The 128,699-nt window shown below is 36.0% G+C and overlaps 8 protein-coding genes across 8 annotated transcripts; 3 read left to right on the plus strand and 5 right to left on the minus strand.

The window, feature by feature from the left end:
* The first annotated feature begins 2,373 nt into the window (after nt 1–2,373).
* On the plus strand, nt 2,374–4,699 carry LOC146137165 (conserved oligomeric Golgi complex subunit 4-like). The gene has a single exon (XM_083393352.1). It carries the CDS (start codon nt 2,379–2,381, stop codon nt 4,683–4,685), a length of 2,307 nt encoding a protein of 768 aa, XP_083249478.1. The 5' UTR covers nt 2,374–2,378; the 3' UTR covers nt 4,686–4,699.
* A 948-nt stretch (nt 4,700–5,647) lies between these two features.
* Nucleotides 5,648–12,852, plus strand: LOC146137166 (RCC1 and BTB domain-containing protein 1-like). Its single transcript, XM_083393353.1, has 13 exons — nt 5,648–5,758; nt 6,181–6,407; nt 6,662–6,812; nt 7,092–7,288; nt 7,884–7,976; nt 8,616–8,756; nt 9,153–9,275; nt 9,657–9,740; nt 10,302–10,403; nt 10,883–11,034; nt 11,406–11,557; nt 11,913–12,043; nt 12,690–12,852. The coding sequence occupies exons 2-13, from the start codon at nt 6,195–6,197 to the stop codon at nt 12,828–12,830; spliced, it is 1,680 nt and encodes a 559-aa protein (XP_083249479.1). The 5' UTR covers nt 5,648–5,758; nt 6,181–6,194; the 3' UTR covers nt 12,831–12,852.
* A 2,394-nt stretch (nt 12,853–15,246) lies between these two features.
* Nucleotides 15,247–17,689, plus strand: LOC146137167 (sphingolipid delta(4)-desaturase DES1-like). Its single transcript, XM_083393455.1, has 3 exons — nt 15,247–15,389; nt 15,677–16,419; nt 16,726–17,689. The coding sequence occupies exons 1-3, from the start codon at nt 15,308–15,310 to the stop codon at nt 17,023–17,025; spliced, it is 1,125 nt and encodes a 374-aa protein (XP_083249581.1). The 5' UTR covers nt 15,247–15,307; the 3' UTR covers nt 17,026–17,689.
* Nucleotides 17,690–20,246: 2,557 nt separating this feature from the next.
* Nucleotides 20,247–33,067, minus strand: LOC146137168 (nuclear valosin-containing protein-like). The gene is made up of 18 exons (XM_083393452.1): nt 32,949–33,067; nt 32,416–32,483; nt 32,263–32,315; nt 31,972–32,105; nt 31,368–31,485; nt 30,545–30,943; nt 29,516–29,791; nt 28,629–28,806; nt 27,890–28,018; nt 27,194–27,281; nt 26,657–26,893; nt 24,927–25,101; nt 24,016–24,128; nt 23,353–23,477; nt 22,695–22,776; nt 22,311–22,389; nt 21,668–21,840; nt 20,247–20,405 (listed from the first exon to the last, which is right to left on the minus strand). The coding sequence occupies exons 1-18, from the start codon at nt 32,997–32,999 to the stop codon at nt 20,358–20,360; spliced, it is 2,526 nt and encodes an 841-aa protein (XP_083249578.1). The 5' UTR covers nt 33,000–33,067; the 3' UTR covers nt 20,247–20,357.
* An 18,135-nt stretch (nt 33,068–51,202) lies between these two features.
* Nucleotides 51,203–55,936, minus strand: LOC146137169 (D-aspartate oxidase-like). Its single transcript, XM_083394112.1, has 5 exons — nt 55,726–55,936; nt 55,018–55,211; nt 53,483–53,699; nt 53,016–53,158; nt 51,203–52,243 (listed from the first exon to the last, which is right to left on the minus strand). Exons 1-5 carry the CDS (start codon nt 55,854–55,856, stop codon nt 51,807–51,809), a joined length of 1,122 nt encoding a protein of 373 aa, XP_083250238.1. The 5' UTR covers nt 55,857–55,936; the 3' UTR covers nt 51,203–51,806.
* Nucleotides 55,937–60,144: 4,208 nt separating this feature from the next.
* On the minus strand, nt 60,145–71,341 carry LOC146137170 (SMAD family member 4-like). Its single transcript, XM_083393316.1, has 12 exons — nt 70,648–71,341; nt 69,560–69,728; nt 68,774–68,978; nt 68,297–68,431; nt 67,442–67,612; nt 66,702–66,827; nt 66,133–66,249; nt 65,582–65,648; nt 65,180–65,348; nt 63,448–63,586; nt 62,128–62,281; nt 60,145–61,465 (listed from the first exon to the last, which is right to left on the minus strand). The coding sequence occupies exons 1-12, from the start codon at nt 70,710–70,712 to the stop codon at nt 61,399–61,401; spliced, it is 1,584 nt and encodes a 527-aa protein (XP_083249442.1). The 5' UTR covers nt 70,713–71,341; the 3' UTR covers nt 60,145–61,398.
* A 562-nt stretch (nt 71,342–71,903) lies between these two features.
* On the minus strand, nt 71,904–77,013 carry LOC146137171 (chromatin modification-related protein MEAF6-like). The gene is made up of 7 exons (XM_083393957.1): nt 76,893–77,013; nt 76,244–76,356; nt 75,374–75,501; nt 74,837–74,942; nt 74,152–74,268; nt 73,548–73,587; nt 71,904–72,747 (listed from the first exon to the last, which is right to left on the minus strand). The coding sequence occupies exons 1-7, from the start codon at nt 76,959–76,961 to the stop codon at nt 72,736–72,738; spliced, it is 585 nt and encodes a 194-aa protein (XP_083250083.1). The 5' UTR covers nt 76,962–77,013; the 3' UTR covers nt 71,904–72,735.
* Nucleotides 77,014–81,837: 4,824 nt separating this feature from the next.
* LOC146137172 (serine protease 23-like) lies at nt 81,838–115,116 on the minus strand. The gene is made up of 4 exons (XM_083393418.1): nt 115,025–115,116; nt 101,687–102,365; nt 85,142–85,321; nt 81,838–84,523 (listed from the first exon to the last, which is right to left on the minus strand). The coding sequence occupies exons 2-4, from the start codon at nt 102,260–102,262 to the stop codon at nt 84,047–84,049; spliced, it is 1,233 nt and encodes a 410-aa protein (XP_083249544.1). The 5' UTR covers nt 102,263–102,365; nt 115,025–115,116; the 3' UTR covers nt 81,838–84,046.
* Nucleotides 115,117–128,699: the final 13,583 nt, after the last annotated feature.

A 128,699-nucleotide genomic window follows, 5' to 3' on the forward strand; every position in this document is an offset into this window, starting at 1 on the left:
CGGCTACCATACCGTCCCATATTCACTAACGTCCTGTTGTTCTCGCTGAAGCCAGTGCCTTATACGCGCGAACTTTATAAATGATTTAGCTCGTTTTAGGAATTGTTTTAGTAAATCTGCATTTTTTGCCTTCGCACGAAATGTTTAATTTTTTAAATATGAACACAACACCAAGAATGTACCATCCAATTCGAATTATATTTTATTACAAACCTAACTATAGATTATATCGATAAATTCCATGTGGTCTCTGGCAATTCGTTCGTTGCGAACTTCGTTGTTATACTTTTGCGTTTCACGTAAACTTTTGACGTGTTTTTGTAGTTGTGGGGTAAATTCTATTATATTGCGTGATGCGGGATACGCTTAATGATCTGTTAAGTCACGTAATATGCCGCGGATCGCAGTTGGGTGACACCTGGTCTAATATAAAAACATTAACAATGGTGTCTTTTGTCGGTGGTCGGGACAGTAAAAACTTTATAGATGGTCATCATTTTGTTAATTTAACGACAATCAGGTAACAGACTTCCGACTTAAGAACCCTTTTCATCGGGACGCCATTTACAGCGAGTAACGTTACAGTTTTAAAGGAACAATACGTTTTGACGATATTACATTGCCATTAATTTTAGAAGAGTTTATGATGTTCCAGGTTGTCTTTGTTGCAAAACAAAACAGTCTGGCTTACTTAGTTAGCGCTTTTATAAGCTGGTCAGTAATAAAGTCCGGTAGCTAATTCTGTCTCAAGTTATAAATCTTACTTTAGAAAACCAACAGCAAATGACAACTGGCGTTTGAGAATATTTGTGCAAAGTGTCACTTCACACAGTTCGGTGAACGAAATGTACTGCATGGATGTGACGTTTTAAGCTGCAAGATTGTTTGTAGTTTAGTTTTGCGTAATATTTTAAAGTGAATTGAAATACGAAAACATTCACAGCACAGGGAGAGGTATGATACTGATGGTCACCTGGAGAAACTTTTCTAGGAAGTATAGTTAATATAGAGTTAAAAAAAATGTATGTAAAAGCGTTTCTGTCAAAGTGTTGCCGACAAAAGTCGGTAAAGTTGGGAAACACCGGTGAACACTGTTATTTTTGTTTGGGGCCATAACATTTTCTTTAGAGATGGTGTAAAAAGTAAAAAAGTAAACAAAACGTAATAAAGAAGAAACATAAAAAACACAGGGAGCATTGCCACGTACCCCCCACCACTCTTCATCCGCCCTTGCCGACCCTATAGTTTTGTAATTGGGATAATGTTTTTTCCAATTTGGCTATACCGTTTATGACTAAACATGTTACAATCAACGCTACTATGCAGCCCGAACTATTATTATAAGGTCTGCATTCGGACAATTTTAGCGAGAGATTTTTATGGTCGGTCTGTGGAGAATATTGATTCGCTTCAATGATCACTTAATATCAACGCGTCGTTTACAAAAAAATATGTTTTCAATGATAAAAAAATCTTACTTTTTTAACCTTTCCTTAAAACTTTATAAAATAAAAATACACAAAATGGCTCTGTCCCTGTTACTAATGGAAACAGCGCCGATAAACAATGATTGACGTCACTTGTTGACAGGATTTGTTGATGACGTAGAGTTGTGAACTGATTGATTGATTTACCACTAAACGTGCGTCTACCAGTTAACGTTATTGCCGACTTGTATAGCAGCGTTTATCGTTAGTGTTGTAGCGTTTAGAAATTATTTCTAAGAACAATATTGTAAAAACTGTATCTTTACAAGGAATAATGAAACGCTTACAACTTACAAACGAATTAATAGCATGGCCTGCCTTAAATCTTGTTCAATATTTTGTCAAGCAAGGTAAATGTTTGTAAAAACAACAACAAAGCAATTTAAATCAACTAAGCAAAAAGTTTAACATAACTGTCAGTTAAATACAACTATGTTTTTTCTGATTTCTATAATCTTTGCATTTCAGTGGAGATGTAGCAATCAGTTACTTACTTAATCAACATAATTGAATAAATATAATAAATCTCTTTATTTTTTGGATAAATACGAAATTATTTTTTCTGCTTTGTAGCAAGCCTAAACAACCTGTCACATATGAAATTTATGGCCCGTTTGAAGTAAATGACTTTTAAATTATGGTTGAAATTATTTCTGGCCAGTCCACACTCTGTGGCAGATGCCCACCTGAGAATGGTTAAAGCAATTTATATGCGCCTTTGATCACGTTATTTACACCCCTCAACATATTTCCCTGTTCTCAAAATATAAAACACTGATTAAACAACTTTACACCTGAATATATGAGAACATGTAAATTACTATACATCCTGCTATTAAGTGTCAGCTATTAATCTTCCATCTTTTTGTTCCAGTATCGTCTGTAATTAACATGTCTGCAATGCAAGTAGGACAAGGTGATTCCAAAAATGTGGACTTTATGAAAGACATTCAGAATCTGACGACCCTTGATGAAATTGAGAGGGCTTTTGAAGAAGCAAAACTTATCGAAGAGGAACAAGCAAAAAAACTTTGCGTGTTATTCGAAAAGCAAGCTTCGGTCAATGAAAGAGTTAGCAGCCTGAACAAGTTTTTACCAAGTCTTGAACTTCTGGAGACAGATTGCAATGATTTGAGCGGAATTATTGACTTCACTTGCACATTGGCTGAAAATGTGAGCTCAAAAGTTCGGGTTTTGGATCTTGCAAAGTCGAGAGTGTTCAAAGCTATTCAGAGAGTTGACGATATTTTGGATTTGAAGTTTTGTACGGACGGAGTTAAAGCCGCAATGGAAACAAACGACTACGAGAAAGCTGCAGCCAATATCCACCGATACCTTTGCCTGGATGAGAACGTGATCAAGCAAACTATGCAAGGAGGCACCGAAGGTTCAAGCATAAACGCTTCACTTAAAGTCCTCAAACAAGCAAGGATTGATATTTCAAAAGCTGTTTCGGAAGAATTCGATTTGGCGGTCCGTGAAGGAAATCTTGCATCTGTCGAAAGGTTTTTCAAGATTTTTCCACTTTTAAAAATGGAAGATGAAGGACTGGGAAAGTTTTCAAAGTATCTTTGCCAAGAAATCGCAAAAAGCTCGCAGGAAAATATGCAGCAAGCGATGAACATGGATTCCAGCCAGCCACGGTATAACTTGCTGTACGCTGATGTGCTCACACTTTTATTTGAAGGAATTGCTAGAACTGTAGAAAAACAGCAGCCGCTTGTTGAGACCTACTACGGCCCGGGAAAACTTTTTGTCTTGATTAAGAACATCCAGCTGGAATGCGATAAACAGATGAAAGATATCCTTGATAAGTTTCTTTCTGCTCGTAAGTTCAAGGAAACCGCTCAGCGCGTGCAACAAGCGCTATTTTCGAGCAGAAAAAATGATGAAGGTAACAACGTTGACCCAAGAAATTTGGAAGCATTGTTGTCGGAGGTCACGGTTATCAGTTCGAGGACTGAGTTATACTTACGATTCATTAAACGCAGAGTTCACTCCGATATCGACGCCGTCTTTCCAACTGAAGAAATCAAGGAGATAGAAAGAAACAAACTGAAGTCGTGGATAAGTGAATGCGAAGTTAGCCATTTAATTCAGGAACTTATTGGTTATTACATCATAATGGAGGAGTATTACATGCGTGAATCGATCACGAAAGCAATCCAGATGGACACAATTGAGAGTGGCAACATGACGTCCAGCATGACCGACGACACTTTCTTCATTGTGAAGCAGTGCATCAAGCGTTCCATGACCAGTTCATCTCTGGATTGCGTTTGTGCAATGTTAAACCACGCAACAAGTGTTCTCGATCAGAACTTCCGCAATGTGCTCGTCACCCATGTAAAAGGGGGTTTCCCCTCAGGGGGTATGTTGGACAACATAAGTTCCGCTTACAACGTGATGCAAACGTCGCTCCAACACGGAAAACTTCAGAGCGTCGATGAAAAAACAAGAGATGTTCGTCAGCAATTTCTATCCACACTGAACAACTGCGAGGTGGCCAGCGATCACGTTCAAACGCTTAAAAAGAGCCTTGAGGTCGAAGTTTTCCAATTATTTTCCCAGCTTACGGAACACGATAAAGCCAAGGTCGAGAGCTGCCTTAACGACCTCAGCGTTCTATCGTCACAGTTCCAGAATGTTCTACAAAGCGGACTCACAGAACTAACGGTGTCCTCGATAAAACCCGAAGTAAAACCGCTAATTTCAAACTTTCTCTCGGTGAGCCACAATATTTCTGAGGAGGAATTACTCGAGTATGAAGCAAATGATCCTTGGGTACAAGAAGTCATCTACAACTTACAAATGCTGATGAACAAGTTTCAATCTTCGCTTTCAACTGCGATATTCGACCAGCTAATCGGACATCTTGTCAACGAAATAGTGGTTCAACTGGAGAAAGCTGTTTTCAAAACCATGTATAATCGACTCGGAGCGTTGTTTTTCGACCGGGAAGTTCGACTCCTCGTAAGTTACTTGACATCGGTAACGTCTTGGACTGTTCGTGACCGCTTCGCTCGACTTACGCAAGTCGCAACCATCCTAAACTTGGAGCAGGTGTCTGAGATTGACGATTACTGGGGCCAGAACGCAGGCACGCTCACATGGAGGCTTACACCGGCTGAAGTCAGGCAGGTTTTGACGCTGAGAATCGACTTTAAATCAGACGATATCAGGAAACTGAAGCTTTAAAAAACATCATAAAACTGTTTTTCGAACAAAAAGTTCTTTTAAATACCTTTTTTGTTAGAAGCTATAGTTTGTTCATTTTACAGTATTTGTTAAATTTCGAAAGAAAATGCTGGTTTTCCAAGGAAAGTGCAGTATCGACAACCAAACTTATTTTGAACAACATTTCTCAGATGTTAATTTATTTAAATTACAGCATTTGACAAAGTACATTTATGTGTTGACAACATCCTTTCATTCAATGCTGAAATTACGTGAAAAACGGTCCTGCTATATATATTGTTCGAAGTTTGGACAGTTCTATAAAATATTGTTAGTTTTGCTAAAGTCGTTGGTGTTTACCACATGAAAAATAATTATGACAATGGACTATGAAGAACCACTACTTAATAGATAACATACATTTTTATTCTGATGATCTACGGACATTTTGAATATGTTAAGTAGTTTTTAAAACAGGATAAAATATTTGATTTAATGATGCACCACATACTACAAAAAGATTCGTTGAATAAGTTATATGTGAAAAAACTAAAAGAATAATGAATTACCTGTGGTTTATCAAAATTGTCATTAATATTTCTACCATATGCTGTTATGTACATTGAGGCTGTTTTGTCATGGCATTGCCAGCCACTAATTAGGTGACGTTTCTATGGTCTGTGCTTAATGGAATCACCAAGGTGCTTTGAATGGCAGAACCTTAACATTCCAATTAGCATCTATCTTTAGAATGGCCTTCAGTTGTCAATGAGTATCTGTTGTCTGCTGGCTGCTTGTTAAATGTTATAAGGTTGTGTGTGATCGTTTGAAATGATTGTGCAATATTTTTAGTTTTTCTCATTCATTAAAGCTAGTTCAGAAATATATTTACTTGCATAATGTTTAAAACAATTTATAAAACCTGTATTTAATGTTATGGTGCTTTTTTGAATATTTGGACTATTGTTATGTTATTATATTCAGAAAACTTTGTAGGTTATAAAAATATTTTGGAACTTACAATCATGTAAATAGAGGCATGAAACATGAAGATATAAAATTTGAAATATTCATGTTAGCTTAAAAAAATTAAGGTTGGTGCTATGTTTTTTAAGCTATTATTTATCTTTAATCCTTGGTATTGGTAAATATAATTTTATTATGTGAAAAAAATGTATCATTTGGATTTTTAAAGTCACAGTCAAGTCACAACTCAAGTCCAAAACAAGGCTTTTTTAAAACGACAAGTCAGGTCAATGAGGTCATTATTAAGTTAACTTCAAGTCAAGTCATTGACCTAAAAGTAAAGCGTTAAACTATTAAAATTGGTAAACTCGTCCAATTATGACTTCAGCAATAAAGTTCTATGTGCAAAACATAAATAACCCAATTTTACTAAAAATATATTGAATAAAAACAGTTGATTTTTAGACTTTAAGTCATTTGACACAAAGAATCAAGTTTCTTAAGTAATCATAATACTGGTATTTGAAGATTTTAATATTCAATTTTTCAGACAAAACTTCAGAGATGGCAGACTCTGTTAAACCAGGTGGTGACCAAAAAACACCAACTAAAAGCACGACACGATGCAATGGGCTGGTCGGAAGCCATCGTTCCCGTGATATGGAGCTGTGGCCGTTACTGAGCTTGGTTCCAATCGAGATACGAAAGAAAATCAGCATGGTTTACAACTTTGGACAATTCGGAACTGAACTTATCTTTACAACACTTGATGATAAGGTTAAAAACTTGTGCTTTAAAATGAATTAAAAAAATCTTTAACACATTCGTTGACATTCCATGATACTCATTTTTATCAAATACAAATACTAATTGATTGATCAATATTTATTGGAACATAATTGACGTTTTTTTTTCTACTTAACTAATTGTTACGAAATACCAAACACATTTTTTTTGCATTTTTGCCATCAAACTAAAAATAATAATGAATGAAAAGTTACATGTAAAATGAAGAACAGTATTTACTGCAGGCTTATGGTATTGGAATGAACACAAGTGGCTGTCTCGGGGTTGGAGACAACATAAACACTTTAGAACCTCGCTGCATTGAGAGTTTTAACGGGAAGAAGATTGCAAGTTTGTCGGCTGGATGTGGGCCGCATGTTCTCATTCTTACAGATGGTAAACATATTGCCTGTTTGCTATAGTGTTGTTAAACTGTAATGTAATTGATTGCTTAGCGTAATAAAAAGGTGATGCAACTCACAACATTAATTTGAAAACAGACTTTATTCAAACAGTGGTTTCCAAATTTTGTTTTAAGCATTTGCTTCTGGATATCTGTCATTAAATTGTATTTAATTAAACATTTTTTAAAAAAAATATTACAGTTCTATATTTAATTTTTTTTGCTTTAAATAGAACATACTTCTTAAAAGCAACAGACAATTTCTTTTGCAGAGGGTGAGGTCTTCACATGGGGCCACAACAGTTACATGCAGCTGGGTAACGGGGGGACAGCCCCTGGGTTAACCCCCTCACCCATATCCCGCAACATCTGTCGTAAAGTGACGCAAGTTGCGTGCGGTAGCCACCACTCGATGGTGCTAAGTGTTGACGGTGAGGTGTGGGCTTGGGGATATAACAACTGCGGACAGGTAAGGCAATGCTAGTAGTTGGTGGTTATCATTTCTGGATTTATAACCTAAAGTAGGGATTCATCTTAAACTTAAAATGCAGACGCTCTTAAGCAATGTTTTGGTTCGTATGGACCAGGGTAGGTGTGCAATATTTAGAGATGATTTCATAAAACAAGTAGACTTAAGTAACCTGCTGTTTTTGCTACAACAAAGTGGAACTCAAATGAAAGTGAAGGCACCAAAGCGTTTTTTTTTCAATTAATTTCTTTTTTTCACAAAAATCGTTGAATTTTATTATTCACCAATCTTTCCATTACGCCTTCATGGACCCTCTAAAATTATCCCACATAACCCCTAGGGGTCTATAGGCCTCAATTTAGGTACCTCTGTATTAGTGCTATATATAATTCCCGTTAATACCAGCTGTTCATGCCATTTCCATTACATTGAGACCAAGTTTTATGACAGCTGTATGCATAAAATATGAAGTTAGTGATCGATTTTGAATGCAAAACATATTCAAACCATATTTCCTGGATATTTTGTTAGCCATACCCTTGTGTTGTTTTAAATTTTCAGTTTTGAAATAAACTTTAGTAACTTTTAACCCCAGGTCGGTTCAGGTTCCACCTCTAACCAGGGTTCACCGCGAAAGGTCACGGCTTGTATCGGGAACAAGACGATTGTGAACATTAGTTGCGGACAGGTTGGTTGGCACTTGTTCATTGGTGAATGAATCATATTTAGTTGAGGCCCACAATGGAACACCAAACTTGGAATACCGGTTTACTTTTTTTTGTTTGATATTTGTATTGAACCATTTGTTGAGGCATGATTAATGTGGCTAAACTTAAAATTTAGATATACTTTGTATATATATATAATTATACGGGAATGTCTTATAACTAGGGATGTCTGATAATATCCGATACCGGATGCCGAGTGGTAGTATCGATACTCATCCGATACTGGGCAGTATCGCTGTTTGGTGTAGATTCAATACCAACTTATTAAAGCATTTCAGCCATGATTTGTAATTTAAGCAGCGATTTCTGCCCTAAAATGAAAAAAAAATGAATTATTATTAAGGTTAACAACATGGTAACTAAATTTCTTGAATTTAAAGCAAATTTTGACCTAAAAACAGGGAAAAAAACATATTTGAACGGTTAAATTTTATCCATTTTTTGTGTTTGAGCATAATAATGAAGTCATCTGTTATCAGAATACTTTTTGTCTAAAATATCATGCAACAGTATCTAAATAAAATATCATGTATCAGGCATCCCTACTCATAACTAAGCAACTATTTACTACATGTTATTAAATCCTGTTGTATTTGTAGACTGCGTCGATGGCAGTTACGGAAAGTGGGGAGGTTTACTCGTGGGGTTACAACGGTAACGGACAGTTGGGGGTGGGAAACAACGTAAACCAAACGAACCCATGTCGGATTGCCGCACTTCAGGGCGTCGTTATCCAACAGGTCGGTTGCTCGTACATTTTTCTATTGTTTTACTTTTTAGCATGCCATTCAAATATCTATCTTGGTTGATAGTCCTATTGGTCTTATTCAATAACTGAAAACAAGTGATACTGTTAAAAAATTGTATTGTGACCTGGTGGAGCACGTTGTGTGAAAGCTTAAGTTAAATCATGAGAGTTGTCATAATAAACGTTTTACTTTTGCCAATGATGTCACAATGTTTTACACAAATTTGCCAGAAAAACATACATGTCAAATAGAGTAAAGTTTGAAAACGATGACACTCTTAGAAGACTAAAATTGAATTCCAGTCTAGGTTTGTTCAAACCTGCAAACTTTTACCCATGTTGATCTGATAAAACCTGTATTTAACGCAAGCAATATTTCCTTGTACAGGTGGTTTGCGGTTACGCACACACCCTTGCACTCACCGACGATGGTAAAGTGTTCGGGTGGGGAGCGAATAGCTACGGACAACTGGGGTCTGGAAATAAAGCGAACACCGTCACCCCTCTGCAGGTAAAACATGGGGTTAAAAATCAAATGAAACTGAGTGTGACTAAAATGCATTAGTATGCAAAAAATACTTGACAACAGAATACATGTTTTGCTTTAATGCACAGTTTCTAGTTTTTTTTTTGTTAAAGGTTTTACCTAAAACACTGTCACCCACCAGCTTTTAAATGGCCTGACACCATGTTCACATTATCACAAATATTAATCTTTAATGTAAAGGATAGTGTGAATTGGAATTTTCTTAACATGCTATCCTTCTACGTTAAAATGTTAAAAAGTTTGCTGCTTATAAACTGACATTTCATAAAGTTCAAGACACGTTTTTATGTTCTCTGTTGAATGGTTAAATGTTACATTTGTTTGATGTTATTTGTTATGTTGCAGGTTGCCAGCCAAGTAGGTCGTGTCGTTGCGATCGCTGCTTCACATTACTCGCACTGCTCAGCAGCTCAGAACCAAACTGGGCAGGTAAGACCCGCTAATTGCTATAAGTGCATTGCATGAGAAATAGTACACCGATAACCACTCGTCGAATCTGTCGATCAATGATGCAAGCAGGGCGGGCTAGAAAAACAACTAGCCTGCAGTGAGGTTCGAACTCCCGACCTCGGTCATACCGGGACCGTCGCTCTACCAACTGAGCTGCACAAGCTCAGAGGGGAGCGAGTCGGGAAACGTGCATGTGAAATAACATAAATTTTGTTCATATAAAAGTTTTTTTTAAATTTACATTCAGTTTTGTTCGGGTTTTTATGTTAAGGTTCAACCGTGAACAATTCTTTTTTACATTCAGTAACTTTAGTAACCCATTAACTCTGACACTTTCTAATCTAAGACTTCCAGTTTAAATACAGGTGTTTTCAAGAAACTTAAATAGTTAAATTCTTCTCAAATCACGCTTTTATTGGTTGCCCATTGGATTTTAAAACCAAACAAATCATGATTATTGATCGATAACTATCATCGTTTTTTGCTAAACAGTTGTATGAAAGTCATGTGTGTTTTTTAACTTTAACCTCCAATGTCCAGATATGGATGTGGGGTCAGTTGAGACAACAACCGACCGCTGAACCAAAACTAACCAACTTCAACAACCTTAACTCGGTCTTCGCAAACTTTAGTGGACCGCCGGTAAGCATGTTGTAGCCGCATGTAAGGTTCGGTAAATAGAGAGCAAGCAGTTTATGTTATATTTATCTTGGTGGGGCAAAGCCTTAATTGTAACACTGTAAGTTTATTATTTCTAATGGGTGAAAAATCAGCTTTTTTTTACATTTATTACTGTGTTCTTTACTTTTTGCTTAACCTAAAATTTTGATGATGTTTGAAAAAAAATGTCACAGCCCAGTAAATCGACGTCATCTTAAAAATGACGTTTCGATACGAACTTGAATTATCACGTAATGTTACTCAAATCTATTTGTCCTATTCACATCGCCATCCGCCTTTTGAAGCGAGCATTGAATGCGTCACATTAATTAACCGATGATGATTGAAGTTCGTATCGAAACGCCATTTTTAAGATGATGTCAATTTACTCGGCCTTTTTGCCTTCGACAAATTCCTTTTTAATGATTTGTTCACATTTTATTTTTTGTTTATGACGTCAGATAAGTTGGCGCCCAATGATCGTGTGCAGTGAGGCGGAACCATCTGTGCACCAGAGCATATCGGCTGCGTTTAATGACGAAAGCACTTCGGATCTTAAAATCGTGTGCGAAGGAAAAGCGATATTTGTTCACAAGTCCCTCCTTAAAATAAGGTCGGCAGTTACAATATATCTATCATTTTTTTTCATTTTAGTAAAATGCAACGTTTTTCTTTCTTAAACAGGAGTTTTTTTAAATAATTCATTAATAATTTATTAATTCCCAATTATAAAGACAACTATTTATATCATAATTCTGCTTTTTTTTTGGTTTAAACTTGAAACGTTTTAATGACTTGACAATCTTGTTTGCAAATCGTTTTGTACCATCGTTCCCTCGCCCCTAGATTACCACCGATCATAATTAATTTAGTGTTAATTTCTCGTTAAAGGTTTTTAAATGTTTTGTTTGGATATTGTACATACTGACTTATAATATTTTTGTGTGATTAACAACCACCTAACAACCGTCCCATCTCCCCCAGGTGCGATTACTTTCGTCGAATGTTCCAGTCACATTGGGATGAGAACAACCAGGACACAGTTGAGATCAACGGATACGGTCACCCTGTTGTCCACTCATTCCTACAGTGGCTGTACACCGACCATGTCGAGCTACCACCCGAGGATGCTATAGGTTAGTTTTCTTACCTATTTGTGATTTAAAAAACAATATATTTTTGTGTGTGTATTTAATGCGCAATTAAACGCTGTAAAAGCGGTTCAACTGCTCTATATGTTTGACTTGTTTCGGTGAGTATAAACTTTTAGAAGTCGCTTTTGCACGACAAAATAGCACCTAAAAGCATTTTTTTGCCAAATTATATTACATTTTTTAATGTTTTTTCTAAATGATGTTTTTTCTTTAATTTTTCTTTAGCATTGACAGAGTTTTAGCTGCATAAATAAAGTCATGTGCCAGAAACAAGCAGCGACTGTTTTAGCGGTTTTATCGATCCTAATGTATACCATCCCCAATCTAATCTATCCAGGCTTGTTGGACCTTGCCACTTCTTACTGTGAGAACGGACTCAAGTATCAATGCCAGCGATTGATCAAGGAAGGGATTAACGAGGACAACGCTGCTTTGTTGTACGCTGCCGCCATTAAGTACCAAGCTGAGGTGCGTACAAGGTGGTCTCCTTAAACTGTGTGTTTAGTTTGAATTAATGTAAAGAAACGAATTTCAAATTTTTAATATCGTCGATATTAATTTTAACTTCGGAGCCGCCACAAAAATAAATATTCCCTTGTGCACAAATGGGTGTCAAATTAAAAAAACAATGCGTTTATTAAATAATTATAAATAGGCAAAATATTTGTCATATCGTTGAAAAATATAAACTATACAAGTGGTAAACATATATTTTTCATTTAACTTGACTTTAGTGCTCTTAAGTTCCTGTTTTTAAATGACCTACTTAATGACTAAGAGGTGTTTTTTATGTCCTTTTTTGTTTTTTTATTGCTCATAATAATCAGACGATTTTAACAATATGTAATAGTTCAACGTTTTATTTTATGACAGCAACCTAACTTGATCCAATATTGACTTGCCTGAGACTTGATTTAGGCAAATAGTGACTTGGAGTTAACTTGTAATTTTTTTTAAAAAGAAATGACTTTGATTTGTTTACAGCACTGGTTTTGTGATAAATTTTTCCATTTAAAAGTGTAATTAGGAGCACAAGTTATGGAAGATCATGAAAGCTATAAAGTTTGTGATCCACTGGGTTGTATCTAGTTTTAATCGATATCAATTGTTCCAGGATCTGCAGGATTTCTGCTTCCAGTTCTGTTTGAATCACATGACGAGGATTGTTCAAACGCAGAGCTTCCAACTCTTGGATCGCGACACGATGCTGAACTTCGTGCAACAAGCCGCTTTAAAGGGAGCTTTCAAAAGATAGAACTTCCTCGTAATTTTATTTTAATTTTCTTTTAGCATTTTTTTAAGTTTTTCGACAGTTTCTGTTAAAACTATCCTTTTGAGCACGCATCGAAAGTGCAACGTTTTTTTCTGGTTGTATTTTTTTTGCAGTAAATATTTAATGCAACGAATATAATCGGTTATTTTTATTTGAAATATTTTAAGTGTTTTTTCACTGTTCCAGTTTAATTTAAAGTAACTTATAATTGTTCATTAGTTTAGCATAGCGTGGTGAATGTTCCGTCTTTTAACACTTTATTCTGTTATTTACAAATATGTTGCAAAGGTTACAATTATAACAACCTTGTCAATCGCTCATTGTATTTTTCTCTGTATCATTGGATAGAAGTTTAGTTTGTATTTAACTTTTTGGGAGATTGTTCCATAAATCTTTAGGTTGCTAATGTCCATTACAAATAGGCTTATCCTTTTATTTGCGTTTTTTTACCAGTCTTTCGTTTTTAAGTCATTTTATTATTTAAGCGGGCGGTTATTTGTCTGCTGTTGTATTTTTGTCGTTGTACTGTGAAAGTAACGTGGAATTATTTATATCCTTATACTGTTTTATTGATAACTGTGGATCGTCAAACTTAAATCTGTAACGACCGTTTGTATCTAGTTTTTGCAGTTGCGCTATTTCAAACTTTTTGTTGGAAAATCAATTTGTTTGCATTTTGTGAAAAATCTGTTCAACATTACTTGTATTTTTTTTTTCATACGCTTTTGAGCTTTTATATAATAAATAAATAAATAAATAAATAGTTGAACAACACTAACTTTAATGAAGGGCAAACAACTAATTATTATTTCGACAAAAAACATTTAGATTGTTGTGAGACTCAATTTTTTATTGGAAGTTTATCTTCCTTAAGATTGACGTTTAGTTGGTTTACTAATTTACCGCAAACATACGTTGGCTTTCTGTGATGAAGTGAGTTTTTGTCCAATTCTTTGTGTTGTGCTATCTATGTTGTTGCTGTCTACTGAGTTATGCCTGGCATGCCATAGTTTCATTATTTATTGTCCCAGCAGTGTTTCACATTTCCTGTAATGTAATAAATAATGTGCATGAAAAAGGGTGGTTTGTGAAATTCTTTAGTTTAACAACATAGAAAAGCTTACTGTTGGATTAAGATAAGACAATAAGGTTTATATTTATCCAAATACCACGAGAAACAACCCACTGTGTTTACTGCTGACTTTAGAATAGTAGATAAGCGAAATAAAAACGCTTTCCACGCCAGACAATTATATATTACAATTTGTTTAGAAACACATCATAAATCTATTAGAATGATTTTTGTCCATTTAATGTTTTCTATGTTAATGTGGTAATCTGAATTAGAAAGCGCAGCGAAAAACAAATATTTGACGAAACCTCTATTTAATGTTGCAAAGGTTAATTTAAACGTTTTTATTTTCCATGTTGTATATAAAAAAATTAAATGTATTAGCGCTAAACCTAAGTAAACAAGTCGACACTAAATTAATAATAAGTTGCTGCGTGTGATTATGTGGTACGCGGTGCTGGTTTATTTCCAGTTGGGCGTTACGTTAGTTACGTAATGTTTGGTTGAGCGAGACGTGATTAGGATCAGGCGTTTTGCCGGTGAAATAAATATGGTGGTATTTAATGTTAATTGTCGCTATATGTGGTTGATAAATTGCAAGATAAAGGGGCGCTGGTCTAAAATCCTACAACAACGCAAATTATTTGGGTTAGAGTGCGGGTTTGGGTTAGGTTGGGTCAAGTATTATTATTAAATAATGAATATAATATTACTTGACCCACCCACACCCAAACGCTAACTCTCACCCTAACCCCAATAATGTTTGTTGTGGTAGGATTTTAGACCAGCGTCCTTGTTTTTTCAACTTAGGATGTAATTTAATTACATTGATTTAAGGTTTATTTTAGGATACTGTGTGGTTTACTACTTCCTATGCTTTGGATAAATACTCGAAAGATTTCTAAAACTACAGTAGCATATACTTACAATAGCTGTGTAACTTAACCAAGTTAGTAAAACTTTGTAAATTACTTGAAATTCTAACAGACCAGTCTGTAATTTCGTGGCATCCCAGCATTTAATGGAGTTTCTGACAAACTAATAACGTTTCTTCATTGTACAGTATGCTGGAAAATTTATAAAGCTGAAAAAAAAACGTGTAATTGATATGTGGAAGACATAGTCATAATTTACTAGAAGCTATTTTAAAACAAAAAACCTTAATGGGATAAGAATGAGGGTTAAACTACAAAGAAATGCAAAAAAAAAAACATTTTTTTAAATCCTAAACTTCAATGCTTGCCAGACTATCATTGACACTAACAGAACACAATGGTTTGATTTGAGTTTAAAATAATTAAATATCCTTTTATTTTGTAGGTTTGGGAATTATTACATTTATTAGTTTGTTTAATTATTACATTTTATTAGTTGTTTAAACTTTAAAATGGGTGCTAAGGTATCGAGGGATGATTTCCAGTGGGTATATACCGACCAACCACACGGAGACCGACGTAAAGCAATGCTAAGTGAGTGATATAGAAGTTTTTCATTAAACAGCATAATTGTCAGCTGTATTTTGCTGTTTATATTTTAAATGGTTGTTTCATTTAGGCTAAAAAAAATGGTTGTTTAATATATTTTTGCCTGTGTAAGTTATTATTGAGAAAGATAACATAACACAACAACTTTTTTACAGAATAATAGCTGTATTTAACTTTTTATATTTAAATGGTTGTTTCATTTATGGCGATACAGATTGATTATGCGAAAAAAGTTTTTCCTGTGTAATATTATAACAATAATTTTTTTACAGAAAAATATCCACAAATCAAGAAGTTATTTGTGACTGACAATCACTTCACATTTGTGGTGGCAGCCATGGTTGCCATACAAGTGATAATGTGCTACTTAACCAAGGACATGAGCTGGCCGGCCATCATCTTCTGGGCCTACGTGTTCGGTGGATCAATAAACCACTCGTTAACTCTCGCGATTCACGACATTTCTCACAACACGGCGTACGGATACAACCATGCAAAGTGGAACCGGTACTTTGGGATGTTCGCAAATCTTCCAATCGGTGTTCCAATGTCAATCGGCTTCAAAAAATACCACATCGACCATCATCGATATCTCGGTGGTGATGACTTAGACGTTGATTTACCGACTGCATGGGAGGGGGTGTTCTTCAAAAACAGCTTCATGAAAGTGATCTGGCTCTTTTTAAATCCTCTTTTCTATGTTCTGAGGCCATTAGCAGTAAACCCAAAACCGATCACAACCCTTGAGATCCACAACATTATAATCCAGCTGATGTTTAACGGTTGGCTTGTTCATATGTGGGGAGTGACCCCCATTGTTTATCTTCTCTCCGGTACTTTATTGTCGCTCGGACTTCACCCGATCTCCGGCCATTTTATCTCGGAGCACTACATGTACACTCAGGGGTTCGAAACGTACTCCTACTACGGATGCTTAAACCTTGTAACTTTCAACGTCGGTTACCACGTCGAGCATCACGACTTTCCGGCAATTCCAAGCTCAAAACTACCTCTGGTGAGAACTTACTTCTAAAATTTTGAGCACTTTAAATTAAATTTGTGTACGTTTTTTATTGTTGTTTTGGCTATTTTTGAGTAAGTATGACATAAGCAATTTGCACTTCTTCTTTAATTTATACCTTGTTTTTAAAATGTTTTAACTTGCTAGTACAAAAAAACACAAGTCTCAAAAGCCAATTTGCAAGGTTCACTAATTTATGTTCAATGTTATCAGCTAACTACATTTTGTGAAGAATAAACTCAGTTGTGTAGATCATTACTCGTGTAGGTGTAGCTAACATTACTTTTTTGATTTATCCAGATGAAGAAAATAGCTCCGGATTATTACGAAGAACTCCCGTTCTACACTTCTTGGTGCAAAGTTTTGTGGGATTTTGTGTTCGACCCGGCGATTGGACCTTACGCTCGTATCAGACGAGAAATTGACCTGCGAGGCAACATTAAGAAAAAGCAGGAAAAAGAAAATGTGGCAGCGAATGGAAACGGTCAAATCACAAACGGACATTCTAACGGTGTAACTTCAAACGGCAACACTAAACCAAATGGTTTGGTTTCAAACGGACATTTGCCAAAAGCAAATGGGATTGCTGTTAGTCATTAGTTTTTGTAGATATTTTATATTAGTTGAATAGTTTTTTCTTTTTGTGTGACATTAATTGTAATAACATTTGTTATGCTTTCTTTTATATATTATGCACTAATGAGGAAAATGTTTCTTTCTGTTTTAACCTATGATATCGTGCATGAAATTGTGTTTTCTACTCTTGAAAAAACCCTGAAATTAGATTTTTCCCCGAAAAAATATATTGATTTATATTTAAATCGAAGTTGCAATTAATATGCAAATGTTGTTTTTTTTTGATTTGCTTTATTGAAATTATGGAATTGCTATCTCAAGTAATATTTCAAAATCATTTTATTAATTTCACATGTTAGTTTTTAATAAAGATATTTGGGCTGTTTTGCACAAATTATGATATTTTTGAAATTTTTTTACGTTTTCGCTTTTCTATTATTTCACCAGAGACACAAATCTATTTCGTATTACAAAAACGCAGTGGAATTTTGTTTGGACGTTATTAACTTACTTTCAACTGGATTTTGAACAAATAAATCATTTTCACAATTGCTCGTGCCAGAATGAAACACAGTTTGTTATGAAAAGCATGAAATCTGTGTCACAATTAACAGTCAGCGTTTACTTTTAAAAACTACTTTGTCCCCAAGGCAATTGCAAAAATGCTACGTGACAATCCCACGTGTGACGTAACAATACACATTGTGACGCAGTTTAAACTCGGGTTTGGTTTCCAAACAGGTGGTGTACTTTGAGCAAGCAGAGTGAAAGCTTTATCACAAAGTTTGTATTTGGATAACATTGTCATATATACAGTTGGATTACATATATGGCAATGCCAACTACCATAGATTGAAAACCACTTTATGTAAGCTTAATAAACCTTTTGATAACTTACTGCCTAACGTTGTTGTTTAAGTGTTGTGTGTAACAAAGCAGTCGTTATTTTACCAGGAAGTCTGCAGGACAATAAAACGCATGACTAACAACAAAAGACCGTCTGTGAATTATTCATTCGAAACAACAGCATGACAGCAGTTGTGACAATATCAAAGCTGTTAAGATAATTACAAATACACTCCCAAATTAAACAGCGGTCAAATGGAATTCCCATTGGACATGGGCAAAGAAATACTTGAACTTGTGGGCCTGATTGTCCAAAGAAAATATTAGTTGCATTAATAGCGAAGATTTCTCTATTCTTCAATTTCCAAGTTAGCCAACTTCAGTTCGTCGAAGCATCACGCGATCACACACACAACACGTGATGGTGACGTCATAATGCTAACAATGCCGGTCGCGCGACGCTATTAGCACCACGGTACGGCGGTGGGATAATGCTGGATTGCTGGCGTTTAACGACAAAATCAAAACGAAGCTCCGGCTCATATTGATTAAATTCGAATCTATTTATGACATTTGTCTTATTTTCCGGCTCACTGTCGCCACTGGCTTAAACACGGTACCGGTTTAAAATGTTTTTTTTTCCATTCCGCCATTCCTTGAATGTATTTAAACAAAGCAATTAGATGCATGTTTGTGCACGACATCGTGATTCTTAAAAAACATTTTTTCTAAGATTTTCATGCGTTGTAGTAAGAAAATTATTAAGTCTAAAACAAGTCCAGTACAGATCAGTAGGTCGCCATGAGAAACATTTTGGCTTTTGGTTCACTTCTTATAACGCATTACAGTAGGGCGCCTGAGGCGATAAAATTCGACGAAGCAGTTTTCTTGTGTTGCTGTCCTATTCGAGCGGCGCAAAGTTAAAAAGGATATTACTTTTCAAGACGATTTTCGGTTAAAAACTAACATTTGAAACCCGGCCATCTATAAATTCGACGCATCGATATTTTTCAATATACAATAATGTAAAAAAGGACACTAATAGAAACCTATAAGGTTATCGTTCAACATCTTGCGCACATATGCAACTGGAATATTGGTTTAAATACTTTCAAGAAGGTTTTGACAGATCAATCATTCAGCAAGATAGTATTCGGGGGACAAAATTATTTTACCGAGAGGTTGTAGCAGCATCAAGCCGCTCCGTGTTCCACTGCTGGTTACAGCACAAAAAATTTGCTTTGGGACACACATGACTAGTGGCTTGGCTGACGCTGGCCATCGCCACAGTGTTGTAACTAAATTTTTGAAAAGTTCAAAGTCTGGTCATTTAAAAAATAACTCCAGTCCAAATCTAAGTCGTCGGTTTCCCAAGTTAAGTCATTATGGAAGCAAGTCAACTTCGGGTCATGTCATTAACACAAATAGTTCAAGTTAATCTACAAATAAGTAAACACGTACCATAATAAGCAATGACTGAACTAAAAAATAACAAAAACGAAATATACAGCAAGTCAATTGTTTTGCGTAAAAAAATAAAATAAATATCCTGATTTCATTGAAAAATGATTAATGAAAACACTAAAGTCAATTTATTCTACACAATGATTCCTGCTAGTCAAGTATTTTGTACAAACAATTAAGTCAAACAAAAACAGTGACTTTCGATAAGTCATCTCAACACTTGTTCGCCCATGCATGTTACTGGAAGCCACACATTAATTTAGATTTAGATGCTGAAAGCGGTGTTTATAAGTTTTTGAGATTCAGTTTGTGCTTAACATTACAATATCTGTACCATGTCATCTGTAAACACAACATAACAAAAGGAGCACTTATCAAGTGGTAATATAACATCTTCATGTACTCTCCGTCGACTTTTACGTTGTTTTAGATTAGATTCCAGAATATCAAGTTAATCAAGAAAACCCAAGAATGCTACGTATTTAACTGAACGCAAGCCTTTGATCCTTATACTTTGTAACGACGCCCACATAAAGTAGTATTTAGCAGATTCGTATCTTTAGAAATTCCTAAACTGTGTCAAACTTTTTGCGAACTCGGAACTTAAAGTGTCTTGATGACTTTATGTGTGATGGAGAAAGGCGCTTTAAGTTGTTTACATTGTTGACTGAATGACCCCAAAAGTGGATTCCAGGGGGGTATCACCCTACCCATCCCCACTGCGCCAAACAGCGTCACTCAAATAAGCGACTTACTCACAGTAGAACAGTATTACCAGCCACAACATATTAAATCTATAAGCCTTGCAAGCCTATTTTGAATGATGCATTGTACCTCACTGTATTATGACGTCATAATCAAAATATAACGCAACAATAAGCAAATCCAAAGCTGTTTTTAAAAGCCCATAATTGGGACCTTTTATTTATTTTGTCAGCGTAGAACGAATTCACAAAAGTTTAGCTTTTTGCGCAACAGCACCCCAATTGTGACGTCACTATCATGGCATCGCACCAAAGTTGCGGAAGGATTTCGGTAATTTTCCATCAGCTTGGGAAGGCCTTTGTTTTTAACTCCTCGTATTTCGCTCTTTCCTGTAGTTAACAAAATCACGTCATAAAGAAAATATTAAAAGAAACAAACATATAATGTCCAAGACTGTGACATAACCCTTGAGATGTCGTTTTTTGATCAAAAATAACGGCTTACGTCCTCAAACGTCCAGAAAATGATAAACCGATGGAAATCATGCAAATTTTTAAGGACAGTTGACACCAAACACACAATCACTGAAAAGCGCTTGACTGACATTTTAAAACCTTTATCATGACAACTTAACATAATGGCAAAAATTAGAAGAAGGTGGCTAAATATGGGTCAGTAGATTTCTCAACAAAATTGGTGGCTATGCAAGTGTTTTTGGATAAACCTTGCGATTTACACGATGAGGAATAGATTAACTTGTATAGTTGGAGGTTGTAGTAAGACGTAATACGAATATTAAAGCCCACACCGAAGTCTTTACTGATTTTCAACATCAACCTACTTCTGTATGGGCTTTCATATTGTTATTAGTTAACTTGTGTTTCAAAAAAAACAAAAAACATCTCTTAAATTTATTATTGCTGGCGCCAAAGCCCAATTAAAAAAAATGATCTCGTATATAAAAACACAGCATGGTCATATTCTACTATAAACGATATTTTCCTTTAGATATTATCAGAGAAAAACACTATTTTCACACCCTGAAGGTTTACGATATAACAACAAAATATTCCGCCGAAAATATGAGTTTTAAACAGAAAAGTGTTATTTAGGACATTTAAAAACCTAGTGTATTTTTGGTTTATTTTTTAGCATTTTTAAATTTGCTGTGTTTTTTAAATATTTTAGTTTTTTTAAAACCTTTGTATGTTTGCTTTTCAGAATGAATTGGGTTTAAACTTTTCTGCTAAAATATCGTGACTAATTGTGCGATTTTTTTTTTGGAAAAAGACAAAAAGAGGTTTCACGTTTTTGACACAATTTTCCTTTTCTGTATTATGTTTCATATTAGAACATACTGGGGCGTTTTGTGCAACTATGGACGTTCATTTACATATTCGTCAGGCTTTTCTGTCGTATTCAAAGTCAGTCATTTTGTGAGATGTTTTGCTGTGCATCCATTTTTGTTTACAAAAATGACTGACTTTCGTAAAAGGCTTTTTTAGACTTTGGAAAATCAACATGCTTATCCGATTCCAAACAGAATGTTGAAGGTAAAAAGTGGAAAATGCAGTTTGCGCATATATTTTTAGCCAGTTTCCCTGCCTACAATTACTCAAACTAATTTTCAGCACATTATTAATCCACCAACCTCTGCTGATATTGAAGGCTTCAACTTGCTCAACGCGTCCTCAACATTCTGCCGCGTCACCCTCGACACAACTGCTGAGTCATCCTCGGGTAGCACTTCATCCCATGAGTGGCCGATCGAGTGACGTAATGCATTGAGAGAAGATTCACGAACCAAGGCCGACAAATCAGCCCCTGGGGTAAATGGGGGTAGGGTTAGGGGGTAAGATTTAATGCACACTTAATAACGTTTTACTTTGTAGTTATTTTGCTCCAAAGTTGGAATGTCTGAGAGTAATTAATTGATTGTGTGGTACTCCAGACCTGGCAGTATCGTTATTCGTCCGATACGAGACCGCCCTAAACGCAACTACTTAAGTATATTTTTTTGTTTTTTTGATTAACCCAACGTTTTACGCAATTTTGCTTATTTTATCTTTTTGATTGTATTTAATAAATGTAAATTTATAAAAAGAGAAAACAATTTCCTTAAATCATTTTTTTCGTGAAAATTTGTAAATATACATTAAACACATATATTTTTTTTATAAATTTATTGATGTTATTTCGTTAAGTCTTCCGTTTTATCACGACACAAATACCTTTCTTGTAATATAACACATTAATCGGACAACTTCATAGAAATCATAGTCAGGAATATTCACCTGTGAAACCCTGACACCTGGGGTCGCTCGCGAGCTCCTTTAAATCTACGTCATCAGTGAACAATGGCTTTGTTCCGTTCTGTGACAAAATAATGGAAATATTTAAATAAAAACACACACAAAAATTGATTCATACATTTAAAAACGCACAAAACTATCAAACAACGAACGAAATTATGTTTCTAAAATCAGCATCATATATGAAAGTAGTAAAAACTAATGTTTTCCAAAAGTTCAAAGGACTTCAGAAAAACTAACACATTGCTTTAATTTGAAAAAAATTATGAAAAACTTTTTATTTTTGGTAAACACGAAAAAAGTAATTTAATATTTAAAATAATGAACTTTCGCTGTGTGAAGTTACAAAGCACATTGTGACGTCACCTTCGTGATTGTTCGTAATATCTTCTCTCTGTCCTGATTGGTTGGAATCCCGACGTAAAGTGTTTTGTCGAGTCTGCCAGGTCTGGAGAAATAAAACGACAGGTTTTAATTTTAAACTAAACGCGAAGGCAGTTTTCAACATTAGACATTTTATTACGAGTTTAGAAATAGTCCATAACCTTTTTGTGTAGTTATCCCGTGAGAATAACTTGATCACAAATCTGTTTTTTTTTCAAATGATAGTTTTTACTTGCAATAAATTCGTGAAGAAACAACTTTAAAATGACCCATAACTTTTTTTTAAGAAAATTGTTGAGTAAATAGCCAAATGACCTGCTAGGAATTAACAGACCTAGCACATTAAAAAAAAGGGAAATGGGGTAATTGTAAATCACTACCAACAAGAGACACAACAAATACTGTTCAAAACATTCCTCTAAATATTATTTTTGTCAAGTCAAAAAATGTCACCCCACTTATGACTGAAGTATACAGTTCCAAATTATTATTACGTCACTGCTATATGTGTATTCTTTGCTATTTACTACCACGGCATATACTTTTTTCATAAAAATATCATTTAAGAGAAGTTAATTACAAAAAAGTTGGCGACTTAAAAGCTTAACAGGATGAGAAAAAAGCACTGACATCGACCCACCTTAGCACAGCTGGGTCGATAATGTCGGGTCTGTTGGTGGCTGCCACCACGAAAACCTGCTTCCTACTTTCCAATCCATCCAACTCAGTCAGCATCTGGTTCACAACGCGCGCGCTCGCCCCTGTCTGACGTAACAATAAACAGTGTGACGTAACAGTCAAGCTCGTGATGAAACCATTAGAAATATGCGGAAAACGCTGAAAATTTCTTTGGCAATGTTAAAAGGTGATATTTTTATATAAGGTATCAGTCGTCAATGTGCATGAGAGTTAAATTAAAAAAACATCCTGTTGTTGAAAATCGAGGGTTTAAAGCAGGTTTACATATCCTTTTGTAAATACAAATTTACAAACACTGTTTAAATGAGAACATCTATATTTACACAGCTTTTTAAGCTCGGCTATGCGTAAAAAACATAAAAGAAAAATGGATGTAAATCTAGCCAATGAATCTTGCAACAATACCAACCTTAGCCTTTTAAGCTGACCAGTTCAAAAACACCAAATTGTGGTTAAAAATGGGTCACTATAAGCACAAGGAAAAGGTGAAATATTTTCTGAAGTAAAAAAACTACCCGGATCGTGTCAAGCCGTAAAATTGCTCTTATAGGGGTGGGAAATGTTGGCCGAAAGGGTGGGAAATGTTGCCGAAATCGTTTTTTACCTCTGCGGAAGACCTCCTTGGACAGAGTGAGTCAAGTTCATCGAAGAAAATCACACAAGGCGAAGAATGGCGAGCTCTCTCGAAACACTGGCGCACTGCTCGCTCGCTCTCACCTGGAGTATAAGGGTGTTTCGGGGTAAGTGGGGCACTTAACAAAAAAGGGGAGTATTTTAAGTTAAGAATTTGAATTCGGGTTAAACCCACGTGGAATTCTATAGAGGGCGATTTTTAGCGTAGCACGTTTTAATTTCTTGACAATTTTCAATAAGTTTTGGTAATAGATCGGAAATAAGTTGAGTGGTCGCATGTTCCAGTTAAATCACTTTTCGGGAATTGGGAGTTTAACATTATCTCGGAAAACTTTGGGAGTTTGACTCCAATCAATCGGGAGAGTTCGAATCTCACAAGATACTAGACTTTCCATTCGCGCCTTGCTTGAAGAAAATCCTTGGTAGGCAGAATTACGTCGGTTAAACCAGGACTTGTCAAACTTTTCTGCGATCGCTTTAAATTAAAACATTTTTGGTGTCTTTTATTTGTTTTGGCAAGATTTTATAGGATAGCAAAATTGTATTTTATTAAGTTTTTACACGGTTTTTGATCAAGGATATTGTTGCATTTAATTTTCTAAATATAAACAACTTTCATTGTGCGCTTATTACCGCACAACGGGCCATTGTTGGTTGACGAACAATGACACAATAATCTTAAAAAATATTAATTAGAAAACGTCGGGCTGCATTAGAGTAGGACCAAGACCAAAGAAAATCAAGGTTTGACAAACAATGGCCCGCGATCGTCAGGCCTTCTACGTATCCGGCCCTTTATTAAAAAGTTAACCCCTGTCCAAGGTTGACACCAAAAAGTATGACGTCACAACCCCTTGCCCCCCTAGAAATGACGTCACTCACCTACATACATATTGAGTAGCTCAGGTCCCTTCACCGACACGAAGTTGATTCCGGACTGGTTGGCCACCGCTTTGGCCAGGAGGGTCTTACCGCACCCTGGGGGGCCGGCCAGAAGGACCCCGGACGCCCGGGAAAGTCCCAGAGCTGCGAAGGCGGCCGGGTTACGAACGGGACCCTGTGAAGAAGAAATGGTTTGAAATTTAAGCTTATAAGGATTGGTTCTTAATGAAGCACTAAGTTATGGTTAAAAAGTTTATTGTCCTAAGGTGCAAATATAATTTAAACTTAAATATTTTTTTACCAAAATAATTTAACATAAAGATTATTAACTGTTTTGTGTATTCTTGTCTTATATTTCCTAAATAATAAATACCAAGTCAATAAAGTTCCCACATCGGTAAGTTGGGCCGATATATTTGCCAATATTTACTACGAAATATTATGTAACGTTTCAATAAAAATGAAAAAAAGATTCGAATATTTAATTTACAATTTTGTCCTTTTGATTTTATTTTCATGGCTTAATAATTTATCATAGTTATTGGTCAAAAAAAAAAAAAAAAAAAAAAAAAATCGGTTATCGGTAACAGCCACAAAGTGATACCGGTCGATCTCTGATCCTAAATGCAGCAATAAATGTTTGGTAGAAAATGTAAGAATCAACCCCTGATCAAATAACGCATTCCAGACTTGCGACAACACGTTCTTTATGGGTCGTTACTAACACTCGTTATGTCGTCATAAACACCAGTGACGTGACGCGCGCACGTAGACACCGCGATTACATTGTGACGTCATACAGAGGGAACACAAAAGTGCTTCAATGACATTATAACATCGTTTAATATACTTGGCGTTATTTTGAAAAGGCCTTAGCAATATTTAATGGTTATTTGCAAAACATTGTAATTACGTTTCGATTATAAGATTTTAAATAAAACACATGTTACTACAGTTGGGTGGCCATCTTGAGTAGAGTTTTTAAGGTTCAAATAAAATAAAATTAAGTCTATAAAATGTTGACCATAACCTCTTTATGTATAAGGTCTTTTAAGTTTATGTATATCATCAACGACCATTTACAACAGGGTTGTGGAACCAGCGGTAAATGCTCCGAGTGTAAATGTTTGTCTTTTTATTTCAAAGTCTAGCGGCGATAAAGCACTTAATATGTTTGTTTTGTTGAGCCCACTTGAATCTACTTCAGTAACTGGCCTTAGCAACCACGTGGCCGTATTATAGGGGATGAATTATGTGACATCCATGAGTGGATTGCTGTATAGTGTATATCCACGTTATTTTAGTTACGCAAATGGAATTCAGGCTGTAGACTAGAGTCTGAGCCTAGCCCGGGACTCAACAAAATCGTACATTTCACCGAAATCGGACTCGGGGAGTTTCAATTTGGAATTTTATTTTTCGGCGGAGTAAACCATTTTTTTAACCTATGGGTCGCGATACTGAACTAAAGAAAACTGCAAAACGAAAACCAAGAAATAACAACCCATACTCAACACAACTCGAAATTATTAATGCTACCTTCTTCATTATGTTGTTTCACATTAAGCTTGCAGAACACCCAGTAACAAGAATTAAGCCACCAAAGCTTCGTTGTTATATTTCCGCATAGCATTCCAGTTGCCACAATAAAACGTTGAGAAAAACTTTTTAAACCGATTCGAATCCCTGACGAAAAGCAACCAACATTCACACCAAATCAAGCTACAAACCAAGATGGCGATGGACAGCTCCTCTCTGACGCCCTCCAGCGCGCCTACGTCATCCCAAGTGACGTCAGGGACGGTTGCGAATCCCTCGCGTTTCGCTGATGGTTGCACGTCACGCACTGCCAGCTGGTAGTCATGGCAACAGATGCTGAGATCCCGGAGTTGATGATCGGGGATGGGTTCGGGTCGCTGGAGGAGATCGAGGATGTTCGATCCTGGAAAGTATCGGTTTGTACGATACTGGATGTTCCGATAACCGATATTTTTACAATTTATGAAAATCTACAAAAAATCTTACAAAAACTTGTGCCACTTTAAACTTTCTTGATTTTTTTTTTATTTGCGACTGCTTGATCAAAACCAGTTGTATGAATAATCCATATTTAATATTAAAGCCTGAAAAGTATCGCATTGTACGATACACGCTATTCCGATAAACGATATTTGGACAAAAGCTTTGAATCGAAATTGGACTGAAATTTATTAACCATTAACTTGGCAGTAGAGTTGTCAATCATCACGTGCTTCCTCACCTGTGACCTTGGGTGAACCTTCGACCTTGAGGATACGGTTGACTGCGTGCATTGCTGCCTCGCGACATAGAGACAATAAATCGGCTCCGACGTATCTGAGAATAACATCAGCAGTCGAGTAGTTTTGGATTATAAAGATGACATTTGAATGTAACATTATTATTAAACAATGGAATCAACACGAGTTTGTTAAAACAGGATTTGGACTCGAACAGTCTTACTCATGCGCATGCGCAGTACCAAATTTACAAACTGATATTGCCGCCAACTGGAAATTATGACGGTGGAATATTATATGGCGGAATATTTTCCAACCATGTTTGTGTATGAATGAATTATACGACATCCCTATAAGTGGATTGCTGAATATCCACCTTGTTTAAGTTACGTAAATTGGTGAAATACAAGTGTAGAGTCTGAGTCGGGACTAAGGACTCGACAAAATCGCACATTTGACCGGAGTCGGACTCAACTTTATATTTTTATTTTTGTTTAAGAGTCGGACTCTGGTTATTTTCACCAGACTCCACAGCCCTGGTTAGAACTACGCACAGAGTTACCAACTTTGACTTTTTATTAAAAAATTGTGTTCAATTATGTTTTTAATTGAATTTCTGAAAATTAATAAATGTTTTAAATGTTTAATTTTTTTCAAACGTGCACTACCCACAAGCATGTTTGGCTTTTCACGTTAGGGACTTACCCCGGCGTAAGCCTTGCGATCAGCTGATAGCTGACGTCATCGGCGAGTTTCAAGTCTCTGCAGAGAACCTTGAGGATCTGGATGCGGGAATTCTCGTCCGGGATTCCAAGGCAGATCTCACGGTCGAATCTAAAACATGAAACGTTCCAACAAATGGAAATTTACAGCACAATGTTTATTTATTTACCTACAGTATTTTATTTTACGTTTTGTGCTAGCAAGATTAAATAATATAGTTATTTTTTAAATTTTATTTGTAGCATACAGTCCTAGAAGTGCTACAATTGGTTGCTTTTGTGAAAATAATAAAATTGTGGTTTGCGATAATAAGTTGTTCAGTTCGGAGTTAAAATTTTTTCCAATTATTTGTTTGTGAATGAGTCTTTTTGAAAGTTAGGCCCCAAATAAAATACAAATAATAAACAAAAAAAAATTTTAGTAACAAAATATTTTAGATTATTGGGCCTCGCAGTTTGCCAATAAATCGGGTGAAAATTTACTAAAATCTTAGATTTTTGTAGATTTTTTACAACAATTTTCCACAAATTTATCACCAGTTAATAATTTCCTGCTGCTTAAAATTCGCTTAAATATAGAAGCTATTTTTAAGGTAAACAGTCCTACTTTTTAAATATAGTTACACTTTAGGTCTCTTATAATTTCGCCAACGGTCTTTTGAATATATAGATTGAAACCTTATCGAAGCAAACAATAGACCATTATCTACGTCACAACGCACCTGCCGGCCCTCCTCAGCGAGGGGTCGAGGGTGTCGGGTCGGTTGGTCGCCCCCACCACCATCACGTGACCTGACCCCTTGCTGACGTCATCCATGCACGTGAGGAGTTGCGCAACAATGCGTCGCTCCATGTCCTTTGAGGCGTTGTCGCGTCGCTGACCCACCGCGTCAATCTCGTCTGTGACGTAATAACGACGGTGTTGTTACGTATTTTGTTTATAAATTGTTGACTGGAATTTCGTCAGAGTGAAAACGGAAGAAATAGAGAATATGGTAAACACGTAAATTTGTAAATTGAAAAATGGATTTTAAGCTGATAATATTGATTAAAGAGATTAATAAAACTCTAACACCGACTAAATCATGCTTCCACATTTTAGATTTTCTAGCTGCAAACTTAAAAAGCAGTTATGGCAATTTTTGAATTTCAATTGCTTATTTCTACACGTCATTGTCAAACTACCAAATAAAATAGAAATCTAGTTTAAGTATTTCAATAAAAGTTAATTAAACTTCACGAAAGAAAATTATTTTAGTGTTATCTTTAAAGATGTTTTGTTGAGCATTTGGGAAAAGGTGGATGAAAACAATAAATTAGTGATTCTACAAATATAAAATTTCTAGCCGAGGGGTATATTCAGTAATGCCCAATAAAATTGCCATATTTTTTAACAACTTGTTTTGTCAGAATAATGCTAAATACTATAGATCGAAATTGTCGAGTATTGCAAAATTTGACTGTTGAGTATTACAAAAATTTGGTGGGTTAAAATTTTATCAAAATTGCAACAATTTAAAAATAAAAAAACATAACATTCAATAAAACGAACATATTTCGTTGTTTTAGAAAACAGCTCATGCAATCATCAGTGAAAAATACAACTCACCAAGGAAAAGGACACAGGGAGCGTTATCGACGGCAGTTTCGAAGATTTCTCTCACTCTCTTCTCACTTTCCCCCGACACTCCTCCAACGAGCTCCGGACCCGACAGTCGCAGGATGGGGAGGTTCAGCTGCCCGGCGATAGCGTTGCCGAGGAGAGTTTTCCCACATCCGGGAGGTCCGTGAAGTAGGACTCCTCGTGGAGGAGCAACTCCGAGGGTCGAGTAGATCTCAGGATGACTCATGTGGAGAAGAAGACGACCGAGTTCCTCGAGTGATGCTGCGAGGATTAACGTATTAGCTGATTAAGTACAACTGCTTTTATATGTCCAGGGATGAAAGGTCTGTTACAAACTGCCGACTGCAACAAAATAGAGTCAAGTCTGGTCAAATTTTGAGTCTTGAATCTTAGTTCAGAAAAAAATGTCAGTTGTTTTTTTTTACGCAAACTATTGCCCGCAGGCCAGATTGGTCTCATAGAATTAATTCAACCGTCCCGCAACTTCTTTCCTTAATGAAGACAAAGTCGAGTTGAAATGTTGTTGAACGCAATTCAAATTAAATTTCGAAGAAATTTTCGACTGATAGACATTTTATTAAAGCTCACTACATTTTTTTTGTGGATCAAAAACTACCAGAGTCCAACCCCTATTTTTTCCATCTATTTTTCCTGACAAACACAGGAATCTTTCAACCAATTAAAAATATTTACTTTGTTAATAATCATAATTCCATAACGGTTAAATATATTGCTGTTTCAACTAAATTGTTAAGTTGGATTTATTTTGTTTATTTGAGACAAAAATGTGATTTTCTAAACATATTTCGAATAGTCAGGTGAGTAAATAAAAATTCCAAAAGAGGCAAGCAAAAAAGTTTTCCTGTAAAAGTTGCAATCTGGCTCTCGCAGGAGAATTTATCGTAACGTCGATTAAATTGTTATGCTAGAATTTATTTTAAGTTTCCGTAAAACCACTAACCCAAAATTAATCCGAACTAAACTTGAAAGCAAAACTCTTGGCTTATATTTTACCATCATTTCCTGCAAAATCTTTAAATGTGACGTAAACTTTTTGCATTTCGAAGTTTTTTTTGTTGGGAAGCTGAAAATCCATTTCATCCGGCGTCGAATCTTTTTCCCTTCTCGTCTTCCTGAACTTTTTGTTCTTTCCATCGTTCCGTTGTTTTTTCCGCTTCGTCCCAGAATCATTCGATTGTTTAGTGTCCACTGGAGGCAGTGTTGAGACGTTGTGAAGAGCAGAATTTTTGTCGTCAATATTTTCATTGTTTTGAATCTTTGAGTTTTCATTGTTTTCTAGTAAGTTTTTCTCGTTCTTGGTATTTAGGCTTTGAACAGAGCTTTCTTCCATTTTTACTTCAACTTTTTCCTTGGATTTTTCTTTGTGAAAAGGACCTCTGTCAATAAACCAGCCTATAAAATAACGTAAAATTTTTTTTTAAGGCTACTTTTTTAGTTTTTGAAGATGACAAATATGGCTTCCAAGATTATATTTATAAATTACTTGAACAATTAGCTCACATTTAATTAAATTAGGTAAACTTTGTTTATGACAAATAGAGCAATTGATTCTGTTTATAAATTATCTTGTTTTGTTCCAATCTATTCTCCTTATTCTTGTTTTCATATAAGTATGTATTATTACTTGCCAAATTACAATATTTACACTGTATATTGAAAGAGTTAAAAAGCATATGTGTAAATGTGTGATTGATTGAAGCTGATCTACACTAAACAGTCTAATATTCAATGATTCCAAGCAAGATTTTTTCTTTTACAGTTTGTTGTCTGCAGAGATATCTTGCATAATAAGTTTGTTAAATTACAATGTAATTACCATTTTGAACTTCGTCCACATTGAATGAAGTTGGTTCTTTGGAAGGTTCAAGATCTTTACTTGGGGAATCGGTTTTGTTGTACATTTGCGATAAAGACTTGTTCATCAAGTTAATCTCCTAAAAAAATAACATCTTATATAATTTGTATGAATGTATTATCATTTACTTATTTTTTAAGGCTTTAACAATTTCTAAAACGTGAGTAGCGTGTGCTAAAAAAAAGCTAGGGGTCACCAAGCTTTTTCCATCCAAGGCAAAATACCCAAGTTTTGACGATCGTGGGTTAACCTACATATATGAGTAAAGTATTATTTATATCTATATTAAAAAAATATTGCTCTTGACATTATCTTAAATTTAAAACATACAGAAGCTTACAAGACATTTTAGCATTTTTTTTGTATTTGTATCGCTATGAATTTCGCTTTAACTGAGATACAGTTCTCAATACTGGAAGAATTTTATAATCTAATTCCTAGTAGATGTTGTTCCAGTTTAAATTTAAGGTCACTTTACCCAGATAATTACTTAAAAGCTAAAGAGTTAAACCAAAATATTTGAGATACCAAGTTTGTAATTGGCTGCAATTTCTACCCAACATACTTTGTACTCGACGCAGTTTTCATCGTTGTCACTCAAACTTGATCCACGATCACAATCTTCAGCAACTTTACGTTTCTTCTTCTTCTTAGATTTTGTAACCGGTGCACCCATCGTCGCTGCTACGTCGTTATGGACTGAAAATAAAATATAAAATATGAAAAACTCTCATTAAAATTTAATAAAGTACGTTCAAATATCATTTTTTGTTTCGTAAAATTCAACTAATTTTACTGAAAATCACTGTAAAGATACTAATATTTTGCTGGTATAAGATAAAAAAAAATTTCTTACCTTGAAAACAAAGAATTCGAAAAGCATTTCTTTTTCTTCTGCCATAATCGGCTCTAAATAAATAAGTTAGAAAATTGAAATAAGTTGTAAATAAGTTATGAAACACATTGCAAATAAGATGCACATAAAGCATAGAGGGCTAAAATCATAAACCTGTACAACTTTTGTAAATCTTCAGCCATTAGTTCAACATCTACTCCATCTGGATGTTTTTCAATATACTGGAATAAATAATAATGAAAAACAACAGTTTTAATAGAAGTTGGTTAACAAAATCAACTGTACAGTGGCAGAAATAAAAAGATTTTGACGCTGGTTAGAATCCTACCACAACCAGCACAATGCACATTTTTTGGTTATTGTGAGGGTTAGGTTAAGCAATAGTTTTATATAATAATACTTGACCCACCCTCACCCAAACACTAATCAAATCCCTAACTTAAATATTGTACGTTGCTTTAATAATTGTTTTAACGTTGTGGTAGGATTCTAGACCAGTGCCAAGATTTTTTCTTAATAATATTTCAGGCTGAATAATATAAAACTGTAACATTATACTTGTGTGAATTCTGAACAAAATAAAGAATTTCACCATCGTCAAAACGTATATAAAATATATTTTAAAGGTACACCCATAACATATTTTTAGGGGTATTTAAAATATAGTCAAGTTTTCAGCTTTTTACCGTTTTAATTCTGAGGGGTAATGACCGATCAAATGTGGTCGGGTAGGGCATTCCTGATCTTTAATGACCAAAGTTTCAGTATTTCCAAAAACAACAATTCTTACTTAGTTTTTTTTAACACATGTGCAAACTGGAAAGTTAGATTTTGCAAGTGGATGACAGCTACGTAAAAACTAATTTGATGATTTCTTTAATACAAGTTCTATACCAGGTTTATACTTTTAATAAATAATAAAATAAAAAGCAATATATGTTGTACTAGGCAAAAATTAATAATTTAATTATGCAAATATAAACTTGTAATTAATATTCGTATCTCTCATCCAAAATTCCGTTTTCATATTAGGGCAAGCACCTTTTGGTGGTTTTCGGCTAAACATATTTTAAATAAGGGGTTAAAAAAAGTGCTCTTTTGATATTTTAATTCTTTAATTTTTAGCGCACGGCGTCAGCAAATCAATGTGGAAGATGATCTACATTTTTTATACAAATTCTTTAGTTTAGCGCCTTTTTGAAAGATCACTGGTGATTTTAGTTAAAAGCTTGTCTAACTTTAAATCATCAGGTCTATTGCAAAGTGCAAACAAAAAAATAAAAAGTAAGCAACACTTAGTTTGCTTTGTAAATACTTGCACTCATTTCTGGCAAGGTAAACTAAGGTAATATATCTCTCTCATTATACTCTCTTTGCTTTGCCTAAGTTTGGTCAAAACCTTACAGCGATTATTTATTTTGCAAAAGTTCATCTTATCCCACTCGTAAATACACTGCGTGGAATAAAACTTAGAAATGTAGATGGCATAAAGGTAGAAAACGCACAAAACAAGCAAATAAACCGCGGCACAACTATTCAACTTGCTCTTATGAATATAACAGCACAAAATAAAATTGTAGCATACGTTTTTTACCGATTGTCGGACGGCAATATTTATGAAGTATACGTTATAATACAAAAACAAGTAGCCTAAGTGAGATAGAAATAAGCGCTATATCTTACATAGTTAAACAATTAAAGTCAAATTTAAAATAGGACAAAAGGAGAATGCGATAAAAGATGATTGAAACCGAAATCCTCAAACAATATCGGCTGAACTTTAAATTGGTCGTAACACAATGCACTGGAATCCATCCCATGAACAAATATGCGACAGAACAAAGGCATAAACGGTTGGAACACTTTAGACGTGATTAAGTTATGTTTTCCTACTTCTATTTGACCCAAGAAGGTCAACATTTTCTGTATTTTGCAAAAATACATTCTGAATTTGCCACCACATTAACAAAAGGAAAGAAAAGGTTAACCGAAAGTAAATTATTTGTTAATTGGGAAAAATATGCAACGTTATTTCACAAATAAAGCACTAATCCTACATAATAATAATAGGCCTACTCCTCTTTTAAAAATTCCGAAGGATGGAAAAGGGTAAAAATGTGGAATCTGCTAGTCCTGGTTGCAAAATCATTTGATGAGCAATCGTATAAAAATCACTTATAAATATGCGCTTTTCGCCAACCTTCTTGCAAAAAACACATCATAATCACCATATTTAAAAAAATCAAAAGGCCTACAAAATTAAGACTTCCTTTCAAAATCAATCACGAATTAAAAAATAACGGTAAAACCCTTTAAAACACTTGTGAACCAGTTGTACGACTGCTTGTTGTTGTCACGTCCTTGGTAGTGTGGCGACTTGCCTCATCTCTCCATCTCCCCTGTACAGTATCGGTGACTTCTGCTTCATGTTGATGATCTCGAACTGGTCTTCTCGTCGCAAGGTGGCGCGATGCCTGCTCACAGTTCGTCTGCAAAGTGACGTAGGCGTGACGTAAGCGTGACGAAACGAACGCGTATAAGTCACAAGTTTATTGAAACAAGAAATCAGCCGATTTAAAACAGTTTAAATTATTTTAGAAAAATTAAACCTAAAATACAATATTAAACCAACAAATTAGACACGCCCTATTGACAAAAAAGAATGGACAATTTTGACACGCCCTGCTAAAAGCTAAACAACCATTGTATGTAGACCTTGAAAAAAACACCACATAGAACGTAAAAACTAACTAAATATCGCCCGTTTATATCGTTTTAACTCACTCCAACCTGTTCTGCATCTTGAGAAACGACTTGTACTTGACGCAGAGTAGCACAAGTAATACGAGTAGTACCAGTATGATGCCAGCTGCTGCCCCGATGAACGCGTACTTGTTGTTGAGGAACACACAGCGGGCAGAAGTACACCTGTATCGGGGAAATGGGTTGTGAGCATTAGCAGAGTTTAATGGTGTTAAGTTTTCGGTGTGGTAATGATACGTAAGCCGTTATCGTTGGTCATAAAGCAGATTCATAAGCGCTAGATGGAACTGGAAGGTCAACCATTTCAGGTAAAAAAAACAAAATTATTGAGCTAGTTGTGGAACACGTTCTGTGGGCATCTTGCATTGGCGGGGTTGAAACACATTTTTATAAGTTGTTAAAATACTTTTTTTTATAGTTTTTAGAAAGACTAAAATTAGAACACTTAACTTTTTTGAACAGAATGGTAAACGCAACGGCACTTTCTTAATGTATACCTGAAGCTTCACATATAACTAAACCATTTTGGAAAAACCTAGGGTTTTGGCACCAGGGTGTTGGAATTTTCACAACCTTAACCAAATCTGTGATTGTCTAGGACGTCAGTGTCCTCCCTTGTGAAGTTTCATGAGTTAGTTTTACAAAACGTAAGGGCCGCAAATTATTGGCATTCTATAGAAGGCCACCCATGAAAGGTTGATAACCGCTGGATTAAATGCCGCTTTGAATCGCAAAAAATCAATTAAACTTTCATTTAAATGTCGATTTTGAATTGCTACAATTTCCACAACGCTTATTTCGTGTTAGTCTTAAACGTGGCCGTAATACGATAAAACTATAAATCTTAAAAATTATTCGAAACGTTCAAATGCTGACTACTTCTGTATGGGCTTTAATATTCTTACCACGTCTAACTTTAACCTTCAACCATTATGTTCCAAACTGCAAACCATTTTTAAATATTTTTACGCACCTCTCATCCACTTCCTCCGGCTCATCCGTTTCATTCAACCTCACAATTTTAAATTTTCCGTCGGTTGTGAAGTTTTTGGGGTTGTTACCCCCTGGTTGGGGGGTAGTGACGTTGTTAGCCACAAAACTTGGGGGAATATCGGTTTCCAAACCCGACCCTTCCTCAGTGTCTCTCGTTTGTTTATCTGGAATCAATACAAAATTGTTTCCTAAAGGTTTTTACTGAATATTCCGTTTTACAAACCATTCAATAAACAAACCGTGCTGTGAAAATATTTTAAAAACTATTCAGTGGAAAGTGCGGTTTGGTAAATAAAAAAACAAAAAAATAAATGTGATGTTACGCTAAGATAAGTCAAGTTTCGGTTTAAACCATTGCTTCACAATCCATTGGTGGACATTTCATTTAGATCAGGGTTTCTTAAATTTTTTTCCGTGGACCCCTAAAACAACATTTTGCTGCCTGTGGACCACGGTAGGCAAAAAAATCCTCAAAAATTATGCCATAAATTGACGTCACAATCAAATAGACTTTCAGAAATATTCTGATGATTTTAATAAAATAGAGTCTAAATGCATTTAGTGTAAAAACGTTTATTTTTAACCCCTTACTTTGAAAAATTGATCACTTTTAAAATATACACTAATATTTCAATTAGGCCTTCATGGACCCCCTAAAACTGGTTCACGTACCCCCAAGGGGTCCAAGGAACCCAGTTGAAGAACCCCTGATTTAGATGGTTAGATTTATTAGGGTTGGTTACGAGAATTTTTTTCTAAAACTTGAGAAAATAGCTGCACAAAAAAAAAAAGTAGCACAAAGGCATGTCTAATATCAAATATATTCAACTTAGTTGTGCTCATATTTTACGTTTTGTTTCGCTAAAAAAGTGAAGATCGCCAAATGCTACCTTGTTATACTTACGCGTAATATTCGGGTGGCCGACAAAAATGTTGAGAAACACTGCTTTTAATATGACATCCAATTAAAATATACTTGATTGAATATTACAGAGAGGAATTACCTGATGGCGTTGGTTCTGAGGGGGGACTCCCCCCTAATCGTGGGTCCTTCAGCTCGTAGCCGGTGTCGACGAAATCTTGGTTGACCCAAATGCACCCCGAACCAAAACCCCCTGAAGCGAAAGTAGTTGATATTTACAAACATATCACGTAATAAATTATATTGAGGAGATTTTGATTTTTTTTAAATGATACAGTTTGTGAATAATCCTGTGTCTTGCAAGCCATATTACTATTGTACCTTGTATTTATAATTTAGTCCTTACAAAAGTTGTAATATTTGAGTGTCGAATGTGACACGACGTCTTGCAACACAAGTAATGAATGCTGCTCTCATTCCCGCTCTGCTATTTTATTTTATGGACTTTTTAAATCGCTATTTTTATGTAAAACTTCACGTCACAATACTGGTTGTTACGTCACAAACACCCACACGTCGTGTGATTCTTTCCGTTCCCGAAGAATCCTTTGTTACATTTGCACGTGGGCATGTTTGTGTCGTCATAATAGCACGTCGCGTTGTTCACGCACAAATGACCGCTAGGGGCGCACTGGTCCTTTGGGAGGTCTGGGAAAAAAACGCTTAAATTAATTCACTAAAACAGAAGAAAGATTACCACACAAACGTGCACAACAACTGTGATCTAGCCATTCTGACGTTGTTGTTTGATCAATAACGGCTCCCATGTTATAGTACACCGTAAGTCTTTAACAGAATTGCCGAATTAATTAAGGATATTTAAGTAAGCAAGGCTAGGCTAAATATCCAGCCCTTGATTTAACCGAAGTCATGAGTTCGAACCTCACCAGAAGCTAGTTTTTAGGCTAACCTTGATTGCATGAAAATTCCTAATTGATCGACTGATTCGGTAAGTCACTCTTATAAAATCGACTTTTGGTAAAAGACACATAAAAAAGTTTTTCCATCATTTTACCAACACAACTAAAAAATTTTTTTTTTAATACGTATTTTTTGGGCATTAAAATTATTTTTAAAGAATGAGCCAGAATTCGTTATTCACCTGGCGTTTGAAAGTATCCTATGGTGTAGCACCTCGTGTAGTCATCACAGATGGCACCAGCGTCGTCATAGAGAGTTATGAGCTTGACGTAATAACTTGTGCTCGGCTGGAGGTTCACCAACTTGCCCGACATCACGGAACTTGAGTCATCGCATTGAAGGGAAGAGTTGCTTGGAGTTGCCGGGATTTCATCCCAGTTCTTAAGAAGAATAAATAATAATTTCAAATAATGTGAGTAAATTCCTCCGATGTTTATTTTATTCTGTTGCCTATTTCAAAAATTTTGAGAAAAAGTGCCGATATGATATTAAATTAAGTCACTACTGATGTTGAATAGACAAGATTGATTAAAATGTGCAAACAAATATTGTTTCCGGGTTATTAAAGCGAAAAAGAACTTTATTCTTGATGTAAAAACACTTTTTAAAGTGAAAACGCTTAGCTAGACAACAAATTATGTATAAAATCCTTAAGTTATCACTTGGGTGCCACCACTTGGTATCGGCTATCGGTTCCGATCCGGTATTATCGGACATCCAAAGTTAAACGCGTCATAAAAAGGAATAAAAAAAGTGACGTCATAAAAAGGAAAGTTAAATGTGACGTCATAAAAATGAAGGTAAACGTGACGTCATTAAAAAGGAAATTTAACGAGACGTCATAACAAGGAAATTTTAACGTGACGTCATTAAAAGGCAACTGTAACGTGACGTCATTAAAAGGCAACTGTAACGTGACGTCATTAAAAGGCAAATGTAACGTGACGTCATGAAAAGGAAATTTTAACGTGACGTCATGAAAAGGAAATTTTAACGTGACGTTATGAAAAGGAAACTGTAACGTTACGTCATAAACAGAGTTGTTTAACGTGACGTCATTAAAACTCACTCCATTCTCGAGTTGATTTGCTCCCCCATCGACCCTGTAAATGTCCAACTCGTAATACCGGTCCGCAAGCTTAACCGCTGGGGGGCGCCACGTGATCGACATCTCGTACTTTTGTGACATCAGAATGAACACGGGGTCGGTGACGTCAATGTCACGTGATCGGTATCGCATGAAATCAGCAGAGTTGCCTAAAAGTTGGAATTAAAAATAAATTATGCAGATTGGATTTGATTTTACCTCGAAATAAATTTTAAAGGAACAGATGCAAAGTAAGATGCCTTTGAAGGCTGGTGACTGTGAATAAACTCGTCAAGAAAAGATAAAATATCAATAATTAAGGAAAAGGTTATATTTTTAATTAATTGCAAACTCTGGTCAGATTGCAGTTGTACACACTTGTGTACCAATATTTCAGTAACTGCAAGTTAATCCGAATAAACTTCAAATAAATGCAAAATCCACAAAAAAGTGAAATGTGAATAAATTCAAGCATAAACAGATAAACGCATGACTAAGCTGTTCCAACTCACGGCAACAAACACGTGAAACTTGATCTTCAGTTCTTCCGCTTAATCTCAACAATTCCTCGCAACTTTGCATCGGGGGAATGGTGAGACTCGAACCCGGAACCCCGGAACTTTGCCTGAGAAATTGGCGCGTTCAACTATTGCTAATATCGTTGTAAAATTAAGACAATATGCAAGATTTTTATTTGTTGTTAAAAAAAGCGCCACATATCTACAATTTTCTTATTTTATAAGGATTTTATTTTTTTACACTTGCCTCAAAAATCTTATAATTTCTGCAAATTTATTTCTACTTTCTCGCAATATAATTTGAGTGGTGATTATTACTGAGCACCGCTTTATATTTGCAAAGTTTATGCAAAATTATTTTTCACCTGTTGTAAGGAATCACGTCAACCAGATATTTCTTGAAGAAATCCAAATCGAACAACAACGAGCGTTGAAACTGAAGCGGATGAAAACGTTTAATTTATTATCCATAGGAAATTAAATATTTTAAAGTATGGGAATTCGTAAAACGTTAAACACCAACATTTCTGTGCACAAGGGGCTCGTTTCACAGGGACTTTGCGGGTAGAGAAATCAACACATGACGTCACAAGCTACGTCATAAACATATCATTATAATTCAAGTATAATCTTAAGAAACATGTCGTTCGCACTTAGGTAGTAAACCAAAAAATATAGTTTTTTGGGTATGATGTTTTGCCACTGGATACCCCTAGGCAAGCTTAGGACAGGGAAATGTTTTGTTCACGTTGAAAAAATAATCAATACATGTCACCGAAAGTTTGTGTAGATTGTTTTTCAGGTCATTTTGATGTTTACAATTTGTAGATGCTTTCAGCCCACATGTGGTATTTGGTGAGCGTTTGCGACATAAAATATAAAAGAAAAAGTAAATGTTAGAGATATATGCTCAGCTATTCCCTGGGTGCTATTTGCGTTATTCCATTCCTAGTGGTTAGGTTAATAAATGTAGCCAGTTCACTCTGGTTAATATTTTCCCACTTAACAATCGACACGTGTTTACGTTTAAGCAGCAGTTAGAACATTCATTATTACGTCACAGAGGTTTCGCGCCATTCACTTGACCTATCCTTTGTGTGTTGCTGCATTATTCATAATATTTGAGCGAGCGTTTGCAGAAATGGTTATTAAATTAATAGCGACCTCATGCCATATGCTTCATCCAGGGTTGTCCAACCCAGTCAAGCGGCCAGCTATTATAAAGAATGCCGTAATAGTCACGTTATAACATCTATCTATCCAGTGTCTCTGGTAATTCTTAAATGATTACCTTTTTTTAGAAATAATTTCCAAAAGAGCTTTTTTTGATTAATATTATTCGTCGTAGACACAGGTTACATTTATCTATCTGTCAAGTTGAAAGGAATTGGAAACCAATAGAAGGTTAAGATTAAAACTAAACCTTGGTCCTTATGTGTGACAAAAGGTCAATCTGTTTCATTTTAAAACATACGGATTTTGCAGTTAATCGCATTGAGCTATACGCATCTAAAAATCCAACTAGACAATTGCGGGACAACATGTAAGTGTGATAATGGGAAAATTGATTCTGCGAAAATCACCACGGACTTTCCAGGCGACTTTTCATGAAATCAGATCGAAACTGACAACATGAAACTATCGGGTGATTTCATCGCAGGCATCAGTTTGTTTTCACAGCGGTTTCATTGAGGCGAGCCCAGCTTCTTAAAATAAGCACGCTTTTTATTTAGCACACTATAAATGGCTGAAACATTTTTTAAGATGACGTCATACATTTATTGAACTCATTCTTAATTGATCTCTTTTCGTTAAAAAAAATTTATTCTTTCTCAACCAAGCTATAAGATCAGTCATCCACGATTCCCGTAAGAATTGTATGCTAATATATATTTATATATCTTGTTTTGTGTATTGCTGAATAGGGTGCCACAAGATTACCACATAAATATATATATATTTGTTTATTTACAAAATAGTAAACTGTCAGCTGCATCCGGGCCCATCCTAAGGGAGCGTTTACGATTCCCTACATTGGATCACAAGCAGTATTTATAAAACACTCAAAAAGTGACTTCGAACCTTTGTGACAGTAATTGCTCCAAACCGACTCCACGTGGTGACGTGACCTTGGAGGCACTCCGGTTTGACCTTGAGACAGGCGCGGTCGCACCAACACGTGTGATTATAAGTGGCTTGTCCTGCGTCACAATTGGACGGAAATGCGCACAACGATTGGTTCGTCGAATAAATCCAAAACTTTTCAGGCCTGGGGAAAAAAATTCAATAATAAAATATTATTTATGAAATCTAAGATGTTGACAACCTGAGAAAAGAAACAACTAACCTGTTGTATTTTTTTATTTTTTATAAAAATTAATTCGGAAATATATTACAAGTATATGAAACCACAGTTGTAATTCGACATAATGCATTTTTGCAGGCAGATAATTAAAAATGTTAGACATTAAATTAACTACGGTTGTACACAAAATCCAATTGTTGTCTAGTGCTTGACATTAACTTAATAAAATAAGTTTATACATTGATACTTATAAAAGGACCGGCTGTGATACAAGGCTAATACTAGAATACTTTATTAACGGAACAATAAAATAATTGCGTCAACGGGAAAAACAAATGATAGTGTTATGAACCTGAGGTTATCGTTCAAAATATGCTTAAATAATGAATTTACCAAGGTACCAACATTAAATGATTTCATGTCAAGATAACGAAACACCTTGTGATATAACAGACGGATAATCGTTCACATGTGACGTCACAACGCATACCCGGGGGTGCAGACGTCCAGGGGGGCAATTTCTTGGTAATTTTCCACACTTCGAAGGTAAACCGCGAATCCATCGAGTGCAATTCCTGAAACAATCAACAATTGTTTCTCAACAATTAACCAAATAGGGTTTTTAATAAGTCATTTTAAGTTGTAAAAATTTATTTTAGGATTTTTCTCACATTGTTTATGATGATCTCTGTTTTCACAAAAATATATTTCTCAAATACGACGTGCGTAAAAAGTTGTTAAAAACTTTATTCAGATTTAAATACATCCACAATGCGTATGTTAAGAAAATATTCACATATTTTAAAGTAACGCATTTTTTGTTGATTACCTTTAGAACTTGATTTGTAGAATCTGAGTAATAGCGTATTGATGAAATGTATGTTTCAAAAAACATTATCAAAAAAACTGTTCATTTTAACGTACTTTTCATCTAGCATACGTGTAAAACACAAAAGAAAAAGCTCCAAATGCAGTACAAGAAATAAAACAAGATATTTTCGGATTTTAAATATCTTTGCATCTCGATGAAGTTTATAAAACGTCATTTCAACGCACTTTTTCCTAAAACTAAATTTCATAAAATAAAATTATACTTCGAAGATACTGAACTACTATTTTTAGGATAGTGTATAGATAATTATGTCTTTCGAAAAACAAAATTACAAAACACGTCAATTTAATGTTCTTTTTATCTAACAATCAACCAGAAAAATAGACAGCAACAAGCTCAAAACGCAGTGTTTCGTCATAAAGGGCAGCGCGGCGTTTGACGAGCTCGTGGTTGACTTTTTCGCCACCACAACAACACGTGAGGCAGCCGACACGAAATTTGTGTTTTGTTTCGATCTGCAGATAAGCCCAGCTCACTTCACTAGCCCCAGGCTACATAAGACCGCTACAAACACGCTTATACACTAACTATGACGTCAATCTTATACGTCATAATAGGCGTCGATGGTGGATCAATTGTTTGAGGATGTTTGTAATAATTGAACGACCCAGAATGACTATTTTTTCCCTTGTTTTCTTAAACTTTAAGCAACATTTATAGCGAGGTTGGTTGCCAAGGATAGTCCAAAAACAAAGATCGCATTCGTCGTTCAGTGATTTGTTTCCAGAAATATTGAATCTTTATGGAGTGAGATTTAAAATGGTTTAAAATCTCTTGGAGAAAATAATGAATCTTCTCAGTTTGTATTGTTGATTTATTACTACTGTACCTTGTTTTTAAACTGATATTTCTCTTTGACAGCATGCTACATCAAAAAAGGTAAGAACCATCGAAATATAAACTTGTTTGAAAATCTTAACACGCAAGAAATGACATATACAACTTTTTAATTTTTTCTGTAGGGCATATTCCTTCAATCGCTTTAAACTACTCACTTTCACTTCAATATAATCACCAGGTTTGCGCTTATTAAAAGGTGTGATTACGAGATGAAATGGGTGTTGGCCTCACAACTAGCGATTATACATCCACAAGCAGCCATTCGTTGCAGGTGGAAACTATGAATTAATCCTTAATTAAAAGGCGATTTCAAACAGAATAAGAAAGCGTTATTTGAAGTTTCAATAAAACAATACGCATTATAAACGTCACACAGTGCTGAAAGTATTAATAATAAACGTTGTGAAAAGTTTAAACAAAAGTGGCCAGACTGAAAAGTATGTAAGGCTATATACGAATTATTGAACAATGCTATCAAATTACTTTATTTCATGTAAGTGCAACAAATAAAATTAATTTATTAATTGATTTCACGCATTTCCTTAACACACAAAACGAGAAAAAAACAGTTGTATATAGTTTGTTCCAAGGTTAACACTACCTTGCAAGATTACCACCGCGGTATCGGTCCGGTCCGATATTATCGCACGTGGCTGGCATATTTTGACACCGTACCTTCATTGAAGTCCCAGCTCACTTCCGCCCTCAACTTCACTTTTGTGTTTCTACCGTCGTCCGACACTAGAGGCGCGTATGAGTAGCGGAGGCCGGTTACCAGCATTTCCGGTGACGTAACTGCAAATCACGTGACTTGAATTAGGCGGGAAAATTGTTTAAAAGACAATTTCTAAATTTCTAGTTATAGTGACCGACAATATCGTAAGAATTGATAATAAAAAATAATGAACTAAAAATATCTATTACAACTTTTTGTAGACAGAACCGTTTATTCGTATGACAACCGCGAGAAAGTTGACTGTTTTTCAACTGCTGTTATTGGTAATTTAGAAAAATAAATTTTGCTTATTACACCTGTTAAATGCTTCATTAAAAAAGAAAAATGTAGTTAAAACAAAGGAATCAATTAAATAAATAAATTAATTAAAGAGTACATAGAGTGGCCAATGAGATATTTTTACAAACATACGTCATAACATTTTCACCAAACTTTTTTCATTAATCGAAGCAGTTTTTACTTTGGTTTATTTTCGAAACAATGCTCGTAATCTATTAAACGTTACTATAGATCAGTTTTCAAACTTTTTGCTGGAGTGGAACCCTATGGAAACATTCCACTGGCTCAAGGAACCCCAGTGTAATAAACACATCCCATTTAGCTACACAATTTAGAAATTGCGGAACCCCTGGCCTGTACTAGCGGAACCCTGGTTGAAAACCACTGCTATAGATATTAAACGCATTGAAAAAAGATTATAGTATTTTTTGGTAAATTGTATATTACTTAAAAAACGCTGCTTTATGTCAACATTCGGCTTAAAATTAATTCCGGTCAATGTCGTTTTATCAAATGTCAAACGGAATGAGCTACGCACGAAGATAAATTATGCATTAGATTCCGACGCGGACGAAATAACAAGAGCTTAAACGTTAAACAAGAAAGCCGAGTCAATTGCTGCCACAAACAGCTGCATACAAAGCATTGTCAGCCTAATAATACATCATTGTTTCGTATTAAAGAGAAAAGAATACAGTAACAATGGATAAAATTGCGATCAGTAATAAAGCATACAGTTTAATTTGTCATTTTAACAATACTTTTTTAAAGAACTTAAAGGCAGCGTATCTTGTGTGGACCCCCTATTTTTAAAATATTTTTTTTGGGGGGACACCTCATACCGATTTAGTTATGTTCGATATACCTTGGTTTCTCTTATAAAAAAGTTTATGTTTGGAATATTATTTTGTAAATCAAACTTCACCTTTTATTTAAAGTTGTCCAATCGATCAATTTTTATTTTATGTCTATCGCTTACTTTTAAACCCTCAGTGGTAAGACTGAAGTTATGATTCGTTTTGAATAGGAAGCATTATTATCTTTCAGCGAATAACTGTATTGACTTTCATAGAAAATTATACATTGAGAATATTTGCTTCAACAAGTTAAGGTTTCTTTAAGATAATACTTTATACCTTAAATTTAAGTTGTTTAAAATCTACAAAATCTCGCTTGCCGAAACCAATAATATCTCAACACGTAAAAGTCGTATTTTATCATCAGAACTTACCACATTCTGCTGATTTTTGTGCAGTGGAACATTCAATACAGCAAACCAGCAGTAGACAACAGCAAACAGTCGCTAACTTTTTCACCAGCATTTTCACAGCTGCCCGCCACTGACCAGTTGCCTACAGCTACAAGCAATAGTAATAATCAGTCGTTTCCTGATCAATAAGCGAGAAGCAAACGTAAATTACTCAAGCACTTGTAATTGCGGGCCTAAGGCTTAACTCACGACATCGATTTTACACGTAAGTGTTCAGGGTTATCAGAAATCAGCTTTTGGCGCTTGAAGTTATTTTTCTTTTTTTCCCATTTTTGCTTATCATTTTTAAGTTTTCAACTTCCGATGATAAGATGTATTTCAAGACAAACAAGTCATTTTTGGGCGTTGGTCTAAAATCCTACCACAGCGTTGAAACAATTATTATAGCAACGCGCAATGTTTGGGTTAGGGTGTCGGTTAGTGTTTGGGTTAGGTGGGTCAAGTATTATAAATTAATAATATTGATCAAACCTACCCAAACCCAAAACGCTAACCCGCACCTCAACCCAAATAATGTCAGTTGTGGTAGGATTCTAGACCAGCGCCCATTTTTGTAATGCTATTTTTTTTTCTGCTTTATGATTTCCGTCGCATAATATTTAACGTTGTGAAACAATATATCATTTTTCATGAAAAGGGCACTTTTGCCCTCCCTTGTCCCCCTTAGCAAAGGGCAGGAGGGGCGCTTGCCTCCCCGCGCCCCCCTCTTCGGCGTCCCTGGTCTGTTCACAAAAATATTTTGTGAGAAATCAGTTATTTTGTAATCCTCTATTCTCAAGTTATAAAATGACGAAATTTCTACTAAAATAGCTCAAAACCCTTCTGAGAAACGCCTTTGAGCTCAGTGCGGCACACCTCATAAACACAACCGACTAAGTCCAGTTTAGAATGTTCTTCTATTAACGCCAAGGATATTTTTACGAGTATTTATAAAACTGCGGGCGTATCAAGCTCAAACTCAAGCGTTACATTACACAGCATGCTGTACGTAAGCACCTTATAATTATATTGTTAGCTGACGAACTGGTGATTAAATCGTACGTTCAAATGTTCAACCGAACACAACACCTCACACGTGATTCAACTCACAGCAACATAGAACACAGTGCATTTGGACTGGAAGTTTCACATTTTACTCTGAATTAGCTATATTTTGGGATATTCAGTTGCTACAGTCAATGGGTAATTACATTGCATCCCAGCTTTTTCGGTTTAAAATAGACCTGTCAATTTCCAAGGACGCATAATGCTCTTTCCAACATGATATTGAAAATGAGATGCTACTTATGTATGGGCTTTTATATTTGTTCTACAACCTACAACCTTTATTCTAATGTATACAACACTCATAATGTAGCAGTGATTCTCAAACTGTGTGCCTCGAGAAATTGACAATTGTGCCGCGAAACTTTCAGTGTTTTTTGAAAATACCCATTCGTATGCATACGAATACACACTATCCACTAGATCAGCGGTTCTCAACCAGTGGGCCATGGCTCACTGGTGAGCCATAAGAACATTTTAGGTGGGCCACAGACCAATTTAAAAAAGCTAGACTTAGTTTTATTTGTGTCATTATATTTAATTTTACAGGAATAATGGCTTGGGGAGGAATTGAAAAGGAATGTAAATTGTTTATTGTTCAGCCTCAAGTATCTCACTAATGCATGGTTTAATAAATAATCTGTTTTGAAATATGTTTCTGCTGTGTTTTGTTCTAAACCTATTTTACAGTTTTTTCATTCACAAAAATTTATTGGACCACTGCATTTGGGTTTTTCTGCAACATAAATGGGCCACGAAAGAAAAAAGGGTTGAGGACCACTGCACTAGATTGACTAAAAAACTGATAATATTATAAAGATAGCATCATATTGCCTTATCTTGTGGTTTCCACCTTATATTCAGGTTGCTTTGGTAAAGGTGTGTTTCTACGATTTTCTTAGTCTGCTGCGAGCCAGTTAAGTTTGACAACCACCTGCATACATCTACTTAAAGATGCCGTTGTTCGGTAATAATGAGGCGACGCGATAAAATCTGTCGATTTAGTTTTATGACGGCACAGTAGTAACTTGTTTGGTCACTTACGCTTTGTACCCCCTGTTGGTAAACAACTGATTGTTACGCTTTTGTGACATCACCAATACAAACAATGTAATAAGCTGTGCGATCCGCAGCCTTAGCATTTTTTATCAGGGACTAATTAAATCGAGAAGAAATAATTGGCATTTGCTAAAGCTTGATGAAAAATTGAAATCTAAATCTTTCGAAATCATACAAAAACTTGTGCTCTTAGCTGTTTCACTCGATTTTCTCTGATTAACTTACAAATCGGTTAATATCGAATGTTTTAAACAAAATTACCATTTTTAAAAGCCGAGGAAATAAAAACAAACAAAAAAACACATTTTTAGGAACACAATGTTTATGCTTGTAATTATAGCATGTTCGCCTGGTAAAGTGTTAAATATTTCACCTCAATACCCTTTCTTTCCTGGCCGTTCTGGCAAATCCAGCCGGCATTTCGACTTAGCTAATCCCCATCGCAGTCGCTCTTGTGCTATATAGTGTCACGCTGCTGTTGGATTAAACTCCACAGTCAACTGATGCATGCCTTACTTGCGAGACCCGTTTTTACTGCGCTGTAAGCTCTTTTATTGAAAGCGAAATATGCTAAATTATGTGAATGCACAATAAATCTATAAGCGACCTGACAGTATGCTCTTTAAATTACAATGGCAATTTAGTGGAGTTCAGATAGCACGGTGGTCATGTTCCCCTGTCGAAATATACACGTGGTATAGCAATACGCATTTTAACAATGCGCTACATCAGTGGTTCAAAGTTTTTTTCATACTCCTCCCTTAAAGACTCAAACACTGTTAATTCCTGCCCAAAAAATCACAAAAAGAAATGTTGCTTAAATTTCACAGTATATGGATATGATGTGCAAGGAGCGTTTTTGTGATTTTTCTCAGAGATAACAGTCAACATTACAAAAGTAGGGCACACTTAAAACCAATTACAAAAATGCGAAGAACAATTTTACCGAACGAAATTTACCTAACGTATTTAAAAAAGTGTTATTCATTGTTAATGTGAACCATGAGCTTCATCTTTAAATAAAAAAAAAATAAAAATTAAGGAGAAAAACATGTCAGTTCTGCCCGAAGATCACCGCGTTTGCGAATATCAAGTGTTCCTCTATTTTCGTCAAAATATCTGTAGTGTCACTAAAACCTCATTCAAATCAATATATGTAGTCGGAAATGGCAGAAGTGTTTGCTTTTGCAACCGTTAATTTGGCATACTTAGCACAAACTTGTGGATCCAACCACATTAGGCGTTTTAAATAAATGAATTGGTAAAAGTCGCTGTCTAGCCTATTTAAAATATATACTGGACCTACACTGAACTATTCCTTTAGCACTACTAAGACTAAGTCTACCAAATATTCAACTAAAACGTATCTGCAATAAGTATTAAGTGATTAGAAGGATTAGCCTACCAAAATAAAACATTGTCCAGGTAACCAGGACACGATTATTGGCAGAAATGTAAATCGGTACTGTCCAGTTTAAGATTAGCTAGCAGTATTTTGTCTCAATTTATACAAGTAGCTGCAGCTATAAGAAGTTGAAGCTGGACAACCTTATGTCTCACCTTTTAGTTATTTTACTTTTACGTACTTATAACCATGCTAAAACAAACAAACAGTCTCCTGGTGCTAGTAATTTTATACTTACTGTGACGAAACAATAGAGATTGTAACCAAACAGGGTCTATTATGACGTAGATTAACACAGTTAAGCAGCATATAATACAATATATTATATTGTCTTCATAGGCTACATTAAGTCTAATAGTAAATAGACGTTCCCATTTAAAGTTGTGCAGTTAGTCATATGTGTTAAATATTAAATAATGAAAAGGTGAGCCTTTTTCACCAAATTCTCCTCTCCAATTCCTCACTGGAACGAATTTCCTCCCCAAAATTTTAAATTCTCCAAAGGGAGCTAAGTGGCTCCGTTTGAGAACCACTGCGATACATCAATAACATCGCGCTATATGTAAATCAACTTGACTTTTCTGACAATAAATAATTAATGCTTCTGCCGTAGGCTACACACTGTTTAAATAAAACGTCATTTCAGTAAAAAACCTAATTTCTAGTCAGGTCTTCCTGAAGTTCCGCCTAACGTTAATTTCATTCTTACATCTGCGGCTGAAATGTCCCGACACTTTATGTCTAGAAATGTTCGAACAAGCGCTACATTCTAGATCGACTTGCTTCAGGCGAAATCCAGTGAAGTATCGCCTTGAAAAGTCTGACACAAGACAATCAGTCGGCCAGTTATAATGGCCACTAAAAGCGTGCCAGGCTCTCTTTCTCAACAACACTTTTGCATTCTTTTTCTTCTTTTTGCGAGTGATTTGGGCCATTACGATGTAAAACACTGTTTTTGCCCCAGTGGGAAAAAATAGATAAGAATCAAACTTAAACTGACATAATATTTGTTAAAAAAGTGCGTTGCTAAAAAAAGATCCGGCCTCCTTAAAGCGGCCAATTTATCTGGCCGAACGCAAGGGCCTTAATGGCGAGTTACTGTAGAGGTTGGATGACAAGGTAATTGGCCTTATTTGTAAATCACAGAAACGATCAGCAACGCTCTCTGGCAAGTTGCCATTTATTTGGCAATTGATGCAACAAACCAAGTGTTGTTACGAAAGATGTTTTGTTTCAAATAAAAAAAAAATCGATGTTTGAGCTTTTTTGTCATGCGGCTGATCTACACCAATCGTTGTGCGGATGCAGGTATGTATTATGTTTAAAATTCGAAATAAATAAATTCTTATTTATTTTATTTTTATTTACTTGGTGTGCCACAAGAAATGAAGGTTGATTTTCACTGAACTAGAAAAAGAGGTTTCACGATCCACCACGTTCGCGTATTTAGCCAGGAGTACAAAACTGTAATTTTACTTTAATTATCACCTTCGCTTCAACATTTAGGAGAGTGCTTGTTTGTGGCAAACTACGACAGCATTGAAACAATAATTACAACTTTTATATCTCCAATATACTTAGCAGACCACTGAGCTTCGGATTATGTTGTTGATTCAACCAAATTTCTCATTTCTCCTCGTAAATTCAGTCCATTGCGCGGATGTAAGTGGAGTATTTTTATCGCAACGGATTCAAATTATCAGAAATGACGTCACAAAGTTACGTCATAACATGACGTCACAAAGTTCATCATATCGTGACATCACAAAGTCATAAAGAAAAAACAAGCAGCATTAGAAAACATGAGGTTATCGTTCGATGCAGCGCACAAATATGAACTGAAAACCTAGATTCAATGGAGATGGTTGGATAAAACCAAGTAAAAAATATTTTACGGCGTACGGTATTCAGTAACGCTTCCGCTGACGTTTCACCACTGGTTGTTGGATATTACGAATACAGTAATAAAAATCATAAAATGCGGATAACAAACATAAATACCGACTTACTATGTTTGTTTCGACAGAAATGGCTTCTTATGCCTATATGACAATACAATAGGGATTGTTTGTTTGTTGTAGTTTAAAAGAAACAATTAGATTACTGAAAATAGAGCTTTGCAAGTAGATTTGAACAGTGTTTAAACCACATTGGCAACCAAAGCACAAAAGAAACAGGATCTTTGAGGAGTAAATAAAACAATAATTTCTAGTGAACTATACAAACATATCAAATACCTTATTTTCGCGACAGATTAGGTCGCAAATATTATTTTATTAGGAGCATAAATGTAAAAGTACAAAACATATTGAAAAACAGCGGTTTATTAATATGTTTAATATTAAAAATGAATTTAAAACAAAGTAGAAAAGTTTCAAAAAGGGCTGCGGAGTCAGAGTCGGGTTGTTTTGAACGGACTTTGCAGCCCTGGTTTGAAAGAAGTTAATTTCAATAAACCTTAAAAAAATTACCTCCCAGACGCTATTTGAAATTATCCTAATTCTGCCACCTCACAGCTTTGAGTCAGCTGATAAAGCTTTCCTCACAAGCGAACACGCCTCCCTGCCACACCCCCAATGCACCGAAAACCCCCATCCACCGTGACCGTAGTTATGCACCACAGGGAACAACTTCGCGCAACTTCGGATCCGCGAACCTGGCTTCGGATCTGCTCGCAACCACTCAAGCGCGACCCGAGCGCCTCCGAACCTGGCCGGGCGAATCCCGACTTCAACTCCGAGGATTTTCTTGCCTTTAATGGCGGGAAATAAAACCTCACATCGTCGCAGGATGGACTCGGTGTCTTTGGGGTCGACTTGGGTGGAGTCCCGACCCCCCTGGTAAACCCCCCCTAGCACAATGTTACCCACCCTGGGGCAGACTAGCGTCTCCGAAGCTGCGACGACAGAATCCACTTCAAGTGAAGTCTCGATGTTGATGTACTGACCTGGAACAACCACAAGTTTCAACTAGGGATGTCCGATAATATCGGATCAGAACCGATACCCGATACCAAGTGGTGGTTTCGATACTCGTCCGATATTAGGGCAGTATCAGTATGTGAACTAACTTCAAGTTTTCCATGAATTACATTTACTCATGCCACGAAACGTTGCTTTTGGTTCTACGGCACCTTTTACTTTTAATTGCTACCAACCAGTTCATGTTTTTTTTTGATTTCTTACAAACTGACAATGTCCTATTTTGTGGCGAAATATATTGCTCTTAAGAACTTATAAATGACGGACTTTGACAAAGAGAGGAAAGTCTAAATAAAGTTTAAAACTACAAGTATCGGAATTGCCAAGATCGGCTGCATGTCGTAGAGTGAGGGATTTTAGTTTCTAATAAAAAGCCTGTAATTTTTTTAAAAATGAATAAAATGTGAATAAACTTGAAAAAATCCCATGTGTGGTAAAACAAAAAGGTGGTTTAAATATTTAGAACCGCCATTTGAACTTTTACCTGGTTTTTATCTACATCTCACAACTATTTTGATATTGCAAATTGGTTTAGAAAACAAGTAAATTAAACAATGAATTTTATGAATAAACTTGGTATTTGTTCCATGGCTACAACCATCTGCCACTAAACTTTACGTTAAAATTAATTTGCATAAAACGATGTTCCTTATTATTTGTAGAAACTTCGTATTACAAAGTTTAAACCGACATATTTATATGTACAGCTAAAAACTACAGACTTCGATGAAATCTCACCTCGAACTGGGGTCATGTTGGGGTCATTCGCCAACTTTGCTGCTCCCATTCCAGAACAGTTTATTATGACGTCACAATCGTCCATTAACTCGTCGAATCCTGCGACTTCGCGCGAAACAAAATGAACTTGTTTCTTCCCTTTGCTTAAAAATAAGAAATAATTGTAAATAATGCAATTTTATTGAGAGTTTTAAGGTTGTTACAATTTTAGGCAAAAGATCCAATTTTATTTTCTAAAAAATGCGCTAAAATTGCTTTAAAACATGTACAATTAACTGTATAAGCATATTAGAGCTGTTGTATTTGTTTTATTTTGTTTGAATGGCATTTATTCCGTTTTACGAGTTAGATTTTGTTTATTTTTGTTCTTTTTAAAAAAAAAACGATCTCCAAATTTCCTTACAAACTCTTACAAAACGTTTTCGGGAACCTCAAGGTGACATGAACACTTGGTCATAGCGTCTCACCTGGTCACAAGAGCGTCCAGCTGGTTTCTCATCCACGGCAGGAATCTGCTGCTGTCAATCACGAAACTCGGCGCGCTGAACGCCATTATCTCGCTTCCGGGTTTCGCAGAAGGAAATATGAGGTCTTGGGCGCCACCTTCCGACAAGTGCGATATAGAGTCGAGCTGCCGCTGGGTGGCGGGGCCGAACAACTGGGCGCGACGAAAGTTTTCAGGAACTTTAGAAAGTAAAGAGCGTTTGTAATTATAGATCACGATAGATCAAATAAATAAAAATAAAAAAGTAAAACCAATCTAAGATCCCTTATTGATTTCATAACACGTCATGGACCAGTGTTGTGAATAAGTGATTAGGAAACAAGTCCCAGTCAGGTAGATTTAAGTTATTCTAAACAATAGATTATTCGACTATATAAGGGCAAGCTGTTGCTCAGGGGCGGTGCCGATCCGAAATTAAATTTTGTCGCAGTCTAGTTCGGGACACAATGCCCAAAGTATCTGCTAAAGATAGGAATGACTTAACTTTCTCGAGCAAGACGTTTATTGGACAGAACGACAATCAGTATACGGCAAATAACCATACACACCAAGTGCTCGCATAATGCTACAGCTTGTCTCTAACCAACGAGATTGCAAACTGTGCTCAAAATACCTCCGAAAAACGTGTTTTAAGTTCCAATGCTGCAATATCTCCTTTTAAATGTTATTTATCGAAAAAAAGTACCAACTTAGTGTAACCAAACTGCTCAACGTTAAAGCAAATTTGAGCCGAATAACCTGGTAAATCACAATTCTTTTTTTGCTTGCTGAGCCTAGTGATGACGTCATTTAGTATCGGTCAGACGGCTTTTTTTTTTTGTTCAAAATATCGGGTCTAGATACCGGAATAAGTTTGGACATCCCTACATCTAACTCAGGGGAACCTTTCCAGCTTAGGGAGACATAAAACTCAAATCTTCTGGTTGTATTTCCATGAGAGAATATAATACTTTTTTTTACATCTAGTTAGATATTGGAGAAAATAGGAGTTTGAACAGGGCCCTTTATGTTGTTTTCTTTAAAAGACAGCACATACTAAGCACGAAAAAATCATTCAGCGGTTAACAAACCCGAAAACGCAAATAGGATTCGCGCAAATCGCCGAAAAATTTACCACTATGTGTGTTAAAAAAGGAAAAATAAAGTTAGAAAAGCGACCGTTGCCGCGTGGAGTTTTATTCAAATCATGCTGAGTAATGATAGCTTAGATATATCTGCAAGAAAGAGCCATATGACGTCACAAAAAGAGCCATAGGCTCCCGACCCCTGAACTAACTCTTAATGACCGTCAGTAAGAGTCACGGATGTGCCGCTCTAACACTGTTAGTAAAATATGCGATGTTGTTATTAAATGTAAATTGTCAAACTTTGTGCAATCACATTTATAGTTAATTAAATTCTATGTTCACTTATTTTAGGATATTTTTTGTGTTAAACTTACAAAAACTGGTGAACCAAATCTTATCGTTTTGTTAAGTTACTTTGCCAGCAACTCACGTATTTCGTTCAGTTCTTCTTCAGTTTGGACCTTGAACAAAAGTAGAACGTCCCTCAGCCGGATACCAGCTTGTTCCGACACGCTCGGGTGGTTTCGCGCGTAATGTTCCCGCGTTTCGGACACCCACGTGACAGCTTGAGGCGATACGGTTGAGCTAACACTGCGTATCGCGATTATCCCAAACCCGTGAACACTGGAGAAAAACAAAGTGTCAAATAATTTTGGTGGATTAAATAAACAATTAATATGTTTGACAAAAACAACATTTTACAAAAAGACCAACTGGTGGTTAAAATGCGAAAATTTACAGATTAAAAAAAAAAAAATTGCCGGTAAAATTATATGATTATTTGAATTTGGAAAAAGTTAACACATTAAGTAAAAAGTTGTTAAAATGGTTAGCAAAGTAAGTGGATTTAACTTAGTTCAAATTGTGATATTCGATAAATGTGCACAATGCCATGGTTTTGACTATTCGATAACTTTAGGGCACTTTTCGACTTTTCGTAAGAGAAAAGGACCCAATTTTGATCACGTTAAACGGCTTAACTTTTATAAATGTGGAAAGCAAATTTTGCTCTATCCACCAAAAACCGTGGTTGGGGGAGGGCTCTGGCGTCGAAATCGAATGGTTTTAAACCGACTCCGCAGGTTAATGATGATTTGCAAACCACGAAACATTCAAACTGATAATTTTGACACCGTACCTTGTCAAACCGTCGCTGTCGGGGAAGAACGCCTTCGACACCACAGTGACGTCACAATCAGGGAACTCTTGGGTGAGGGAGAGGGCTGTTGAGAGACCGATCACCCCTCCCCCAACAACAACCACCCTCATGTTATATCAAGCTTTGTCAAATCTCGAAATAATGCCAACTTTACTTAATACTCTTGTTAGGAAGTGTTTTTTTATTTGGGTTTGTTTCTATTTTAAAATATATAATAAAAACAATTAACCGTAAAACTCTAACATTTCGTTTTTGTGCAACTTTCTGGACACAAGAGACATTGGATATCGGGAAACTAAAGAATGCTAAAGTCGGCATCAACAATTTGATGCTACTCGCTAAAGACCCATTGCTGAACAAACACACAGAAGGTTTTCTTCAGTCGTAAGACCTGATTGTTGGTAAATCAATTAAAAGCATCAATAGCTGACCCGGCAATATCATTCCTTCATATTTTTACTCGGTAGCGAATGTGCGCTTTGCTGTGTTAAGCTGTTGGATCAGAATGAAAGTTAGGTAGATTGGCTTTTTAATCAAGATTTATTGTTTTTGTTATTCCAGCTTATCACGTGCGTCGTGTGTCGTGACGTAACAAGTAGCGATTACGGATAATTTCGTATCGGAGCCGGTACTCGATACCAACCGGTGGTATCGGTACTCGTCCGATACTGGGGTGATATAATAATTCCAGCTACGATTTGCGTTTAAACAGAGAAATTTTTATCTTAAAAAAAATAGTAAATTAACAATAAAAAAATCAAGATGTTTTAACGTTAAAGCATATTTTAATTTTAAAACCTGCAACACAATAAAGATATAATAAGAATATCAAAGCCCATACAGAAGTAGGTAGCATTTTGGACGTTTCGAATAACTCCTTTATTCATTTTCAACATAGCTTTCATTTTTAACATACTATGTTGAAAATGAATAAAGAGTTATTCGAAACATTCAAAATGCTCCCTACTTCTGTATGGGCTTTGATATTCTTATTACGTCTTACTACAACCTCCAACCATTATGCTCCAAACAATAAAGATACATTTGCACAAGTTTGTCGACCATAGAAATTGCGTCATTTTGAATCCCCCAAAAATATCGGGTAACGGTTTGTGCGTCAGAATGAAATGCGAAGTTTTTGACATCACTTACACGTAATTTGAAAAAAAAAAACAATTTAAAGTTAAACAATTTGTTTTTTAGGCTGAAAACTACAGATTTGAACAACGTAATTGCCAGTCTCCCTCTAGTTGCGCAATTACACAAAAACATAGAACCGCAAATGCAGCCATCTCTCAGCAATAAACCTGGATAAATGTATCAAGGGTAGAAAATTAAAACCAGAAAATTGGGCGCTCGTCTGGAATCCTACTACTCTTTTTAGGTAAGAGTAACGACCAGTCGCTAAAATTGAAATTGAAAACTGGGAGATAAATATAAAAATACTTGACCCACCCCGCCACCCGAAACCAAACACTAACTTGCAGCCTAACCCAAATGATATGGGTTGATTTCCTATTTATTTGTACGCTGTGGTAGGAATCTAAACGCGAAAGAAAATTTCTTAAAGCTAGCACTGAACCACGTCCACGTCAAAGTTTTCAAACACACTAAAGGCTAAAGCAACGACCTTGAAGCTATACATTTGACCTTGCCTGAACAATTTTCCACAACGTTCTGCAAACAAACGAACGTGATTTCTGACGTCACAATGAGGGGTACTGTTTGCTAACAAACGCAATGCTTGTAGTAGCCCAGTGGTAGAGTAAAAACGGCGTTCTGGTGAATTAAGTTTTGCTGGCTGCCAATTTTTTTTTTTAACCAGAACGCCCAACCATCCCCGAATGTATTTGAACTAATATTTCAGTTCCATATTTGTGCGCGACATCGAAAGTACCTCAGGTTTCAAAAAGTTAAATATTTAAACGTCACGCTATGACGTAGCGTGTTACGTCACATGTGTAAATTTACATGCGTGACTGTAAATTATCTGCTTTCAACCTGCTGTAGCCACTGCACAATATTTTCGCCGTTATTAAACTACAATCTATTCGTATCGTTGCTGAGAAGCAGTGATTACAAATATTATTGCTGAACATCCAAGCAGGGCTGCCACTGCTCAACCACACAATATAAGGACGGCTGATATAAGGTAATTTTCATTGCGGATATTCCCTTGAAAATAAAAATCAAATAAATGGGTTTGCTATAACATTGTTTCTTTGTTAAAAATTCAAAAAAATCAACTCTTTGGTACATTTCTTAGAAATAAAACGATATGGTAGCTTTGTCATAATACCCTATTGTTTGTTAACAATGCAATAGCTACTACTTGTAATGTAAACGGCTTTTGGTTTTAAGAAATAAATTTGCTGTGAAGTGAGCTGAAGTGAAAAATATGTGACAACGCGCATTGCATGCGACAGCGGAAGTAACGCATATTGCTCACAAGTAGATATCATTTCGTGAACGTTGCGAATAACTTTCAACGTTATTTTTACGTCTAACTACAACCTCCAGTCTCTCCAGATATTATCTTAAGATTTACTTAATACGTTTACAAAATGCGCTTCTGTATGGGATTTGATATTCGCACTTTTTAATTATTTCTTGACAGGCATTCAGGCTTTCAACTTAGTGCAAAGCAAACTCTATTAATCTTTATGCTTGCCTTAGTCTATACAGCTTATAAACGCTGCCTAATTAAACCCCACACAACCAAGCACTAAATACAACACGACGAGCTACACAAGATTTAAGCAAACTGTACCTTGTTTACTGAACGACTGCAGCTTTGGGCAAGGTTCTATCAGTGATCAGTCAACCGCGACCACTTGGCTACGCGGAAGTCAAGCGTGACGACTCTGTGACACATTCACCAGATACATAAATAACATTGATTTAGGTGCGGTTAAACTTTAAAGTTTCCTAACGTTTAGTTATCTCTTGGATAATTTCAACAAAAACATAAATAAAAAAGGAATTTATGAAATAAGTAGAACTAATTCAAATATTTTAACTTTATTTGAGTTTAAAAACTGCTTTTAAACTAGGTTACCGGTTACTCGCATTAGAAAAGCCCATTTTTTAACTCAAAATGGCAAATTTTCTATTTTGCCAAACTGCCTCCTAGAGCAAATTTACTGTCTGCTACTGTTCTATAACAGTATATTAGAAATAGAAGCATATTCAGCAACCTGGTTTAATGCAATTATCGTCACTTTTAGAACGCCATCTGTACACTTATTACCAAAAGTTGTTCTTAACCGAAATATTATAAAACATAAAAATTATAAAAACCGTTTACAGAATTATGCAGGTGTCTAAAAAAGAATCTGGTTATCCGAGAAAATGGTTTAAATGTAGCTTTAGTTTATTAATTTCAGATAAATTTGCAAAACGCCCCATATTTTTTACCGTCACAACAAAGTCTTGATGAAAAGCTATACCGTCGTTTTGATTCGAGTGATATCCGCCTATGGCATATTATGCTGATTTTTACGTACTCAGTCTTTGTGCAAACTTCTTCTTGGTTAGCAAAACGAGTTCTTTGTATGGAGCAGTTTCGCTATGGCTTTCAACATTTATTGGTAGTAGACGACAGTGTAGTAAACAGGTCATTTCTGAAAGGCCCAATCGAACATTGACACAAAAATAAAACGCTCAAGTATTAAAATTGATAAATTCGTCCGATTATTATTATAAGCCAAAAAACGCATCATATAGCACGCGGAAATAAAAAAAACAAAAAAACAAAAAAATTTCATTAAAAATTGTTGAATGAAAACACTTAATTTCAAAAATTCACAATGACTTAAGTCCAAGTCAAGTTATTTTTCCAAAGGACTAAAGTCGAGTTATTTAAAAAAACACATGACTCAAGTCATGTCATAGGCGAGGCTAGAATTCAAACAAATTTAGGCTCATTTTGGGAATCACAATAAGAATGAAACGAATCTTTTCACTACAACTAGGAATTACTCTGAAAACCAGATTATTTTACCAATTTTTAACTTGAAATTACTCGAAAAACATGATTTTATCGTAGATTCTAAAACAATGCAAACCAAAAGCAGAGGTTTTACAAATTCGTATTTACAAGGAAAATGCCACAACCTAGTTTTTTAATCCAAGGGTCGAAAAAGGCGCTCATAATAAAGTTTTTCCGTACTCGTAATGCGTATTTTTTAACGGATATAATCAAAAGTTAAATTTGTCATGAAATAGAAAAAATACTTATTTGCGTATTTAAAATAATAGCAATTAGACAAACCAATAGCTCCATAAAATGCGGAAGATTATCTTATTCCGAGGAATTTCACCAAGTTTTGTTATGACGTAATATGTTTTTTGCTCAAAGAGCAGAATCTTTCATCCACAATCACAGTATCGTAGCGAAGTTGTAGTTTATTTGTGTTCTCGAGAAACATCGGCAAACAATGTACTACAATGACGTAACAATGGCAAATATGAAACAATGCGGGTATATTCACACCGGTTGAAACTCGCAATAATAATGACGTCATACTTAAATCACTGGATCCCGAGGTTTGTCAAGAGACAGACCGGTCCGATATATCGGTTTACAGATATCGGCCGATATTCTGCTCCTACCGATATATCGGTATCGTTAAATTTGGCCCGATATAGTGTGATGAAAATATGGTATAGGTTATCCTAAAAACACACAATTTATTTGTTTGTTGATGTCATTTTTTTAAGATACGACGCCTTTATCTTCCAATTATTTCCTAATTTCGGCAACGAGTACATATTTATAATTTAAAAAATAATGGATCTTTTTCAATGTTTGGCAAAATAATACAGGTTTTAAATTTTAGACTGAATGTAACACTAATATTATCCAACCATATATTTGATAAATTGGCAAAATGGGTTAGTTTATGAAAATACATTTATATACGGGTTGAAATATTTACAGAATGAAGAAAAAAAAACGATTTCATGCAACAACAGGCAGTGTACTACGATGCGTTAATACTGCGACAAGAAATATGAAGTAACCACATATTTGGGTTTGCTAGTATTAAAGAAAAATAATCCTAGAATATTGATTGATTGGCAAAAGCCTGGTTCTGAAGGTATTTCTCTTGTTCAATGCTGGAGCGAAAAACATAAGACATCGATTTAGTGCAAACGATAGAAAAAACAATTATAATTGACCAAACACATTATTGGAATCCACATTTAAACTGATTATAACAAAAGTAGTTCATTGTTGAAAAATAAAACACAATTAATTAAAAATCGAGCACACTCTGGTAAGTTTGGACGGGGCATAAAATTATTTTGCAGAAACATTAATGAGAAAAAAAATATTTCGGGTGATTTCAAATGTGGCTGACGGTTCATCCATTTCCCGCTGAAGGAATGTTTATGTTGAAAACCAGGTAAATAAAGTAATTTTAATGATATTTTACAACAAAAAAGGGTTAAATGTTAACATTTTATTTTCGTGAATCTTAGGTTTGAAATCTTGGGTCAATAATAATCGCACCTCGGTGTATGTGTAATAATAAACGATTGAAAATCGACACTTTTCCTATTTGAGTGTCGGTGTCATAGTTTGTAGGGGGGTAACACCCCTCAGCCATATAATAGGTACCATATGTGGGTTATGTGTGGGTGTAGTTAGTCGTGTGAATGCGGTTCACCGATGGGCATCGTGTGCAGAACCTCGTCAAGCAATTGAAGAGCTCTGCGCAAAATAAATAAGGATTCAAACAAGAATAGTTGAGGACAACAGCTTGCATCAAAATAAAAATTTAGTTCTTGTTTCCACCACAAAAGAATGAAAGCCCATACAGACGTAGGTAGCATTTGGAACTTTTCAAATAAATCTTTATTTATTTTAAACATGGACCATAATACGCTACGTCCGACCAATATGCTCCAAAGTTTTGTAGAATTCGCGTTTTTGGTAAAACTTTCCAACGAGATGGTTAGCAACGGACTCTGGTCAACCTGTTGCTTAGCAACTGACCCCGCATAATAATATATCCCTAGCAACCAGCGGTCTATCTATAAACGCTTAGCGATAATGTCCTAACAACAGGTCACATATCAACGTACCCATAGCAACAGTGCACACGTAGCAACCGTTCACCTAGCAACGTAAATATAAAAAACGTTGTACTTAGCAACAGCACATACATTGTGACGATTATCTTGGCGACGCTGGCCTAGCAACGGCGCGTGGCCTAGCAACTGCGTGTGGCCTAGCAACAGCGTGTCGCCTAGCAACAGCGTGTCGCCTAGCAACAGCGTGTCGCCTAGCAACAGCGTGTCGCCTAGCAACAGCGTGTGGCCTAGCAACAGCGTGTGGCCTAGCAACAGCGTGTGGCCTAGCGACGTGCTCACCTGTGCAGTTGTATCTCTATCCAGCAAGGAGTTTGTTTGATGTCCTGCCTCGGGTAATCTGGGCCCCATCCCTTCACAAAACTCATCCTGAGAATACAGAGTCTTCTGAGGTCGTCGACTCCTATCCCTGCTGCTGCCGATAACCCGGGCAGACCTGTGGGGGTAAGATGGGTAAGATGAGGGTAAGATGGGACAACTAGGGCCCACAACAAGCAGCTAGCAAAAACTTGGTATTTTTAACTTTATTTGAACTGACGAAGTATTCGTTAAGCAAAGGTTTAAGCAAATAGAAATGTCATTCTCAAGCAATAAAGTTTATTAAATCAACTTAAGATTCTCAGTTGATTGAAGCCCCCGGTTGCTTATTTAATACAACACACACTGTTAAAACCGAGTACAGCTCCGGTCAAAAATAAAACCAATTTGCCGATTCTGGCGAGTCCTGTGTTCAGCTCAGAGTCTTCAGCTTGTATTTCACCCACATACGTAACTAAACTAGGTGGATATTTAGCAATTTACTTATATAGGTGTCATATAACTCATTCACCAACAATACATGGTTGGGACGATTCTACAATATGTTATTCCACTTTTACAATTTGCAGTTTGCCGCGTTATCAGTTTAGCAGGGCCTACCCACGGCGCTGTGGTGAGGTTCGAACTCACGACCTCGGACAAACGATGACCTTGATTAAACGACTAATTTCTGTTGTTCTATTGGGCTGCGAGGGAATAATTAACACAGCAGCACAGTTAGGAGGAAGGTAGTTACCTATAGCAGGGTTTAACAAACTTTTTTGGACCAAGGACCACTATTTGTGAATCTGTTTTTTCGCGGACCGCAATACAAAGCAAAAAAAAACACAAAAAAATGACAGCATCAATTGGACGGATGCGATTGCTGCTTTCTGCATAAATCATCAATTCTGGGAGTTATTTATGAAATAGAAACTACTAAGCCAAGAAATCTGTATTTATATTATTACGTCTTTAATGAGAAATACGAGAATTTTACGTAACCAAATTTTGACTAGAACGAAGGCGCAACAAGTAAGATTTACGATACTGGAAAGCAAAAGCTTTCGAAATCATTGTGCTGTGAACTGCGGCAATTATCTTAGAAAGAGTACGTACTGTACAACGTATATGTGTGACTTTTTAATTCCTTGTCATATCGCCACGACCAACTTTTTAATTTCTTGTCATATCGCCACGACCACCTGTGCAGTCGTCGCGGACCACAGTTTGGGAAACCCTGCCCAATAGCACAGTTATGAACAAGTTAGTTACCTATAGCACAGTTATGAAAAAGTTAGTTACCTATAGCAGGTGCTATTCCCCCCACAGCCCCAGGCCCCGGTATGTTGCCTGATACTGCGGCTGCCTGTGCGTTGGCTGCTGCTGATGCTGTGTTGGCTTGTTGCTGCATTTGACGATGGCACTGGCGCAAGTCGAACACCTGAATGACAATATAGTTGATTATATTGGACAGCTGCCCATACCCAGCACTAGGTGGTATAGGTCAGTGCTTCTTAAAATGTTTTAGCTTAGTTCACCCCTAGCATCTATCTCCAGATTTCATTCACCCTTGCCTCATGATATGATAAAACTATCTTGCCTATATATAACAGCGCAAAATGACTTAGATTGTTTCGATTTTTGTTAAGATCAGCTCAAGCTAAGTTTTACCATTTCAAATCTACGATTTCTTGTGTTCAGAAATATAAAGCAACAAAAGCACAAAACAAAGAATTTTTAATTAAATATCACTGAGACAACTTGAAAATAGTGAAGTTGGTTTTCGGTCGCGCGGATTTAATTGGTTGAAATTGGCGCTAAACTGTAAAATCAGGAGGCTTTTCGCAAAACATTTGGTCCCCCTGTTGCTAGCCTGTTATCCAATTATATAAAATATGGATAAAAAATATTTCAAACGGTGGATGAATTTTATCATTTATCTATAAGTTAGAAAAATTTAAATTAAATAGGGCCGTTATACCTTAAATGATATGAAAACAAGCAATGGCACTCAAAAAGACTTTGTGCTCAACAAAGTAAACAAAATTAGATTTAACAGAACATTCGCAAACTTTTCTTGACAGTTTTAATGTTAAAGTTGGCAAAAACAGAGTTTGTACAGCGCTGTAGGAGTGGTGTACAACCAAAACGATACCATGAGAATCATAGCAAAAAAATTAAATATTAACTTACAGCTCACCTCCCCCCTACAAATTGCTTGGAGCCCCCCTAGAAACCCTTTTTAAACCAGAAATTTAGCATCTTTCATGGCTGAAGTATTTTTTGGAAGCAAATACAACCTCTCACCTAAAAGTCTTGTTAAAAGTATTAGCAACTAACTCGAAATGCGAAAAAGAGGACATTTGGATTTTTTTTTCACCCTGGGGCGAACCATTCACCTCTTTAAGAAACACTGGTATAGGTAGTTAGGAATGTTGGAAAACTTGGTATGTCCCAGTGTAAGTCACTTTGAAATGCCATAAGTTGTTAAGTCGTTTCATCAATATTAAATAAATAGATTATAGAAACCAGTAGGAGTGGAGGTAGGGTGATTGTCAGCTACATGATCGCTGTAAATACTTAATATTAGGGCAGTGCCGATACTTTAAGTATATATTAGAAGGCAGTTTTAAAGAGGCTGTTTTTTGGATAGAGCAAGGCGATTTATTTTTAATCGGATATAATCAAATCGGGAAAAACTGGGAACTGTTTCTTTCAATAAAACACAAATTTTCTGCAAATTTTTTTGCCTAAACTTAACATTTTTTAACGTGTTTACTTGTTTTTGCCCTAATAAAAATCTGAATTAATTCTTACACCTGATTATTTACTTGTAAAAGGTGCTACGTCAGTCAAGAAGACAATTTACAAAATAAAAATCAAAAATGTCGGCAAAGAAATATATCTTGTGATAGACGCTACTATTTCTCACCTTGATGTATGCGTTGGGGTACATCTTGTGATAAACGCTACTACTTCTCACCTTGATGTATGCGTTGGGGTACATCTTGTGATAAACGCTACTACTTCTCACCTTGATGTATGCGTTGGGGTATATCTTGTGCACCGCGTCACCGGGGGATCTCCCCGCTTCCCTGTCGAGGTAGTAGCTTTGCACGAAGACCGCGTGATCACTCAGGCACTTCACCCACACGTCACCTTCACCGTGGCACACAAGCTGGACTCCCTTGCCAATGTGGAGTCTGGGAAGTGGGATCAGTTAGTGTTGAAAATGATTACTTTTTTAGGAAAACTTCACAGCAAATAGAAAAATTTTCGTACACACTCAGCATTTATTTTTCTTTTCAAGGAGTTTTTAGCATGGTTTAATATTTATGTATTGGGATATTTTTTGGATATTTTCCTGCAAGTATAAGCAATAAAGAAGAAACACAAAATAAGAATCATCTGAGTGACATTGAATATATTTTATTACCTTGCTTTTTCCGATGCTTCAGTCCGATGAACATTTGAAAGTTGGCCCAAACAAAATCTGTTTCCACCTGCAACAAAATAAGTTGCTGGTTGTGTATATTTAACATTGCTCAATAAAAGAGACTGATAAAGTCAGTAAAAATAGATACAAGTCATACATATTGCATTTAAATGAATATATATTAAGAGACCGGAAGAGTATCAGTTAAATAAGATATATATCCCATACAGAAAGAATATCAAAACCCATACAGAAGTTGGTAGCAATTTAAACCTTTCAAAAAAATCTTTGTTCAATTTCAAGAGTTCCTCACCATGTTAAAAATAAATAAAGATATCAGAAATTCGTAATAGGAATATCAAAGCTCATACAGAAGTAGGTATCATTTTGAACGTTTCGAATAAATCTTTAATCATTTCATTTTTAACAAAAAAAATATCAGAAATTGAAATTTGTTTTTTATTGATATTAATTTCAAAACTTCTAGGTCTACATTTTGATTGGGAGTATTTCTTCAACCAATACCAAACACACTCACACTCAAAACCTACCTGAGGGGTCAACATAACCATCAACTGTGACAGCTGGGCATGAGGACGGCACTTTGAATGTTTCGCCGACTTGAACGTCCATCTCGTAAGCTGTAATCGAACACCAGAACTCGGGACCTGCAAATAACAGAAACACACAATTATATTCCTTTAAAAAATGTCTGATCCTGGTTTTACTTGGGTTTTTAAACTTTGAGTTTTCCTGTTTACAATAAAAAGAGAGTGTGGTTGTCCGAAAATATCATATCAGAGCCGATATACAACCAAGTGATAGTAACAGTGCTTGTCTGATATCAGTGCTGATCCGAAATAAATATAGGAATTTAGCCTCAATTTGCGCTCAGATGCAGAAATTTTATCTTATCAAAAATAAGATAAAATTTATTATAGGGAAAATATTAAAAATTACTGTATAACTATAAATTTTGTGTGTTTTGAAATGTTTGTCATGCAAGGGCCTACATAATTTTACAGAAAAAACTAAAAAAAAAACTGCATAAAACAATACAAAATGCAATAAGCTTATTAGCAAAATATGTTAACAGTTTAAGACGGTTGGAAGCATATACCTGGGTGGTTTGACACCGGTAGGTAAGAAACGTCAGTCACCGAGGGGTAATAAGGGGCAGCAAGGGGGTTGTTCATGTCGGGGGTGTACTGGGCCGTGCTCCCTGCCTGCCAAGACATCTGCTGGTCTGAAACAAATCAGGTGAGCTTAAAAACAATGCATTCAATGCTGAAACGAACAATTTAACATATGATTGCAATTTTTCTTTTGCCTTGTTTTTTTTTTGCCTTGATTTTCATTTCTTATTCATTTTTTAAAATATAAACAAACATTACCTGTGAGCAGTTTAGTTCTGAAAATGAGCCTAAAGCAGTACAACCAAGTTGTTGGGGCAGAACAACCAAGTTGTTGGGGTTGACTTTACTGGTAGGTTTTTGCAAAATAATATTGACTCCAGCTTTAGCCTGGAGACACAAACCACGTTTTTAGGGCTCTGGCTCAGTAGGTACTTTTTTTAAAGTCGCATCAACACAGGTAGAATTAAGTTATATTTGCCAAAACTAGCAATTTAAAATTCATTTGAGATAGAGCAAATAAAAATTTCATAGCTTAAGTTCTCAAAATCTAAAAATGGCTCTGGCTCCATCTAACTATAGAAATAATAGCTCCAGCTCTGGAACTGCGGGCTTCCCAGTATTGATGCTGGCACTTTTAAACTTTTTCACAGAGAGTTTTAGAACCATTGCTAAGGAAACTTTTGGAAGCAAGGTTTGCAAAATTTAACCTGGTTGTTCAACTTACTTCTCTGACTGTATTGTATGAGCTGTTGTGCAGCGCTACCCAGCGAGTGGTTGGAGTTTGCGTTTGCGCTTCCACTACTGCTCGAAGGGGGGTGAAAAGATCCACTTTGCTGTGGAAAGTGGAGGCCACTGCTGCTTCCCACCTCCGACATCCCATTCGATGCACTGGGACCTGCGTGTAAAGAAATTGGTAAAACACTTCACAATTACAACACAACAAACTGGCTCTCTTTATAATTTCAATAGTCTCAGTAACATTTTGGTCCTAAAATTATTGTGACAGTTAAGCTAAGATTAAAGCCGGTTAAAAATAACTCCGACTGAATGTTCATTTCGTCGAGCCCCGAGGCTGCCTCAGACTCTATACAACCTGTATTCCACACATTAAAAAAAAAGGTGGATATGCAGCAATCCACTCATCGGGATGTCATATAATTTATCCACCCACAATCTGTGGTTGGAAAATATTCAACCATTTGCTATTGTTTTACAAATTACAGATGTAGCATATCCGTTCCGAACTTGATACTGCACATGTGCATGTTGGACTCGGGACTTAGGTAGTTTGTATTCCTACTCAAGTTCCGAGTCCGACTCTGTCAAGAGCCTTGAGTTGGACTCCGCAGCCCTGATTTGAAGTTGTTCAAACAGTGTAATATATAGACTACTTGGAAGCCTCTAATGTATTTTTTTTACATTTATTATACATATAAGCGAATTATCAAACAGGCCTGAAATTGGGTAAATTTAAAGTCTCATTTGTTTTTTGTCTATTAGAGAAATTAGTAGTAGAAAATAACACTAATAACACATTGCCAAAATGTTAAAAACATTAGAAAAATATAAATACTTTTACCAGGTTTGGGGCCATCTACGGCGGGGTGTTGAACCGTTTGTGCCGAAACCTGCCCGATCCCGTCCTTGGGTTGACCCATCCAACCGCCTGGAACCTCACCGGGGAAGTCGGTGTTTACAAGCGGAGCTGCAGCAGCTGTGTAGGAAAATATGTGTGTTGAAGAACTGCGGGAACTAGCCTTTGGCTTTCAAACGACCATTGCATCAGATTTAACAATTTACTCAATAAAGTTAGATCATCAAGTTGGTATACTGGGTTGAAATACGACCTTCTTATACAGAGATTCACATTATATGAAATATACACATACAAATAAACTTAAATATCTAGTTACCGTAAAATAATGCCAGTCTTTGTCAAAGTTGCGACGCACACACACAGTAATACACCCACACAGCAGCTCAATTAAATCATTTAAAAAGGACAATTTTTTACTAATTTGTGTTAGCTGTTTGTGTCAATAAATATAGTTCATACCTGTGTGTTGTAGTGTGAGTCCAGAAAGGTCGATTCCAGGCGACACAACTCGGTCGTAATGATAAGGATTGATGCACACAGCGTCACACTTCAAGTCGAACGCATATTTGCAGATCTTTAAATGCTTCAGTTCGTTCTTGTGAAGATCAGGCCAACGCCACAGACGAGCGTATATCACATGCGGAAAGCCCTTTCGTCCAGCAACCTAACAAACATAAATATATTTAAAGCACTGGTTATCAAACTGTGTGCAACAACACACTAGGGTTATTTAAAGATTTTTAAATGTACCATGAAACTTTTTGTCGCTAAATAACCTGTGCACAGAAGGATTTTTGTGTTAACAACTAAAAGAAAACAACATTTATTCATTAAAGTGCATAGTAAGAGTATCAAAACCATTAAGAAGTCTCTTTTATCATCTTTAATTTATTTTCATCAGTAACTTTCAAAATGTTACCTACTTTTCTATAGGTTATATTATTCTTACTAAAACCCCCAATTATTATGCTCCAAAGTTCATTTAAAAGGTATTTTAACAATTTAACAGTAATAGCTAGTATATTTATTATGTCTTTAGAAGTACAATACAGTTCATCAAAACAAAAAACAATACCCTTATGAGAAATAAGATAACATTTAAAACCTTCTTTGTAACCAAAAACAAAAGTTTCAAATAATTACACAAAAGATGTTTTAAATTCTATAAATACTTTTAGTTTCTTAATTTGCAAAATTTTAGTTAAACTTTATTGCTTTTAAACACAGACTCCTGTGAAGTCGGACCTGTAATCTGCCGTCCAATGTTCTTTGTATGGTGACACACTTCGAAGGGTGAGCTCCACTCGTTGTGATCGCCGTGATCAAACTATCAAGCTCATCCTTCTTTTCTTTTAACTTTTTCACCAAACTTTCAATCGCTCGCTTGGCAAACGTTTCACTTTCACCACCCTGCCTGGAGAAGTCATGGAATAAATATGTTAGTTTTAGTTGTTACTAGGGATGTTCAAAGTAGAATCCCAAGGTATTCTAGAATAATAGGTTTCGAATCTAGAATAACGAATCCAGAATAGCGAATCCTAGTATATTTTTATTAAATTATTTAACCTCGATTTTGTTTGGGGAAGGGATTAATCCTAATCTACCCTACAGGGCCCACAATCACAGCAATAAATCGCCCAAACAATTTGCTAACATGTGTACATAATAATAAAAAAAAATCTCAAAGTTACTATTGACATTAAGAATACTTAGCAATTACACTGTGCATAACGGCTTAACCTTGCTGAATATTGGCCTAAAGTTGACCTTAAGTAGCCCTAGAGCGCATTTTGTGGATGGCCAGCATGTTTTACAATGTAATGTTACTTTTGCAACTTTAGGGCAATTGCGAACTTCACACCAGACATTACACGTTGGTCGCTCGCCGAATAACGCTTGATTGACACTTAATTATTAGACGAACGTTATCGCGAGAATGTTTACTAACCAGATGTGCAATAAAAATAACTACAATTTTATAATAGTGAAAACGATATGGGGACTGGCCTAATATCATACCACAGCGTTAAAACAATTATTAAGGCACTACACAATTTTTGGGTTAGGGTGCCGGTGGTTCAAGTATTATTATATTTATTATTTATTAATTTGGCTTAACCCACCCAAACACTAACCAGCACCCTAACCCAAATAATGTTTGTTGTGGTAGGATTTCAGACCAGCGCCAAATTATCTTTTTTCATAAAAAAAATCAAATTTTTCATGCAAATAAATTATCTGCCTAACTGCGAATGGTAAAAAACAAAGGATTCTGGCTCATATCAATTGATATTTAGGTTTCTTAATAGCAAAAAGAAAGCTTGAAATGCTACCTGTGGCACATAAGACTGTGAACGATGCTTAAACACGCATCATTTGACGTTGTTGTGTTCTGCATCTTGAAATAATTTAAGGAATCCTGTTACAGTTACATTATTATTATTATTATTTTGAAATGCAACAAATCTTAAAATGTTTAGAAACAAATAGGGAAGTTTTTGAATAGCGGGTTAAACCATAAAAATACAATTTTTAAATACCATTTAAATGAAAAATAGTATCATTATGAACTGTTTTTACAATTATAAAACTATTGATCAAACGAAATGCAATCCTGAGAAAAACATGCAACTTGGTGACCGTATGCATGGATGTAATAGTAGTAAAACACACTAAGCAACCAACTCACGGCACGCTCTTAGATTTTTGCCTGTAGAAACACAAAAGAATTACAGCCCCTTTCTTTGGTCCTGTTTACAATGTTTTTGCTTAAATTACAAGCATGTGGTTTCTGTGCAAATTGGCAATCTGAAAATTAAGTTATCGTTCTCAGAAGCTTCTATTTCAAAGAGCACACATTTTACGTTGGTTTTTGAATTATTTTTTAAACAAACTATAACACACTACACGTTTGTCATGTTGAACATTTGTAGTTTTCCACAACTAACTTTAAATTTACATAAAAAAAACTGTTTTGTAAAAAAATAAACTTTGTCAGCAACTTTATATGAAAAAATATAAAGATAAAAAACTATTTTTAAGTTGTTTTTTAAAACAAAGCATAAACGCCTTCATTTGTCTCCACGCTAAATGTCGACCTCACTTCTTGGTAAATTTGTTAATATATTTGCCGCCATTTTATGTCACAATATTAGTGGTTAAATTTACTTTTTTCAGAATAAAATAAATTACTCTTTACGATAAATTTTTTTTTATATTAGTGAGCTAAGCAACCGAAAAAATGCATTATTTTTAATTGAACCTAATTTGAAATAGAGATTATTATATATCACGCTAATATAATCAGAGATTTAAGATGACCGATGCTTTGCATTTTTTCGAGTCCCAGATAGATAAAATGTACGTTGTTCCAATAGCTTCAATTTTGTAGTTTTCAAATTTCCGACACCAAATGCCGTCTTAAAAATGGTCGGACAAGTATAGTCAAAGCTTAGTTTTTTTTTTTTTTTTTTACTTTACAGCTCCGATACTCCATACTTTGAACAAAAGTTTCGCGAAATGACACTAATTACCATGCTCACACAAGCAAAATTCTTACAGTTAAAATGCTTTAAGTTATTAAAATCAGCTCGATAAAGTCAATGTGTCAAGCTCGCGCAATTTGTTGTGTGCCAAATGCGAAACGCCTCTTCGGTTGCAGTTTAGCCAATTCGACCAAATAAAACTCAAAATTTCTTGTGCTTCGCGCGACCAACAATACCCTTCACTATTTTCCTGTTTTCTCAGTGATATTTAATTGCAAAATGTCGAAATATTTTCATAGGGGGGCACAAGGCATGAGAAAATTACCAAATGGGGGCGCGGCTGAAAAAAGGTTAAGAACCACTGCTTTAAGGTATTTGTTTAAGGTCATTAGGCCAAATATTTATAAAAAATAAGGGGGTATTTCCCTTCAGTTGTAAAGCTTCTATTTTTTGATAAATTAATCTTTGTAGGTAGAATCGTTAAGATAAATCGCAAAACAACCTATGTTAATGTGGTATCAGATATCGGATACCGATTATTATCACTTGGCATCAGGTGTCGGCTCCGATTTTATATTTTTTTTGACATCTTTTAATAACATGATGGATCTGGGAACTAATAAAAACAATTCATCCTAACAGTTTTACACTTTACTTAGGACAATGCGAAAAAATTACACAATACAAAAATAGAATGCGAGTTATAAAATGCACAAATACGGTTTATCTTGTCCACAAATGGATCAAGTAGTTTGTCACAAAACAACATTTAGTGTTTCTAACAGATCAGTGGACTACAAAAAACATTGTAAACAGCACAACATTAATTGCAATTGAATATTTTGCAACATTGGATGCAAACACTCCACCGTATTCCTGAATGTCTTTGAACTCCACTAATACAATCGTATTGTGGAAAACCTTGAGCATAACATTTCAACTTCCACCCTTTAACAGAAATATTAAATTGAAATTCAAAGTGGAATTGCCAGTGTATTGTTGCATTAATTGAAAACTTCTTTAACAGGGATAAATCAACGGGCGAAAGTATTTTCTATTTATTTTTTTGAAGAACGCATGGAAATGTTTAAAGATGACGTCACAAAGTTAGGTCACAAAGGGGCGTTTAAAAAAGTAGCCTTCGGAAACCTGATGTTATTGTTCAATGTAGTGCACTAATATGCAATAGGAACTTTAAAGAGATAACTAGAGATCGATTGATAATCACTTTTTTAGAACGATACCTAATGCCGATTTTTTAACACCTGGAAAATGTTTAAAACTTGAACTAAGATATTAACTTTGGCCAAATTTTTCTTTATCAAAAATGGATAAGTTGTTTGTGTAGAAGATAAATTATATTATATTTTCGAACTAAAATTTCGGCCAAAGTACCGGACTACATTTGCTGATACCGCGGTAGAAGCCAAATGTCGGCCAATTGTATCGTTAAACCGATATTTTGGTTTATCTCTAGAGGTAACGGGATGATCTTGTTATAATAGGAAATACTTCGCAATCAGAAACATTTTGTTACCTGTGTTATAAGTAAAAATATTTTTTAACTGATTCGGCTTACTTGGCCTCTTGGATAAACTAAGTACATATTTGCCATCAGATTATTGCAATGTTGTGTTTTATTAAATTACTGTATTAGTGTTGTGGCAATAAAAGTTGAGGTCACATTAAGTGTATCTTTACTTTATTACAATGTTTTATACTTGTAATTTTAACTTAAATGTACTTACTGATCGTATTTTCTTGCCATACTTGCTTACATTTTTACTCCTGCAAAATATTGAGTTTAATATGAAATTGAGGTAAATTAGAAAAACGAAAAACAGTTACGATTTAATCTTTGGAGCAAAACAGATTTAGGTTAAAACATAATAGTCAGGATCCTCAACATTAAATCATTTATCTTGTTGATTGTAACGAGCATGAAGTGATAAGTGCGAAAACGTTTTACCTCCGCATATTTTTAAACTTTAATGATGTTTTTTTTTTTAAATAATGTTGATATACAAGCTTTCATACTTTACAAAATAATAATAAGCTTCCATTTATAACTTGTAAAATTGTTCTTCTGGCAAAATTTTATTAGAGTATCGGTGTTTCAACAACCTATACTGGCAATTTCTATGATTGCAATATAGGTGAAAAAATATATATCAGACAAACAGCAAAAGAAAAAAACAATAGACCACGTTCCATTTTAATTAAAAATAAATGAAAGTTATGTAAATATTGGTCTGTAAACCAAGTGACCAGTGATAGATTCACATCATTAGAAATGTATAATTAATAGTATGCTTTAATTTCAGCATTAACAGTAAACTCTTGGTTAATCACCCGGACATCTGCTTGCTTTTCCTTTTTTTCTCCTTAGAAACACTTCCGGGGTTCGACAAACTGTTGCCGCTACTTCTACGACTCACCGGGGTGTGGGGGGTTTTCGGGGTCTCAGAGCTACATTTGGGGCAAAGAAGTAAGTTTACAATGTGTTCTTTAAAGGAGATTACAATTAAGGATCTTTTGGAAGACTTATTATATTAAGAAATGTGGCTTGGTACTTCAACCAATATTATATGTTTAATATTTTAATAATTATAAAATTTACCTCAGGACTTAGGTAGAATTGTTATTTAATATTTATTTAACAATTTAGTAATTATCAATATAACCACAGACCTAAAGTAATTTAAGTTCCAAAAGAACGCTTTTTATTTTTAAATAAAGTTGTAATATTCACCATACGATTAACCAGAACTAAAACAGGTAAAATTAACTCAATGTTCAACAAAAGACCCTTGGAAGAAATTACCAGCCAGCTTTTAGTGATTTTAAACACAATTAATTACTGATCACAAAGACAGTTTAATTTCGAAATTAAAACTTTAAAATTTTTTACTACAACCCCATTAGGTTACACAATCACAGACTCAAATAAAACATTTCAAATGTAAATTTAAGAGCAATCTTCAAGCTATAATGCAGTGGCTTCATGCTTACAAAGCAACATAGAAATGGAACAAACCGTGACGAGCTCTCGGTTCCGTTGCTACTTTCGTCGTCGTTGTCATCCTCTTTCTTTCCATCGTTCGCAGCTTGACTTTCGTTCCTCTCATCCGCCTCATCTTGGTCTTAAATATTTCAAAATATTGATGTTAACAATTTGTCGTAGAAAACATAATAAGGTTTTTAAAACAAATTTTGCTAAATTGTATTTTTTTAAATATTTATTTTGTCAAAAAAAGTAAAATTGTTACAAACAAAAAAAGGGACAAGATTTTTCCAAAAAAATATAAAAAAAACATTGTTTTTAAGAAATTAAAAATTTTATTAGTTTTTAGCACTACAACAGGAAAATAATATAAAACCTAGTCTTAACTAAAGTGATAACTTTTAGCAAGCTTCTGCAAAATATGGATGTAAAGTTTTAGCTTCTGTAGACCTAAACTGTTAGATTACTCAATATAAATTATGTCATGACAGAATACGTATCAGTTGTAAGACTGCCACATAATTGCCAATAAATCATTACAATACTAATAAAAATCAAGTAAATAATTACTTGTTGACTTTCTAATGGAGTCCATCAGGCCACTAACAGCTGACATTGATGTAATCGATGATTTGCTGAACAAGCGTTCTGCTTCTTTGAACTTTCGGTTGCGGCGATCACCTTTGCTGTTTGTGTTTCTAAAATTTTGTAAACAGAGTCAAAAAGTGTATGATTTTTGGAAAATATTGGTTAGAGTTTGTAGTGAGACATAGTAAGAATATTAAAGCCCATATAGAAATAGGTATCATTTTAACGTTTTGAATATAGTTTTTATTCATTTGAAAATATTGAACTGTAGAGTCTAGACAGAGTCACTTAACTCAGTTTTTATTGCTCGTTTGGCTCGCATAGTAAAAGTATAATCAAACGCGAATCGCAGAAAATGATCGCTTTGGTCATTCGTCACACCTCAGTGGACACCAATGATTTGCATATAACCTACATATTATTAGACAGGCAAGTAGGAATGCTGAGAGCATCAAAGCCGAATACATTGGAATTTCCCAAACATTTAACCACAGTTTAATTATACCTCAGCTCATGCAGTCAACTGCACTCTCAGCCAAACATTTTAAGGAAAGTTGCTGTGTGTTAACATTGAAGCGCTTATCCCCAAAAGTTAATCAAAAGTGTAAAACTTTAGCCACGCTACCATTTTTTAGTAGTTAATTCATTTTTTGCAACAAATAGCAAGCTTTATCTAATTAAATATCAAAAAGTCTTGCAAATTTAAACTGCATAAATACCCTCCCCCCGTCACGTAAAATTCAAACTTTTCCAATATGGTAGCTATGTTTTGTGTGTTTGCACTATCTTGGATTGCACAAACGTTTTCTCATTTTATATATTTCAATATTAAGTTGTCCGAATGCCACTCACTTGTTTGTGATGTATCTGTCCCATCCTCGAATGATATTCCCATAAAGTTGCGTGTCCTCCAAATAACTTCCTTCAAACGCATAAATCTGACGTTCCAGTGTTGCCAACGTTTCCTGAAATTCATCAATATTGAAAAAAATATTCATTACCTCCAATGAGCATAATGGGTGAAGGTTTTAGTTATAGAACATAGTAGAGATATCAAAGCCCATACACAATAAGTAAAGTAACATTTTGTAAGTTTTTAATACAGAGTGGGCCAAAAGTAGGCTTATAGTTTAGTAGGGTTTGGGTCTAAAAGTAAATGTATGGTTTTTGGGTTCTTTTCATACACCTTGTTCTTTACAAGAAAAATCCATTGGTGTCAGGTCAGGTGAGAATTTAATGCTACCTCGTCTTCCAAGCAAACGTTTTGGAATAACTATAAGCCTACTTTTGGCCCACCCTGTATATATCCTTATTTATTTTTAACATTAAATGACTAAAAAGTTATTCAAAACTTGTTACCTACTTCAATATGGGATTTGACTTCCTATTATGCATTCATAACCTGAATTTCATTTAGAATATATACTTATAGTAAGATTGATAAAAGTGAATCTTATTTTTATGCTGAAGTATAAAACAAATGAAATGTTACAACACCCACCGAAATTTCCTCCTTTCTTTTAACTAATTCACTTAATTCTGCACGCGTGTCGAGGTTTTTGTGAGACATCACACACACAATTAAAACAAAAACACAAAAACTTTTGTTTACAATAATTTTAAACGCTTATTGTCAAACCAAATTAGGTTTGCATTTGGTAAATATAAGTTCGCATTTGTTGATAAAAACATTGAAAACCAGTTACCATAAACTATATGTATTAAACTATTTTGAATTATGAAAATTGTAAATTATTAAGCGATTTGCAATTAAAAAAATCTAGAATTCAACTTATTAAACAAAACATTTCTGTTATGTTAATCATAATATTTAAAGAAAAATCGTAAAACAATTTTACGAAAATAAATATGTGGTATTCGGTGTCACATTTTTATTAATAATAACAGCATCCGGTTATAAGTATTCTATCATGATTCTATGACGTAAATTTTCGGCGGTTTTTAAAAGTATACTAGGTAAAACATTTTTAACGTAATGTCAGTTAATTACTGTTTTATACATCTCAGAAAGCCTATAGATTTTCCCGAAGTTTAAATTGTAAAACGAATCATGTAATATTTTATTTTCCGCATGATGACGCTAGTAACCCGTTTTAGTGGAAAAATACGCTTTAACTGAATGTAAGGGCGTTGGTTTAATTGACTCAAACACATTAAAAAAAACTAAGCCTCCTTTAAAACTAGGTTTTAAGCTTGACATGTCAAGAAACCTTGACAAAGTGAAATATGACGCTTCAGGCATCTCGGTAACAACCTTGGCCCACCAAGGAAAACACTAATGGACTTGCAGCTTTGTTATTGTTGTTTTAAAGTGGGTTAAAGTCATCGACTGGTTTCAAGGCAGAACTAAGTACTGTTGTGCGCCAATATTGATGTTTAACCATAGACGAGTCTCTTCTATTTCGACAAAATTTCAACTATTTCGATCAAATTTTGTTGCGTGTTCAGTAATACTCACTTGTCGTTGGTTATTACGAACCTCGTAACACTTGAGAACCTCAAAGCAACAGAAACAACTTACACGTTTGAAAACACAAACACTTATTAAATCACTCATCACATTGCAGGATTGTCAAATTAGGTTACCACTAGCAATTCTTCAAACAATCCCGTAATACATTTCAGCAGCAGAAACCAGCTGACCTCATCAGGGTTAATAATAAGAATAAAATAATTATAAAAAAATACTAATAGTTGTAAAAAATACTATAGTTTACCAATAAGGCACATCGCAAACTTATTTCACAAAACAAAACCTAAATATCAGAAATCAGTCCAGCGGCTTTTACTTTTGGTCCTAATTGCCTTAAGTACACTTCCCTGTGTTTTTACCACTGGTCGTCCATGTTAAGTGGTTCCAGTCCGGCGGTCAACGTTTGGCTTGCTCCCAAATGCAACCTAACCCTTTGTTTCAACAGCGGTGGCCAAGATCTGAGATCTTTCTGTCAAATACAACATTCCTCAGCCCACACACAAGCTGTCAATCAAGTGCAATTCCCAGATGCGCAGCCCTTAAGGTCAGTTGGTAAGGAATTAGTGCCGCTCGCTTACGGCCGCTCATTCTAGGAGTAAAGTACGAATTATAGTTGATCAGAACATGTAAGTTGGACGACATGGTTCACCTTTGTGCAGCAAATTGGCTTGGAGTTTGGCTTGCAGAAAAATACATTTAAAAATTGAACCCTGAGCAGAATGTTTTTTTTGATTTAAAAAAAACAAAAATAATAATCATCTCTTTAAAGCAAAAAGGAAATTCGCATTTTGCCGCACGTTTTATCTAAGGTCAAATGTCGGTTTTGGTTAAGTATGTAACAAAAACGTTTTTTGATTTTGTTGAAAGTAAATAATGGAAAAGAAGTAAAGAATGAAAAGTGTTTTTTACACACGGGTTAAATTGTTAACAATTATTTGTACTCAAGGCATAAAATGTCAATACTCGAAGTACAACAAGCAAAGCAACTCAAGTTTGACAAAAATCGAACCAAACATTACCACAAACGATTCGCACCTCAGGTAAATCACAAACAAACCAGAAGCTACAAACACAAGTTCCTCTTTTCTAACTCGAGCGACCAGTTAAAGTCGTCACGCTTCAGTGGCGCAGAGGAACGCGACCCCATTTGCTTCCACTTAAAAAAAATCGCGCCAACCATAGAAATTACCCCACCAGCTCCACAGAGGGGTAACACCCCCCTCACCCCTCTGCCCCTATATAGGATTAGGCGTGAGATTGCAGCTTTTTATCCAGATCGTTTTGCAGCATCTTCTTTGTTTGACCCTTTGGTCACGGCTGATTGACCTCACGTCACTTGATCTTTGACCCCAAGTGCTTGGGTTAAGTTTTTCGAAGCAATTGAACTGGACAGTAGAGTGACCACAAGGACATTTTTCACCTTATTTTGTAAATATACAAGCTTTTACAACCGGGGGTTATAAAAATGGCAAAAACATGTTAAAATGAAACCATTGGCTGAGAACTTGAGAAGGGATAAAAATGACAAAATCTTGAATCTAAAGTGTTCTAAAGCTTTTAAGAGAGCACGTGGTTTTAATTTCACTTTTGCGTCAAGTACGCGGTGAAGTTTTTCGTCAGTTGAAACTTTTGTTTTGACAGTTGATGGAATGTGAAACTGTTGGGATGCAAGGAAAATGTTAGAACTGTCTCTATGTATCGGTTTTTACGCTCAAACCTCAAGAATGAAACAAGTCATTGTAGAAAATATATTTAAAAAAGCCCTGGTTTAGCCATGTCATAGTTACAGCCTATTGCCTAAAATACATAAACAAAATGTTTGTTAAATATGAAGAACAATGTATTGACTGCCACTACTTGCCAGAACAAAAACATATTTATCTTGTAAAAACACTATTTAAAACCGGCGACAGTTTGACTGAATATTGTCGTATTAATGCTTCGGTTCAGCAGCTTGTCTCAGTTCCATCGACCCCGCCGGAAAGCAACCAGTCATCTGATCCCCAATCCACTTATTATGTTGAAATATTCATGGCGAGAGAGTCGTTCTTTAAAAAGAACTCGCAGTTGAATGCAGTGGGTTCCAAGGTATCCTGCTCTATAATGAAGCGAAGATTTAATCCTCTTTTAAAAATTACGTCATGCATTTACGACAACACTCTTCAGTAGAAAACTCTAATTCCTCAATGTTATATTGGTTGCCGAGATAATTAATATTACCAGCACGGTTCATACTTTTTCTGTTCTACTGTAAACCTTTGGTTAGGCCAGTGTTTCTTAACCTTTTTTACTTGGGGCGCACCTAGAGATGTATGAAAACGTGGCGGCGCAGCTTGCGAGCGAAGGGAGCGCGAAATTTTTGAGGTGTACCGATATTTCTCTTAAATTGGCTCCATTTTTTATTATATGGGTTTTATAGTTGCATATCTTTAAAGAGACTTTCAGCCTTTCACTAAAACGTTATTTTGTCCATTAAAGTCTTAATCCATTTAATTTTGGACTTATTTCGACATGTTTTTTCCTTTCGCTCGCGGCACACCTAGCAGCCTTCCATGGCGCACCAGCGCGCCGCGGCGCACCGGTTGAGAAACGCTGGGTTAGACTGTCAAAAAACATTAAACTTACACATAAAGTTTTCCTTAAAATTTTCCATGTTTGTTTTTCAGACACTTGAAATGAAGCGATCGATGTTTCAACTAAAATAGAGATTTGGAAATCCTATTGATAAACACACTCATAATAACCCACTCAAAATCTTCCCCAGACCATTCTATCAACTTGGTCTTAAACAGATGTTTTTTTAATGCTGCACAAATATACCAAGTCCATGTGGCTATTTCGAATACAACCTAATCACAGAGGAAATGTAAACACGTTTAGAAGCAATATTTAAACTGGCGTTCTTGAATTTTCTCAAAATATTAACAGTTTGTGCCATCGCCAGCAGACCGTGTCCGCGAGCCTTTTTGCAGACTATTACGTCATCATTACGTCATCCGAGGTTCGTTTTTCTATCAAAGCACGAATTTTAACTTTAGTTGTAGAGAAAACGAGAATCAGGTTTAAAATCATCGTTTATCAAAACATCTACCAGACAACAATGTCGTTCAGTATTTTGTAATGAATTTTATTTATTTGTTAATTTGCCTTTACTTTATTTCATGCATTAATTTCCAAGGCTTACAGTTACACAGACACTAAATAATTCATTATGACGGTAGCTCTACAAATATACCCTTTACTATTACGTCATATGAATTTAGTTTTTGCGTGAAACTTATTTCAACGCGCTCGGTTTTGCCCCGCCTACTTTTGGCGCGCCACGCCCCTTAGTGGGTGCATTGTGACGAAACACAGCCCCGATAAAGTTGTGGTGAGGGCTTGCTTATCTCACTAGAAGCCACATTATTAAGTGCGCCTGAAAAGCAATTTATCGAGCAATTGGAAAGTTTGCAGCGGAAGTTGACGGGAAACTAACAAGACTACAATATTTGTTGGAGACCCTAGGCTTAACGATCATATTTACTTAGCGATCATAGTATAAAAAAGGTTTAAGCCATAAACATTTATCCCTTTAACATTGTTGTGATACATGTCGTACACGAACAACCAATTGGAAGTTCGGCGCAGTACAAGTTATGCCGGGAAAGCAAGACCAAACACCAAACTACAATATTTGTTCACTTTTTTGGGCAAGACTATTTTATTTTAATTGATTGTTAAACTCAACAAACGTATTTATAGACATTTTTATAACTCTGTACGAAAGGTTTAAACCACAGACATCTACAATAAGCCTTTTGCCATTGCTATGAAACGTACACAACTAGCGATGTCCCTGAAGACCGCTTCATAGCCCCCCAATGCCCCGATTAAAGAACCCCAGGGGGATTGAGGGCCCCGGTTGAAAACCCTGACCAACTCAGTCTCTCATCATAAACCAGTCAATGACCACAAGCGTCTTTTTGTATTTGATGGCGACCAAGCCGATAATAATAACAAGCAGGCGACACAAGAACACGGGTGAGGAATGCAGTCAAAGGTCAGGGGTCACGGGTCAGATTGAGTGGTGGAATCCGCGGGAACGGTGCTGCCACAAGCTTAAGTAGCCGTTTTAGACGTTTTTTACTCTTGATATTGTATAAGATTGCTGTGGTTGATATGCCATGACGTCAAATTGTTAACAGTTGGTGACGTCAGAAATTTCAAGGCAAGATGTGACGTCACAATATGAAATACTGGTATGGTTGTTTGTTTACTTTAAATATTGAATCTACTTTTGATTGCAATTGCTTAAATGCATCGAATAAAATTTTAGTTAAATGTATTTTTATCCGCAACAAATTGGAATTTATTGTTGCAGCTTTACGGCGATGCAAGCGTTCAAGCAACTAAGGAGCCGACGGATATGTTTATGCTGAAGAAGAATCTGACAAAAAAAAGCGGAAAGTCGATGTTTGATGAAATTATGGTTTAATTGACGCAAAAAAGTGTTAAGGGATTTATTAATGAATTTTGACCTTACAAAGCCTGTAACAATAGATTGAGATTTTAAAAGACGCGTTTTGCAAGAATAACACATATTAAGTAAAAACAAAAAGAATCGTGCACGAAACATCTATTACTTTTGATGAAGTATCACTGAAGGTGAGGTTTAAGAATGAACTTTTACTTTCTGAAACAGTTGATTAATTTATTGAATTTTCGACTGAATTTTCTCGAAGCGGCGTTTGTTGATTTTTTAGGTTGCTGCCATTAATAAATATCACTATTTACACGGGTGCGGACCGAATACGTCACAAAAACAATACCACAAGTAAAAAAATCGTCGAAAATAAGCAAATAAGGCTGGAAAACGGGAAGATACCAGTCATGTAAAATAAGATAACGCTGCTGTTAAAACCAGGCTTTGGAAAACTAGTTTAAGTTAAAACAACACTTTAAAATTAGCTCTAAATATCGCCTTCAACAAGTGATCGATATAGCAGCCAGTAGTTCTGCAGCACTTTAGCAAATTGCTGATTTATTGACTTGCTGTGTACGTGAGGGTTGCCAAATATCGCCTCAGCAATGTTGGCCTACTCGTCGCTTATATACGCCAAACAAGCAGAAGCTTAAAAGGTCCTTTCATGTCCTGGACAAATATTAATCTAGCGGCAAGGTCGTTTGAAGGTCGAATATTGGCGTGTCGTAGGACCGCTGCTGCTTCAACTCCAACATTAGCCTCGATAAGCAAAACACACAGAAAGCAATTTGTCACAATTGGTTCATACTTAGGGGAACACCCCAGATAACAGTCAAGTTGGATAATTAATTAAAGTTTTTCTTAATAGATGTTAACGGAATTTGTTCTGGTAATTTGAGCTGGCGTCAGAATGCAGGCGTTTAACGAGATACTGATTTGTGACTGTTAATTTGTGTTGAGGTTTTATTTACTTATATAACCCGTGGCCTAAAGTTGTGATAACAGTTAAATTGCAATAGAAAATGAATAATTGATTCTTTTTATAGTATTTTTAAGGGGCCGTGTCAATGCTTTCGCTGCCAATAAAACGTTAAAAGTCGAAAGAAACGTTTAAATGATTAAAAAATGAATCTGTATATATTTTCCCCTCGATTCAATATAAATGGCAGTCGGTAAAGCAAAAATCGTCTCAGAAAAAGAAAGAAAGTTAAAATGTCCAGCACGAAAAAAGGCGTAAAGACGAATATATTTATGTATATATGCTGCAACGCGTGTAACTGTACAGACAAGGTGGATACGTGAAGTTATATGCTGTTTTGCGAATCTCCAGAAAACAAAAGTGCGAAAAGTTTCGAAACAAACGTGGAACATCGATCGAGTAATTGGGCTAGCGCGAAAAATCTCCGATTGTGAAACAAAACAAATATAAATTTTGACAAAAAAGCACATTAGTAGTTTAAGCATTACTTGTTTATAGAAGCTTCGGAACTTAAACTTTTACTATTTCCCCTTTAAAATCATGTTAAAAATAATGCGTTGGTGTGCTTCGTTTAAACAAAAACATGGCATGGTTACGTCACAATAGGCTATCCTCGCTTCGCTGCAGCGGTAAGCTGACGTCACAATAGACACATGAATACCACGAGGGCGCGCCAGAGAGTGCGCGACGACATTTAACTTCAATTGGGGAGCGATTCTAACCGCTTCTGCATTGGCTGTAATCGCCCTTGGCCCAGAAGCAGATCTGGGCGTATTTGAGCGGCGTGATTCGGACCCCGGTGTTGTACTCCTTAGGGGGCGTCCCCTTGGCCCCCTCGACCCACTGGTGGCCCGAGAAGACCCCGATGACCCTCCGGTCCCATGTGGTCGTGTTGCGGTCGAACATGCGGATGTATATGCCAGCACCTGATGTACCCCTCTCTGCATCGCAATAGTTGTAGATCATGTCTCCTGTCTGCTCCTCTACCTGGCAGTAGCGGTATCGCATCTGGGGCTTTTTGTTGCCGTCGAACGCAGTGAAGTGGATCCGGCCCGAGCGGGGGAGGTCGGACTTGGGGGGGCTCAGACCCAGCTTCATGAAATCCTTGCCCAGGGCGCGCTTCAGTTCGAGCACAGCGTAATCGAACTCAACCTTAAGTTGGGTGGAAGCCTGGCCGCGACGTTGAAGCCACGCCTGTGGGTAAAAATGTGGGTTAAAGGGGTAAATTGGGGTTATATTATGTAGTTTATTAAAAAAGTTGATAATATATAGTTTGGTCGTCGGATTTAAATAACGATATTGTCACGACCAAGGTAAAGTATGTAAATATGCAACTTTTGAGATGTATTATCAACTCAAGAGTTATCAGATGTAAATAAATTACGACAAAAAAATATTTTTCCCCTAAAAGTGCCAATAACTACCCACGAAAAAATAAGACCCCTTTTGTAAACACCCCGCTACTAATGTGGGTCTGTGGATGCCATGTTAACCACATCATTAAATCAAGAGTTATCAGCTTCAAACTGAATTGTAGCAAAAGTACCTTTACAGTAATTGCCTTAAAAATTACTACCCACGAAAAGTAACCCGGGTTCAATATAATGCCGCTTTAAAATGTTAACACTCTAAAAGTTACCCAAATAAGTTCAGTTTATTAATACCCCACTAAACTTTTCGCTGCAAACGAGCCAATAGTAGTGTTAAACCCACCAATGCTTCACGTAGGATTTCGTAAGGTCCAGATTTAAAACTTCATTACCCAAATAAGCCTCCTTTCTCAAACACCCCACAAAACTTTTCGCTACAAACCTGTGGGATGTGGGTCTTCTTTGCTCTGGTCCACCTGAACTTCTGCACAGTCTTGGAAGGAGCGCTCCTCCTTGATCGGACCTTCTTGCTCTTCTTATTCTTGTTCTTCTTCCTTTTATTCTTCTTGCCTTTCCTCAACTTCTTGTTCACGTACCTCCCCACACGCAGTCTCTTCACTCCCTGAAAGAAAATAAAAGTTGGTTTAATACTGTTTTGATCGAACCTAAGTGTTGGAAGGATGTTAAATGTTTAGTTGTAATAAAAACTTTCAATTTTTATTTTTTTAAGGTTTTTGATTCACTGCAATTTTGTAATATTGTAATTTTGTTAATTCTAAAACTGTGACGTCGCTGATAACAATCATTGTTGTTAAATCAATAAAAAAGAACAAAAACATTTTGTATTTCAACCCCTTCTTTTTCAAGCAATCGTACTTCCAACAGTTAAATTGACATTTGATTCTAAGTTGTAGGCGGAGCATAAAAAACACATATATGGTCTGTGCTAAAACTTTAGTGGTCAGTTAGCACATTACGTATGTGTGCTGTGTTTCAAAGCATGTTGTGCACCACTTAATATGTCACCAGCATTGCGGCTTCGAGGTGAGGACACGCGGTAGAAAGGAATGATAAAAACCACACAAATTCCTATCAACACGCGCATATTGTGGCGTCACACTGAGCACGTGGCCATAAATATAGCATTGTGACGACAAAAGTGAGACATTGTTGCATAACAATGGTCGGTGGTGCTTGGCGAGGCGTGAAATGTAAAGTTTACAACGAACAGACGAAGTGTTAAAGAAATTCCTTTCAACGATGTTTTGGAAACTATTTTTAGCGCATTTGCTTTTGCAAGAGCGGAATGGTAATATTTATTTTGAGGTTAATTTCAAGCCTCACAATCTCAGAATTTGCTGGATGTTTTAATTGGTATGGCGTAAACCTCAAAAGTGTATTCAGGTTAAGGTGAGTACGATTTTAAACTGCTTTGATAACCAGATAACATGACGAAATGGATTGTTAGTCAGATATTCCAAACAATTGATCCAACCTACCAAAAAAACTTTACGTTAAAATGAACTAAATGTGCTGTTTCAAAGACGAGTTATTTAACAAATTCCCCCAAAACACACCTAAAAATACACATACACCAATCACATTTCCAGATGTTATCAACCCTCTGCTATCAAACAAATGTCGATATAAGCAGGAAATTAGTTTTTTTTTTGTTTTTAATTGCAAGAGATCGTTTGTAAACTTGAATTTAAAATGTTGAGCAAGTTAATCTCAGACTTAAGTTAATACGCTTTAAACACAACACAGTCTTAAACCTTAAGAAGTGCATTGCACCCACAAACCCCGGCAACCAGCATCACTTATATGTAATCCCGATGTAGTTTTAGTGTCACTTGGTTATCGCTCGGTTTAATGCGCTTCTTGTGTGGCGTGTTTTGATCGCTTATATCTCTGCAACTAGCGCCAGTCGTATTTGCTGAACGCTCAATGCGACATCCACTTCAAACCACGGAAAGCTAGATTTAATCGTGACAAGTGAAACCGGCTCCATGCGAGCTTCGTGTAGCAACTTTAAGCTAGTTGCTATGTGCTGAGGTTTGTTGAGATCTGCGCTCAAACATCCAACAACATTCCTCGCACGTTCGGCCAGTTTTTGTGGCTAATTTACAAGCGGCCGGCTACATTTTTACTACTATCATATCGTGTATAAATTGACCGATATCGCTCTATTGAACCAATAACACGTCTTATTGAATAATAACTTTGCATGATGCTGAACATAATAAACCAAACACTGTTTTAAATCTGCCAAGCAATCAATGAATAAACAACTCTAAAATAAAAAGTTTAAATTCGAATAGATATTATAAATTTAACCGGTAATTTATTTTATGAAGGTAATAAACCACAGTTAACAACCACTGGTCTGGTGTAATTTTTTTTATTTCGGGATAAAGTAGGTTTTATAACATTCAGGTTATATTAAATTGAACTAGCTAAATAAGTGAAAACTACAGAAAAGCGTGGTTAGAAGAGCGGGCCGTTAAGTAGCCTAAAAAGTTGGCCATTAACCTGTAAAGCCGCTCGGCATTTTCCAATTTAAGTAGCTTCAATCAAAAGCAGGGTAAGTTTGCGTTTGAGGCACATATGCGGAATAATCCTGGCTATGTTATTATATATGGGCCGCACATTAATCTTGGATTCATCAGAGTCACTTTTCGACAATAATCCAGACTCTGATCCATTTGTTTGTTGTGTTTGTGTTAATCGGAATGCGAAAAGGTTTCTAGCATAATAAAAGCAATCCTAATTAATAATTAAAGCCCCACAGATTTGTTTAAGAGTGTTTTGACAGGTATTTACAAGGCATCCAGGAAATCTTATTTATAATTAGCCTTAACTGTTAGTGTATATCGCAGCTATTTGACCGCCCCCTTCATTGGGAATTAAAGGGAAGTTACAGGGGACAAAAGCATGTAATAATCGCTAGTTAAACTTATTTGCTTTGTTAAATGTGACTCCTACATTGTGCTTTTGTAACAATACATGCACAAGGGGGATTTTGAAAGCCCTCGGGGGCCAGTTATGGAAGATTGAGGACCACTGGTTTAACATCACGGATCTGTAATGTAGTTTGACTATAGATGCCAAAGCCAAAAAACACAAGTATCTTAATAAGATCGTAATAAAGACGTTTCACGACGATGCAAAGAAAACATTTTTTTAAGATGACGTCGATTGACTTATTTGGCTTTCATTTCCAAACAGGTGTAAGTTTTCGAAGGTGTCTAATATGTCATCCACAGGAATATTTAGTTTCCCCAAATCATCGTATGTTGAATAAATGTCAAATATATCAAGTTCCACTGTTCGTTTGGCGAGAGGAAATTACCGGGTCGTTCCAGCAAGATAATCGCTTTGACATAAGCACCTGATGAAATTACATGCCCAGTGGGGCTTAGGTGGTGAACCGCATTTGGAAATACTCGCATATGTCTTGAAACTATAGAGACAGGTGCTTCGGTGTGTTGCGATGTTACCCGCTTGTGAATATCCGCTCAGTTTGTAATTTGATGAAGGTTTGTGGTTGCAGTTGGACGTGGAAGAAGTATTAAAGCTCATACAGAAGGATGTGGTGTTTTGTGGGGCATTTAGACTATGATTTATTCATTATGAACATTGAACGTTAAATTTAAATAGGTTCCCCCACGTATTTTCATTTACAAAAGGGAAAAACATTACTTTAAAGATATATAAGGATCTTATACTTCAGAATAGTCAGTCTACGCCTTTTTTCCTTATAAAATAATAAAAAAAATCACTCATTGTTGCGATTTAGTGTTTTGGACCTTAACCGTTTCTATTGCAACTACAGCTAGCACCTGATGTAGCAAGCCGCCAACAAACTGTGCATACCACAAGTGTTTGTCGGGTCAGTTGACCTTTCATGTAATGGGCTTAATTTTTTAACTATTTCGCTGCAGATTTTCTAGCAAACTTGTTGGTATTGGGCGTTGGCTTATTCTGAAGCGTTTATCTTGGTCAAAAAAGTTGATTTAAAACAAATCATTTCGATACAAACCCATAAGCTGGACAAGTAGATAAAAATCCAAAAATGTAAATAACAAGAGAACTTAGCGCTTGGTGAAGTTGCTCTGTCAGCTGCCCTCAGTATTTAACTGGCAGATTAATTTATAAACTATTTATACACATTTAAAAAGAAGCTTCGCAATTTTAAAAGTAGCTCATTAAGCTGACTAAATATTTCGGTGTAAATGCGATGTTTGTTTGCAGTTGGCAATTGCACAACTTTAACGGACGGAGTCGACAAAAACATAAAAAGTGCATCGGCGGTTGCTTAATCTGCTGCCGAGTGCAGAACTTGTAAGCAGCCCAAGTTAAGACAAGCTTGTAGAGATTCGCGCGGAATTTGTAGATAATCTAGCAACAACAAACAGCAGGAGACTACATCCGCAAACCATGAACACTGTTCGAAGTTGGAAGCATGCCAAGGTAGGTTTATTACTGCACAACAATCTACGGTAATACTTCCTGTATCCGGAGCACTATTGTCGAAACACGAAATTTTAGAGCTCAAAAAATGCTCAGAAATGCAACTTTTATCGTTTGGGATTGATAATTAAAAAAGCGAACTTTTTTGTTAAAACTAACAATGCAGGTAATTATTTAATTGGTGAAATATTGACTGAAGAGCGTAAAAAAACGATGTAATTATATTCAAGTTTTTCTGTGAAGGTTCGACGTATCCAACAAATGCAAAGAAACGCTAATTAATTTACATTACCCATAAAATAAAAAAAGTTTACAGAGCGAAATATAAATTGTTGGAATAAGCTGGTCTTCGAAATATTGTTGTGATAAATACCGAAATATAACGTTAACAAAGCCGAAAAAAAAAACGCTTCAATTATTTTCGTTTTTCGCCCAATTTGTTAAAACCACGATAAAAACTGGAACACTTGTAAAAAGTGTCAGATACGAAAACTTAGCGAGGTAGTTTCAGTAATTGGTGGCTGTTCGTCATCCAAGCGAAGCATTTTGTGGCAAATATTTCATTCCTGGCAAATCACCCGAAGCAAGTCAAGAGAAAAAAAAACAACATTGCACAGGAAGCTTCGCGCGCTAAACACAATCCACCTTTGTTGCCACACAAGCAGAGCACTGTGACGTAACAATGACGATAAAGGAAGTCGCGATTCTAGAAGCTTGGGTTTCTCGCGGCGCTAAAGTTGTAAGGGGGGTTTAGGCGACCGACAATTTGTCAGTTTAATTCAGGGTTTGAGGGGTAAAAATGCCCCCTAAATCCTCAACGCTGTGGTTTAGGTGTTACACTCGCCAATAATGCTTTCCATATTCATCAATCATAAACGACCACACACGCTTATTACAGGATATATACAATCTCCCGCATATTGGGGGGATTATTGTTGGTTTTGTATGAACTTGTGTTATACTTTAGGTTGGTGAAAGAACATTTTATTTGATCAGCACATTTTTAAACGTGTGTGTTTGTAGATCACAGAAGTACAAAATTTTGTGGACTTTTTATGGAACTTTGCATAAAAGTAGGACTTGTTGTTATCTTAAAAACGACAATCACGAGTTTTCCTTTTCAAAATTGTCATGTATATATATATATTTGCAATCGCCATTAAATTTCTTCGACATTTTACGATTTTAATTACAAGCAATCAAAAAATGAGACGCTTTCCTTGAAGCAATGTAAAGGAAAAGCTTTAAGCTGTCCAAGATAAAGTTTCACTTCTCCATAAAAAGGCTCCTGTATGTTTATGGTTTCACTCAACAGGCCGACTCGCGCGTCACATTATGACGTCATATAAGCAAAAGGAAGTGATCAAAGCGGACAAGGTCAGTTCAAAGGTCGCGTTTTAAACAAGTTGTTTGGGGCTTTGTGACGAAACAAGGGAAAGGTAAAAGTTTGTTTGTGTTCAAAATCAATGAGATTAAATCTTAGTTGAAGCTAATAACACTGGATAATGTAATATAACGTAAAAACATGACTTAAAAATCGCTAAAACACTTGTTTTGGCCACCAGAACCCTAGACTTTGTTTCAGAATAAAGCTAGAATATTTAAAAAAATTAAAGATATGAATATAAACTAAAAAAAACAGTGTCGAATTTTCAATTTTGATTAAAATATTTGATTTTTTTCCATACAGCTCTGCGCTTATGGAATGTCTAGCTTACTTGAGCTGGCAGACTTACACGAATTTTATGAATGGGCGGTTGTACGCTACTATGGCAGCTATAAATATCAGAATGATTTTACGAATGACTGAACCTTGTCTGAACCTTATGTTGTAAGCATTCAATGGCAGTGCCAATGTTATGGTCGGATGTATTTGGTCAATTTGAATTTCTAATAACCTCGTCGGTTGTAGTTCAAGATTGCTCCAAGTTGGGATTGGGTTCCGGGACATTACTTTGGGTTCATTAACTTCAAAGTTTTATAAGAATACAACTTGAAAAAGTGAAATAGCTTAAGGTTGTACTTAGACGTAGAATAAATATATTTTGTGAAAATTTTATTTCGTCAACGTTCGGAATAAATCTTTATTGACAAATGACTAGATACGGTTTGTATAAGCTCCTCTATTCTAAATATTCATTGTACGTCTACAACCTCCAGCCATTATCTTAAGATTTATTCAAACGTTCACATAACGCTACCTTCTTTATGCTACCCTTCTTCTTTGATATTCATTCTACTTAGAACAACCTTAATTAGGTATTTAGCTTGTCGTGTTGAAATAATTTAAAACATTAGATGTGACTCCAGGGTTTGTCTGGATTCCAAAAGTATAATTCCTCAGAGGTATTTCGGCGCCCTGGAAGGCCTAATGGCGCCGCAAGTTATTCCGTCTGGGCCACAAAATTATTTCAATGAAGTCACACGCTCAAGCAATTGGACCCTGACCTCTGACCTTAAATCGGCGAGGTTGGGGTTAAAGTTGAGAAAGTTCATCCCATTACGAAGGAGATATGCTTGATCCATATCAATTGCCAAGTGTATTTATAATATTAGAGATAATGATTGACAGGAAAAATTGTCAAAGATAAAAGGGAATAAATAAGAAAACATTGTTTAAATCTTTTCTCACCCACTTTATATTCAAAGTCAACTTTTTTTGTTTTAACTTTAAAAAACCTAAATTTTTTTATAAAGCTTCTTAAGTAGTTGATTTCACTTACAAGCGTTAAATGTGGTCTAAGTTTAACTATTGATTGATCGTTATTATTGTTACGTCACACTCGCCCTCTTTGTTCATTGCATTCTGGAAGCGAAACTGTGTTTCAGCGCTAAACCAAAGTCGCGCGTAAAACCGCTTTTGCTTTTCCCGGAAAGAGAAGAATCGATTCATTGTCTTGTCAACAATGGCCTTATTGGCCAAGGCAAATGTTACGCAGCAATCAGCTTTGTGTACCGATTGTCTCGTCACAAACAATCGGGAATTGTTTATTTTCAAACCTCGTGTGGGTTTGAATTGACAAGTTCGGTAGTTTACAATGTTTGCGCCAATGCGAGGGCTTGTTTATCGTCTGGCTGATGCCTTTGTTCAGATCCGGAAACAACAAAACCTTTAACTTAATGTCTCTGCAAGTTTCAACAAGGGTGACATTCAGCAGACTTTCGAAACAATAGTACGAAAAACTGGAGATTTCAAAGCAAGCTAATAATTGTTTCCTAAGCAAACACGTTTAGTGCTATGTCAACTAGCTGAAGGCAGTTTCTGGTAATAGTAAATGGTCGTTGAAGTCAACCTTAATGCAAGCCTTTCAACGATTTTTCTGCAATCAAATTTTAAAACGTTTTAAGTACATACAGAGTTTACAGTCAAATAAAATGTGTCTTCTTCCTTATTTGCAAAATTACAGCGATTTACTTTTTCAAGAGTCGCGACTGTTTAGTAGTTTACCCAAACTTTATGTTTATATTTCCCTAAACGTAAACACACAGTCGCGTGGATTCCAAAAGCGTATCAAGCTTAGTTCCAGCAGACATCAAGCACACCTATCCCCTTTACCCTCCTAAACCTCCCCCTTACTTCTCAACGTTTTGTTTCAAAGCTCCCTGTCGGTCACGCTTGGATGAGCGCGCGATTGCGGTGGTGATACGCTTGAGTGTGCACGCATGCTTCAAAGAAATTGTTTGATGCGGGAGGTTTTTGATGCTCGTTTGATTTCCAACTCGCTTTTCGTGTCCGCTTTAATAAATTTATGAAACTGAGCACCTTTCTTCACTAAAGCTGATCAAATAACTGCATTCTATCTGTTTTGGGTTTGCAATTTTGCGGCTTAATTTTCACCAAGTAAGACAGTTCAAGAAAAATACAAAAGCCGTTAAATCGACTTATATAGCCTTTTTCAAGCAAATACTTTCTATTTTCAAACATTTTTTTTTCTGTTTTTAACCTAGACGATTTTTTGTCATAATAATGTAAATTTTAGGTGGAACACCTGTTCAGGTTTAACAGACTTTCATGCCCAGGAAAATTATTTTCAAAATCAACTTTTGTGAGAGTATGAAAAAAATAACTTTTGGATAAAATTACTAGCACAGATAAGCGAGCTATCGGTTACAAAGTGGATTACATAACTCCCAACGTCATCAACTTGGCATTTCTACGTTTGGATGACGTAATTTAACCATTGTGGATCGCAATACCTTATTTGGAAATATCCCAAGTTAATTTATGTGAGTGAAATTTAAACGCTGAAATCTACAAATCTGATTTGCGCATCATGTTAATGCTATTCAACAATTATGTACATGAATACGCATTTCCGAAAGCGATTTATGCGTTTATTGAATACTAAAAGCTTATTCTATGAGTTAAAAACATTCTATGAGTTAAAAACATTCTATGAGTTAAAAACATTCTATGAGTTATTGTGTAACAAGGTCGCCTGAAATATTGTTGAAAAATGCAGTCATTGAATTTGCACTTCTTGACGCTAAAAGCTCCATTCACCCCTATTCAGCTGGGGCAAGTTTAACCCATTTAGAGCGGGTTTTGCAAAGCGAGCCCCGCTAATGGTTTCCGTCTCGTCAGACTTCGAGTGTCAACTTTGCAGGAAACCTCGTTCTTTGCCACCTTTGATGACTAAACCCGCCCCCTCTATCTGTGTGTCCTATATGTGTGCGCGCGTGCATGCGTGCGTGTGTGCGACGTGTGTGTGTGGGTGTAGCGCCAGTATGCGACCCAAACACCAACGGAACCCAAGGTTACACAAGCTGTGGGATGGCGAGTTTCTCGGGTTAATACCTTACAAGGGCCTTTATATCACAGCGTGGGTCCATTACGACAGGTGAGATTTATCGACTTATTTCACGGCGGCAACCAACATACCTAGAATGACTGCGTAGACAAACCAGGGTCCTCACAAATGTACTGTTGTTTCTAATAAATCACGGTTACGCGAAGCAACATTACAACATGTCGTCCAAACAATGCCAATTGATTTATAGTTTTCTTTTGTAGACTCCGACGTTATGATTATCGATAAATATCATTGAAGAAGATTAACAAAAAATAGCTCTAATGGTTGTTAAAAGCCAAGTTTACATGTAAAAAAGATTTAAAAATGAACATAGATTTATTTGAAACGTTTAAAGTGCTAATGTGGAAATCTTGTGACACTGACGATAATTTGTTTCGCAATGTTGAAAAGAACTCGTGCAGTCGTGATTCATCAGGTCAAAGAAGGAATAATAGTAAGTAAAATGCAAGAAGATACGTAAGCGCGAATAAAAGGCGATAAAACATGGCAAGTCTGGTATTTCCACGGCACACGCTTGCTGACAGGTGGAACTGGCGCAGAACCAGTGAGTCAAGAAAGTGCTGCCTACTTCTGTATGTGCTTTGATATCCCTTCTACATAGTTCTAGGTTTAAAGCAGCATTTAAACCTTGCTGAACAAAACCACAAATTCCAACCTTGTTCACCAGCCTTCCTTTATCGGTTCACCAACACGTGTAAGGGTTTATGAGGTGTTGGGAATGTTGGCTGCGACATGAAGTTACTAGTGGGCGTGGCCGAAAAATATGTAAAGAATTTTTCACGTTGTCTCTGGTAAAATCTTAATATAAAGAACTAAAACGTTTTATGGTCTCCTTATATTTAGGATATGGTGTTTATATTCTCATAATTTAAATCATTATTTTTATTTTTGGGGTGTTTGCTAAAACCGGAAAAGGCCCATTTATCTAAAAGTTTACCTATCACCGTAAAACTTGGCTGTAATCAATCATTGGCGAAGGGAAAGAAAATAAGCAATGATCTGGGGTTGAATAGAATTTTACTCGGCTTTGTTATAGATTAAGCCGAGGCTCTTGACCTAACGGAGCTAATAAGGTTTTTATCGAACAAATGAAGTTCAGAATATCGAAGCCCGTATACAGAGCATTTGTTGAAAATAACCAAAGAGACATCGGAAACGTTCAAAATGCTTCCTACTTCTGTATGGGCTTTGATATTCATTTCACGTCTAACTACAACCTCCAGCCATTATGCTACAAATTAAATCATCTTAATTTTAAAATCAAATTATCCTAATTTACCTAAAATTTAATGGTTATTTACGCAACTGGTTCCCGACTGGAACCAGTTATGGTTTACAGCTTAAGTTAAATCCCACAATATTTGCTTTTATTTGCTTGAAGCGACCAACGCAATGCATCAAAGTCGGTTGACAAAAAATAAAGCTTTCAAACATTCCAAACATCTCGGAAATAAAGTGCTCTGGAGCCTGGGTTTAAGGCTGGAAAAACATTTGGGATGAAAGTTAATATTTTGAGCTACCTGCGAGTTGCCTTATGACAACACAAACACATTATCACTGTTCGGGCTGGTTCTGGGGGGTTGGGGGTGTTTTTGTTATTTGAGGGGGGTTCTGGTGTTGTGTTATCGCCAGGGTGGCCGGGAACTAAATACACATTAGCGTGAGAGCTAAATAAACTGGCATTTGGTTTGGAGAGCTTTTCCTGACAACTTACATATTATGTTTATGACGATTCAACAATTTTCTGCTTTAAAAAAAAGTTCTAAAAAAAATAAAAATAAAAATCGGAGATAATTTTAAGATAAAAAATCTTCGTAACGAAAAAACAAATTTTGGATTAATACCCTGAAAATCATTATAATTTCACAGTTGTTATACGTTTTTTTATTTGACAATATTGATGACGTCATTTGGTATCGGAGGCGATTCTTTTTGACAAAAATATCGGTCACCAAAACAAACTTTAAAGTATCGACATTTCCGATAAAACAACCTTCGTTACAGTGTTGTGTGGGAAACTACTGGATCGGCTAGATCTGAATCAGAGGTTCATAAACTGGGATCCGTTGGCCCCTTGCGATACGTGGCTAGTTTTAGGGGTACAAGTTAATGGATTTGAGTGTGGAATTCAAAAATAAGACATATTTTTTCAAAGAAAAGTTTAATTAAAAAAGGCTTTAACGTCTTTTGCTAAAATGCAATTAGATTTATTTTTTCATTTTAGTTACATATTTGTTGGGCCGAAAATAGAAGGTTTCTTAGGTATTTTTGTTTTACAATTTATGCGAAACGTTGGAAAAAAAGACCCTTGATCTAAATTAAATTTCGTTTTGCTTTAAAAACATCTTATTGTTTGTTTCATGCGGAGATAAAACTTCGAAACATTTTGTAGAAAAATAATAAAATTCAGATTTAGGCTTTTTTGTGACAGGTCATAGAATTTCCCGAATTATAAGCATAGCAAGTTTACAAGACGGCAAAGCACAACCAAAAACCACCATAAAACTCTAAACTTAGTGCAATTTACAGCGAAGTTTTAGCGTGGCTACATTGTTGTACATTGTGGCTCTAAAGTGGGCGAAGAGCAATTCATAAAACCGCGAAATAAGTGTAAGTGTCACTTGGCATTATGCGCGGGCGCTTAAAGCCTGTTACTGGACACTTTAAGAGCTCTCTCACTTACAATCGTTAGCTGTGGAGCAATCTTATGAAAGGCGACACCCACTAACTTTCACCACTTGCACCTCACGGTTTATCATCTCTGTAAGTTGACAGCGGATAACCACGAAAAATTAAAAAAACTAAACATAGCAAGAGCAGCAAAGCTGATACTGAGTTGGTTGCATTTTGAACGTTTCGAATATCTATTCATTCGTTTTCAACATAGTGACAACGAAACCTCCAAAATGTGCTATTTTCTTCTGTATGGGCTTTGGTATTCATTCCACGTCTTACTACAACCTCCAACCATTTATGCTCCAACTAAACACGTTTACAAAAAACAGTCAATATAAGCCAACAAAGTTCCAAAATTGAACCTTGGAAAAATAACAAGAGGGTCGGTGAAGTTTACGATTGGCAGAAGCTATTTACCAGGGATAAAATAAGTTAAAATAATACGTTTTTTCCACCCTTGGGAAGGCGACTTGGACAGGTCGCCGAAACGCTGGCTGGAGTGGATTTATAATTACCAGAGAATCTATTTTTGATTAATACAAGCCTGGTGACAACAGTTGATATAACAAATCTGCTTTTATAAGGCAGCCGTTTATTTTTGAAGCCAACTGATCAAGTTTTGGGTTTCAAAATTCAAAAGTAATGGCATATACTTGTTTTGTGCATTACGTCACGTATACAGGAAGGGCGTAAGTGCGCAGGACGGAAACGCAGGCGGTCGGAAGTGCAGAGGGTGAAAAGTTTATCCGCAGTTAAGATAATGTTCTGTGGTAAAATCACTTCCTCACAACTCGACAAAACAAGCTGGATTTAATCGAACTTCCGGTGGGCGCTTTCCAAACCACAACAAGCGTGTTTTGAGGTCCTTGACCCCAAAAGTTGGCGCGATTTAAACCATATGTTCAAAATAACCCATTAGTACCATTTCCTCCGCCGGAAAGTCAAAATTAGAATGCTTTTGGAGCATAATGGCTGGGGTTTTAGTAATACGTAGTACGAATATCAAAGTCCATACAGAAGTAGGTAACATTTTGAACGTTTTGAATAAATCTTTATTTATTTTCAACAAGATTTATTCGAAAAGTTTAAAATGCAACCTACTTCTGTATGGGCCTTGGTATTCCTACTATAGAGTCCTTGTTTGGCACATTTTCGAAAAATGGAGCCAGAGGCTTATTTTGCGAACAGAAGCGTTTTATTTCGCGGTTTGCGCAATTACCTTTCCATTAAACTTCCTAGTTTAATTCTCTCATAAAACAAAAACGTGAATTCCTTGCATGAAACATTTCAATTATATTGATTCAAATTCTTACTCTTAAAAGTTTTGTTTAATAAGTTTTTAAAAACGACAACCAAAACGTTTTTATATTTAATATTAAGTTTTAATTTGCAATATCAACATGTATTGCATGGCAACGGAGTTCTAGAGAAACCATCGTTGCGTAATGGCCGCTTTAGTTTATAAGCGAGTTTCAACCTCGCAACACTAATGTGGTTTCCGGTTATAATTGCAGCTTAGTTTTCAGTCGCTTTTTGAAAAGGGCGCGTCTCTTATGTGAGAATTGCTTTTTTTAAACACACCTATTATTTTACCACATTCGCCGCAAGCAAGATTAGGTCGGGATTTTAAATGACTAATAAAGTAAAATTGTTTTTTATTATTTAGTTGGCGTTGTTGTTAAATTGAAATGGCCTTCAAACAAAACTTAAATTTATTAACTATATATAATACATGAGTGTAAACTGTTTGACAGCCATAATATTAATCAACAAAGCTTCTCTGAAAATTACCAACCCAAGTTCTATAACATGTCGTATTTACTACAAATATAAAGTGCGGAAAGGTAACATCAAATCACATTAAAAGTTTTTTCTTTAGTTTATTTCATTCTTAGCAATGTTTACGGGATCATTGAAATACACAGCCAATGATGCCTTTTTAAACCTGTTGTATAAGAGCGCCCCAGTTAGCCGACCGTTAATCCCCGCTTGAATGCCTGTGGTTACTTAAAGGGCTAAATTACATTGGTTTTATGCTTGGCAGCAGATTAGTTAAAATGCCGAGGGGAGCACAGTAGAGCTCTGTACTTTAGTCCGGTAATTTCATTACAATCCCGCTTCATCCAATTTCTAATCGAGTTAGATCGGGACTCGGCAAAATTTTTTTGCTGCTAAAATCCTAGTTTTCTAAAGAGTTTTATTTTGCTAGAATTATGCTGTTAGTTTGGTGAAATTTGTTAATGCTGGCGTATTTATTTTCTGAGTGGATCTTATTGTTATGTGAGTTATTTGATTGACAGCGAAAAATCACACATCTTCGCAGAAATATCACGAGGATTTGAAACCCACAGAAGCACGATTCGCCTCAGTATTTCCCGATCCAGTGCAATGATAACAATATCGGTCCTTAAAATCTGAAATCGTGAGAAAATTTCGAAATGCCAAAACCTTAAACCCGACTTTAAATTAAAACCTTAAGCAAAGGCCATTTGCTTTTAGGCTATTCGTTTTTTGTTTTTTTCCTTTATTTTAAGGAAGTGGCTATTTGACCGGATCGCTCTTTTACACTTGCACCTATACGTGATTATTTATTGATTTATTTGGTTAAGGTTTGGGGTTAGCGTTCGGGTTTGGATAGTGATAGTATAGTAAACTACTAAATTTAAATTTTCGAGGTTTGCATAATTTCCATGATTTATTCCAAAATCGATTTAAATTACTTTGTTAGCCGGGTAAAAAGCCTCAGGAGGTGCCTGTAGGCGATATTTACACTTGCATCGGTTAGTGATTATGTGCTGATTTAAACTACTTGGTGTCCGGGTGAACAGCCGCTTCCTTATTTTATTCGCCCGGATGTTTTAGCTTCCTTGTAAATTGTCGGAGGGTTGTTAAACCACGGGAGCGTGGATTAAGCAGCTTGGAGTAATTAAGGTGCGGTGCAATTGACATGAAGGTGCGACTTGCGACTCCCTATATACGATCATGATTTATTTGCATGTAAAAAATGCGAAATATTTTGCACTATTTTTAATCGCAGACAATAACGATTATAAATCACATCCATTAGTGACTGTGCATTGATTTGGGTTAGGGTTGGGGTTAGCGTTTGGGTTAGGGTTGGGGTTGGGGTTGGGGTTAGGGTTGGGGTTAGCGTTTGGGTTTGGGTGGTGTATAGTATTAAATTGAATTTCCGGCGTTTCGCATGATTCCTATGATTTATTTCCGTGTGTAAATTACTTTGTTAGCCGGGTAAATAGCCGCTGAAAGTTCCATGGGTTATTTTTCCGGCCCGCTCTTTTATGGATACACCCATTAGTGAATATATATCGATTTATACAACTTTGTTGACGAAGTAAATCGCCTCTCAGAATTCAAATCGTGTTTTTTGAAAAACGCTTGAAAGCAAAGTCTCACACAACTTTCTTAAATTTTGTGTTTTGTGCAAAAAGTGGCGATACGAAGACTTTGTCGTTGGTCAGCGCGAATTAAAAAATCCCACTTATAAATGGTTAACTGCTATGTGAATCAGATTTAATGTCATATTCCGTGCGTTGGCTTTACTTCATATTTTTTTGCAGCAAAGAGCTCTACTTGACGCCATAGCAGTGTTGTGCAAAATCACGAAATTGATGAGTTTCAGTTAAGGCGCTGCACACAATGGACTCGCGCGATCTCCATTGTTACCGAAGAAACGCTAACGCAGCGATATTTTTACGCAAAACAAAATAAAGAATGCTGACAAACCGAGAATATGGTGGGATGACGTTTTGTGACGCACGTGGGAAAACTGTGGCACACTTACTTACTTCTAATCTGCACATACTTGCATTTTACCAAAATCAAGGTAATATAGATAAAAAAACAAATATAAATAATCCAAAATAGAAAAAAAATGAATAAATTAAATACGCGGAAATACTAATAAAACAAAAAAACACAAAACTTGACCTTTTATCTAAATTATGAGCTGCGTTACTTGTCTGGAAAAATGTATGTTGTTTTTTACAAAAATATCGCAAATGTTGAACTATTTTTAGATGACTGTCTAAAATTTGGCGGCATCTGTTTACACAATTAAGAATTAACTCGTTGAAAGTATCTTGTTAGAGGCAAACATTAGGTTGTATCTGACGTTCTTGAGTTTGAGACCGAAGATCGATTCTCGTGCAACATTTTTGAGCCGAACTCAAGTTTACCCTGGGCTAATATTGACTTCAACAAACAAACCTTTTGTTTATGTTTGATGCACCTTATCATTGATGCTTCCAAAAAACACACAACGTTCGTGCTTATGCAACACACAATGCTATTGTAAGCCTCAGTTAAGGCAATGCAAGGTTGTTAGAGCACTGAAAGAAGGGCGACTGCTCAAATCAAACACTCGCGCCGAAGCAAATAACGTGTCTAGACGTAACCCCGCCCACCAATCTACAGAACACCGGTGCGCCAGTAATACTGCGATGTTAGGAGCACGCCAAAGCTTCAACTGACGGTCTGGACTTTTTAGTCGATTTTAAATTGCGACACAAATGCCTATTTTTTTTAATAAAATTACCTTACTTTTTTCTGACATGTTTCTTGAGCGTGTTTCAAAAAATCCGTTTATAAAAGTGTTTAAATAATATTCTTGTTGGTAATAAAACAAACCTGTTTTTAAGCAACCTTCAAAAGAATTAGGAACCATACTTTCAAAGATACAGCAGCAAAAGCAATTATTCAACACCAAAATAGTATGTAAAGTTTTGCGCATATTCTGTCAGTTGCTATCAACCGTGCTATCTCAACTACAGGTAACGGTAAGCACTCTAGTTAAACCAAAGTTCATACGAAAGTTTAGGACATTGTGGAAACGTTCTAATAAAACAATGTGCATAATCAACGCCATAATGATAAAAAACTTAAAACTAAACATTCAACCTAAGTTTTGAAACAAAATGCAACTATTGAAAAATATTTCGTTGCTGTTTTTTAAAGATAAACAACATAAAAATGCGCCTCGATGAGAAAGGTAACACTTGACTTACCTTTAGATAACGCTTTCCGTCGTGAATGCAGTGGGCTGTTGTTAGAACATGTTTGGGCCCGATCAGAACCCCGCCGCAGCCGTTAGAGAGTCGAACAACTGCTGAGAAGGGGAATATGTTGGCGAAGCGCTTCACGTTCAGGTTGTACCTCGTGTCATAACCGAACACAGCTCTCCTGCGTCTAACAATGCTCGCATTCGACTTCTCCACGTTGCTTTGTTCTTGTACAATGCTACTGTGACGAAATAAATCGCTCGGTATATCTGTGACGTTGACAAGGGTTTTCACTCTAATTTCTTGCTCAACGTCGAGCGTTTCGTAGCTCATCTGGTTCTCGATTTCCTGCAAGGTCACCGGAAGGTCACCTTTGGCAAGCTCGCATTCAAGGTCACATTCCACGTGGAGACCTTGGGGTACACGACCTTTGAACTCCGCCCGACCCTGGACCAGTTCTGCTACGGGAAGTAGGTTGGGTAACTCCGGCTGTTTCCACGACAGCTTCTCGATGTTGGCGAGCTGACTGGCGCCGCATAATGAGGCTAGGAGCAAGCAGCAGAATACACGGAGCTTGTACATCACGATTGCTCAGCACACAGCACCTTTAAACCTCAGCTTAAGTCCGTTGCTTACTTTGACTGAGGTGATATCCAAGTGAGCCTGAGCCTTAACCAAGCGCGACCTGCGAGAGAAGAAAAAGGTTTAGCCTCGTTTTGAGAAGAAGGCACGCTCTCTCGCGCAACTACGTCACCCAGTGCTTTTTAGCGCTGATTTACGGCTCCATTTGCTGTGTTTAACGTCCTAAGGTTGCTCGTAACTTATGTAATGTGTATTCTGCGCCGCATACCACAAATTATAGCACATTGGGTCGAATAATGACGCGAACTTCCACAAGCAGCATTGTTAGCAAAACGCCAGCTCAGCGCTGGTCTAGAATCTTACCACGTTTTTGTCTGGGGGTTTATATTGCTAAGATTATTTGGGTTAAGGTGTAAGTTGACGTTTGGGGTTGGATGGGTTAAATATTATTATTATATTTATTTTCCTATATTTATTTATTCTTTGTCATTTCAATTTTGACAATTCGTTTCGTGACTAACAAAAAGTGGTGTGATTGTAGCGCCCACCAGTTCAAATTTAAGATAAACCGTCAAACGATCCTAATTAGTTTTACAAGGCATAACATAAAGCGAAAATCAGTTGAGATCCTACAATACAAAACTTTGTAGCTACAATACAAAACTTTGCAGTTGGCAAAAACTGATAGATTGGCACGTTTAAAACCAAGAACATTTGTTTAATGTAATGTAATTAGTTTGTTTGTCGAACTTATGTGACGATTGCAATTAATGTTTGCTTTTCTTCACTTACTAAGCATCATCGGGTGCTTTCCCGCTTCACTATGATGTAATAACAAGCTTTTTTATGCGCTGTGACGTCAGATATAACACAATGTGACGCCATACAGCACTAAATTCAGCAGAAGTTATTTTGCCCGCACCTTATTTAATAAAGTACTATCAAATTATAGCGTGATTTTACAAACTCGAGTGATTATTTTAAGTTTTGAATGTAGAATACAAATCTTTTCTATTTATATTTACAAAATTCCTTATACAGTTTATATTCAGTTTCCCAATATCTGGCATTCCAAATGTTTAATCACTGCTCTGAAGCCTTTATCCACCAGCTTTAACTTCTTGCAGGTTTCCTGGGGCCTTAAGAGGTCAGAAGGGCCACTTAGAATCGGCCGGCACCAAATTATCGACGAGTTTGGCCGTTTTCTTAATACCAGGCCGAATATTTTTTTAATCCTAACAGCTTTTAATTTCCCACCCTGTATTCCTGTCGTTTTCTTTGTGACTTTAGTGGTGCAAAAACAGCAGGAGCGCAGGGTGGAAAACATCGAGCCGGCTAATTTTAAGTGGCCTTGTATTCTGGCCGTTTGTGAAGTACTTTTCACAAGTTGAACCCCATTTGTCACACTAGAGTGCTCAGCGATGCGTAACGCCCTGGGTTTATTGCAAAACATCATCTTTTCTGCCACACTGGAGTCTTCAATTATATGGTAACAAGATACGCAGGATGCAGGCGTACTATCCGCGGCATGCTTTGATAGTTGGACATCGACTGTGAGACCATTCATGGAAAAATGCCGTTTTATAGGCTTAACCTATGTTATCACTTTAACAATTTTTGGTTTGTTTAATTTCTGTCTGAAGCAGAATATACTGTAGTCTTATTTATTTATTAAATTAATAAAACTGAGCAAGATAAATGCTAAAAAAAGGTCGCACTTCTAGGGTAGTGAAGGGTCATTTCTTACTTTTACCTATAATTTTGCGTCTTACTTGGTTCATGGTTTAAACCGAGTTTGCAAATAAAATGTTTCGCAGAAACTGGGTAAAACTAAGCAAAATTTACAAAACCTATGTTATAAAGAAACCCAATGACTTAAGTCCAAGACAAGTGGTTCAAACTTGAAAACTATCGGCAAACTTGAAACTATAATATACACACAGATGTTTGCAACCGAGATCTACAATTCCCAACGTTGAAGGCTTCGTGACATTAGTTTAATGCACAAAAATACGCACAATTGGATAAGATTGTGGAAAGGCTTTCAAGTTGTGATCCAACTTCACCGCGAGTTGTGAGTTCAAATCTGGCCCAACCTTCTGCGGCCGCCACACAGACGTAATGTCAAGTGTTCGCTCATAATTGCCACTTAGTACGTAACAATCAAAGTCTAGAATGCCACGATAATAAAGCGGAAGTGTTTCGTCATTTGAGGTTTTTGTCGACAATTTAGATTCCAGGTAATCATAGTTCTTGGTGATTTTTGTTGGAGGCGCCAGGGTTTTATAATGATGTGTATTGTAGGTCGTTTAGCTTCGATGTCGTCTTTGTTAGGTTTAATTGTGCTTTCAGGTAATTCAAGCAATTAACGAATTAACCGTTGTGTAACTATTATAACTATAGCTTATAAACTTCGCATAACTCGGCCAATTGCCCTTAAAAACTTGCTAATTGTTTTTGTTAATTTTATAGCTGGCAGTATTACAACTTTTCTATATTTTAGTGGTTATATCGAAACAAAAGAATATGATTTTAAACTCTTTTGAAGATTTTTTTTCCTAAATTAAAAATGCCGTTGATGGCAAACAAATAGGTGCCTTTTAAAAAAAATCTATTCAACTGTATTTTTAAGATGTTTCTGATAATCAAAGTTAGTAATTTTACCAGTTGAAAAGAGAAATGTAATATAACTCAAATCCCCAGAATTAAACAAAACAATGTAAACATAAAAACTGTTTGATATCAACTAATAAGTAAAAACCGCAACAAAACATAAAGCAACAAATTAAATAAATTACATGTCGCACTGCGCAATGGTTTGCCATATTTCCAACTATTTATAAACACGCCTTGTAACTTTTGAACTTATCTCGTCAGAATCGTTATTGGCCAATGTGACGTCATAACGAGATTTGTTGCAATCCACGCGGGAAGCATTGTTGGCGTCGGAATGGTCTCGGGGGAATTCCCCTGAACACGAAGTCTATTTAGATCGCTTTGACTGACGTCACAAACACATTGGGCTTTGATGCGTGACAATAAAGCGCTTATTACGTCACAGAGCACCTAATGATATTAAGTATTTAAATGTTAGCAGTCTAGCTTCGAATTCCTTAAATGGAGAAGCTTAGGAGCTGCCTTGGAATATTAATATTGTGTTTTGTAGATTGATGCACAACTACGACAATATAATATAAAAGTAAGTTTTGCGGACAAAAGTATAGAGGCCCGATTGGATAAAAAAAAGCACTCTTGGTTTAGGGTATTTACAGTTATAGCTTATTCAAGATAAGTACCTATAAGTATATTTAAGCCGTTCTTTGCAGCATTCAGTTGCAAGATTAATCCACCAATATTGGGATATTTCATCGCCAAACCATAAACCGGTGACATTTATTCGAAATTTACCGCAATTCCTTCATTTTTTCGCCAAACAAATCCACTTTGCGTCTGACATTTCCAGTAATTCGACTCGCGTCTATCCAACATTCCCATGGGCGCACAAATCGCGCTCCCACCACTTCACGGATCGCGCCGTGCTTTGTGACGTCACACAGGAGTGAGGTAAGGCGATCGTCGCCGTGAATTTGCGACCGGAATATCGTTTAAAAGGTTTCGTTTGTTGTCAAACAATGGCGACTGTTGTATGAACGCGAGAAACCCCATTGTTATGTGTCAACAAATAATCGTCCTTGATTGTTAGCGAACAAACGAACTTGCCGATTGTTGATTGTTGACCTTGACAATGCCACATTACGGTAATGAATAGAGAGACGGCATTATGACGTAACAAAGCGTCCATTGTGTTGAGCGCGCGGGTTGTTCCCTTAAACGTTGCAGGAAGCGAGCGAAGGCACCTGTTTCAATTCGAGATCGCATTCCGACGCTTTTTGATCAGATGTAATTGAATATTTGGGAGAAAATTTTGCTAGCACGAGGCTGAAGCCAAAACAAATAAAACGTGCGATCCCTGCTAATGATTTTCGGGCTTGGGGCTGTGGTTTTTGCAACGTATTCGCACTTAAATGGATCGTAGAAAGTTAATTTCAAATTACTAGCGCAAAATATAATCGGTTTAAAAAACACTTTTAAAGCCGCAAGCTTATAGAAGATGTATTTTTAGCATTTAACGATGATATTCGGGCAAAGGATACTCTACAATCTACACACTTCTAAATACCAACTTGCGTTGGAAATTTCGTTATGAGTGCTTCTCATTTATTGACGTTTTAGGGTTAGTCAGGATGTTTCTAAAATTTGTTAACCACAAATTGATTTCAACTAATTAATCTCAACATACAACCAGCTAATTCTATGCTATAGTTACACACGTTTTTAACGAACTGCTATTAGAGGAAATAACCAGTTGTAATTATCTGTGGTAATAACAAACAGGTTAGAGTCGGGGTTACCCAGTTGGGGAGTTTCTGTATCTAAAATCTGCTGGAGAAGTTAAGTTAACAAAGTGCTTTGAAAGACCGTTTAGGAAATAGACTGTTCGGTTCTTCAAAACAACTTAAAACAGCACTGTATAGCTGCTGATATTTAAATATGCTATTTTCATAAACTATGGCTTCTTCACGCTTTATGCTTATCAAAGGCGTCGGCAAAACTTTGTTGATGCTTCACATTACAATGTGGGCGCCATACAAATCATTCCAGCTTAACCCCATTCAAAGTTATTGACGTGGAGTGTGTTGTCAATAAGATCCAACGTTTTGTTGTTGTACTCTGTTGAGGCTCACCCGAACCTAAGGCCGTAATTTGGGTCAAAGAACGGGGCCTTAATTTAAACCCCGCACAGTGATTAAAGAAGCCATGTGATACTCAAGATAATCTCTTTGGAATTGAAAAAACAGCAAAAATTATCTGTCAAGCTAAAGTGGTAATATAAGATGGAAAATGGATAGGTAGGACTTTTATAAATAAACCATTTAATACTAAGCTAGCAAAGGGAGTTTGACCACAAAATACTGTGTGAGGTACTTTTTCAATTGTCTCAATGGCGAAAACTAGAAAATAAACACAAATGGTTTGTAAAAGTACTATGAGTTGGTAGTTTGAAAAATGTCCTTCTAATTTGTCTGAGTATTGAAAAACTTAACCATAAACATTTTAAATAGCGTGAAAATAACTTAAACTGTAAAGTGGTAATTAGAGGGGATACATGGATTTCTGGTACTTTTAAATAAACCCCCATTATTAGGAAATTAGAAATGACTAAAAAATGTGCGGAATTAAGTTTTTTAATTGTATCGGTTCATATAAAAAACACGAAATAAATGCAGAGATAAAGTAAAATTAGCTCTGAAAACTGTTTAGTTGCTCAGTAAATTGTCTTGGTAGTAAAAAAAATATAAAAATAACCTTGAAATAGTGTACGAATGCCTTTGTAAACTTGGCAGGTTGGCCAAAAAAAATCACGTACGGTTGCCGTTTGAAATTGAGGTTAGCGAGTGAGTTTTTGGCGCGTCTTTGATGCTACAGCCTGGGTGGGCAGCGGATTACAGATTAGATTAATGTGTCGCTTGTGAGGTCGGCTTTTGTGCTTTGAGCCACTGGAACCTCCCCACGCCACTGATTTCCGCAGCACTTTCATGTGGTTTGCGTTGTAAAGGTGCTTTATGGAACTTTATGGAGGCGGAAATATTAAACTGACGCGATCGAACATCACTAGGTTCGCTAGTTTTGGGTCACGTTTCATTTTGGAATCTTAAAATTTTTTATTCGGCGTCTGAGAGCTATTTGAAAACTGGGGATTTTTTTAAGACTATCACTAAAAATTGTCAAAGGTTTGTTTTTCATTCCAAACTTTATCAGCAGCGACAAGAGACTTTTATTAAAGTTTTACTTAAAGTATGCAAAATAGTTATTATTTTTTTATATTTGTATGCGGTAAAATTGTAGACTCTATAGGCCTACTCTCAATTTTGACAAATAAGTTTTAAAATAGAAAATAAGGAATTGTTCCACGATTTAACAACAAATATGAATCAGAAAGTTACGACTAATTCACATTTATCCAGAATGCCACCCACTTGATTTGGAACACAGTACATTTTAAATTGGTGATCTGGCCAGTGTTTCTGTAACCTATATCGTCATTATGTGGTTTTGATCCCAAAGCGAGTTCCATTTTAAATTAGATTATTGAACAAATTGCTTGAGGCTTGTTGTGTGTATGATTTAAAGGATGGCTGAATCCAGGAAGAGTGGTTAGTTTATCACAAACAAAATAATGAAAATTGTGGTTGGCAAGTTATGTGAGACTGAGCAATGTTAATATAATGACCTTTCAACGCAGAAATCGTGGATATATTTTAAAGTTGTTTTTATTAGATTGTCACCGATACTATCACTTTGTATCGGGTATCGATACGATATTATCGGGCATCTATAGTACAAATAGGGGATTGGTATTGAATTGGCACCGACACCACCCAAGTATTTAGCTGAGCACAATTTAACCAATTAAGTGTGGAATTTAAAATCGCTTTTTCATTCCCTCAGTGTGGTTTAAATTTAGGCATTTTTGTTGTTTTTCGCGACAATTGTTTCTTCCTATTTTCTTCCCATTAAAGTAGTGAAACATAAGCGCAGCTGGCAGGGGTGAACCAGGTCCAAATCATGTTCCACCACCGCAATACACACAGCGGTTTGACCAAGTGAAGCTCCCAGGAGTAAGAAGATATATTTAGGAAGCGATTAAGGACTTGAACTTTTCAAAACGCAATTTTCACACGAAACTGGTGGGAATTTTAAAGTTTCGATTTGATTTTTCTGTAAATTGGTAAAAAGTGTCTTGAAACAAAATATGGCAAATGCACCGCGTGAATGTTTCGAGTTATTCTGTCGCTGTTAAAATGATATTTTTAGAGAACTAATAAGAACACTTTTTTAAATACTATGGTCGATAGTTTAAAATTATTATCTGTATCTAAAAAAGTTCATTGATTTGTATAATGAATATTCATGCCTTATTTTTTTAATACTAGTGACAATGTTACGATACTTCATATAACTGTCTGGTTTAATTGTTTGCCTTCAATGCAGGTGTCTGTTAAGCGTGCGTCATCTGAAGCATTTGAAAACAAACTCAAGTCACCACTTTTCATGAAATGCTAGCGATGAATGATGACTTCATTTAAACGAAATATGCGATCTCTTTACCCTGACTGAGTGAACGTGTGCCTAGAATTTCACACCTCACCTAAAGTTCTTCTCATTTTGTTGAAACTTCAAGTTTCCCACCTGTCAGGAATGACTGATTGAATGTTTATTTACCAAGGCTTGAGATAAGTTTGCTCGAACCATCCTGGACCTAATCTCGGATTAAGATCAATTTCAAATCCGCAAAAAAACCTCGAAGCACATCGATTCGGTTCCACCAAGTTGAAGGAACGCGAAAGTTTTCTGCCACATATTTGTTTGACAAATTCGACCTGAGGTTACACCGTGTCGGGTGGAGATATTTGCCAACACTAGCTCCCAACACACACAGCTTATAAACGGCTCATTTGCCAGCGAACCCCAGTACATTAACCCCTGACCTTGCAGATTAGATGCTCGGATTCTGCGGCAAAGTGAGACGTTAACTCAATCAACGTCGATTTCACAACCAGCCTTGCTTGTCTTAACGCTTGGATTATGTAAATACGCACAAGTGAGTGGAACTTATCGACGTAATAGAGATGGCGTCTGCGGTTTAAAAGTGAGAGGTTTGTTCGAAACGCAAGTTTTTTAACTGCAGAGTGTAATTTAAGGTGCTGATATGTTGACTGTTTGGAAACTTACGGATAAAACGCACACTTTAGAAAAAACGCAAGGTCGAATAGTTTGATCGACGTTTGGTTTTACTCGCATCACGTGACCTGAATGGGGTCGGGGTAAGATGGGGCGCGCTTTTATTTTTTTTATGAAATATATTTGTTTAATCCACATGACAATAGAAGTTGCATCAAAACCCTTACATTACAAAATGTTCGTCTTCTAATAATACATAAAGTTTTATTTAATTGCACTCCACTTGTGTCCCAAGCACTCCAGGGACCTCTTGTATTACCTGTCAATCATCGCGTGTTAATATCACATTGCAATATCATTTGTCAACGTCACAATCCAAATTTCCCACACATTCTATAAATACATTTCATCCTGATTGACCACGCGCCTTTAGAGGTCAACAGCCTGCTTTGCAAGGTCCTTTATTTGGAGTGGTGCATTGTTACGTCACGCTGTAAACAATGCACTTTACCCCCGATCTTTTCGCGTGACGGGTTCAGGGGCAATTTCCGACCAACTATTTGTGACGTCACTGAAGCAGCGCCGTCGTGGCTCAAGTGTTTGTGACGTTTCAATGCTTGCTAAAAGAATTTTCGGGCGAAAGTTGAAAATTACAAAGTTGACCAAACCATTGTTGAACATATTAAGTGCGTATTTGCTTTTCGATTTTATTTTTTTGTTCTAAATTAAGTAATTGTTTCAAATAGTTTCTTTGAACGCCCAAAAACTTGCTTAAAAATGTGGAAAGTTTAAGTTTTCAATTTCAACCTTAAGACCTGGCATTTAACCGTGAAAAGTTAAAAAAAATGTCGGAGTTTAAAAAAATTGTGTGAAATTGAAGCATTTGTCGTGACGTGCAAAATACAATTTTAAAAACAATTTTTTTATAAATGGTTATAAAAGATATGTTATTTTAACCCTCCACAAGTACAAGATAAAACTGGATTTTAAAACTCTATAAGAAAAAAAGGGAAAACAGCTCATTTCCGTTACTTTAGTGGAGCACTACAAGATCCACTTGCAAGTAGTGGTTCGTGCAACGTTGCTTTATGTAAAAGCTCATTAGCAAGTTGTTGAGCTAAAGTTGTGCTTCAAAACTCGTTTTGTTGATGGAAGGAAACTAAAACCGCAAATGAGCTTGGAATATTTTTCTAAAGTAACATTTTGAAGCACTTTGTTGGTGTGAAGCCTAATTATGCTTGGCCGGCCAACAGAGTAATGCTCCACTCATAGCTCACTGAGTCTTACAAACTTTTAGTGTATATAAGTAAAACACTTGTGTGAATTAAATTAGGGTTGCCGTGCTGAAAAAGATCATTTATAAAGCATAGTGTCTCGAAAATAAATTTGGTTAAGGTAGTATGTAGACAATCTTAAACTCCAAACTTTGTAATTTTTACGTATTTAATTTTCGTTTGGTATCTTTATACGTTTCACGACTCAAATAAATAATTAGACTTTTGCCACATTTAAATCAAATCAAACTTCTAACCATTTCGCATTCCAACCAGACCAAACATTTAAGCTTAACAAATAATACAAAATTCGATTTTTATTTTAATGACGTCACTCATCGTTTGCTGACTCTGTCTGTTATTACGTCATAATGGGTAACCCTAAAATAGTGGTACACTGCTGATTAAAAATGATTTTAGATTTTCCCGCTTTTATTTCAATCATATTTGGATGCAAAAGACAGAAATAAATCCGATTTGTTTTTACAATATTTAAAAACCAAAAAATAAAAAAACGGTGATTTTTTAACTCGTTGTTTTTAGTTTATAACTCGACGAAGCGTCCTCAAAACAATGGTTATTGTTACGCAACAAACGACGCCCGACCTCGGGTTTCTGCTTCCATCTGTTGTTAATCCCAACAACAAGGAAACGACAACAAAGTTCAGCCCCTTGTATGTTGTGCACACGCACACGCGCCCACACGCACGCACACACACATACACACACCCAAACCTAAATGCAAATTTACCCGACTCTTTTGGAGCAAGTTCTTTATTGGGCCTCATCACCAAACTTGGGCGCTTAAACATTGAAGTAATTTACGACATTTCTTTTAATTGCTAGTGTAATGCTTATTACAATTCATTAATCCGTTGTTAGGTTAATGGATCTCAAAAAAGGCGGTTTTTATCAAAAAAGTGACCTATTTTTACGCAAAAAGTTTATACCTCATTCCATACTAACATGAGGCAAAAAGATTTCGATTTTTCCAGCATTTTATTCTCACGAATATTGAATGACGTAACGCTTTTGGTTATGGCATTTTTCAAAACAACAAATCAATCAGCAACGCTCGATTTGAACAATTGCTCTTATGTTTCGTCATAATGTCCTTGTGGGAACTGATTGGTGGAGACAGAAATAGATTTTCTTGGACCCTTTAAGTGACTTCACATGGAGAGATGACAGCTAGGAGATCGAATTACAGGGTAAATAGAGTATTTACGGGGTCACTGAGGTACTGTGATTTGATTCGCTAAACGTTGGGTCACGTGGCTAAGGTGAAGTGCTGACAGATATTAATGGACGTTTTTTTTTGCTGAAAAAGTCCGGAGACTTCAAGTTTTTTGGTTGTGGTCAGCGCCTTTTTTTTCTCTATATCTCGTTAGCTATAACTTTAAAAAACCTCTGTAAAACTGAAAGCGATAAAGGTGCCGCACGTCAACAGCATAAGTCAGACATTTATAAACGTTTTGTTTGCAACTTCCACAAAAAATAACTTTAATTAGGCTTCTTACCTCGAGATGCCGTTTTAAACATATTTTAAACTTGTTTGAGCCAAGTTACTGTCGAACTAATTGGTTGACTTAATTTACATTTAGGACGGTGGAGTGAATTCTCTGCTGTTGGTCTGTAACAAGATCTAAAGCGTTTGAAAGACGCCAATTAGAGTTGAAACCAAGGATTAAAAACTACTTAGCACAGCTGCTTGTAAAAACATTGTTTCTTTAGCTTGGAAACCTCTTCAGTCTATTAATTACTGTTTAAATGTGAAGTCACATGTGGCACCTTTTTTCTGTCCATAACGTGCGGGTTTTTTTAATTTCTATTAAATAATTCATTCTACTCGTAAATTAGATTTTTAAAGCATTTTTTTCTATTTATTCTGTATTTTGCAATTGTTTTAATAATAAATTGACCCTGTATTGCCAAAATTGGATTTGAAAGCAGTCTAGGTAATGATAGATGTGTTGACGTCACATACACCTCATCGTACGAGCTTGAAATTCATTAAAGTTGCGTCGTAAATATTTGGACCATAAACATCAGCTCGTTTTGACCTTTTGTCAAGCTTGCGCGAAAAACCTCGTTTTCACAGGTTCGGGGAAACACCCTATAAGGAGATGCGGTTTCGATTCGGTTCGTCGGTTTGTTTCGGGTTGCGCAACTTCGCGTAATGTTGCGCAACTTAATCCGCGCTGCTTAAAGGTTAAGGAAGGAACACGAAGCGCGAACAAATAACAAACACCTGGAACAAATATCCCGGAGATTGAAATTTAAACATCGCTATAATGATGGTTGCTTTCGTCTTAATGCATGGAAAAACGTACAAATTAAAGGGAAATAAGAATGTACTTTTTGAATGTCATATTGTTGCGGTGAACAGTGTTCTCTAGCAGTTTTAATATAACTGAAACGGTCTCTTACAATTTAGCCCACTTTTGCAACGACAACATAGAATTGACGGCTATAACTTGGATGAAATAGTTGCGGTGTTAAAATGTCTAAGGAGCCACCAAAGACAACCTTAAATAAATTGTGTACAAGTTGTTTGTATAATAAAAAAAATGCCTGTAAATATCACTTTCACAATTAAAGGTCCCAGTGGCAGAAAATCACAAGGTATTGTGCTTAGAACGATTCTAAACTCTCGACTCTAAACTAAAAGTTTTTAGGGCACTTTATGTTGATTTAATTAAGCATTTCAGTTTGGGGTTTTGTGTGTTTATAACTTACGGGTTGGTTCGGGTGTGTTCGGAATTACCACGTTATGTGATGTAAGTGTTTACTTTGGCAAGGCATTGCTGGTTAATTGCTCTCATACCTCAAAGAAGTGTTTTTTAGTTTTTTTATTTATACTGAAAGTGATTTGAGTCAATGAGGTAAACTGAAAAAAAAAAGCGAAAAAATATAGGTTTATATGTTAAAGTGTTCTTTTCTTTACCTGCGGTTCACCCGGCAACCTTCCATGGCGCACCGGTTAAGGAGCGCTTCCCTAAAGTGACGTGGGGATGACTAATGGGAGATTTAGAAAACGATGAAACTTTTTATTTCTGGCTCTCAATAAAAATAGATTTAGTTACTTAACCGGTAAGGCCTACAACTTGCTTTACATCAGATTTATTTTCTTTTTTTTATTTCAAATGAACAAAAATTGAATTTTTTTTATCGATTGAATGTAAATATCAATTCGGTATGTAATTTGTAGGCTGGTGGAATCAGCTCTATTTTTAAATAAATAAATTTGTTAGGTCTGGATATTTTAAATATTGCTTTTACAAAGATTAAATGATGTTGCTTATGGTGCACAGTGACTTATTGTAAACAGACTCACATGACAACATTACTTCATATTAACAAATATTGAGTTATATATAAACTGTTGCTACCAGGCATAGTAATATAAATAAAAAAACAGCTCCTCTGGTAATTTTAATTGATTCACCCTGACGAAGGCGGCTTGCATAGGTTGCCGAAACGTTGATAACGAATTGAAACTACCAGAGAAGCTGTTTTTGATTTCTATTGAGTTATATGTTAAGATACATTTATAACTAAAGCACGTGCTTCGTAAGTTAATACAAGATCAGTATTCCCAACGACGTTGGTTCGAATCTCACCCAAGCAATGTTTTGCAAACCGCAAACTTTTTAATGTCTATTTATAGTAGTTTCGACGAATGACAAATAAAGCATAAACAAAGCAACCTATTAAGTTATTAAAGTAAGATAAATTCACAAACCTCGTGTTGCTTCCAGAAGATTTGATGACCAAGTTTCCGTTGCACAGCTTTTTATCAAAATATATATTTCATCATTTAATCTAAAGAAACCTAAAACGAAGATAGAGTGATCAGTTTTGAAGCTTCCAACGCTATTTAAAGCTGCAAACAATGCTCCGCATTTGTAAAATACAATCATCGATGCCCGATAATATGGGATCGGAACCGATGCCCAACGACAAGTGGTAGTATCGGTACTCGTCGATACTTGGTTTGTATTGGTGCCGATATAATGTCGAAAACAAAAAATATATAGAGGGGAAAAATGCTTTTTCACTATTATTTATTTTCTTTGAGCATGGCAGTGACGTCATTTGGTATCTAATCGGATCGCGATAATGTTTGTCCAAAATATCGGGTATCGTTATCGGAACAACATGTCGAACACCGGACATCCCTAAAAACAATAAGTGGCATTGTGAACGTTTGCTACTATTCTCATTAGGAGTTCATAAACTTTAAAGTTTTCATGAATGTTTAAAAAGTCTTCTGTTTGGTATTTTCATGCCGAATCAACTGGTTACAAATATTGAAGCAACGGTAAACTAATGTTTTTTGCTAATCCAGTTTAATTAGGCCTAGATTATTGAAGAGTGAAGAAAATCTCTTACGATAAAGATTATCACTAAAAGTTTTAAATTTAAGTCACGTTCTCCGAGTCTAAAAGCAAATGTATTGAATGGGGGACAAAAAATATTGATTGGCAGATTTCAAGTTGCTTATTAGTTGGGACTAAATTCTGGATTGACGCAAATTAACAAAAATAAACCAAGTTAATCTTTTTTTACTCTCTTCTGGTAAAAGATGATAAAGGACTTCCTGTCTTTGTTTTCAGAAGAAGATTTTGTTTCTAATGATATCTTATCGCGAGTTTTAATTCAACGTAAGTTCGCAGGAAACTTGAAATCAACTAAAAGAAAAAGCGACCCTTTGCTTCCCTAGACGCGCAATTTGCTTCACGTTATAAATAATTAATAGAAGAACTTTAAGTGACTTCATCGACCTTAACTTCGTCTGCAGTAAACCATTTAAGGCACTCTCTGTGTCGGAATGAGGTTTTTTTAACGAATTAAGTTTTTGTGGTTCTTCTGCGCAAGATGATGTAAGGGCCTTGGGTAAAATGTGTGTTTCAATTTACCAAAACCTTCAATTTTGTCAGCTTGATGAAGTGGCATGTTCAGTTGAATATTGAACTTAATTAAAACAACCTAGCCTTTAATAACTTTGACTTTACTTCGCGGCTCAGTCTTGCGGTGCCTTCACCTTTTGAAAGAAAGTATTAGAAATTCCAGAAACACATATTATATCTCGTTGGTTCATAACACACGGCGAAATGCAATTGAACCTTTAACAAATACAACTCAATATTAAAAGAACAACTGAAGGTTTCGAACTGGTCTATCAAAAAACTTGGAAATATTCATGTTAAGTGATTTACTTATTGCTGCAAAATATTTGCTGCAACATTATTTGCCCAAACATTTCTAAAACCTCAAAGACCTTGTTGGGACGTCAAAAATGCGCCAAGCCCCTACCACGTCACGTGCTCGTCATGCTTGAATGCACACAGGTATGCGCCCTGCATTCCTGGCGTTTCGCTGCCGCAGGAAGTTACGCGGTGGTCGCACGGAGGTTCATCGATCAGTCACGCATGGTTGAACGCATGAGCTGGACAGAGGAAGTACCAGCAGGTGCGGTATCAAAATAATGCCCGCAGGTGCCGTATCAAAACATTTTGATAAAGCCGGATTTGGAAAATATTCAACAAACTTCAACTTGACATTTATGACATTGCAAAACAACGCCAAGCTCAAAACATAATGCCTAGGGTCAAAAAACACAATTCGAGGTCAAACACAATGCTTAAGGTCAAAAAATGCAATCCAAGGGCCGAAAACAATACTTCGTCAAAAATACTACCCAAGGTTAAGAATTACAACAACTAGTTAAAAATAAAACCAACAGGGAAAAAATCTAAAGGTTAAAAAATACAGACCAATATGTAAATGTCCAAAAATAGTCGCAATGGTGAATAAAAAAGTGCAACTAGGTATGGAGACCAATACTACCCTAGTATCGGACAAGTACCGATACCGCCCTAGTATCGGACGAGTACCGATACCACCCTAGTATCGGACAACTACCGATACCACCCTAGTATCGGACGAGTACCGATACCACCCTAGTATCGGACAAGTACCGATACCACCCTAGTATCGGACGAGTACCGATACCACCCTAGTATCGGACAAGTACCGATACCACCCTAGTATCGGACGAGTACCGATACCATCCTAGTATCGGACGAGTACCGATACCACCCTAGTATCGCACGAGTACCGATACCACCCTAGTATCGGACAAGTACCGATACCACCCTAGTATCGGACGAGTACCGATACCACCCTAGTATCGGACAAGTACCGATACCACCCTAGTATCGGACAAGTACCGATACCACCCTAGTATCGGACAAGTACCGATACCACCCTAGTATCGGACGAGTACCGATACCACCCTAGTATCGGACAAGTACCGATACCACCCTAGTATCGGACGAGTACCGATACCACCCTAGTATCGGAATGACGATAATGAGAAAGGTTTGTTTAGATGTGGTAGATGTTTAGCATTCCCGCCATAAATACCAGGTCTTAGTTATTTTGCCTGTAAAGTTTGTTCCGCGAAATACAAGCTTCAACAATCCTCGTCTATTCCATATATGGCGATGTGCATTGTTACGTCACAACGGTGTGTTTATGCCCGGAGCGGAACGTTACGCGGTGGTTTCGAATCGGAGGATTGTTGTTAATCGCGCGATGCGGAATTAACCGCCTCAATCGTTGTGAGAAAGAAAGACTAATTCTAGCAAACATTGGTGAAAATATTTCACGCAAGGGGGCATTTGGAAAGTTTTCAGGGGATATTGTTCCAAATTCGCCAAGCAAGAAGTCAATAGCTGCTCCCTGCAAAGACGGATGTAAGTGTTTTAACATCGCAAACGTACTTCCCTGGTCTTAGCTCGAAGTGTAAAGTTAGAAAAAATTAATCAAATGTCAACAAATAACTTGCTAGTTGGAAAATCACCAGAACGCTCTTGTCTCAAGAATAAGCATGACATAAGCAAATTTTCTTCACTTTTTTCACATTTGATCAAGCTACAAATAAATCTGTGTTAAATTTATCAAAATGCGGTAAAAACAAGTTAACGTAAATAATAAATCAAACTTTTGTTTTATTACAAGCGACAAACCTTTCGCCCGAGGTTCACCCTTCACAACTTAAACGACCCTGCGCACACATACCATTATGACGTCACATGGCATTCCAGAAACGTTCGGATCGCGCCAATAATCTGTCGCCGTGCACTTGTGACGTAATAATGGTATGTCTAGGGGTGTTGTGTGAAGCAGCTGTGAGGGGTAATAAGGTCTCTTTCAACCCACACATTCCACGTTCAACAAAAGATAAAAAAAACCTCGCTTATCTGCGATAGGAACGCGTGGAAACGACATTCCCCTGACGTTAAGGGGCGGCTGTGAAATATATTTTCTCAAAACCTCGGTGACGTGATGCAACGTAGGTTCTGACGTCATATTACAATCGACACATATGTCTCGCAATTGCTGGTTAAGACTTTAAATTTTTAATTGCTGGGAATTTTAACTGGCCGAAAGAAAGACTTAATGATTCTATAACGGATGAATTTCGCTTCAAGCTTTTTGCAGTAAATCTGTTAATTCGCTAATTTGGCTTTCTCCCAAAACTGAAAGGCTTGTCTTCTTATGGAGCCAGTCATACGTGAAACCAGCACGGTTCAAACCTGTTGTGGTATGCGCACTTTGTGCAGAATGTGGTATGCGCATCAGTGGGCAGCTAAGCCCACGAAAGTCAAATCAGCAGTTTATCGGCTCTGGCTACAATATTTTTCACTCAAAAGCGAAGTTCGGCCAGATTTACACCAGATAAGTAAATTTTGCAAAACTCTTGGCGAAAGTTAAGTTTAAAAGGGGAAACACCAGTTCGTGTATGTCGTCATAGACGAGTTTTGGAATACGCGAGACGATGAAATTCACTCCCCGTAGCAAATTAATACTTTGTGAAAGTGAAATTACACTAAAAGTTATCACCATTAAGGACAAAAAAAACAACACTCCATATGTTGTGCATCGTTTTTTTTTGTTTTTCAACGTGACTTCAATGTAACAAATTCGCCCATCCTCTGTGATTGACCTTTTTAAATCCATTCAAAGCCAGACAACAAGTGCGCGAGCCTTTTCTTAACACTGCCGATCGAATAATCCGATGTAAACGCAGACATGGCTACAAATAGCGAACCACAACATTGTTGCTGGCTCAAGAAACTCTCTAGTTCCACCCAAAATCGCATGTTCTTTGAAATACCTTGAAGTTCCAAGAAATGTTAAAAGAACAATAAACATTTTGGAATAATGGACATATTTGTGAAAACCTAAAATTTAATTAGATCAAGCTTATAATTCTGTCAAGTTTGAAACGAGGCGAACTGAAGCAGGAAAACTCAGGAATTTTACACACAACAATACGGAAAACTTTGCATCATCAAATATGATATTATGTAACTGAAGAACATATTTGGCAAACGAAAGCTGAAACGCGTAATCTCAAACCCTATTTATCACATCGTAAAATCACTTAATGAACTCTAAGATTTGGCTTATGGCAATTAATTAATTTAGGTGTTTAAGTGTTGATGAACACGTGACAAATTCCACCAATAAAGTTAAAATAAAAAAGGTACAGTCCACATTTTCAAGAGTCGACACTTGTAACCCTAGTTGTCTTTGAATTATTCAACTTTAATTTAGTTGTTTTTAAGTTTAATTATTCTTTCTCTGTTAAAATATACTCGATATTCTTGGGTACTCTATGCACGGATCTGTAATGTAGCTTGATAATGAATATCAAAGCCAAATATGTCGAGTAAATCGACAGCATCTTGATTGAGGCGTTTCGATACGAGCTTGTCAGTTAAGCAGTTAATGTGAATGAAATCTATTCAACCTTGCCTTTCACCTTTTTAAGTGAGTTGCTATAAATATATATGACAGACACAACACCTAAAGATGATACAAGTTCGTATCGAAACGTCTTTATCAAGATGGTGTTGTTTACTCGACATATTTGGCTTTGCCATTCATTTCTAAGCTATTTTGACACATTTTGTGAAAGAAAATTGCATATTTGTACTTTCAGGGCGTGATTTATCTCCTTTCAAGCACTATTGATTGCACCCAAACATTCTCCTTATTTTGACAACGTTGCGACAATAGTTGCTAGCCATGTTCCCAGTTGAACCCCAATAACCTTTTTTCTAATGCTCCCCAACTTCAACTTTCTCTTGTGCGATCTCATACCACAGAAATGCGCAGCTGAGATGGTGAAGCTAAACATGGGCAGAAAACGCCAGACTTCAGCTTACCACAGAAACCGCTCAACGCCAGAATTAAGTCCTGGAAGGTTTCCTTCGAATTTCCAGACATTCCAAAACGTGATCGTGGTGAGACGAATTTCACCAAATAACCTTGAAATTTGCGCTAAAACTGGGATTCGCCTTACAGCTTAAAAGGTGCGATATATGGGTTAAAAACTAAAAAAAATGTACAAAGCCTGCTACATTAAAATATATTCTTTTACGAAGTAAATGTCTAGCTATATTCCAAAAATAACATTAAACTTAGCGCTACAACTACGAAAATACGCTTTATAGGTTAAAAGGGATTGTCTAACTTGAAATCTCTTAAAAAGCCTGATACATTAAAATTCATTTTTTCCAGTTTAAATTGCAATTTAATGTAAAAGTTAACTGAACTGAGGCATATAGCCTTAACCTTTGCGCTAGAACTTGGAAAATGCGTCCAGAAGGTAAAAAGAGTAAAAATGCACAGTTTAAAACCTGTCCAACACCTGTTCCATTCAAAAACTAAGGCTATTTCCACTTAATTCAAAGGAGAAAGTGGCTTCAACATTTAAACATTTATTCAAAACAGACTGATACTTTACGAATGCATACACTCTACACTGCAGGTAATAAAGTCAACTTGAACTACGTAAAACATGCAACAAATGTCATACAGTTAAAATGGGATGCATTCACATGGTAAAGTTACTTTTAGACGTTTCGACGTTTTACGCTGGTGTTTTAAATGAAAAAACAGCTATAACAATCAAACAATGCTTACTGTGTGAATTTCAAAATTGTTCTACGCCTACAAAGACCATTATGACGTAAAAAACGGACAATGTATTATTCAAAACACCTCTATTTTTAACCCAGCTCCTCACACAAACACCTTCTGTTAAGATCCAAAAATAAACCCCAGCAAGAAAATTGTGTCGCGCGTTTCACAGACCTGGCGATTGTTTCGTTTCTTTGTATTTTATCAAGGTCAAGGTCAAATTTCCGTTGTTGGAAGAGCGCTCAAGCGGAACGCACACTTGAGGTTTCACGCCCGACCGCACACGCATCAACGCACGTGTTTTATCGACAGTTGGGGCCGGGTGTTTAGGGGTTGTGCAAATAAGGCTAAGGGGGGCAAAAAAGTTTAATGATATTTTACAAGAGATAAAAGCTGAAAAAACATTCAGGTACTTTGAAGTCGAAATTTAACAGCTTAAAATGGTAAAAAAATACAACGAAAGTTATTTTGTTGTGGTTAAACGATCATCAGGGCATTTTAGTTTGAGTAGGTTTGTTGAAATGAAGTTAAGGGGTAAAAAGCGACTTAACCAACATTAGGTTTTTGTGACTAACAGTTTATTTAGAGAGGAAATATCTCCGTTGTTTATCAAGTTGGTTCTTTACACCAAGTGAAACAAAAAATCTACGGGGCGCACTTTGCACTTTTGTAAATCCTCTTCGGGCACATTCCTTATTTACTGTACCAAAGCAGCGAGAAGGGGGTAAACTAACCCCTCTACCCCTCCAAGGAAAGCTGGCAACAACCCCTGGCTTCGTCTGTTATCCCAGATGCTCGTAAACTTAACAATGTTGTTCGAGCGGCGCTGAAAGACGAAACACAAATAGAGCGACTTACCGCGGTGCATTCCCGCGTTTAAGGGTAGGAGGAAACTAATGTAACATCAAGCAGACAGAATAATGCACATTAATAAAGAATAAACCGCAAATACCCAACCAGTTTATGTGCCTACATTAACAAGGCATTTCAATTGGTTTAAGTTTGTTTTACATCTAATATTCACAACTTAAAAAGTTTTATGATCCGTTTTATTGATACGCAAGGGATTAATACAGGCCATGTTGCGCTGCTAGGTCTGTTTGGCAAGATGCCGTGTTCAACTGACCTTCTGCCTTAGTTTTTTACTTAAAAGTGAGGAACCACTTTTTAGGTTTTTATTTGTTTTCTACCTAAAAGGCTAAGAAACAGTCTACATCTATGTTTTTTCTGTTTTTAACTAATCAAGGTATAAATAAAGCACAAAAGGGTGTCTGAAAATGATCCTGTCTGATCTGAAGTTTACATAAACGTGTACATAAACACTGTGTATATTGTGCAGTAAAATATATTGGATCAATTGTCTCTTAAAGGCTTAAAAGATCTTTCTTTCAAACATTGCCTTGTAGAAATCACCTCCCAAACAGAATTTACCATCAAGCCATTCACAAAGAACTGAAACACTAAGCTAGAAATGTCATTTTAAGGGTTTCCAAATAAGTATCTCAAAAATAGTGAGATGCTCCAGCTGACCAGACAGCAGTTTATAAAGGACTTAGAAATTGGAGTTGATTCCAACGTAGCCTACAATGTAAAGTGGTATTAGCTCGCATAAACTGCAGTATACAAATGCTGTGGGAGATATCTGGTGTATCACAGCTGAGAAAACATAAGTTAACAAACACTGCACATGTGGAGTCCCAGCAGAGTTCATACACATACCAAGTCATACCGTGTTGTATCTTCACTGTGATTTTGTCCCTTTTAAAATCGGCCAAGCAGACGCACCTTGAAATTATAACCACGCTTTTTTAAGGCTTGGCATACTTAAATTACGGAACCTTTTGCTAGCCACGGGCCAACACCAACCTCAGAAATGTTCTACGGGCCGTAATTCATTTTAAACTGACAATTATGCATTCAGATACAATGTGTTGGCTGAACTTCCATTGTTAATAATTGCATTTTCAGGGTAGACATTATTTAAATCAATCTACCTACCAAACGTTTCTTTCTTACCATTGGCCTTGAGATCAGCCGTAGGCTAATCAGTGACTTAGTGCTAATTATAATTTAGGATGGCCGCTACTTTTATTCCGATATTTTGGATAAAATATAATGCGTTTCGACCGAACAACAAATAACGTTATTAATATGCTTAAATAAGCAAAATATATTACGTTGAAACTTTAGTACACATTTTTTTACGGGTCATTATGGATTTTTGTAGCTTTAGAAAGCTTTAATATAGATATACTTCCAAAACGAAGAAAACACCGTTCCCATAGCAATATTGCTTAACACCGATTAAAACGGATTTTTAGTATTGTACTGCTACAAAAATATTTTACTAACGAAACATTTCAACCAGGCATGATCATCAGTAAGAATCTTGTTTTAAAGTATAGCCTTTTTAACGTAAAAATAACGAAATAAATCATCGAAATTGGCAATGGGGAATTAACATTTTCATGCACATGTACCGTAGTTAAACATCACATATTGCTTGCACATGTCTGTGAACGTTAAAAGAAGTCCAAGTCCTACTATGAACCTAACGACAGCTATGTTTGCGGTAAGCCTGAGCAAATACAAGTGCGCATGTTTCTGACTTTCCGGGCGTCTGCTTCGAAATAAGGCGTTAGCTCACAAAGAGCTTCAGCAGAAATAGTGCTTTCACAGCCCCCTTCTGCATTGCTACCCTGGAAATTAAACCTGATACTAAACATCTAGCTACCAACAAACTACAACGAATTTGGGAAACATTGGAAACTTGTGTTTCATGCACGGTTACATTAACTTTGGAGATTGTAGTTTGACGTAGAAAGAATATTAAAGCCCATACAGAAGTAGCTCCTTACGACAAGCGAAAAACTTTTGCAATGTAGGGCGATATAGAAGTTAAATGCAAAATAAAACCAGTACAACCTTGTTAAAACAGCTTTTTCTTCAAAAAACGAAAAAAAAATCTTATGCATAACATCTTTAGTCCAAAAAACTACGCAAACTTTTCTGCACTCGTCTGTATTTAACTATCACTGCAATCACTTCCGCGAGCATTCTAAGCTAAACTTGCAGTGTTTTGTGCGACACAGCAACTTAACTTAACCACCGGCAGCACACAGATGTACACATACCCATCTGTTCACAGCAATATTTCCGAGTGTTGCGAGCTCGATGTACGCCACATTGTACAGCACCAGCTCACATAGGTCAACATTTGATCGCAAATATTGGATCCGTCATGGCTCGCTGATCGCTCAAGGAAAAAATACCTTTGCACCTGACGTTGCAAACCCGCTCGGCAATTAATAAAAGAAGTGGAAATTATCATTTTGGGATGCGATTGGAATTTTTTAATTAAAAAGATACACCTGTTTGAAACGATTTGGCAGGCATTTATAGACCCGCAATTGATATATAATTGATAAAACTTTTTTTAGTTTTTTGTTTCCAACATTTTTTAAATTTACAATCGCAAATTTTAGCAAATTGTGAGGAAAATACCAACTTTTCGATACAATATAAAGTTTATGCAAAAAGTTGAAAGATATGGTGATCACATATGTTTGCAATGTTTCGTTTGCAGAATTTAAACTTTTTTTTTGCTTGAAAACCTACAAACGATAAAAGGAATTAAATTATTTATTACATTTTCTATATTCCCATCCATTAAATACCCACTGTTTTAAACTTGTTATTCATTTACGATCATATTTAGGCAGAATTTTTAATGAAATAAATTTTTGCACCAAACAAAAAATTTAGAAACGCGCGGTTTAGATTGTGACGTCATTAATCAAAAGCACATAATTACGTCACACACAACGCGAAAACCAAAAACGGCTAAAAATTCGATTTTACCGCAGGAAAACGCTAAAACGCGTACTTTAAGCTGGGACAACAAACTTCCACTCTATGGAGCATCGCTCGTTCACCTGTCAATCAAACTCGTCCACTTCCCTTTCTAGTTTACTCGAGCGAAAAGTCAATATTGCCAAACCACATAGCGGGCAATTTGTGGGGACGCATTTATAATAAGCCAGGCTACTTTTAAAACACACTTTCCTGCATTTGATTGCTTTTAGGCCTGTTTATTTAAATTATAGAAAAAAGCCTGCAATTTTTCACTTTACAAAAATACTTCATTTTAAAACAATTCCAAAACATAAGGATAAAAAGTTAGAAAAACAAGATTTAGGCTTAAAATAAAGCAAACATTAGTGTATTATATTTAACTTTGGTCAGTTTACAAACTGCCTGAAAAGAAACGTTTTTTCTCATTTTTTCCCACTGTTTTTTGCAGGGTTAGTTGCTCAAACTTTATAAAAAGCGTTAAAAATCGACCTGGTTGGAGTCTTTGAAGTGGTTTGTAAGCTTGCCTCTCCCGGTTATAAGTGGCTTGTCCATCCATCGAAGGCGTGTCACCTCTTTGTTGATATTCCTGAACGAGTTTTAACCTGCTTACCTTTTCAAAGCGGAACCCATCCTTGTACTTAAAACTTTAAAGAAGATAGAAATTTCTTATAAAACAGTTCGTGAAAGACTTAAATATAAGCCTTATTAAAGCTAGATTTGTTTCTTTTGTGTTTTTTTGTACCAAGTGATACCTGATAACAGACAAAAATTGCAAAGAAAATGAAAAAAAATCAAAAAATCTTTGCATTTTGTTACTTACACTTTGGCGTAACTATTTTTTTATTTTTCGAGTCAAAAAAATAAGAATTCAACCTTAGGCCTAAAATCAAAACACGCCAAACGGTTGTAAAAAATAAGTATTTTCTTGGTGATCTTTTTCATACGACTGGTTGAGGAGAGACCATATCTAAAATATCGTTATTTATCAGGAGGCTTTCATTCCCATTCCTCCATATCTTCAAATCTTGATAGATCTTCCAAGTGTATTTAGAGAATCGATTAATCAGGACATTTGGATTCTCGCAAAGCGACTTCATCAATTCGTGTTTGTACAAGGGTCTTCAATCATAGCGAGCTTATACAAACGTGAGTTGTCTTTAAAGCTTGTTCCTTTAAAATGAGAAATCAATCAAAAACCGATTTGTCAAAATAAACCAGCAATAATCACTCGTGTCTCTCCTAACTACACAAAGGAACGTATTCAGACAAAATAAGATTCCACCAAAACTTCAATATTTGAAAACATTTTAATCAAATAACAATAACTATGCGCTTTAACGTGGTGTTGTTGCATTCCCTGATGAAAGCGCCCTGCATACGCAGCTCAAACATCGGACTAAATGAATAAGTACCGGCAAAGCTTATTTTTAGTTTAAACGAAATAACATTATCCGGGCATAGTTAGTTCCTAGGTTTTAAATCTGATTAATTGCTTGTTAAACAGCGGCTCTGATGTTTTAATTAACACAGTGTATACTTCATAAGCACGTCTTGACAATAGAACATGAAGATTGATAGTTTGTTGACCATAGCGCTTTTAGAAGATAGAGTTTAAAAGCAGACTCGAGCAAATATTTATTATTTGAACAATTCCGGCAAAAGTAAGCGAAGCTTCGAACAAAATTAACTTAAGATACGCGTCGCTGAACACGTTTGTGCAAGAACAAAAGACCACAAACCCACGAGGTCAACAACATTACTGGACGGTCTGTTCTCTTACTCTGAGTTAAGATAATCTCGGATCAGAGTCGATACCCGATACCAAGTGGTAGTATCGGTAATCGTCCGATACTTGGGTGGTATCGGTGCCGACCCGATACAAAGTTAATATAAGAATTCCAGCTATTATTGGCGGTCAAGCGTGGCGATTGTTATCTTGAAACGTAAATTTAATGACAAAATATGGGTTAAAACTTGAAGTAACTAAATTTATCAACGTTATGAATAATTTGGGCGTATTAATCTGAAAACATACTTTTTATATATTTTGCTGGTATGAGCATACTAATGACCTTATTCGGTATCGGGATGAAATGTCAAGTATCGGAAATCTCCAATTCTGAAAATAACTTTTAGCGAAGCTTAGCTGTGTTATAAAACAACCTTGTAATGTTCACTGTGGCGTATTTACTCTTGTATTTCCTTGTTAAAGTGCGTTAAGATAATGGCCGGGTTACTGTAAGAAATAACTCTCACGTATGACAATAAACAACAGCGTTAAGCATCATAAAAAATGAATAAGTGCCTTCTGGTACAAAATGGAAGTTAATGATTTCACACAATTAGCTACGAAAAAACAACGAAATAAATTACGAAATTGTCTTAACTTAAATTTTCTGGTAAATATAGAGTGAAGTTACAGGTTGAACATCAAAATAATTATTTCACACGACAACAGTAAAAACATCTACGATGTTGAATTTGATACGTACGCCTCAGACCAGACTGAAATCTAATCTCTTTAACGTAATCTAAACAATACTTTCACAAAATTGATGAGAAAACTTTGTCTAGGCAAAAAGCAAAGCGCAACATAATTTGTCCGCGGGCCATACATGATTAGCATGGTAAGATGTTTTTAATATTTATTTAACTTATTAAAGATTATTAGCTTTTATTCTCTATTTTCAAAGTCTGTTTTTAACATAGGTTGTACGCGAACACTGCACTAAACCTCATAATCATACGCAAATAAATACATTTTTTTGCTTTAAACAATGTTCCGCGGGCCACAAAAATCATGTTGCTGAAAGGATGCTACCTTAAACGACATCATGGGTCTCCAATATCAACGTCAAACAACTCCACAAAAGTCTTATTTCACCCAAGTCTATATCACTGATCAGTTTCAAGCAAACTCCAGTTCACGAGTAAAACTTCAGTCCTATCACCTCAACCTAATGTCCCCGGCTAATTACCACATGCTTCTACAACGGCCTCCAATGTCAGGACTTATCGTGCTGCACGCTCAGCTTGTAGCTGCTACTCCACTGTGTGATAACATCTACTCTGTCTTGCTGCCGGCGAATTCGACGCTCAACTCACAGGGCGCGTCCTCCAAATTATTGGGAGAGGGTAAAATCTTTCCCTACACCAAGTCTTGACATTTAAAAGAAAAATCTTCGCACAGAGCCGAAATGTTGCACAGGTTTAAAAAATTAGGATTAAAAATCAAAAAAGGTGAAATTTAGTTTGCTCTAATTCATTCTTTTATGATTGTTTGTTTTTTTAGTTACAAACTACTTCATTTAAAAGGTGCTAAAATGCTATAACCAACGATCTTAATAAACACCTATATTTTTAAAGGGTTATCAATAATCTTTTAATCATTTTCCAAAATTATTTTAAACATAAACGGCAGAATAATCAATAGAATCCTAAATGAATGGTGAACAAATTGGTATTTTTTTATATATGCTTAAATATAAATACTAAAAAATTAAGTTTAATGGAATATTACAGTTTTTATTTTAATTCGAAATTTGAAGTTGATTTAAAGTATA

The sequence above is a fragment of the Ascidiella aspersa genome, chromosome 7 (genome assembly GCF_963924565.1).
Source record: "Ascidiella aspersa chromosome 7, kaAscAspe10.2, whole genome shotgun sequence".
Taxonomy (NCBI): Eukaryota; Metazoa; Chordata; class Ascidiacea; order Phlebobranchia; family Ascidiidae; genus Ascidiella; species Ascidiella aspersa.

What these genes read in the sequence shown, in the direction of transcription:
- LOC146137165 (XM_083393352.1), top strand. Translation starts at nt 2,379, where the DNA reads ATGTCTGCAATGCAAGTAGGACAAGGTGATTCCAAAAATGTGGACTTT.
- LOC146137166 (XM_083393353.1), top strand. Translation starts at nt 6,195, where the DNA reads ATGGCAGACTCTGTTAAACCAGGTGGTGACCAAAAAACACCAACTAAA. An exon ending in TTACAACACTTGATGATAAG is followed by an intron (nt 6,408 to 6,661) that starts GTTAAAAACTTG and finishes TATTTACTGCAG; the next exon opens with GCTTATGGTATTGGAATGAA. An exon ending in CTCAGAACCAAACTGGGCAG is followed by an intron (nt 9,741 to 10,301) that starts GTAAGACCCGCT and finishes TCCAATGTCCAG; the next exon opens with ATATGGATGTGGGGTCAGTT.
- LOC146137167 (XM_083393455.1), top strand. Translation starts at nt 15,308, where the DNA reads ATGGGTGCTAAGGTATCGAGGGATGATTTCCAGTGGGTATATACCGAC. An exon ending in CCGACGTAAAGCAATGCTAA is followed by an intron (nt 15,390 to 15,676) that starts GTGAGTGATATA and finishes ATTTTTTTACAG; the next exon opens with AAAAATATCCACAAATCAAG. An exon ending in CAAGCTCAAAACTACCTCTG is followed by an intron (nt 16,420 to 16,725) that starts GTGAGAACTTAC and finishes TGATTTATCCAG; the next exon opens with ATGAAGAAAATAGCTCCGGA.
- LOC146137168 (XM_083393452.1), bottom strand. Translation starts at nt 32,999, where the DNA reads ATGCCCTACCCGACCACATTTGATCGGTCATTACCCCTCAGAATTAAA. An exon ending in TCGAATTCTTTGTTTTCAAG is followed by an intron (nt 32,106 to 32,262) that starts GTAAGAAATTTT and finishes TTTTATTTTCAG; the next exon opens with TCCATAACGACGTAGCAGCG. An exon ending in AGATTTTGCAGGAAATGATG is followed by an intron (nt 29,792 to 30,544) that starts GTAAAATATAAG and finishes TAATCCTCGCAG; the next exon opens with CATCACTCGAGGAACTCGGT.
- LOC146137169 (XM_083394112.1), bottom strand. Translation starts at nt 55,856, where the DNA reads ATGAGGGTGGTTGTTGTTGGGGGAGGGGTGATCGGTCTCTCAACAGCC. An exon ending in CTGGACGCTCTTGTGACCAG is followed by an intron (nt 53,159 to 53,482) that starts GTGAGACGCTAT and finishes CTTATTTTTAAG; the next exon opens with CAAAGGGAAGAAACAAGTTC. An exon ending in CAACATGACCCCAGTTCGAG is followed by an intron (nt 52,244 to 53,015) that starts GTGAGATTTCAT and finishes TGGTTGTTCCAG; the next exon opens with GTCAGTACATCAACATCGAG.
- LOC146137170 (XM_083393316.1), bottom strand. Translation starts at nt 70,712, where the DNA reads ATGCAGAACACAACAACGTCAAATGATGCGTGTTTAAGCATCGTTCAC. An exon ending in ACTCACACTACAACACACAG is followed by an intron (nt 68,432 to 68,773) that starts GTATGAACTATA and finishes TTTCCTACACAG; the next exon opens with CTGCTGCAGCTCCGCTTGTA. An exon ending in ACCGGTGTCAAACCACCCAG is followed by an intron (nt 66,250 to 66,701) that starts GTATATGCTTCC and finishes TGTTATTTGCAG; the next exon opens with GTCCCGAGTTCTGGTGTTCG.
- LOC146137171 (XM_083393957.1), bottom strand. Translation starts at nt 76,961, where the DNA reads ATGTCTCACAAAAACCTCGACACGCGTGCAGAATTAAGTGAATTAGTT. An exon ending in CTCCATTAGAAAGTCAACAA is followed by an intron (nt 74,943 to 75,373) that starts GTAATTATTTAC and finishes GAAATATTTAAG; the next exon opens with ACCAAGATGAGGCGGATGAG. An exon ending in AAAAGCAAGCAGATGTCCGG is followed by an intron (nt 73,588 to 74,151) that starts GTGATTAACCAA and finishes AATATTTTGCAG; the next exon opens with GAGTAAAAATGTAAGCAAGT.
- LOC146137172 (XM_083393418.1), bottom strand. Translation starts at nt 102,262, where the DNA reads ATGTACAAGCTCCGTGTATTCTGCTGCTTGCTCCTAGCCTCATTATGC. An exon ending in ACGGAAAGCGTTATCTAAAG is followed by an intron (nt 85,322 to 101,686) that starts GTAAGTCAAGTG and finishes ATTTTCTTTCAG; the next exon opens with GGAGTGAAGAGACTGCGTGT. An exon ending in AGAAGACCCACATCCCACAG is followed by an intron (nt 84,524 to 85,141) that starts GTTTGTAGCGAA and finishes TTTTACCCACAG; the next exon opens with GCGTGGCTTCAACGTCGCGG.